Raw genomic sequence first — 139,024 nt, forward strand, 5'->3', positions numbered from 1 at the left:
AGCTGTGGGTGCCCCATCCCTGGCAGTGCCCAAGGCCAGGCTGGATGGGGCTGGGGGCAGCCTGGGCTGGTGGGGGGGTCGTGCCCATGGCAGGGGTGGTACGGAGTGGGCTTTGAGGTCCCTTCCAACCCAAACCTCTCCATGGTTCTGTGATTTTAACTGCTGGCAGGGAGCCTGGAGAGCCGCCTGTTGGGCGCATTGTGCGCTTTCACAGAAAGAGCTGGGAACCCGTTAATTTTCTAAAATGCTCTCCCACACACAGAACTGTTGCAGTTGCCACAGAGGTAACATTCAATGGCAAACAGGAGGGAAGAAAGGCAAGAGTATGTTTGGTAATGATATTAAAAGAACAATTAAAAGTTGATGAGAAACAGCCAAGACAAAGTTAGACAGAGATGAGTAAGCAGCAGTCCTGAAAATTTAAGGATAAATGATTAGGGGTAATATCCAAGGCCTTAAAAATGAAATAAACAGGCCTGGAAAGAAAATTTCAGATTAACAGCTTGTGTGTTTCACAAGTCTTAAACCATGGACAATACCAACTACATGGCTGCAAAATACACACTACAGAGAAACACAGTTACGCAGCAGCCCTGCAGAAGGTACAGCAGCATCAGTAGATTTTAACTCTTTTAAAAATCCGTGAGTGCAGTCCTCAGTTGTGCAACTGGGTGCCTTTCACAGGATTGGCACAAATACTAATCTGAACCAAGGAAACTTTAACTAACAGGACAGCCTGCTGCCTCTTCCCTCTGTTCCTCCAATTGCTACAGTCAGCCTGTAAAAGATTAGTTTTCAACAAGACAGCTGAAAAATACATTTAACCTTCATTTACATTCCTATTCAACGTTTTCTTAGTTTATAGAAAGGAGCAACGGGACAGTCTCCTATAGCTATAAAGAAGCTGAATTACCTCCACCAGTAGCTGATAAACTAGCACCGATGAAAAGGTTTCATTCAGCACAGTTTGTCTTGCACAAAGTGAATGCTTTTAGCTTCCACTGCAACTAAAATGTATTTTACTGATGAAAACACATTTCTGATTTGCAAAGTTCATTTCAGCAAGCCTGTTTTCACACAGGAAGTAGAACAGGAGCGTGCATTTATCAGTGAATTCTAATTTAAAATATTTTTGCTTTAATACTATCACCAATAATTCACAGCCCTGAAACAAAAGACTCCATATGCTGGGTTTAACATACCTACATTTTAACAGTCCAGCCATGTCACTCCTGCCTGTTTTCCCTTCCTACCGTGCTCAGGTTACAAGCAAGACAACTCCTCCCTTTTCTTGCTCAACAGGCAGTTCAGCAAGTTCAGCTTCAGATGCGAATCAAGCTAACTTTTTCTTGGGCAGAACCACCTACAAAAGGTCTGCAGGATATATCTAAACTGCACCAATATCCATGCAAATTCATTTACGTTTATTGATTGCACAAAATTTTATCCAACTAGAATTCAGTAAAAATAATACTGGTAATAAACAAGCAGGGAGAATTAAATTCCCTTAACTTTGTTAGTTTTAAAAAACATAGCAGAGAAAAAAACCTGAGTCATCTTAACGGAACAGCTCCAACACACTTTGCGCAAGATAAAATCAGAAGTCTTAAACAATCAGGAGTCTCTTTCACTTTTGCAGAGTAAAACTGTGTTTTGAGGGTTTTCGCCCTATCTACCAACATCAAGCAAACCAATTTTCCCCATCTCCTCCAGCCAGTGCCCTCTAGAACTGGGCAGGCTGCTGTTTCCAGATGAAACAAGAAAAATCTGAGCATGACACAGGATAAGTACAGCTTTTGTGAACGCAGATGGTACATATCCGACGTTACACTGCCTACAGAAAAAGATGAAAAACTTCAACCATATTGGACAAGTTCCTACTCTCCCCAGTGAAGATGCACAAAGACCATTAAAATCTGCTCATATGTTATTTCCAAAAAGGATTAAACTAGCTGAATATAACTAACCACCCGCAGAGCTCGGTGTAATTATTTCTGTAGAAAATAGCCAACCAGAATAGATTACTGGTGCAACCAGTGCGCAGGACAAACCTAAGGCTATTTTCCACTGCTGCTTCGTATTACATACATTTATAATCTTTGAGGACAACAGAAAGGTGCCGTTACCACTGATGGAAAGAATTACCGTTTTCGAAAGCATCCTCAGAACTGCTTCTCTAAGCAGAGGAACCTGGTCTCAGATGGAACCACCGTAACTACATTCACATGTAACAACTGCTGTATATAATAAAAGGTTAGTAAGTTTTGCTGAATTCCATTCAATTACTTTTCCTACATGTAATATTAACTAATCATCTGCTTCAAAAGCTATACCTCGAGTAGCAACTACTTTCTCCATGTTGGGGATATATTCAACGAAGGCAGACAACTATGTGCCCCATGGTCATGTCCATGGCAGTAGGCTGTGGCAAGACAAACTAACCCAGCTGTTGGTGCAGCACCATGAGAAAGACAACAGGCTCATTTAAAAGGAATGTTTCATTCACTTACCTGTCTCACTAAGCAGGTAAAATTATTCCTTGGGATGTGACAGGAGTCCTGGGCCCCTTTTTGGTACTTTGAACAATCAACTCCATATGAGTGAAAACAAACTTTTTAAAGGGCTGACGGGGAAAAAAAAGAGAGCTCAGCAAGGAAAGTAGAGGTATGAAAACAAAAGAGCTGGCACACAAGTTAGCAACAATTTAAACTTAATTCTTCTTAATGAATCTTCAATGCATCGAAAGACTAGTATCAACTTCTTAATCATCTGAGTCCTGGTACTTACATATGTTTAAAATTTATTTTGATTAAAATAAAAGTAAAGACATCACTAGATATTTAAAAAGTTTTTAAAAAGTCAAAAGAAATAGTGTCAGAACAAGATGGCCATGTTCAAGAAACCCCCTCCAGGATGGGTTGTAAACTGCTAGAGTTGAGATTCAGACGACCACATCAGCAACTCGCCCGTTACACAGGACATCCTGGTAGCCTCTTCCTCAGTGAGGACACAGAGGACTCTGCAGCGAGAAGGAACTGGCTTTCCACAAGTTTCATCCATTCTCCTCTTCTGGGTCTCAAACGTCAAGATCCAAATGTCAGAACAGAGCCCACCACAGAAACACAAGAGCTTTTCTGCTGAGGTAACTGGAAGGGGCACAGCACAAAAACTCCAAGCAGGGGCTTGAGGGAGACCAGAAGAGTCTCTACTTTGTGAGAAACATTTAATTCAACACAATGAATTACAAGAGGACAGATTTACAGAATAATAACCGTAACAGACTGTTCAAAAAGGAAAGTAATTTTCACTGGCTGCAGTAGCAGGTAAAGTTCCCCAAAGGAATACCTGGTAAAGCAGCAGCAAAGTACAATTCAGTCTTCTTGCAGTACTCCAAATGAGCAGTATCAAAGAATTTTGTATTCTCACAACTTTAAGAAAAGAGTTAATATAGCATCAGTCACTTTGGCATGGGATATTTTTCAAGGAGCTTAAACCTATTCAGATCACTACACTGAACTACTCCCAAAGGCTATTACTCGCCAGGCAATTCCCCTGGTCCCTTGCTGTTCCTGCTAATCATTCTTACATGATAAAGGCTCTGGGAGCTACTTTCTTCCCCAAGTTTTGGGATACCAACAACTTGTACAATTGGTTAGTGGCACAATATTTCATCCACCACTTTATACTGTACTTTCAGCTGAGACATCCATGCACGAATTATGCAATGGATACCCTAAGACTAAAATAACTTCTGCAACCTAGTCAACGTATTCTCCAAGCTACGCACACATCTTTCTCCCATCTCTCTATCTTCCCTCCCCAGATAAATCCCTTTTTAGCCACAAGTTACCCCAATATGCTCACAGTTGTACTAGAAGAGACTGATGAATCAATCAAGGTACCCATGGTGAAGCCAAATACTTATAAACACATTAAGGCAGGTTTCACATCATTTCATTTTTTGGACACAAAATGCTGGTCACTTCACTGCACATGCAAATAAGAAAGATTTAATACTTAATAAAAAGCTTTAGATTCATTTAGATATCAATTATAGAAAAATCAACCTTTTGCCTTTCTTGTTTTTAAAAGAGGTCAGAACATTACTGCACATGAAAGCAGATGTGTAGACACACCTATTGGAATGGATCCCCTTCCCTCCACACACACAGAAACAGAGGTCAGGGTTCTTGGCACCAGAAGAGAAAAGAGGAAGTCTTCCTCATTGTCAGTCAGAAATGAGTCATCCTTCCATTCTGAGTTGAGAAGGTCCTTCTGACCAGACCTAAGCCAAAGCAAAATATACCACAGAGCGGGTATATTTATCTTCAAAACTCTGTTCTGCTATGCTTGGACATACACAGAACTCTGTATCTAAAACGTGCACAGTAGTGCATTCGGTGTGGTGTTGGAACTCACTAAAAACCAGATTGCCATTGACCAGCTCCTCACGTGTAACTTCCCCTACTCATCAAAACCTCAGGTGGAAGAGGCACTGGTAGTTCATCTCTGAGACTACACTTTCAAGACCAATGTGGTCTTGCGAGGAAAATGAAATTCACTGACCCAAATAGACACATGGAATGACAATCCACAACATAAAATGACCTCCCTACAGTCTGGTACAAACAGGTAGCCTACAGCAGAGTAGCCAAGGAGTGAAACAGCATCTCTCTCACTTGCATTAGAGAGAAAATGGTTTTGATGGGTCATTGTTAAAGATACTTTGATAGAAAAGCTTGAAAAAATCACTGACCCACAAAAAAAAAAAAAAAGGACAGGAAGTTTGGTTCCTAGTATATTCCCTCCCACTGTTTTATATTCCTTTATCCCCTCCCACTTTTGTCTTCCCGATTACCCTACCCCTTTAGAAAAAGGAGGGGGAGTAGAGTTTAGTCAAGTTCCATCTTCAAAACTACCCAGCAATTAATGGACCATCAGCTTCTCAACTTTTCCTGAAGTGTACATCAAAATGCTCATAGGTACAGTCGGATGGTTGGTGCAATTTACTCTGCAGACACTCTTGGCTTTGTAAATAGTTGTGCTGACCCTGCTGATAGGGTTTATACTGGGAATTCTTAGATGGAACTCCCTAGAAGAAAAAGAAAAACGACCTCGTAAGTTAGTAGGCACTTCTAAACACCTTTGCAGCAAGTAAGCTCTTAAAAAAATAAAGCACCATTGGCAAAACATAGCCATTTCTTTATCTCCCGTTTTTCACCTTCAGCAGACAGCTTGTTATGGTTCTTTGCTGTTGCCAGACCTTTGTAGTAGAAAGGAATGCAAGATATTCACTGTCCAAATAAAGCTACTGTTAGTCATGCGGTAAAACAGGAAAATAATATAAAGAGCCCAGATATAAGATGGTATCGCCCAAACGCCAAACAGATTTCACAGTATAATCAACCTTCCAGCTTGAAGGATCGCTTAACATAAATCATTCTTCATTCTACCTGACACTGAAATACAGCTGCCACTCCCTCCAAAGGGGGTTTTCTTTTCTTCTGCTCTTCATCCTAAAGATTCCTTTCTTCCTCCACATTCTCGACTCTTGCCTCACAGGCTCACACAACTGGGGTCTGCATAATGAAGCGCCCTGGGTATTGGCGACAGAGCACTAACTGCTTTTCTTAGGCTAAAACTTAAAATGATCGAAAATTAAAACCAGTGAGTTCTGTTTTCATCTCATTGCACGAGCTCCACTGATGAAACACGCAGGCTAGGGTTACATCAAATAACACAGCAAGGAAACACTTTGCTTCACAGGATGGTGCTCTGTCCCTGCCTAGTGCAACAGGCAACACTTAACGGAACTTCAGTGGGTGTACCTTGGCTTGGCCTTATAAAACTGCCTCCCCCTCCTCCCCCCGTTACTACACAGTAAGGATTTATTATTCAGAGCTATTTTGGTTTACAAGACAACAAAAAATCCAGTTGCACCTCTGAAGAGGTCCACTGCACAAGTGAAAGTCAGAGAGAGACTTGAAAATAAGAAGCAAGCCCATTATAACTGTTTTAAGGGATACACAGTGTAAAGGCACACTTCTGGCAATCCTGCAGGTACCAGTGTTAACCATTTTTTTTCAGTTATTTCCAAATTTTGAATACATACATTCTTCTGTTACTTTCGGTTTGCAAATTCCTGCCACAAAGTATTTTAGCAACTTCCTTCTTTTGATGGTCAGGTTGTCCTTTCCGACTTCTAAAATGTTACTTAAAATTTCCACTACTGTGCCCTCTAACAATCCCTGCAAGAAAATGCTTACTAAAAAAGTTAGACAAAAATGGAGGGAGGGGAATTAAATCCGTAAGATGGCAGCTGCCCTTCCACAGTATCCTCTTCCCTGTCACAGGTAGTAATAAATGAACTGGGAAAAAAAAATGACATCACAAAACAGGTGAACATTTAGGAACTGATTCAGTTTCAAGGCAGAATCCTTCAAGTGATTACACACACATTCTGGTTACGCTATTAGCCCATCCGACACAAACATAAAGCCCAGAACATTTGATGACAATAAAAACTCACCAGCCGTCATACCCCTCAAAACATCTTATTTTTTGGTGAAAAGAGCGCTTTTGAAAACGTGTGCTAAGAAGCAAAGATTTGTTGATATATGCCAGGATTCCCTCTGAAACCATTTCTGTCTTCAGAACTATTCGGTACAATTTAAGGAGAAAAGAAAGTTGTCATACTACCTGGACTATACATTCTCCATCTCCTGGTCGTGATCCTGTTCCTCTTCCTCCTCCTCCTCTTCTCCTTCTTCCTCACCTCCTTCTTTCTCTGACGGAGCTTCCCCATCTCTTGCAATTTCCTCTACGTGGGCAAGCATGTCAGCCATCAGGGCTTCCTCCAGCCTCTTTCGCACCTGCTGCACCAGTTCCTCTTGCTTCCTGCCCCAAATCAATGAACACTTGAATTAATTCTCAAAGCTAACTATTTTGAGGGAAAGAAATCTTATATTGCTCATCCCTGAGGCTGGGCAGAGAAGCACAATTTTGAAAGAGTCCTCAGTAAGAACTGCACTGTAAAAAAAACTGCCTGGCATTACACTTTAAGTGAAGCTGAGAAACACTTTATAACAGTTGCCCAATTCTTTCTATTGTGAGTCCTTACTACTGATTGTACTGATTTTTTAATTCTGGCTGAAATTTGCAGCTGATTCAAGACTTTCTTGCTTAAATTAATATTTGTGGTTTAAAAAAAAAAGTCAGCCTACCCTGCTCAGACTTCCAAATACAAGACTGGAGAAAATTAATTTTTTTTGACTATTTCATTTTTTTCCTCATTCTCCTTTTGAGTAACAATCTTAAATTTTACAGCTTCTTTTATCTCAAAGTCACAGTGATGTAAAGAGGCGGTCAACAATTTGTGGCTCATGGGACTCCTATTTCATCTCACCACAGGAAATCAGAAAGTTATAAACAGACCTTTTTTCCTGGTCATTCATGTATAAATCACACGGAAGGAGTCATCCTGTAGTTCAAAAAGATTTACCAGCTGAACAGTCAAAACAATTACTGCCTTTGTACACTGTTAATGAATGTGAAGTAGTGTGATTTCAGGTTGAGAATGGAATACACCAAGGACATTATCAAGTGCTTAAAGCTGAATTTGACCAATTTTGATTCACTGAAAGCAAGCTATACCTACATAAATTGCATCCTTATTTGCTGCAACAGCAGTGGTTAATGCTTTCATTTGATCTTGTGCTGTCACAGAGGAGTAAGATGGCGTAAGTCTCATTATTTAGCATTTCCCCACTCCCTTCTTTGCTTAAGAGTTGCCTTAGTCAAGGTTACTCAAATTCAGATACCCCTTTTCAGTAACAGGAGACATACTGACGCGTAGAACAAATATGAACCTGAAACCTCCGAGTAAGCGAGCATGGGTTAAAATAAAAAATAATGTGCTTTAAGCACATCCCTGTACTTAAGAGAGCTGCTTTGTGTAACAATTCTTTCTACTCTTCTAATAAACACACATTCAAATTAGCTCAGCAAGCCCTAGTGCTCTATCAAATATTTCAACTTGCCAGTGAAAAAACGTGGTGCTGTTTTACCGCAAGAAAACATGTTCTAAGACAGTATCTGCTATTTCTAGGTAATACCTAATATCTTCATCTGTCACCATAAATGCTTTGCAAAGCGGCTGTGAAGTGTTTAGCCAAACTCCAGGATTCTTCTCAACTGCTGCAGACAGCTGGCCAGTGATGGGCATAGTGCTAGTGTGCAGAGCACTAGCGATAGCAGAGAGAAGGGTTTCGTCAGTGCAACCAGGTCCAACCCCTGCAAGCCGGAGGAAAAGCAACAATCAGCATGGCACGCGACAACAAACGGCACATCAAGACAACAGCAATAATTTCAGATTTAATGGCAAAGCACGCGCCCTCATTTAGAAAGTCAACACAACATAAATCTCAGACCTCAACACTACTAACAGCACCTGGGCTCCCAAGGTTATTTAAACCTAGATCAATTCCTCATCGTGTTACATAAAAAACAACCTGGGAATGGAAGCTCTTTAAACAGGCACTGCTTCTGGAAAACAAACCAACAAAGTCAAGAACCTTTGCCACTTCCTCCCATTATGTTTCAGCATCCCCTGAGGACGGAGGGCGCCTGAGGAGTACTAAGGGCTCCTGCTGAAGCGGGAGCGGTCCACAGCACCGAGGAGCACAAGGAGGTTGACACAATACCTCCAGATCACCGCTGACTGGGATCAAAACGCCACCCCTGGAGTTGAGGGCAGACTCTGATTACCTTGTAAACCTTTTGGAAGGTCCATTGTTTTCACCAGCTCCTCCGCAATGTCAAAAGCATTCAGTCCACTTAATTTCTTCTCCCAGAAGAGCTGACATCAAAGAAAGTGTTTATTGGTACAAAGCAGGGAAATGGAATCGACAACCGCACAAAGCACCTGCTTACAAGCAGAAAGGGAAGGGCGCTGCTGCAGACAGTTCTATATTGGATTTACTGCAGAAGTGCTCTGAAGGCGGGGAGCAATCCTCATTACCAATCTCACATCTCTGTCCTGATTTACTATCTGGAAAAAGACTTTCCTTTCCTCCAGGGACTGGTACTCACTGCTTCTGAACTGGAACAGCAAGGCAATGCTTGCTTGCTTTCATCCGAGTGCACACACAGTATGGGACAGCTGATTTTTTTTTTTTTTTTTACACTACTGTTCCTCTTTTGCTGCCTCCCATATGCCACAGAACTGAAGTTAAGGAATGCAGAACTCGTCCAGGCTCTTTACGAGGTCAGGCATTGTTTTATTCCTCTCTAGGAGTTTCTCATGGGAAGGATCACCTCTAGACCTTCGAAGAATTTTGAATTACGGGTTCTCCTCCTTCACACAAGTGAACCCATGGTTTGGTGGGAAGTCAGATACTACAACTAGATAAACTTTCAACTCTCAATCTACATGTATAGGGATGATCAATGCATAGCTGGAGTCTATTTTTTCTTACAACAAAGCAATTTTATTGAGGCTTTGAAAAATGGAAAATTTTACCCTATACAGTCCAGACACATCCCCTTTTCACACCTGTCAAAATCTGAGTGTAACTGAACCCACACTACTTTTCCAATTACGAGCTCCTAAAAAGAGGAAGGAGGACAGTCAAAGCCAAAACACATAGGCTGGATGTTCGTTAGCCTATGACTTTCAAATAGGTACATACTAAGCCAGCACACGATGGGACTTCGTAATGCTTCAGAATTTTGAGGAAACATCTGGAGTCAACTGACCAGGGGTTTCACTAGACTATATTCTGGTAAAATAAGTAAGGAAAACCCAGGCTGAGTCTACAAAGCTGCACTGCAACAAGTAGTAATGTGAGCAGGAAACTACAGAGGCTGGCTTACGTCTCTGCACTGGGGCTGATCTCTGCTGTCTAATGACTGCAGTCACATAACAATCTCTCCCTCAACAGGACACAAATCTCTATTCAGCTCAGGTTTTTTTGCACATCAACTTCTTACTTTTAGTGTCTTATTGTCCTACCTAGCCAAGGAGTTTATAGGAGGAGCAACAACACTACAAACACACGTGCCCTACCTCTTTAGGAAATGATGCTAAAAGCCCACAAGCCTTGTTTAAAATAAATAAATAAATAAATGAAAAGCCACTCCATTTCAAATAGATTCTAAATCACACTTCAGAAAGATAAGTTCTTAAGTTTGCATAAAAAGTTTTCAGCACTAGAGGTTATTTTATAAGGTAAATCACTTTCCTCTTCAAATGATGCATTTTAGTTCCACCAGACCTGCCAGAGTTTAAGGTATACCACTAATTGACACCACTGACAGTGCCTGAATAGACTAATGAAGCTGAACATCTAGTTTCCGAAAGGTATAAAGACAGATGCGCCACAGGAAAGGATTCACAGAATCCCTGGTGTGAGCTCTGTGGAGGCAACAGGCTGTCAGCTCTACCTAACGCTAATGAAAGGAGAACGCCTTCCAAAGGCTGCTTTGAACACGTAAGCCTCATTTGAACCAATGCCCAGCTTCAAAGTTACATTTGCCCTAAGCACACTTTTTGCATCTTTCACGAGATGAAATTAAGCTGAAAGGTTTCCTTTACTTCTGGTGTGTTCTCTTGTTTGAAAATATACAGTGTGAGAAGAAAAACAACAACTTTACATTAATGACGTTCCAAGGGAATTTCTAACCATACTCATACAGGCAGAGTTAACTACTAATGATATATCCATCTAAAAAAAAGGCCCATGCAGGGGGTACAAGCCCTTGCAGCACATCACAAGCACCACGCTGTAGTCTGCACATGAAACAGGGATTTCTTGAAACACAGAGTTCTAATACACTTGGAACATTTTATAATGATTACAATGTAAATTTTCTCTAAATTGTTTATGACTTCTGTCTACATTTGTAGATAGGTCTTAAAGAAGTTTTTAACTAAAATAGAACTGTGACCTTCACAAAGGTTGGAGTCTAGTTATAAAACACTGCAGACAGCATATTAGCTGTACACTAGAAATGTTTTTTGCTCTGATTTTAAAAGCTGGAAGCACTATAAGCTATTGCTTCTGAAATCTCAAATTGCCATGGACATTTTTTCAGTGTTAAAAAATGAAAGTGTTTTATTTTGGGACCTTCTCAGCAGCAGAAGCAAATGTTTCCTAGCTCTGGAAAAATAGTTTCTAAGCTCCAAGCCTTACCTGCCGGGGTTGGTCCACAGCTTTCTGAGGATCGCTCTTCACCTTATTGCTGGGATGGTTTGTGATCTTTGTGACAGGCTGTTTGAATATGGAGGCTGTCTGTCTGACAGGCAATGCTGTATTCAAATCAGGCTTGCCCTACAAATTTCAAAACAAAAGGAAGGGAAAATCCCATAAAACATTTTCAATTTACCAAAATGCTACTACAGCTGTAAAGGTACGCTGTGGGCAAGAGAGACGTTATGGACTTGAAAACGTGCCTGATCTTAAGCTGTATCAGTGGGACTGTTAAAAATGCAAAACCACCTTCAAATCTTGCCCAAGAACTTTAAAATGTAACCAAGTTTTTCACTCTCACATTCTACTTTAGATACTAGCCACCTCTCATTCTAGTTTATACACGTTGGTTTTATTCCAATTTTGACAGAAGTCAGGAGTCAGAACAGTGAATTTACATTTTAAGATGACAAGCCACCTTTGAACCACTAACCCCGAAGGTTTTGACACGGTGTTTGTAATAATTAAAAAGTTTATTGTGCAGGATTTAGAGACCAGTTTGCGAATCCAGAAGCCATTCTAACACTTTCCGCTGAAATTCAGTTGTGGATGCCAATAAATAAAACAGTGCAGCTGGAATCTTGATCACTTTTTTTACCTCCAGTTCTTCATAAAATTCAGTTTTTAACGGGCCTGATAACTACCAAGCGTTCACAACGTGACTATGTCTTACACTGCTTGGAAAACAGGAAGCATGTTCCTCATTCCGGAGATCTACTGCGCTAATCTTGAAATGGCCGTAGGACATACTTTGTTCTCAAGGATGCAGACACAGTATCTGCTTAACATATTTATTCATGAGATGTAGAAAACTATTCAAGACAAATACCACCCTGAATCATCTTTTGCGCTAATCCATTCGTAAGCTAATGATAACTATTTATACATTTATTGAAAGGTTTGGGCAGAATTTTTAGCCTAAGAGGGGTGTTAGCTACTGGTCTCACTGAGGCAAGGCATTTTTCTTTTAAAGCATCACTACAGCACCTAGTGCTGCACGTAAATCTTCCTCTCACTTAGACCAGAGTACTGTTCTTGATTCTTTACCAGTTGACATAACTAGAAAACAAGCATTACGCTATTTTCCGTATTTAATATTTAGGTGCAGAGACACAGCTTTTGGCTTCTGAAAAGGATTTTGGCATCTGATGAAGATGACATGAGCCAATTTATCCAGACTGACAGTATACCACTGTAACCACCGTTTTTACTTAACGATAATAATCAAAGCGACTGGGTGCCAAACACAGACTCCCTATTTTGCTCTGCAGACAGGCCTTGCTGTCCTCTTATCCCTTCATCTTTTTGCCCAAGCCATGTCCTCGGATCAGTTCTGAAGCAGAGGCACCATGGCCAGCTGCACCCCCTCGCCGTGCCAGCAGCACGCTGCAGGCTCAGGGCTCTGGAGGAGACGGTGCCAGATGCGGCCACCACCAGCCCTGGAAGTAGAAGAGAGGAGGAGGCCAGCCCTGCCTCCAGCCCTTCTGGCTGCAAGTTTCTCCATGTATCAGGACTGTGGAAGAATCAGCGAACTGCAGTTATCTGTCCAACACCCTACAACAGAGATAATACCCCATACAACTCCAGCTTCCCCCATTCATTACAAAACGCTCGCTATTCGTGTTACCCCACATTGTTCTGAGAAGCAGCCTGGCCAGCACAGCAGGTGGACAGGCAGAAAGCTTCCACTGCATCTTACTCTTACTTTGGCTTGGTTAGAACAGTCGTAGCGCATCCTCTGTCTGTTCTTGTTCATTTTACTCATCAACATCTTTCCCGTGCGGAAGTCGAAAGTGCTGAGGTCCATGGAGCTCCCCAGGTAGCGAGCCAGCTGGGGCTTGCTTCGGAACTTTTTACCGCTTGGGCTGAAAAACCGTAGAAAAGAAACAAGGAGGGGAATTAAAACCCTCTGGACTTCAATACCAGTGTTTGTGACAAGTTTTATTTCCTTCACGAACTTCCAGAAGCGAAGTTCACACTCAACGCAAGATGGATATTGCTGCGTTCACGTCAGCTCCCCGTGCTTACTGTGCAAGAGACGGACTAACCGCAGGACTTGTTGGAGTGTTTTTGCACGTAAAGAGCAAAATTCAGACCAGGTATAAATTAACAGGGTGTAGTTCACACCATAACTGAAATGGAAGACAATGACGCAGAAGTACTTAGTGCTCAATTGTCTCAAATAATAAGTTTTCAAGGATTTCTTCTCACAGGAGCAGTGCCTGACCGGCACCATAAACTCTGCTCGGGCTCCTGCCTCCCCCTCGAGCTGCGTGTTTGGGTTGGATTACAAGTCTTTGGTAGCATTTGGAGCACGCTACTTCAGGATTGCGCAGTATCAAGTACTCAGGGAAGACAGAAATTAACTGCTGACAAGGTGCAAAGTAAAGAATTACAAAGCTTAATTAATGCAAGAATAAAGGCCAAAACCTTACAAAAGTTTCAATTAATGGCAAAGCAGAAGAGATTCTTTTTAAACACATGATTTTTCATGAAAGACTACAATCTGGCAAGCACACGCAAATTACTCCAACTCCTGTTTTATTTTAATAAAAACTCAGCCTTTTGCATTACTACAAAAAGCACTAATTGAGCCCTTTTGTATTTCATGCACAAAGCAAAAATAAGTCAATGCACTGCGACTGCAGTGTCAGACCTACACAGACACTGAGCACAAAATAATTCTTCACGTTCTCGTTTAGCATCACAATGCCACTTTATTCTCTTTATTTCTCTCATTTCTGTTATTTTGCATCTTTAACACGTCAAGTACTCCATTTTTGGCAAGCAGAGGACACCACTACCTATCAAGCAGGCAACCTGCACATTCAGCCTCGGTGCCGGTCTGGCAAAAGCTCACTTCGCATTGCGCTAAGCACAGGTTAGCTAGGTGAAAGACATTTTAAGACCAAGAGATGCCAGCCGCATCCTCCCCCTCCCCATTTATCTATTTTCTTCTATTACAAGGCAGTTAGCGTTAGAACGTGTTTTCAGCCACAGGGAAGCAGGATTACCTCCTCACCGCCCTACAAACACTCTCTGCTCTCGATCTACCGGCGATCTCTTTAGGAAACGCGAGGTCACATCCAGGCAGACCTCGGGAGCAGCCTGCCCCCTGCACGATGTGATGGCATCCATGAGTCTGGAAATTCAGAGCGACTTCCAGATATCCAAGCACTGAACTTCAGGTGGCTCGGAGCAGCACCTATGTGTCAGAGACCCCGATTTTCTATGGAGGAGGGACATGATACCAGCACGACTCAAACCTGCTGGAGATGAATTAATGCTGACGAGGTTCCAATGCCTCCTGGAGACAGACCTGTGATCAAGTCACCTGCTGATACTCCTGGAGCCAGAACCACAAGCTCCTTGTTTCAAGACTTCTACTGGAAGGCCAAGAATAACTTGAAATAATAAAGCTGTCAGAGGCTGAGGAAAGCAGCATTACTAACTAGTCCAGCAATGCAGACCCCACTCTACCAGTGTTGCTGCGGGAAGATACTAACAACCTCTCTAGGGTCTTCTTTCAGAGTAGCTCAAAGGAAAAAGCCCTTTTTCACCACATTATCTGCTTCTTTGAAACCTTTATAGGAGTAAAGTCTGAAAAAAATAGTGCGAGCATGGAATTTCTAGTCCCGTGGCGGTGACTAGCAGTGGCAAGTCAATTAGTCCAAGTCTTAGACTCTCTACTGGAAAAAATTAAGATTAAAAAAAAGAGAAAGAGAAAAGCAGAAAGCCAGAAGGAACCAAAGCATTAAAAAATTTCTCTCAAAACAAAACAAAAAAAAAAAACAACAACAACTGTGAGGCAAAGACAGTATGAATTATACTAAAAATGTTATCTGGAGAAGTCTCTCAAAGGACAGACGATGCACATGGCAGCACCTGCCTGGGAAGCTCCTGGCCCTGGCTGCCCCATGCCTCTTATCCTGCCCCACGTGCTGCTCGCACACATGCACAAGTATCCAGACAGGAAGAATCGTCATCTGTAGAGGGCAGGGAGAAGAGGAGGAAGCACTTTATCACCGGCCGTTCTTCAGCAGGACCAGCACGCTACGGAGCTGCCCAAAGACTCAGGCCTGAAGATGGCATAAGGGCAGGCGTGAGCTGACAGAAACAGACTGGGACCAGACACCAAATCTGAAAACACTGCTTGAAAATACAGAGGGAGTTGCATGCCTTGACCCCAAAAGAGGAATACCCAACTCCAGTACCCTAACTCTGTTAGGACAGGGCCATTGCTGCTGTTGGTGAAGTCAAAAGGAAAAACTTGACACTGCCTCTTCCAAGATCTGCAGCTCCAATTTATGGCTTAGCATCTTAACAGAAACCCACCAGAGGGAATTTTGAAAATAATATGCTACGCTGGATGGTGCTGAGGTGGCAAGTGCCTTGTTCTGTCACTTACAGTGCGGGGACTTCCACAACAGCAGAGCCAGGTACACTCAGAGGCAGCGTGCGGCAGCCCCTCAGCTTTTTGTTCGGTACGCGTCCTGGTAGCTCTGCAAGGGATCTGAAAAGCTGCTCGAAGTCAACTTACAACTAAAAAAAATCTGAAATGGCTCGGAGTCCTGTCCCTTCCTCGGGACGCTCAGCCCAAAGCAAAAGCACTGAAGCGCAAAGGCGGCAAACTTTTATTCTGATTACAAACTGAGCAGCAGCTTGGTCCTGAAACGTCCTGCAGCGATGGCAGAGAGGGAACAAAGCTCCTGCAGAAAGCCAGCAGCGAACTCACGGGGTAAACGCAGCACAAGTGGGCAGCTGCAGCCAGACCATGCTCGGTGGGGGACAGCTGCTGGTGAGCTACAGGCTCCCAGCAAGCCCAAATCCAAGCAGCAGCCCCCCAGAGCCCCCCTACAAAGCACGAGCAAGTTTTGCTTTGCGGCGGAGCAGCGGCTGGGGAACCCGAGCGTAACTGGAAAGCTGGCGTGCCTCTTGAACCACAGGATAGGGAATTTCTCTTTCTGCTCCAGAGCTTTGCTCTACATTCATTTTTTATTTTTTTTTTTTGATACAGACAATCTGAAGAGGCCCAGAAGGAAATTGCGATACAAAAATCGCAGAAATCGAGCTCTTCCAGATGGTACTGCAGGCGCTGGTACTGAATTACCTACCGCCTGCCACGCTTCACCCCGCCACAAGCAGGGCAGCTGCAAAGCTGCGAGGGATTCCCCTGCCTGCCGGTCACAGCCCATTATCTGCCCAGCACCAACAAAACGAGCCGGGCAGAAACGCGGGGCGGTGTTGGCGAGCCCGAGAAGCCCTCCTTCGTCACGCAGGGGCTTTTGGGGCGCGGACGGGGCCGAGCGCAGGCAGCCTATTCAGGGCGAGCCGCCGCCAGGTGCCCGCTCTGCCCGCGCGGCTCTGCCTTTGTCTCCTCGCCTCCCGCGCCCAGGCAGCGGCCGCCAGCCCCGGCTGCTCCCCTCCTCCTGCCGCGCTCAAGAAGTCTCCTCCCCTCCGCTCTCCCCATTTAGCGCACGCCAGATCCGCACAACTTGGAGAGCAAGGGACAAAAGACAAAAAAAAAAAACAAAACAAAACCAAAAAACAAAAACCACCACCAACCCACCCCAGATGTTGTCTGCCTTTTAGCGAAATGGAGACGGCCGTAACCGAGGGGAAACGAGGGGAAACGGGCGATGAGAAGCGTGTGCTTAGAGCCTCGTTCCCGGCACGGGGCGATGGGTGTAGCACACAATGTGTTTCCTCCCCTGCTCAAACCCCGCTGCCTCCTGCGCCGCCCGCACGGCTCCTCCCAGCCCACCCCGGGACCTCGGCACGCACCCGAGGGCACGCGGCTCCCCGTGGGGGCACCTCCTGCACGCTGCCCCCCACTCCCCCGGCACCTGCACGTTGTTCGTGGCAGTGGGATCTGTACCGAGCCCTCGATCTGCCTCGGTGCTGACCTCAACAAAGCAGGTCCTGGAGCAGGACAGCACCAACACAGCATCGGTGCAAAAGCAGGCGAGCGCTGCAGCCTGCCACCACCGTAACCCATCTCTCGTCCTCGCACCTCATCAGCATCTCCCCGTAACCTCTGCTCTGCCTGCTCCGAGCTGTCCTTCGGCACCCCACCACCGTCCCGTGGCGGAGGAACGGCCCTGACGCAGAGAGCCGTCTCCCTAAGGCTCACCTCACCTGCCGCACCGGGGCAGCTTTGCTGGGGGAGCTTGGGATAAAGCTGAGGAACTGAGAATGAGCAAAGCGTGCTCTCAGGAGAAGCATCCTCCTCCGCAGCTTTGGGGGGGGGAAGGTAATTCTTTGCAGGGGGGCATTACGAACATTTTCTTGAACTTTTTACTTAGGTGCTGCGAAGGTAACAAATTCACAACAAAATAAGCTTCACCTAAGAGACCTAAGTTTTCCAGAGCAGAGATGCCAAAGCTTCCTGAAGCAGAGACAAACAACAAGCCCAAACTTCTCAAGACACTGCCATCAAACCTGCAACAGAAAACAGCGCGAAGAGAAGCCACGCAAAGCGGTCAGCAACCCTCCTTTCCCCAGGTGGGGACACGGAGCCTGAAGAGAGCCCTCGCAGCAAACTCTCTTTGAGAACCTTGGCTGCCTCACACAGCTCCTGACGCGCTCCCCTTCCCGACGCCAGAGCAAACCCTCCGTCCCTGCACCTCTCCTGCTCACTCTAGACGTGGCCCACGAGCCCCGCAGCATCGGCCAGACACCCCCTGGGCTCTCCCAGCTCTCATATCACAGACGAAGGAACACACAAAAAAACTAAAAAGGTAAAAACACTTCTGCACCGTCAGCAGCTGGTAAGCACAAGGCTGGAGAACTGTTCCTAACAGCCAGCTCGTGGACTACACCTCGAGGAGGGCACTGCCAGCAGGACACTGCTGGTCACTCACATTGCGCGGAGCACGCTCAGCCCGCGAGATGCATTCACCTCCCAAAGCAGATTTCGCATTCGACAGAAGGCAAACTTTCATGGGGAAAGCATTTGCTGCTAGCATTTAGGGCTACAGAAGGACATCTCCAAACGTACAGCACAGCAGCCCTAAAGGAGGCTTCAGGAAAGCAGTAACCGCTGCCCCGCCGCTGCTCACCTCGGACTGGTGTTAATTCCCAAGGCTGGCGATCGCACACGAGAGCGCTTGTTTCCAGTTAATTCTGACGTGAAACCGTGCACGCAGTTATCCACGCTTACTGCATCTGTATGCTCAGAGCAGCTGGGCAAAAAAAAAAAAAAATCAGCCAGGTAAACAACAGGCAGAAATAGCAGAGGTATTAATAAATTGCCACTCACATATTTTCCACTCTGAGGTAATGCAAAATGCAACAGTAACCAAAAATTAGTGCAGCAGGGCCGTGTTATACCTTTGATCTCTGTCCAAATTGATATAAAGGGAAAATCCATTATACCTTGGGAATAAAAATATGCTACTTATCTTCTCCCCCCCCCTCTCTGTTTTTAAATGTGGCTCTGAGACCGCAACTTTACAAATAAAGTCCTTGGAAAACCAGGGATGTTTCGGGCTGTCAGCTGCGCTCCTCCAGCTGCTACAGGTGGTCCTTTCGTCTCCCCGCAGGCTGGGAGCTGCGGCTCAGAGGCTGGCACTTCAGCTTCGGGCTCTCGGCAGCGGCTGTTTGCCTGTTTGCTTACAGCTCAGCGCCGCACGCTACCCTCGCAATCGCAATTTGATTTCCAAGATGAAACTTCGCACGTGCAGAAGCTGATAGCGCGCGTTTCACCGATTAGAAAGGCCAGGTAAGGACGCCAGGTGAGCTTGGGCGACGCTCCCGCAGCTCCCCACGGACCCGAGCTTCGCACACCGCCTCCAGGCAGCGGGCAGCTCCCGGGTGCGCTGCAGCCGCCTCGCAGGGATGCGGGAGGGATCCACGCGGCCGCCCGCAGCCCCACGGCACGCACGACTCCACGTCCCTCGGGCAGAGCGAGCGGCTCGCGGCCATACGCCGCCCCGGCAGCGCCGTGCTCGGGTTGGCGCGCCCCGCACCGAGCCCCCTGCCCCGACGCCCACCCGCAGCCACCGCCGCAGGCAGCCCGACGCTGCCTTCTGCCCCCTGCCCCTAATTCCTCGTGGGGAAAACGAAGCGGGCAGGGCTCCGAGCGGGGCTGCCAACCCCGCTGACACCCCTAATCCCGCTGACACCCCTAATCCTGCCGACACCCCCGGTCCCGCTGACACCCCCCTGGCTGAGCCAAGCGGCACCAGGCAGGCACAGAAAGCCGGGGGGACCCCGGGGGGCTCGGCTCCCAGCCGGGGGGTGCCCGCAGCCCCCTCGGGGGGCCCCCGGTGGCCGAGCCCAGCCCCGCCGCCACCACCCCGTGCCCTCCCGGGAGCGGGGCCCGTAACCCCGGGGCCCTTCACCCCCGGGTCCCGGCAGCACCCCCCCGGCCCCGGTATCGCCGCCGGCCGCCCCCCCGCTCCCACCTCTTCCGCTCCATCTCTGCCGCCGCGGCCTCCGGTCGCCGCCTCCCGGGCCCCAGCGGGGCCTCCCCCGGCTCCTGCCTCCCGCTGCCGCCCCCCGCCGGGCCACCGAGCGCGGCCTCCCCTCGGCCACGCCGCGGCTCCGCTCGGCTCCGCTCCGGGCCCGGCCGCTCCGCTCCGCCCGCCCCCGCGGTTCCGCTCCCGCCCCTTCCCCCGCCGCCGCCGCCGCCGCCGCTCCCCGCGCTCCGCCTCCCGCCAGGGTCGGGGGCGGCCGGATCCCTCCGCCCGGGCACGCCGCTGGATATAGTCCCAGCCGGGGGGCGGCGGGAGGCGGGCGGGATGGCCCCCACGGAGCCTCCCCCGGGACTCCCTCAGAGCCCCCCCGGGGTCCACCCAGCGACCCCCCCGCCTCAGCCTCCGCGTGGAGCCGCTCCGGAGCCCCGCAGCGACGCCACAGAGACCCCCCCCGCCCCGAGAACCCCCCTCCCAGGCTCCCCGGAGACCACCTCCGGCTCCAGGGAGACCCCCCCCGGCCGCCCGTACCCAGCCCTCCGCCTCCACATGGACCCCCCCCGGCTCCATAGAGACGCCCCTGGCTCCATATGGACGCCCCCCCACCTCCACAAAGACCCCCCCCGGCTCCCCATGGGTCCCCCCTTAGCTTCACAGAGACCCCCCCCGGCCGTCCATGCCCACCCCTCCACCTCCCTATGGACCCCCCACGAGCTCCACAGCGACCCCCCCAGGCTCCACGGAGACCCCCCCAAGCTCCACATGCCTCCCCCCCCCCGAGCTTCCCAGAGACCCCCACCTCCACGGAGACCCCCCCAAGCTCCATATGCCCCCCCCCGAGCTTCCCAGAGACCCCCACCTCCACTAAGACTCCCCCCAAGGCTCCACGGAGACCCCCCGCGGCCGCCCATGCCCACCCCTCCACCTCCACCCCGACCCCCCCGAGCTCCGCAGCGACCCCCCAGCTCCACCCCGACCCCCCCCCCCCCCCGAGCTCCACATGGCCTCCCCCGACCTCCCCGGAGACCCCCCCCAGCCGCCCATACCCAGCACTCCACCTCCACATGGACCCCCCCCGGCTCCGCGTGGACCCCCCCGAGCTCCACGGAGACCCCCGCCCCCACCGAGACCCCGGCCCCGGGCTCACCCCGGCGCCCGCCGCCGCGCCCCCCCGCGCTGTCCCGGCGGCGCCGCCTTGGGCATCCTCCTTCCCCCGCGCCCCGCTCCGCGGCCCCGGCCCGGCCCCGCGCCCCCCGCCCCGCCCGCTCGCGCCCCCTGCAGCCCCGGCCCCGCGCCGCAGCCCCGGGGGCTGCCCGCGCACCGCGGGCACCGGGCGGGGGGAGAGGGGGGGGGGCACCAAGAACGTGGGGCCACGGACGGACCACCCAGGACATAGGGCACGGACGGGCCACAAAGGACACAGGGCCGTGAACAAGCCGTGCAGGACACGGCCCACGGATGGCCCACCAAGGACATAGGGCCGTGGACAGACCACCCAGGACATAGGGCATGGATGGGCCCACCAGGACATAGGGCATAGATGGGCCAAGCAGGCAGGACATGGCCCCATGGATGGCCCACAAAGGACATGGGGCATGTGTGGGCCCACCAGGACATTGCCAGCCCACCAAGGACATCGGGCCATGCAGGACATGGCCCCATGGATGGGCCACCAAGGACCTGGGGCCATGAACGGGTCATGCAGGACATGTCCCACGGATGGGTCACCAAGGATGTGGCCCCATGGGCAGACCATCCAGGACATAGGGCGTGGATGGGCCACCCAGGACAACGCCCACAGATGAGCCACCCAAGACATGGCCCTGTGAACGGACCACCCAGTTCATGGGGCATGGATGAGCCACCCAGGATGTGGCCCCATGGACTGGCCGCCACAGAGATGGCCCTATGGCTGGGCCATGCAGAACATAGGACATAGATGAACCAACCAGGACATGGCCCCATGGACGGGCCACCCAGAGCTTCCAAGCCCCCAGTCCCGCAGACAGACCCCTGGGGCCATGCCACTGGCAGCCCCACGGCCCGGTGTCCTGGGCAGGTGGGCAGCCCCATGGCCCCCCCGTCCCCCACAGGCAGGCAGGGCTGTGCCAGCCCTATGGGAGGTGGGTGCTCAGCAGGGCCGTGGGGCACAAGAACCCCCAGTCTCTGCTTCTGCAGGCTGCAGTGGCACAGCCCTAGCACGGGGGGCTTCTCCTCGGCCACGTGCCCAATGCCGGGACCCACACAGCTCACCGTGCCCAGCCTGCTGCACCCAAAACTGCCCTGACCCAACGCCCGCTGCCTCCTGCGGCGCCTGGGCATTGGAAGAAGAGGGCTGGCCTGCTACGTGGCCCTCCTGGAGGCTTTTTCGGGGATGGTTGGGTTTGGACATCTTACGGGTCTTTTCCAGCCTAAATGATTCTATGATTCTGTGGTTTTGCTGGGTTCGTTCGGCACGGTCTGTAGCACCAACATCCGTTCTCCTGGGTTAAAGTCCAAAAAGAGATCCATATAAAATTACAAGAGGGAAGAAAATCCGCTGTGGAGGAGACAGTGAGAAGACAAAGCAATGAGAAGCTTTTTAGGAAACAAAACAGTAACCGACTGCCTACTAGGTGCATAGCGAGACCGTGTCCACGCACCGGGGAAAGCCCAGCCCAGCGGGCCATCGCCACGACGCTGGCCACGGGCACGTGCCCCAAGGAACCAAGCACATCGCAAGTCGCTACATGCCTCCAAGCCACCGAGTGCAGTACCCCAGGGGAGAGGTTTCTGCCTCCGGCTGCTGGTGAACACCGTCTACCTGGAACCCCGTGGTTTGATAACCACGACCGAGCAGCTGCGTTTTGGCAGCCGGGTGTATCACAGCAATACCCACCTCCCGAAAAGCACCGAGCCATTTGTCTTGGAAGCACCGCGCAGCAGCAAGCTCCGCAAGGCAGCCTGCTGTCGAAAACATCTCGGAGCAATTAATTTTTCTTTAATGAACAAGTGACACACTAGGCTTTCGTTAAGAACCCTGCACGGACCGGCAGTCCTGAAGCTACCACGATTGGAGGTACAAAATAACAACGCCTCCCGGCGCGTGCCCGGGTCCTGCTGGCGTCGGCAGGGCTCAGCGCCCTGCTGGAGATGAGCACGGCCCCACCACCGCTCAGTTCTCCCGACACTGAACTTCTTCAGTCTGCTTGAACTTCCAGTACTTCCTCCAGCTCGCATCTGTGCAAAAAGCTGTTGTAGTTTTACTTATTTTTTTAAAAACAAGTCTCACTCACTTGTTTCAAATTCCCTTATTTGGAAAGCAGCAGGGAGCACGAGGAAGGATGTGAGACGTGTGTCGGGGACGAGAGGAAACCCAGTCTCGCACACACGGGGCACGAGGTGTCCAGGCATGGGTAAAAGTTCAAAACAACTTCAAAGAGGTGGGTGCACCCCTAGGTGCAGGGTTGCATTTGCTTGTACAGGAAGGATTTTATATTTCAGATACCTGACAGAGGAGATTGTGTCTTTACTTTAATCAATACAGAGCTTTCTGTTGCCCTAAAGGCATTCCATCTCTGTAGAGTTGTTTTTGGTTTTGTCGGTTTGTGTTTAACATCCTCTCCTTCTGGACTAACGCTTATGAAATGTCTCGCTTTGCTATCGCTATTATTTCCTGCAATCTTGAACACGCAGACCAGAAAAGCTCTAATTGCCAGTATTGATCAAAACCACATTATTTTTCACAAACATGCTTTCCCTTTTTCTGTGTTGCTGATTTTGGGGGGATAAAAAATAGACCTGCTAAAGTCATACCATTCCAATCGAACCGTCGTACTGAAATACAGCTTCTTGATGAATAAGAAAGGTCCATGGAGCAAGCAGGCAAAGGGGAACTGAGGCAGAGTTATCCAGCTGCAGGCACAGAATCCTGCCCCTTCCTTGGCCCTCTGCTCCAAAACACTCCTCAGCACCTGGGCTGGAAACTTGGTAGCCTTCTCTTTCACACCAACCACTCCTCTTTCACCGATTAAAATCCAAGCCATGAAAAGGAGACAACATTTCACTGAACGAGATCAAACAAGACACAGTGTCCACCTTGGAACACAGCATTTTGAGGAAGACACTCTGGGAGAAAGCCAAGAGGAGAGCAATGAAAATCATCGGCTGTCTACAAACGGACCTACCAGGGACCAGGGAAGAACTGGATTTGTTTAGTCTCGAGAAAACATCTGAGATCTGATAACAGCCTTCAAATATGTAAAAGTGAAAGAATTACTGCACTTGAGCATTGCAGAAGGGGAGAGAATTTCTTTTTTTCCAAGCATGTAAGCTAAGAAGCTAAGCACGGAAACGGACCGCGTACAGGGACCAGAAGCTCTCCCTCAGTGGCACTTTTTAAGAACAAACTGGACAAACTGGAAAAGCTTGGGAGTGGATCCTGCTGTGGGGTGGGGATGGAGAAGCTGACCTGTTAAGTGTCCACTGAACCTCAAGCAGAGGGTAACAGTAGTTAGGAAACTGGTTTTCACTGACAGGCAACAGGCTGCAAAAAAAGATGTTTACTGTAAGAGTACATGGAAATTTGGGTAGGAGCTCTTGAGCCCAATGAAAAATGTTCCTGTGTTCCTTTGGGAATGCTGCTGAGGTACAGAGGGTGAGGTACTTGCAGACACTGATACCAGCTGGGTGTACTCGGGTGCCAGGCAGCCTGCGTTGCTCCAGGACTAGCAGATAATCCGAAATCACCAAAATCAGCTGCTGCCAGACATAGAAGCTAGCACAGGATGTCCAGACAGAAAAACCTCTTCCATTGAGCTCCGCGGGTAGCTCTCCCTTCTGCTCTGCAGCGGAGCATCCCAGCCCCAACAGAGCTTATTTCAGAGCAGGATTCGCCAGGGAGCAGCCAGCCCACGAGAGGCTCCCTCAGAGGGAGCTGAGGTTGATCTGGAGGCTGCAGCAGCCAGGAGAGCGGCAAGGTCTCTAGAGCTGAATACAACAGACTGGATGGGGCTGGGGTGGTCGCGATAACAGCTCCATGTTCCCCCTCCACCTACCGACACCCTTCACGAGGAAAGCGAAGTGTCCGGACCAAACATTCAAAAGAACCATTCAAAAACCATTCAACCATTCAAAAAAAAAAAAAAAGGCATACTGGAACACAAGTCTTGCTGTTTTTAGAGCTTGTTTTTAAGCTGTGTAGCTGACACCAAGCTGAAGGCGCTTTTTGATTTCTGTAAACGCTCAGCCCCGTGGCTGAGCCACTGCTGTGCCCTCTAGTGGATCTCTCCGGCTGCAAAAGGGAAGCTTTTCCTCCTCCGTCAGCTCCTGGTCTTTAACTAATTTGTTCATATAACGCATGTGATGTTTTGTTAGCTCATTCTGAAAAAAATAATTAACTATTAGAAAAGAGATAACGCTAGGATAGTAAAAACTAGAAAGATCACCCTGGCACCTGGAGAGTAATTACTCAGATTTTAACAGAAATTTGCCCAAGAATGCAAAGCCATTTCTAATGGCGTATTTCTGAAGAATGCTTGCTCTTGTGGAAGAAATACTAGAAATTAAATTAGTTATAGGCTAATCTTAGGGTTAATTAGAGACAAAAACATCATTTGAAATGCAGCAGAAAACACAAGCAGCTGAACAATCGCCAAAGGGTAAACAAATCCAAAGTCCATATATTCCTGACAGTGCCTGCCTGCACAGGCAGCTGGTGTTTGGAATATGTTTTTGAAGTATTTTCTGATCCAATCTGCTGTGCACAGCGCTATCACTGGGTCCTTGCTAACAACCCTCACTCTGTGAGGGTTGTTAGCAAGCCGCAGGCTGCGAACACGGGAAGACCACGGTCCTCCACAGAGCAGGCAACAGAGGCAGGTCCTGGGTCTGAGGCCTCCTGGAGAATTCTCTGAGCAGTGGGAGCAGAGGCTCAGCCACCCGCAGGAGCACGCCAAAACTAGGTCATTTCTGAAGTCAGCAGCAGCGCGTTATGCCTGTCCTGTCTAGACATGTTGAACAGGTAAGGGAGAGCACAGCCTAACTGTTCAAATCTGATCTTACGATCTTGATGGCATGCGAACGTAGGCTAGCACAATGCCCACTTTCAAGGCATGCCTCAGATGAAGATGGGTCGATGGCCGTGTGCATCCTCAGGGCTGTTGTCGTCAGCATTTCCAGGCACAGGGGCTTTAGCCCTCAGTCCAGGAGCGCTGCTGCAGCTGGCGAGGGGACAGACTGCAGAAATAACACAATTAGCCCATCACGCTTCTGTACTGCCCGACTGGAGTGAGTTTTGCATAGGGAAATAATTTGTTTTCCCCACACAACTCATTATCGATGATGCTGCATTAATGCTGAAGCAGTTATTGTTATGTAGTTCAAGCGTCCTGCCAGATTTTACAAGTTTTCCGCAGAAACATCACTGAGGAGCCTTCAACCCTGAGTGTAACACCCAAGCAGCACAGCTACTGCAACTGAGATAAAGTTTTCCCTAAAGAGATTCAAGCATTAATGAAATGCCAAAAATTCTAACTAGATGGAATTTGGCACCGAACAGAGAGAGAACAGCGATCCTGTTATCACACAGACACATTTGCTTGCAAATTTTGGCCTTTGGGGAAAAGGGCTGAACTTCCCCCCGGGTCTGAGTTGTCTGCTGTGGCTTCGTGGCTGAGACTATGTCGAGACCAATCCCAATGCTTCATCTAACAGCTAAAGACTTTTTCATGTAAAGTGCTCTGCAGTGGGCTGTTACGTCCCTAATTTGTATTTTGATAGATACACCTAAGAAATACAGATGTATATTATTTTCCTACTCAACACCCACATTAAAAAAGTAACCCTGAAGCTCTCTAAGCCACTGGGTTTCATCCTTGTGTACCGAAAACCTTCCAGGGTTTGCAGACTACCTTCCCTGAGCCCCTAGACAAGAAAAGCCAGCCTATTTTTAGCTAGCAGAAAAAGCTAGCCTATTTTTAGACAGGCATACGGCTTTAAATAGGTGTTGACCTCTTAACCTATCTGTTTGAATGCAGAAGTTGATGTTAAAAACAAACAAAGCCTTGCACTAAATGCTGGCAATCTGTGCTACCGCGGAACTCTGCAGCACTGGCTATGAAAAGTTAACTGGAGGCAAGAGCCCACGGACGCGGCTGAGCTAGGAAGGACCAGCTTACAATCAACACGTCACGAAGAATAGTTCAAAGACCACAGCAGCATTAAAAGTGACGAGCAACAACTACCCCGGGACAAACCAAAGGCTCAGTAAGCCCAGCCCTACCAGCAGGCACTTGTTGGTGCCTGAGGAAACTGCGCAGGAAACGAGGCGAACACGTGGCACACCCTCCTTAGGACATGCATTCAGACGAGCTGAAGACACAACACAGAACCAGAACAGGGATCCAGTTTAAAGAACACAGGCAAAGAAGATAACAGCACCACCAAAACATCATTCACTTGGTTTATTTTGTACATCAGCTTTACAAATTACTTGCATTACGCCAAGACCAGCTGTGGAAGTGATGAGAAGAGCACTAGGCAGGCTGGTACGTGAAGTAAAACCCGGTCACAACCAAGTGGCCACAGCTGCTCACGGCAGAGAGCGGGACGTGGCAGCCCGTTGCAGAATCTGTACCAGGCATTTCAAGTTCACCTCAAAGCAGGTCTCAGCGGACGGATGGCTCCAAAACACTCAATCCAGCGATAAATTTCCTACAATAAACACAAAGCAGTCATTAAGCAGCGCTTCCTGCAACGTGCTGCAGCAGTCAGCACTACGGAGAGATTTCAAAACCCTCCGGTATTCACACAAGACGTTTCTGTTACAGATACACCAACACCAGAAGGCTTTTAAGTCTCTTTGGAAGGAACCGTAGGCCACCACAGAAACATCCTCTTTCTCTACAGCACTGAGCGTTTTCCAGACGATTTGTGCACACTGACACATCAGCGCTCTTATGTGAAGACAGAGAACGTAAGCTGTGGGCTCAGGAAGGCATCCACGTACCTACTACTGACCAGGACAGTTTTTACATAAAGAAAGCCCCTTCTGCTTAATTTAATCGTTCCTACATCACCTGAGAGCTTTTCCGCTGACTTCTCCACAAACTTCCACAGTCACCTGAGATACTACAAGCACAGCTGAGTCTCATGAAAAATTTCTTTCATCCTTTGGTTACGCTGAGGAATAAATAACCTGTTTGATGCACACTTTGAAAACAGGGAAGACACGGTAAAACATTTAAAATCCAACAGGTACCTCTGCAAAAAGCCTTACGGAAGCACTGATGTTCTTTCCTGTGACTGGTTTCTCTATGAAGTTGTGTAGCTTGAAGGCAAGCCCCTTACTTTCATCTACCAACGTTTATACGTAAGTTATTCTGAGAAGCAGCAGCAAATATGGAGGGGCATACAGCTTCCTGTCGGCCTCTTCCTGTCAGCATCCTTTAATGTAAGGCAAAGTCTTCATAATTCTTATATCTGCAGCAAGGAATGAACTAGTTCTAAGCCTGCTTACTACATGTGCGTGTATTCAGAGGCCCAACAGCAGGTACTGTAATTGCTGCTCTAGCTTTATGGATGGCCAGTCTTACAAAAACCTCAAAACTTACAAGAACTTACAAAAAGAACAGTGTGTTTCATATGCAATTAGAAAGGGAGAGGAAAAAACACCTCGAGAAAGCCAATTTTCAGATGAATTTTTTGTATATAGTAACCAGCACAGAACGCCTAGCTTATTTTTAGTAACTCCATGGAACAGAAAGGCATCCGAATTTGCCTGACAACAAAACCAGTCTTGAGCTTGAAGCCATTCTAGCTAAGATTAGAAGCAAGTGGCTCCCTTAGAAGTTCCAAATTACCACAAAAGACTTTATTTGGCTTCTCAAGAATCTCGGTGAACTGTGAAAAATCCACTGCTTACCAAATAATCACTTGAGAATAAGACTCTTATTAATATTTCATCCTTTGGCACTCTGAGAAGCCCTGCCCATAGAACAAAACAAGACAAAGCAATAAGCACTGAATAATACCAGATTAAGCAGCGCTGTTTTGGACCAACAATTTGGCCGTGCCCCGGAGAAACGAGGCACGCCAACTGCCACATCCACACACCTCTACCACTTAAAGCTACCAGGTGCACAAAGCAAACTCACCGTTAGAGGGAAGCTTAGTCTTCATTTTTATACTTGCCACCGATGTAGGGCACATACTGAAGGACGAGCTTCCAGTCTGTGATCCATATTACGCCAGCACCAGCTACACCACCCCACGTGACGAGGGTGGGAGTCCTAAAGAAGAGAGGCAGACGCACACGGGTAAACAACCAATCCTCCACGGTCAGAGGGCTGGCAGACGCTCACCCCAAGGTACCTGGGAAATTCATTTCAATCAAGAAAGCAGCTTGGCAGAAACTTGGAGAGAACCCCATGCACAAAGGAGCTGGTTTCCAAGATAACCAAGATGTTTTTACAGGAAAGGGTTGATAAGCTTTTATTTAAGAGGGGTGCTACTAAGCTTAGAAAAGACATACAGCTTGGTTTATTATTCTAACTGTACGGCTCGTGTCCCCTTTATTCTTGCCTGTGGCTACCTCATCCTTCCTCACCATGAACTGACAACCTCAGGTGCTGCAGCAGGCACCTCTGAAACGCTCTGAGGACAGCCAGGACAACACGGAGGCCAAATGCCCAGCTGTCAAACCATGGTGGGATAAAATCTAACCCCAACAGCCACCTCTCACTGCTGCAACCCCAGCTGTGGACCCCCACTGCACCAACAGAGAACCACGGAGAGGTTTGGGTTGGAAGGGACCTCAAAGCCCACCCCGTCCCACCCCTGCCATGGGCACGACCCCTCCAGCAGCCCAGGCTGCCCCCAGCCCCATCCAGCCTGGCCTTGGGCACTGCCAGGGATGGGGCACCCACAGCTCCTCGGGGCAGCCTCAGCCAGGGCCTCACCGCCCTCAGGGGGAAGAATTTCTTCCTGACAGCTCATCTAAACCTACCCTCTATTAGTTTAAAGCCATTACTGCTTGTTCTGTCACTGTCCCCCTGACAAAGAGTCCCTCCCAGCTTTCCTGCAGCCCGTCCAGGCACACAGCCCGCTGTCAGGTCTCCCCAGAGCCTTCTCTCTCCCTGAACACCCCCAGCCCCCCCTCAGGGCTCCCCCGGCTCCTGCAGCAGCCCCCAGCAGGGCTGGGGCGCCCCAAAGCTCCCTGAGGGGAGCAGAACAGGGCCCAGAGGGGGAGCTGAGGGCTGGCTGCAGCCTCCCAGGACCCAATAACCCCCCCCCCCCGGACCCCATAACACCCCCCCCAGGATCCCATAACCCGCCCCCCTGGACCCCATAATCGCCCCCCCCCCCAGGACCCCATAACTCCCTCAGGACCCCATAACCCTCCCCCCAGGCCACCATAACCCCCTCAGGATCCCATAACCCCTCCCCCCCGGACCCCATAACCACCCCCCCCCCCTCCGGACCCCATAACCCCCTCAGGACCCCATAACCCCCCCTCCAGGGCCCCGTAACCGCCCCCCAGGACCCCGTAACTGCCCCCCAGGACCCCATAACCGCCCCCCAGGACCCCGTAACCGCCCCCCAGGACCCCGTAACCGCCCCCCAGGACCCCGTAACCGCCCCCCAGGACCCCGTAACCCCCCCCCGGACCCCGTAAACCCCCTCTCCCAGGACCCCCCCCGCCCCTCACCAGTTCTGCAGCAGCTGGGCGTAGCGCGGCCCCAGCACCCTGCTCAACATGGCGCCGCCTCAAAGTCACCCCCGCCCCGCGCATGCGCCGCCGCCCCGCGCCGCGCAGAGGAAGGCCCCCGGCCCGCCGCCAGGGGCTGCCCGCGGCGCTGCCTGAGCGCGGCCGTGTTGTCATGGCAACGGGTCTCCGTGCCTATGGGGGGGGCGGGGGCTCTGAGGGGACAGGGCCTGGCAGGGACACGGGGGGCATTGCCCTGTCCCCACAGCATGACAGGGTCACAGGGGATAGAACCATAAATCACCGAATCATTAGGGTTGGAAAAGACCTCCGAGATCACCTGGTCCAACCGTCCCCCTCCCACCACTGTCACCCACCGAACCCTGTCCCCAAGCACCACGTCCAGCCTCTCCTCGAACACCCCCAGGGGTGGAGATGCCACCACCTCCCTGGGCAACCCGTTGGGAGGGACTGGCCCTGTCCCCACAGCAGGACAGGGACACGGGACGGTTAGGCATTGTCCCCACACCAGGACAAGGACACAGGATGATTGGCCCCCACACCAGGACAGGGACACAGGATGGTTGGCCCTGTCCCCTCACCAGGACAGGGAGGTGAGCCCTGAGGATCTGGCCCAGTCCCCACACAGGGCAAGGGACACAAGCCCTCAGGGCACGCCCCCGTGCCTACAACGGAGAGCCCTGCGGGGGCTGGCCCTGTCACCACAAGGAAGAGGGGTCACAAGCCCTGAGGGTTCTGCCCCTATACAAGGGCAGAGATATGGGGTGAGCCCCCTGTCCTCATGCTGGAGCAGGAACATGACTCCTGAGGATCTGGTGCTGTCCCCACGCTGGCACCAGCTCAGCTTCTGGCACTCCGTGCTGGAGGAGGCTGGCATCTGTCCAGAGGAGTTTCTCCAGCGCCTGTCCGTGCCTCTGCAAACCCTCCTTGCTGCTGTCACTCATCCTCTCCCAACAGGAGAGGGAGTTTTGAGCCAGATTTTTTTCATAAAACATCCCTAAATCCACCAATGGTTCCATAAAGTTCCTCTGACCCCCCCAAAGCCAGCTCAGCTTCTTGTTAATCTGCAGGTCCCAGAAAGTCCAGGGGGACGCTGGAGCCCGATGCTCTCATCTGCCTGAGCTCCGTGGCTGGGCTGCCTCAGCCTTGGGGCTGCAAACCCCATCACGCCGGTGTCCAGGAGTGATGCCGGCAGCCAGCACCTTCCTTCACACCCTGTGCTGCGTGTGCATGTTTCACAGAGCCCAGATCCACAGAGCTGAATCTCTTGCAAAAATCCAGCCTGTTTTTTTTTTTTTTTTTTTTCCTTCTCACCGGGACACAGGACAGCTATTTTATCAGCTCTTTGCATGATCAACTTCACCACCACATTTTGACAGTTTGAGTTTTTCTCTGCCTAGATACCAGCGGGGCAATGCAGGTTACTGAACCATGCAGGCTTTTGGGTTCATTTCTGTGAGTTTTTTTCTCTGTTGCCCACGCACCAGCTGGTGCATGAGGAAGTCAGACGGTGCCGCACGGCGTGCGATCCTGCAGGAAACCGGTGCCTTTGCCACCGCCGCTGTGGGTATGGAGGGGGAGTGAGCCTGGTGGGCAGGCTCTGCACTGGTTTTGCTTTTTTAATGACATTTCAGCTCTGTGTCTTGAAGTCATGCAAATGCAGGACAGTCTCAGCTTTCAATTTAGAATTAGAGTTTCCTAGATGACCAAAAAAAAAAAACAAACCAAAATAACTCCAGACTTTAGAGGCAATGAAAAACATCTCAAAGTGTATCTTCAGAAAAGCCCTGGGGCTTTCAAGGCAATTCTGAGGGCATTTCCTCCTGCTTTTCCACAGTCCAGGCAGACACCGAAAGAGACAATAATACTACCAATTTCCTGGTTAAACCAACAGCAATATTATCTTCTTCCAATGTATTTTACTGTCATCTACAGTTCAAGTGCCGCACAAAGGAATCAGCTGGCTGCTCTGGACACCACACTGTGACACCACGCTTGCTCTTTCCTTGCAGAAACTCGTTTCGGCTGCTGGGAGGAGAACATGGCTCAGACCGCAGCAGGGAGCTGAAGCTTACCTCTAACTGTAAGAGGCCACCGAGGTGAGGGACACTTTCTTCCCTGGCTGGCTTCTGTGGCACAGCTGTCCCTTTATGTTTGGAAGCAGGAGAGAGGGCAGTGAGCCTGGTTGCCCAGAGCTGCCTTAGGGACACCACAGGGAAGCCTGGAGCGAACTATTTGCTCTCGGCCACTCTGCAGCACCTCCTGCGTTGCTCCTGCCCTCAGCTCCCAGCCCAGGCGCTTGCCTGCGTTACATTCCGCCTGGTGCATCTCTGTGCGTCTGTCTTCCAAGCTGCAGCCTTGCTCCCAGGCACGCTTTTCTCTCACGTCTAGATTTGGTACAAGCTTGGTTTCTCAGTCCTCACCCTTCCTTGTCCTGATAGGGGTAGATGGCTCCAGCCTCACCCTGAGAGCGCTCTTCACTCCCTGGCCTGGCAGATCACATCTCAAATTTCTCGATAACCAAAGTATTTGGTGTCCTGAAGCAGTTTGGCTTCTTTGGACCTGTCCTAGCACTTAGTCAGCTCTAGGGAGGAAAGTAAGTAGGCTGGGCACACGGCCATGCAACTCCCAGGGCTGAGCAAGCGAGGAACAACGCAGGGAAAAACCAAGCCCCGCGAGGAGGCAGTGAAGGCAAAGAGGACGAGGCGAAGTGTATCAGCTGGGACAAGGAGACACTGAATTAAAAGGACAGTCATTTGATTCACTCACTGCGGCTCGGGAAGAGCAGTGCACTACCTCAAAGAGTACTACCTCTCGCTTACTGCCGAGAGAAGGGAGACAGGGCTTAATGACATTTAACTAATTACTGCAAGAGTCACTGCTTAGTTAATTTGGTCGGTTTCTCCTTCATGGCACTGTGTGGACAAGCCCTGGGCAGGAGCAGCGCAGCAGAAATGCCAGCAGCAAGCCTGAGGAAGGAGCTGCTGTCAGGCAGCATCACGACACCAGGGCCTCAGAGAGGGTCCGCTGGGGCTCGGCGCTCCTGGCTGCAGCTGCCACGGCTTCGTTTCCCCCCGCAGTAGCCTGATGTGATCAGCAAGCTGGCAGCAGGGGGTTAACCCAACCACTGAAACCACAAGGGTTAACGTGATGACAAGCTGGGGGAAATGCCTGTTGATCAGAGGGGCGATGCACGGGGGAGCTGCCCAGTGAAGGCTGGGGGACCAGGGAAGGGAGAACCCAGTGAGGCAGCGCAGCGGTGGGCTGCAGATGCAGAAGGTGACGGAGTGAGACCAACCATCACGCCTGATGCAGCTTGGCCAGGGCACTGCCTCACCCCTACGATGCACTCGTGAGGCTGGGCGACCTCCTGCTACCGGCTCCAGTCTGTTCCTGGTGGCTTTAAGCCCTCCCGACCACTCTGCCAGGTCGTCTCCCCCCTCCCCAGGCTGTGCTGGGCTCCTGGCAGGGGCTGGCCACATTTATCCCAAGTGCCTGCTTGCACCGAGCAGCCCCGACCTCGCTGGGCAGAGGCAGGGAAGCAGCAACGCCCCGGGGAGGAGGCCCAGGACCTCTTTGACCATGGCACGGCCGAAGGAGAAGCTGTGCCAGAGACCCCAGCACCCCCAGGTCTGCCAAAGCCTCCTGGAAGCTGCCCCGATCCTGCGGTGACGGGCAGAGCTGGAAGCCTTCCCCGGGGGCAGCAGCAGCTCAGGCTGCCCCACGGCACCCATTCGGTGGGCAGGAGGAACAGAGAGCGAGGGGACAGCACCTGGAAACCTGCTGTGGCTCGTCTTTTCCTTCTTTCTTTTTTTTTTTTTGTTCAAGGTAAAACCTTTATTACAACTTTTCATTCATAAGTATACAACATCTGAAAGACAGATATGGGGAAAAAAGGTAATATTGTTATAAAATGTCACATTTATTGCTACATTACTGTTATATACAGGACAGTTCTCAAAATCTACTTTAAAAAAGTTAGGATTATTTAAAAATTCCAAATAATCCAGCCAGCTGTTTTGACACTTGTATAAAATTATTTAAAAAAATGAAAACAATTCTTATCTTGAGGCACTCAGAAACACAATTTAATCCCCCAATTGTGATTCATTTCAAAGAACAACTCATTTCCCCACCCCCAAATACTTTATTTTTCTATTTTTTTATTTTTGCTGGGTTAGGCATATATATATATATATTTACTATATATATAGTTCAAAACTATAATGTGTATCTGATTTAAGAACAAGGATTTCAGCCACTTAAGTACATCTGGATTTACAGGTAGGCAGCATAAACATCAAAAGCAAGGACCAATTTTTTTTTTTTAAAGGCCAAAAACCAAAACCAACCCAAAACTTTCTACGGGGTTAAAAATAAACAACGTCCGCAGGCATCTCCCGTCTGCTCTCCCACCCCCCCCTCCTACAAAAATATATATGAAGAGCAACCAAGTAATGCTTCGTTTTCTCAGGGAGCTCCTTAGAAAATGGTTCCTTTCCTGCAGACCGCGAGGCCGTCCCCGCTCGGCCTCCCCAGCTGCCTCCTTCCCCTCTCACAGCTCCAACACCTCCGGCAGGGGAGCGCTCAGCCTCCCGCGGCCCCGTCCCTCCCCGAGCCCCCGCGTTACAAGGTTTGCTCAAGCGCTGGTGGGTTTCAAGTGATTTGGGAGACGCGGGAAGGGGGAACCACGGCATCCCCAGCTTGCTGCTCGTCAGCAGGCGGCCTCGGCACCCGGCTCCCCCCGTTTTACAGCGCAACCCCTCTGCTCCCCCCCCAGTGCCACTGCCTGCGTCCGCGCTGTGCCCACAGCGGGGATCGCAAGGCCCGAGGAGCAGGAGGCGTACAACAGCGGAGGAACAGCAATACTGGTGTGGAGCCTCACGGCGGGGCTGCCTCTCGCCCCCCGAGGGGGGCACGCAGGACGGGAACACAAGTTTTAGCAGAAAGGATGCCGCCTCCGCGCTCGGCTCCCGCGGGAGCCCCGTGGGTGAAGGCCCTGAAGATGAAACCTCTGCAGGGAGCAGCAGGTCCCCACACCCGCCGCAGGGGCTGCGGACCCCAGACCCGCTGCAGCACCCATCTCCCAAATCCTCCTAGCCCAGCGGACGGGCTTGAGCCACCTCGGGGCTGGAGGTGGATGAAGGAAGCCTGGCCCAGCAAGGAGGTGGGACGCAGCTGCTCCAGGCAGAGGTGCTGGGGAAGAGGGGGCGAGATGAAGGATGCTGGCAGCGAGCTGCCGAGCATCGAGCAGAAGGCACGGGAGGGTGAAGCGTGCACGGAAGAGCCCCAGGACAGGCCCTGCCCCTCCAATTCAGTGCTCAGCTCCCGCAGCACGAGTTGGAGGGGGTGTTCCTGTGCTCTCATCACTCGTCCACCCCCCTGGTTCCGGGGCGCCGGCCTGAAAATGGTTTTGGAGCTGCTAGAAATGAAGCTGGACCCTGAGAGCAGCAGGGAGCAGGGGCTCAGCAGTCATGGACAAGAGCGGAGAGAAGGGGCTGGGCTGGGACCTGCAGAGCCCCGGGGGACAGGAGAGGGGGTTGCATAGGATTTCACAGGGCAAAGACCTCGTGCAAGCTTGTGGTGCAGAGAACAGGTCTTGCTATTGCTGGTGTTAAGCAGGAAGGGGGGAATCCAGCAGCCACGGCTTGCTCCAGGTCAGCCAGCCCCGTGTCTGGGGCTCACTGCCTGTCCCAGCCCAGCTCCAGCGCCAGCTCTGCGTCACTTCCCCGTCCCCAGCTCTTTGCTAAAGCCCCAGCCTGGGGGCTGGCTGCACCTGGAGCTGGCCCCCATTCACCAGCACGGCACGCAGCAGGGCCTGCAGGACCATGGGCTCTGCCGGGACGTAAGTTGGCGGCCATCCCATGAAAGCAAAGCTCAGGGATGGCGAGGAAGGGGAATGGGGGGTCGCAAGCCTCCTGTTTCTCGAGGGCCCCCTCTCCTCTGCGGGCTGAGGGGAGGGAGCAGTGAATCACCCAGCCAGGGCCCAGGCCCCAAAGGCTCTGCTGGCTTCAGCGCGCGTGAGACACAAAGGACCTTTGAGAGAAGCTTCTGCACTGAACCTGAAATTGCAGACTCCTGGGGAAATCCCAGCCTGCCTCTGCCCTTCCTGTTCGATCACCACCGGGCGGCAAGTGCAAAACCTCTAGGAAACCGGCGCATCGCCAACGCACCGACTGCCCGCCGAGGTCACGGCTGGGGAGCTCTCACATCACGCTTCTGCATTTCGCAGCTGGAGAGGGCAAAAACCCCAAGTGCCAGGCACAGACCAGGGCCCCGAGCAGTGGGCAGGCAGAGCACGTCCCCGCACCGTGCGCAGCCGCATCCCTCGCTCCCAGGCTGGAGCTCGGTGCAGGAGGTGGCACGGGCTGCGACCCAGACGTCGCGGGTCCTGTCCCCTCCCGCCGGCACAGCACCTTAGGAAACCAGAGCGAGATGTAAAAGCAGGGGGCAGAGAGCCCGAGGAGATGTTGGCAAAGAGCAGGAGCTGAACGGCAGCCAGGCGAGTTGGCTCGGCTGCGAGTGGGTCTGGTGGTGGGTCACGGGCAGGGGAGCGGCTGCCAAAGGAGGGGGGAGCTGGAATTCGACTCCCCAGGGAGCGCTGGCAGCAGGCGCAGGCGGGGGCTGCCACCACCTCCCGCCGGTGCCGTCAGTGCGAGACCATCGCGGTGCAGTCTCGGGGAGGCTGCAGCTGTTTTGCTCTGGGGCAAAAGCAGGTGAAGGCGAAGAGAGGGAGAAAGAACAAAAATCTGCGAGTTTTGCTGTTAACAAACCAGATTCCAGCCACTCCCCAGCACCTGGCGGCGCGCTCGGCTCCGCAAGCGGGGCCGAGGGAGGAAGCACAGCACCGGGTCCACCTCGCAGCACATCACCCACCCACGGCACCTCCCTGGGCAGGACCACCCTGGGCAAGGGACACTCAGACAGGCAGGGAAGAGAAAGGGGGCAGAAAAGAGATCTCCGAGCTCGCCAGCAGAGTTCTCTGGCCACTCTGCCCGAAGAGTTTCATTGCAACAGGCTGGTGCTTCGGGGACAGCACCTGGCTGATGATTGTTCTTAGAAAAGCCACTTTCCCTGCAGGTTACAGGCACCACGTTCACCCCAAGCCAAGCACAGCAGGCAAGCCAAAGTCATTTTTCCTCGCTACACTCCTATAAAAGAGGCAGCTCCTAGGCGCAGCAGCGCCAGGCCCCCGCATCGTGCTTCCCTGCTGGAGAATGGAGGAACCAAACCCTCCCCAGGCCCTGGCACAGCGGGGTTTATGCTCGAGGACTCATGCCACACCTTTGTCCAAGCCCTGCCAAGGAAGCTAGCCAGTTTTGCTACAGACAAAAGACCTAAACCACCTAAACGCGGATGGAAAGCCCCCTCTCCGTGGGCATGCCCGCCGGTTTGGGGGTGCTGGGAAAGGCGCTGTCTCAGCCAGAGCCCCCTTGGCCTGCGGAGTGTCAGGCAGCACTCAGAGGGGATGAAGCTTTCAGTGACATTTTGACCAAATCATAAATTTTCGCATGTTCTTTGCTGACAGTTTCTGCATTTTTTTTTTTACAGGGCCTTTTCTTTCAATCCACCTGTACACGACCACCTTCCCAAGGTCTTGTTGCTAAATCAAAGTGTTGGGGAAGCACTTGAAAGTCTTTTTGTATGGTTTCAAGCTTGCCAGGCTAGGACATCGCTGCATCCCCCCAGTACTGGGGCAGCCGCGCTGAGCCCGCGGAAAGCCCCACACGAGTGCAGCTGACTCCCCACTTCCTACCCCAAAAGAGCACCCAAAAGAGCTACGGCTGGACTAGCAGGGAGACAGGGGCCCATCCTGCTCCAGCAACCGCACCCGGCTCCTGTCTGGGATGCCTACGGGGAGACGAGCGATGTCCTGAGTGTTTCCAACACGTTTTGCTAGAGCACAAAGCATGGCTACAAAAAAAAAGAGCACCAGGTTACGCCAAGGAAATGCCACGGGACCTAATCCTGTTCACCAGCCCTTCCCTTTCTCTATGCTGAAGCAATGCAGCTCCCCGAGAAACACAAGCCAGAGAAGCAAAGAGGAGAGAGATGGACCCTGCTGCTGGAGCTCCAGCTGTGCTCGCTGTCCCCACGTGCCCCCCGGCCAGCCCCGCACCCCCAGACTGTCCCGCTCAGCCCGGCCCCGCCAGGCAGAGCCAGGCAGCAGCCGGCCCTGGGCATCGGAGGCGCTGCCGAGCTGGGGCTTCGCCTCGCCCTGGGGTGCTGACCCCGTCTGCTGGGAAGATCCAGGCACAAAACACTTCGGAAGTGATTCTGGAGAAGGGGAAGGAGAGGGAAGAAACAAAAAAAAATCCCGGTGGACGCTCTTCTGTTGCCAGCTGCCGATGGGCTGCTGCAGCTCAGCACCATCGTGGCCCTGCTGAGCTCCCTGTGCTGGCTCCCGTGCCGGCGGGGCCCCCGCTGTGTGCTGGGGCTTCCTCCTGCTGGGTACGCTGGAGGCATCTGCAGCGGCCCCGGTGAGCCTCGGAGTGAAGGGGTCGTTGGCACAGCTCGGCTACCGGAGCATGTCGCGTGGGACGGGTGCTTGCTGCTCCCCGTCCTTCCCAGATGGAGAGAGGAGGCCGGGAGCACTCGACAGCGGCCACCATGCGTCCCCGGTGGCAAGAAGGGTGGCGTGCTGAGCTGAGCTAACCTCTGTGGATGCTTTGGAGACACGACAGCGGGTGAAGGCGGGATGCAAAACCACCCCTCTTCCTGAGCCTGCAGCATTTGCACTTCCAGCGGTCACAGCTCCAGAGCGCGGAGACGCTGCAGAGGCGGGGATCCTGCCGCAGCCACGGCTTGCCGAGGGCTGGAGTGGCTGCTCCCCTTCCCACCACCTCCAGCTCCTGTGTCCGTGCGTCCATCCGCTCCGACGCTGACGGAGCAAGGTCCCCGCTGCTGCCTTTGCTCCACCTGCCTCTGCCTCTTCCCAGTCCCTCCAGCTTTGTTCGGTCGTCTTTGTTCAGCACAGCCCCTGGAAGCGCCTCTGACAGCAGGAGTTCGCTCGGATGCGCGGGCGCAGGGCGTTCTGCTCCGCCCCGGGTCTTCCTCTCGCACCCGCGTTGCTTCTTGGCTTACCTTGGAAGCGCACCAGTCCCTTGGTTCTCTTCCACCCCCCAGCGCCTGCTCTCTCCCGGCAGCTCGTCCTCCCTGCCACGGCGCTCCGGAGGCGCGAAGCAGCCGCCAGCAGCCTCCAGGAGGAACGCGAACCCTGCAGGGAGCTTTGATGGACCTCGGTCTCCTCCCGGGAGGAGCTGGAGCACTGCAGAGGATGCTGCTGCAACTTGCTTTGCTGTTTAACTTCCTTTTCCCAAATCAGAAGTGGCCAAAGCAAAGAGATGGTGAATTCAGCACGAGTTTGTCTGTGTTTTTTTTTTTTCTTTTTTTTTTTTTTTATAATGGAAGGTACAAGCCAGGCAAGGAAGAACATCTCCTTGCTGTGGCTACATTCGTTTTTAGTGGCTTTCAGAGCCGAATCTGAGAATTCCTCTTTATATCCAGTCTCTCTTAATACAATTTTAATATTCTGGTTGATCCTAAAGATGCAACGTTAACTATAGAAACAGCAGCAGAAAAGCATGGGGTACAAGACATTTTTTTATACAAAAAAAAATTCTTTTCGTCGCTTACAAAACATATGCAAAAGAAGCTAAAAAAAACAAAAGGCATTGCTATTTGTTCTACATAAAAAATCTCATAACTAATGTTCTTTTTTTTTAAAAAAGAAATATTAAGCTTAGGCACAATTTTGCTGCTGGCTGCTTGTGAACAAGCCAAGAGAACACGCCACCCCCTCCTAACTGAGTGATATGTATTGACTGTTCCGCACTTTATACTTAAGGCAATTTTTTTGTTTTTGTTTTGTTTTTGACAAAAGTGTTTTTCCACCCCTTACGTCATGCCAGGATCCGTCCACGTGTGTCAGTATTAGCAGTACTAAAGTTTATGGTTCGAGAAGGTTGCAGGTCACACCGAGGGTTTTCTTCCTACAGATCTCTGTATCCAGAGGAACAAAAAGATCTACAAACAAAACAAGTAAAAGCCACAAATGAGAAAAACCCAAGTGAGAATAAAACAGGGCCACTGTACCGCAGCCTCATCTCTGCAGGAGAAGTCAGCCCCGAGGGCCTGATGTGGCTGAGCAGAGCTGAGACACGAGCTTGCTGTTTTGCTGGGTTGCCAGCTTTTGACTTTTGTTAAATAATTTTTGGTTTTCCACAGCAGCACCATGCACCCAGGGGATGCGGGGCCACTATGGGGGGACTGCAGGCTGCTGGGTTAGCCCTGCCCCATCTCTCCTGGATGTGTTCAACCCCCCGTCAGCACCCCTGTACTGCTCAGACTAAAACCAGGGACAGCCCAGCAGAACCTGCGCCTGCCACGGCCTCGCATGGGATTTTCACTTTCTGTGCCTTCCCCAGCATTTCTGGGACCTGCCCCTTCCCTCCCGTGGGACCACCGCAGTCACTGGTTTCCAGTAGCCGACTGGGGCAGGGCTGGGAAGCGCAGCGCAGAGCTGAGCTTGCTCGGGGTGGTGAGAGCGCCCAAACCCCCTGTGCCAGCTACGGGATGGTGCCTCTGCTCGGGGCAGAGGCTTTGGGTGTGCATGGATGAGCAAATGGCACACGTGTGGCTCAGCCCCCAAAGGTGAATGAAGGAGGACGCCGGCTGCAGCCCAACGAGGGGCGCTGAGCTGCTAAAGAGGAGCAGCGCACGTCTGGGCCTGGCTGGGATCACGGGGCAGGGAACAATACCTTTACATGTGTCCGACAGGGTTGTGACCATCTCCTAGACCAGGATGTGAAGCTGAAAGTGTCATCTGGGGGTCTCCTACCACTCCGGACACTTTCTCCTCTTCCCGACGCTTCAAGCAGGCTGCTTTAGGGTTCAGATTGCGCTCTATGCCAAAAACAGCAAGGGAGGAAAGGAAGCAACCTCAGTCTGGGCAACAGCATCGTGCACAGCAGCAGCATCCAAAAGCGAGAGGACAGGGTCCCAGGACAGACGCACGGGACATGCGAGGAAACGAGCTCGGTGAGAGCTGCTCTCTGCCTGCTGCTCCCGGCAGTGGCTGCAGTAACGTGGCCGGACCCTGCTAGAGCAAAACCCCGTGCCCGGCTGAGCCACCGTGCCGACCGAAACGTCTGCTTGCTTTCAGAAACCCCCACGTGCCCCAGCCAGCTAACGGAGCCGAGGACTGAGTTTTCCAAAGCTGCTTAATGGGATCCAGGTGCCGAATTCCCATTAAGCACGACAGGAAAGGGACAGAGAGGCTCCGAATCCACCCCGGGGCTGTGGCTTTGGAGAGCTCAGCCGGCGGCGCGGCGCACCCGAGGCAGACACACAACGAAGCAGGAGCCGCACAGAGCCGCACGCGCACGCAGAGCCGTGGGGGGAGAGGCCCCGAAATGCACCTGCCAGCTGTTACCATACCTCGTACTTGCTGCTCCAGGCCCAGAATGACCTGCACCGCTTGCTGTAGGATGATCAGTTTGGTCTGTGCTTTGTCCGTTTTTAAGTGCATCTGACACATGCGTCCCAGTTCCTTAAAGGCCTCGTTAATGTCCCGCACGCGCACCCTCTCCCTGGCGTTATTGGCCATTCTCCTCTCCCGGTCCCTCAGATCTTTGTCCTCCAGTGACAAGGCCTCGTCTGTACTGCTGGGTTCATAGCACCACAGGGGTTAGTCAGGGGGGTGGTACCAGGAGGGGGGGCTAGATGTTGCCGTGCTGGTAGTGCTTCTGGTGTCCGCTGCGAACGGCCCAAACGGGCTCACTCTGGGTGCCAATTCGCCTCGGGTGCGTTCCGGGGCGGCCCAGGCCACTCGGGCCATCAGCCACCCCTGCGAGCCGCGGGAAGGTGCTGCCAGCGCGGGGCTGGGGGGCTGCGGATGCAGCAGCAGCACCGACAGCTTCCCCCCCCCCCCCCCGCAAAATTTCACCGTTCTGTTTGTTTTCAAAAGTTTGGGAGGCGCGGGGGGTGTCTCAGCCAAAAACGTTGGGTTTATCCCCCAAGACAAAGACTTGTTGGCAGAAACCAAATTCTTCTTTGCAGTTTCCTTCAGAAACCAGAGCTGCAGCCATCCCAGTGAAGGTGTTTGTGCCCCAGCAGCGCAGGGCAGCGGGGCCCAGCACCCTCTTACGGGTGGGGGCAGCACCGGGGTGGGAGCTGAGCGTGCTCGGCTGCTGCTGGAAGTCAGTCTCGGATGCAGTCACTGAATCCAGGTCTTTCCACAGGGCCAAAATCCAACCCCAAAGTCAGCCTGGAAGGGGGGAATTTTCTTTTCCAGGCAGGGTTGGGAGCTCAGGAGAGCTTCCACCGCTGGCGGCATCCTGGGGGTGCCCCAAACAGGCCGGTGGGTGGGGAAGGCAGCACCGTGCTGGCAGCGTCTTCAACCGTGGCCTCGCCTGCAGCCCATCCCCTCCGAGCCCCCAATTTGCTGTACAGACGACCTTCTCCCCCAGAGCAAAAATTCTTGCAGGAAAGACACCTTCCTCGGGTGAGACCTCACACCAGGGCATACCATGGCCTTCGGCTCCAGGGGAGCCACGCGGGGACAAGCTTCCCCTGAAGGTGGGCGGCAGAGGCAGAGCCTTCCTGGGTCCGCTCAGGGGTCTGGAGAGCCCCCAGGCTGCGCCTGACCGCGCGGAGGGGAAGCGAGGGCTCCCCGGATGAGCTTTTGCCTGCGTGGGGCTGGGGGCTGCCGCTGTCCCTGCCGCTGTCCCTGCCACTCCCCAGCGCCTGGGGACGCCACGGCCGGGGAGGGGAGCCTGGCAGTGACAGGGCTCGTTCCTCCCAGCTAACGCTGGTGGCCGCGGCTCCCGGCAGCCCTGCGGCTCCTGGCAGTGCTGCAGCTCCGGCAGCGCCTTGCACGCCGCAGCCGAGCAGGATGGAGCCCTTTCCCCGCCGCCAGCAAGCGCTGCTGGAGGTTTGTGGCACCCTGCGGCGTCCTCGGGGCTGTAAGGACGTGTGGCGCCTTGGCCACTTTGTGGCACCTGCCTGCCTGGCTCCTGTAACACCTCCCTGATCTCCTTCCCCTTCCTGCCCTGTTAGCCACCGATCGCGGCAGAAGGACCCCAGCAGCCCTGGCTGGGCACACGGGGGCCCGATGGCCCCACTGCAGCCCCGCAGGAGGGGATGTGGGGTCGGCTTCTCTCCTGCAGAGCAGCCCGGAGACCAAAACCGCTGGAGAAGTGACACCCTAGCTGCCTGCGCTAAAGTCTGCCGACAGCAGCACACGGGGCTCGGCTTGCCTCCCCAGCTGCGTCCAAGGAGGGTTTAAAAAGGGACAAGCGTGGGAGACCAAAGTGACCACGGTGCCAACTCTGTCTAACCCGGCCCCCCGCCGCCCCTCGGCTCCTGTCTCCATCCGCAAGCAGCAAGTACAAGGTAGAGAGTGGGACCACCGAGAGGTCACGGCTGGGGACTGTCTGTAGGAGATCAGAAAGAACAGAACCAAAAAATAAAAACTCGAAATTAAAAAAAAAGGAAGGGGAAATTAAAAAAGAGACAGGAAAAAATATACGTTATGAAAGGCAAAAAATTACAAACTGAAGAGAGGCACAAAGGACTCCAACATCAATGCAACAGCAGAGGCCAGCAGAGAGGAGCACAGCCAGGCACAAACCACGGATTCGTGTTACAACAGCCTCTGCAGAGAGAAAGGGGGTTAACCTGCCCGGCTCCGGGAGGCAGGAGCATGCACTGCGGGTTGCGGGAACAAAGCAGCAAAGTCCTCCGGAGCGGGAAGCTGAGCCCTGTGAGCCCTGCGCCTCCCCTCCGGGCGCACACGCGTGGGGAAGGAGCGAGCCTGCCCCGGCGAGGGGGAGAGCCCACACGTGGCCGCTGCTGGCTCCGGGCCCTGCTACGGACACGCAGAGCTCCCGGCTCGTGCCGGAGAGCGGTTCTGAGAGGCGGCGAGGGCTGCCCGGTCCTGGGCTCAGCGGTGCCGTCCCCTCGCGCGTCGCCTGCGCTCCCCAGCGCTGTGCCGGGGAGGAAGGAGGCACCTCCCGAGCAGCCATGGGGAGGGATGGGCACTGGACTTGGAGCTGCCCTCGGAGAGGTTTCAGGTCCTCTCAAGGTTTGCTGTTTGTTTGTTTGTTTGGGTCGTTTTTTTTGCTGGCCAAGCAGCTGAGCAAAGCGGCTGGCTGCAGGAAAGCGGGGACAGCCGCCGGGGCTGGCGGGCGCAGGTTCCCCCTCGGGGACCAGCATGCAGCACACGCGATGGCAGGGGGGAACAAAAGAGAGAACAGCAGGGTTGCAAAAAAAATTAAAAAAAGAAAAAAAAGGACAAAAAAAGAAAAAAAAAAAAAGGACATCAACAGCCTTGGGAATCCAAGGCCACAGGGCAGAGAGAGAGTGCAAGGCACCACAGCACATGTCACAGGAGACAGACAGACAGACAGCCCCGTGCCGATCAGATACGTAAAATATCACCACTCCGGGACCCTCACTGACCTCTAACTTGTTGCTCCAGGTTCAGTATGACTGATACGGCCTGGTGTAGGATTAGCAGTTTGGTCTGCGGTTTTTCGCTGTTTAGGTGGAGTTGGCACATGCGTCCGAGCTCTTTAAAGGCCTCGTTGATGTCACGGACCCGCAGGCGCTCACGGGCATTATTGGCGACCCTCCTTTCTCTCTCTCTCTCGGCTTTTTGCTCTGGGGGAAGAAGATCGTCCTCCTCATCCTCATCTTGACTAATGGTTTAAAATAAGAACGAGACAGGGACATTCCTCGCGTGCACTCTCAGCACTGGTCAACTCACAGAAAAGAAACACACATCGGGCACCGAGACGCTGCGCCCCGCGTGCCCCCGCTGGGACACGGGGACATGCGGTGACTTTGGAGAGAAGCAATTAAAACTCTTCTTCCATCCCCTCCACCCCCCCCCTTTTTTTTTTAAATACAAAACAAATAAAGAAACCACAACAACGCGATTAAGGCCTGAGTTTGTCGCTGGGAGGTCGTGCGGTGGCCTGGAGAAGGCATTCAGGGCTGACCACTGGTGTCCCCAGCTACAATTTCGGGGACGGGCAGCACCTGCCTCTGGGGCAGGAGGTGGCTGCTGCCTGGTAGGAGCGGGGCCGGCACTGCCCCTCTGGGCAGCATCGCCCTGACGAGGTCCCTGAGCCGATGGCGAAGCTGCGGACAAGCCAGCACGCTGGAAGGACTCTACCTGATCCGCTGCCACGTGTCTGGCTGGATGCGACGGGGGTTCAGGAGCCCCGAGGCAGACAGCAGAGCCGAGCTGAAGCAGGGAGGAGGCTGAAAACTCCCCCAACCTCCAGCCAGGGACGCTGAGCGCCCCTTCCTGCCTGAGCACAGCCACGATGCCCCCAGCGACCACGCAGGCGGGCGCAGCTTGCGTGGACAAGGCACAAAGCCTCCGGCCGCGGGGACGGGGGAAGCAGGGCAGGGAGGCCGGGAGCCTTCCCCAGCACGGCACGGCCCACGCCACGCACCTGAGAGGACGGGCAGGGCTCCTGTGGCGGGCAGGGGCTGGCGGGTCCACACCACGGGACGACCCCTGGCCTCACTGGGCCGAGCCGAGCGCCCGGGGTTCACCGTGGCCGTGCCCCAGCCCGAATGCCTTCAGACGGGTAACAGAGTAAGTGAAGGGAGAGACCTGTTCAAAGAGCACCTTGTTCTGTTCCGGGAGGGTTTCAGCTCCTTCTTCTCCTCTTCTGAGTTATCCGCCACTGATGTGTTCTCCTCGTCCTCCTTCTCCTCCCGCTTTATTTCGCTGGTTCCCGAGGAGACGCTGCTTCGCCCCAGCCCCCCTGACAAGCCTGCCGAGGAAGCAGAGGGGGTTGGAGCAGGCTCGGGGGGTCACCAGGCCCCATTCCTGCAGTGCTGCATCCCAGGCTCATCCTGCATCACCAGTCTGCAGCCAGCAAAGCTGGAGGGTCACTGGCTCTGCCCCACGGCGGCATCCCATCCCCTTCACCCCCCCATCCCACCCCCCACCCCCTCCAGGGTCAGAGCCCAGCCTTCCCCCAGCAGCGCAGGGCCCGGGGGCTCTTTGCACCCACAGCCGAAGGGACAGGAACACGCAGGACAAACCAGAAGCCGCGTCAAGGACCTCTGGAAAAGGGTCAGCACGGGAACCACCAGGGAGCACCAGCCTCGTGAGAGCCCCCACCCCGAGCTGCCGTGGGACTGGAGCGTGCGCGTGTGCAGAGCTGCCTTACCGCTGTACGTGTCCTGCGGCCTGCTGAGGTCAGGGAGCGAGCTGGGCTGTGACGGAAGTGTGACATGGTTGTGGAGCATGCTGGGGGTGCTGGACAGCCCGTCTTCGGGGTGACCTCCTCCCACCTACAGCAGAACGAGCAGAGCAAGCCTTGAGGGGTGGCAGTGTCACGGCCAGCGGGCGCAGGTCACCCCGAGCAGAGCCGCGTGCCCTCCCTGCACGCTCCCACCGGGGGGGCTTGCATGCAGGAGAGAAGAGCCAACCTACACCGGCTCCCCTCCAGGGACTGCGGTGAGGACACTGCAGAAAGCAGCTCTGTGCCCCACGGGAAAGCCTCTCTCTGCTGGGATGCACGGCTCGCACGCTGCAGAGACACCCTGCGTGGTTGCACGCATCCTGTCTCCACCAAGCACCAATATTTCTGCAAGCCGCCCAAAAGCCCCCGGAGCAGGGGACATCCCGGCAGCACGGACATCACCCTGAAGGGCTTGGATGCAAGGGGCAAGGGTTGGGCAGCCTTCCCGAGCCTGAACCCCCCCAGGGCCGCACTGCATTGGCAGGACAGAGCCAGCCCTGCTGCAAGCGCTCATTTCTGCAGCTGGCGCTGGTTTGTGGCACGGGACACACAGGTTGTCCATGGCTTAGCTGTAGAGACGGGGGTGCTCAGGTGCAAAGCACGTCTGGTTCTCCAGAGAGTGGAAATGCATTAATGTCCACTTCAGCAGGGAACCAGACCTGCCAAAAACATGCTGCTGTGGACCAGGGGGCACCTTGGGGAACCAGCACAAGACCCCGTGGGTGCTCAGAGCACCTGGGATCAGCGGTGGCAGTTCGAAGCTGCCACCCAAGCTGGACAAATCGAGCTGCTCTCACACCAAAAGCGACGTCCCTCCGGCTGTCGGGGGACGTCGGGACATGGGTTCCTGACACAGCCCCACCAGCCACCGCCGTGCGCTCCCCCACTCACCAGACTCGGGTGCCTGCTTCCCAGGGACATGACCGAGGCGGGGAAGGCCTGGCCCAGGCTGCCCACAGCGGCGCTGTGGGCTGGTGCTGAGCCCAGGAGCCCGTGCATGTCCCCGTGGCTGCTCGGCATGGCGGCTGTCTGGCCCACGGCGTGATTCCTCAGCACGTGGATGGCTTCGTCCAACCTGTCTTCCATTTTGTTTTGCTTCAGGGAGCGGGCGGAGAAACAAAACCTGCGTTAACGCCCGCAAAGCCAGCAGCCCCTTGCAGCCCTCTTGCTAAGGCTGCAACCACACCTCCGCTGCTGCGAGGCGGATGTGGGGAGAAACAACACCCTGACCCCGGCACTGCCACCCCCAAGGACACGAGGTGTCACACCAGCAGGTCTGCTCTGACAAGGCGGGCAGAAACCAGCACAGATCTGTAAGGCTGGGCCAGCCCCGCAGTGGTGTGGGTGGGCCGTAAGGGGCTAAGGGTGCTGGGCTACGTCAGCAAGGCTGTGGGCTCGGGGAATCAGGTGCCCAAATCTGCTCAGCTGCACCCAACCGTGTACCAACCACCCTCTTTCGGGTCCCAGACGTCTGGGGGAGAGGCGTTTACCCAGCCCGCTCCCAGCAGGTGCCTGGTGGAACGGAGAAGGAAAGGAGAAAGGAGAACCTTGGGCAACACTTACTAAGGTGTGGAGGCTCCCTTCGTAGCTGGGAGATAAGGCACCCTGTCCGCTCGCTCGCGACCACTGGGATGTGCCTGCGAACAAACGGTGACAGCTTGGGACCGGGCACAGCAGCCGCTAGGTGGGGCTGGAAGCTGGGCCAGCACGGGGCCACCAGGGCGCTGCGCAGGCAACCATGGCACGCACTGCGATGCACAGGGCCACCGCGGCGCTGGTCACACCGTGCAAGGCCACCGTGGCACCGGTCACGCCACGCACAGGGGCTGGCACATACAGGTGCGGCCATGCCACGCGCAGGCACAGGTTTTGCCCCTGCTCCCCATCACCGCTCCCAAGGCAGCGGGGTGCCCGCCGAGGAGCTTTGGCTCCGGGCAGGTGCCCACCTTATCTCACGGAGATGCTGCCAAGGGTTGTGGTCTGGTCCCACAGCCACCCGGGGGAATTTCTGTACGGCCCCTGCTGCTCTGCCTCGTCAGGAACCTGAGCTCAGGTCTTCGGAGTTTGAGAGGTTTTAAAATCCGTATTATCTCAGGGAAGAGGCAGGCGGTGTGCCCACGCTGCCAGGCCAGGGACCAGGGATGTGCTGCTCTGAGCACCCCTCCCAGAGCCTCCAAGGCTGCTCCCATTTCGGTGGAGCAGCAGGCCGGGGGCGTTACGTCGCTCTGCACCCAGGCACCCGGGAGGTGGACCTTCAGCAGATGCTGAAAATGCTTTTTACTAGCTGGCTGTGTCCCAGTTCAAACTGGGCTCCTCCCATGGGAGACAAAACCAGGGGAAAGCTGCCCAGGCCCCACTGAGACAGGATGCTCGGGGACGGAGCTCTCTGAACGGCGTGAGGAGTTTGAGGGGGGGCAGAGATGCTCCAGGCTCGCTCCTCCAGCAGAGCCACCTCCCAAAATACCTCCGCAGGGGCAAACCCAGGGGCATGCAGGGCCATCGCCCCGCGTGCCACGCTCCCAGTGCTGTGCCATGGGATGGGAGCTGCACTGTGCACTGCTCCACTCGGAACAGAGGGGGACATACACCTTCCGGCTTTCTTTTCCTCCCTCTTCACTCCCCTGCTTTCAAAAATAAGGGGGATTTGGTCAGATTGCCAAAAGCACAGGGTCTTTAATGAGGGTTTGGAGCTGACCTGGGAAGCACACTGCTTTACACCCCCTGACAGCAAACCTCACGCACCCGAAGAGCAACGCTTTCACCTACCTGCAAGGCCCTGAGGGGAGCCGACCGGTGTAGAGGGGTTTGATGAGAAGTTATTGCTAGAGTGATCTGGGGAATAAATCTGGAGCAAGAGAAGCAGGGCACAGTCAGCAGCGCTCACCCCGTGCTCGCTCTCCCCTTCCCAAGCACCGCCGCAGCGAGGACCAGCACGTCCCTCCCGTCCCAGCGCCAGCCCCAGAGCTACCCCCAGCACCCTGGGAGCCTTTGCCCTGCAGGTCTCCCTTTAACACTGGGGTCTCCCTTTGTCCCCCCACTGGCGCTGCCCCTGCAGCTGCAGCCTCCCTTCTTGGGGTCCCACTGTGGAAGGAAGCAAGAAACGCAAGAAATTATCGTGGGGTGCAGCACCTTTTGCAAAAGCAAAGGTCCCCGTGCTGAACGGGACTGGGGCAACCTCAAGCTCTGAGAGCCCAGCAGCAAAGGACGCTGCTCCCCAGGGGAACCAGTGCCCTCCAGTTTGAAGCAGCACACAGGGACAGGGCACCAGGACCCTCGGGTCCTACCACAAGGACAGTGCGGGGCACATGGCTGTGCGGTGCAGTGTCAGCTTGTGGGCACGGGTCTGCCCATGGGGCTGTTGTAACGCCCAGTGCCTCGGTTTCCCCATCTGCTAAGGGGAAGCTGTGTTCCTGGGGTGCACAGGCTCACCCAAACTTCTTGTGTCTGTCTTCCCCACTGCCAAGAGGGTCCCTGTTACAGAGGGGAGGCCTATAGGGACAGGGAGTGGGTTGGGGATCTGCCGCAGCTCTTACTGAAGCTAGTGCCTTCCCAAGCGCGTCTCCTGAGCTCCCGGCCGTGGTTCCTCTGTTACCTGTCAGGAGAGGACAAAGACATCACTGCAGGGCGCCAGAAACCCGCTGGGACGAGACACCTCGTACCGGACCTCCTCTTTACCTGCTCTCAGATTGAAATCCCTCATTCTTACTGCTTTTCTTGAAAAATAAATGGATGCACAGCTCAGAGCAGCCCGGACGAGGGTATGTGTGCCCAGTGGCTTCCCTGGGGCCGCAGAAACGTCTCGATGAGACGAGGCTGAAGGCGTCGTGCCCTGACAGCAGCCAAGTGCCCCACCACAGCAGGAGCCACTTTAGCGGGGCACTTTAGGCCCCTACAATCCCCAGCTTGTTCAGAGAAGGGAAAAGAAGGGTTTCCCTAGGAATTGAGGTCAGGGACCTCACTTGCCAGAGAACACGAGTTCTTTTCAGTAACAGCCTTTGTAACAGGTTCAGCAGGGCCGGAGATCCAAGCACTCAGGGCTTTAACTTGAACGCAGTGCTCTGGATTTAGATGAAGGGCTTCACGCGAAGCCCCTGCGCCTTCCTGCAACTTGGTGCCAACTCCCCCCGCAGCTCACTTGAGCCGTGGCGTCCCCACGGGGCGATTTCGCAGACCCTGGTCTCCTCCCAGACTCACTCAGCGGGGTGCCAGCCCCTGCTGCCTCGGGAGGCCAAAACCCCGCACCCGACCCCTGTTAGAGCCGGCCCAGGCATCCCGCAGGGGTGAGCTGCGCGTTGCATGGCACACGAGGGACAAAGAGGGCACACAAGGGACAAAGAGGACACAGGTGTCACAGCGTGTCACTGCGCGTCGGCACGAGGCTCCGCGGGGTGCCCGGGGCCCTACGTACCCATCATGGTGTCCGTGCCGCTGATCGGGGGCGTGTGGCTGGAGACGCCATACGGGGTGGAGGCCGAGGAAAAGCCCGACACGGAGGGGAGCCCGCCGTTGACCTCTCCTGAATGCAGCTGGTAGTTCTGGCAAGAGGGGGGAAAGGGGTGAGGGAGGCCCCCGAAAGGCTGCAGCCACCGGAGCTCTGCCCGCAGGGCTGTGCCGCGGCTCCCGGGGGACGACAGGGACGTTACCATGCGTTCGTGCTGATGTAAACTGTTGAAGCCGGCAGGCTGCGGGAGCGGGGAGGAGGAGCTGCCCAGCATGGCCCCGTAACTTGACTGGCTCATGGCACCGGGTGAACTCCACAGGTCTGGCGAGTTATGGAGCCCGTCTGCAAGGGAAGGCAGAGGTGAGCGGGGCAGAGATGCCGGCACGTGTCCTGCAGCCTGGGCTGGGGGCTGCATCCGTCCCCTTCACCCATTGCCCACGCTGAGCATTGCCCTGTTTTGGCACATGGAGCTGTTTTTGGGGCTGCATCTTGTGCTCCAGCCCCAACCACATGCTGTGCAATTCCTCCATCGGCCGCAACGTGCTGGGCAGCCCCTGCGGCACCGGGGTGGTTAATAACTCACCTGCCATATAAAAGGCTCCGGGATACACAGTGCTGGGAGGTTTCGAGGGGGTATATCCAGCTGGATCCCTGCTGTAGTCATCACCTGAGTTGGATGGATACACCTGCAGAGGGGGGAAGAAGGGGTGAGGAGCAGTGCTCGGCCACCCGCCGGCCCCGCTTGCTCCCTGGGGGTCACCCCCCCAGCACGGCTTCGCTTCCCCTCATCCCAGCAGGCGACAAAAGAGGCAAAATTTGGCAAAAGAGGTGGGGGTCAAAGTGACGGGGATGGTACCAAACAGCCAGGGAGTGGCGTGGGGTCGAGCCGACCAGCTTGCGCCTTCCCGTAACAGCGCCCAGGAGGCCGGCACCAGCACAAGTTTCGACTCGCTGCTCTAGTTCCCTTTTCTGCGGTTATAGCTTTTTATGGGTAACCACAAACATGATCATTTCTGCGCGCTAACCCGCACCCAAGGGCATGGGCTGGGCCGGGAGGAGATGGCGCGGGGTGGTGGGGACAGGGACCAGCGAGCCCTCGGGACCAGCTCATCCCCATGCTGCGTTCACTTGTGAACCCGTGGGCTGCAAGGTGCCACAGCTTTGTTTTATTTATTTTAACAATCCTTCTTCATTCCAGCAGCAGGACAGCCCCCAAAACCCCAGCCCGTGTGCGTCCCAGGGCTGTAGGGACACACGCAGCCTCCCAGACCCCACAGGGGGAGTGCCTGGCCACAGCCCCGCTCCTTGCACTTGTGCCTGGGGTCAGGCTGCAAAGCACCAAAAACGGGGAGACCACAAAGCTGTGACCTGAGCAGTCCCTCGTGCGGAATGGCACACGGGAAAGAACAGCTTTTGGAGGGCTTTCGGCCAGATTTTTGCAGCTCCGTTCAGGTATGTGGTACTTGACAGTACATTAAGCAAAAAAAGATTTTTTTTTCCCTAAATTAACCAACCGCATCCTAGAAAGCCCTCGCAGAAAACCATCATGCGCTTTGTGCAAAACCATACATTTTTAAAGCAGGAATTCAACACGCAAAGAAACCGAAATGCCACTCGAAATTACGTGAGAACCTTTGTTTCGGCCTATTTTCATCACCCCTTGATTCATTCTGAAACTGCTATTTGATTTTTTTTTTCTAATACCCACGAAAGCAGAGGCGGGTGCAGGGGCTGGCTGGGCATGCTCAGCCAGCTCTGCCTGGAAGATGCAGCTCTCTTTGGAAAGGAAACTGGCCTCAAGTTTCTCTTTCCTCACACCCAGCCAGCCCCTCCGACCCCTTCTCCTCACCCAGTACCGGGGGGGGGGGAAATTGTTCTCTATTTTTGCAATTGCCCAAAACACTGAGAATTTCTTCTTTTTAGGGGGAGGAATAGATTAAAAAAAAAATCTCTGAAATGCACCAGTGATTATATTTAAATGCATTGCTTCTTTTTCCCCTTGGGCCCCAGGTTCCTGCTTCTTGGACCAACTTCCCTTGAGCCCCGTGGGCAGCGCTCGCCCTACACACAGTTCTCATCCGTGCCGGTCTCTGTCCCTGGGAGCAGGCGGCTCCGTCCGAGGCCAGCAGCCCCCCGTGGCCCCCTGCCTGCTCCCCTTTGGGTGCTGACCTCCATGAGGAGGCTTTGCCCTAAACCAGGTCTGAAAAAACCTCCCCAGGGCCAGCGCGGGGCTTCCCCGGTGGGCGGCTGGACCCCACGGGGCACCAGGGAGCTAAAAGCAACTTGTGGGCATCAGCGCCACCGGGGAGCCAGTGAAAAACGAAAATAAAGAGAGGGGAAGGGTAAAATCTGACAGACAGAAACCGCCCTCCATCCCTCGCTCAACAAATGAAGATTTGGGGGGGGGCTTTGCCTTTGTGCCGCATCGAGCACGGCTTTGGAGGAGCCCCACGCATGGGCAGCGCGTGCGCACGGCGGCCGGGGAGAGCGGGGGAATGGCGGAGGCTGCGAAGAATGAGAATCCAGTAAATTGACTTTTCCTATAATTTGATTAAATAGCGGGAGCTGGGACAGGGAATCGAATGAAGCACGTCTAATAGCCCTGCGCCATCTGCCAGGGGCTGGCACCTGGCCAGCGCGCGAGGCAGCTGTGCGGCAGCGGAGCGGGGGGGCCGTGGTGAGCCTCAGCATCCATTTAATAAATCCAGAGCGAAAATAAGAAGAATAAAATAGCGGGGAAGAAGGGAACAGGGTTGCAAAGCAAGGGGGTTTCGCCTCGCTGCGAACCTGCCCTGTTCCGATGTCCCCGACCCTCTGCCTCCCATCAGATCCCGAGGGTCCCATTTCCCTACCCCAGCCCCACAGGTGCCCCCAGCCCCTCCAGATCTTTAATTTCACTTTTGGGGAGCCAAGGGGAGGCTTTGAAAAAGCCGTCTGAGCTTTTCCCCAGAGCAGCAGAGAGGGTGCGAGGCGCATCCCAGCCCCGCTGCGCGCGGGGGAGCCGGCCGAGCCGCGGCCGCCGGCCAAGCACCGCAGGAAGCGGTAAATCAGCGCCAGGTCCCTGCTCCCCCCCGTGGCCCCAGCCCTCGCCGGCAGCTCCGGCGTCGGCTTCGAGGACCTCTAGGTGAGGTCATTTCCTCCGGTTAAAACTGCCAGCGCGGCGAGAGCTGGCGAGGGAGCTGCGTGAAAAGCCCCAGCACTGGGAGTCGCAGGGATTTTTTTTTTATTATTATTATTTTTCCCCTTCCCTGTTTTTCTTGCTTAAATGCACAAACTGGGGTGGGACTCCAGGCAGACTAAAACCAAACAGAGCAGTGACCAGACTGCGAATTCACAGGCTGAAGCAGCTCCCAGCCACCATGCTCACTGCAGCAACAAAACCCTGCAGGAACCAACTCGCACAAAATCCCCCCCAGCTTCCTCCAGCAAGGCCAGCTGAGGTGCAGGGGCCTCATCCAGCCCCAGGTGCTGTGCCTGGGGACGCCTGCGCGTGGGAGAGCGCGGCTAGGGGCCCTGACCCTGCCATACAGCTCCGTAACAGCTCCGCATCGGCCGGATGCAGCGATGGAGGCCTGGAGGCTCTCTGTGCCCTCCAAGGCACACGAGATGCGGTGCACTCTGCCGTGCGAGCCCAGCACCCAACGACCTATTTCGCAGGAACTGACCCCAAACGGGGTCTGTTCCCATGAGCCGGGGGCACCATGGGCCTGTCTGCAGCCAGCAGCTGCCCCTCGCATCCCTCTTTAGCCATCTCACACCGCTGGTGCCTTCGGCACCATCGCTCCCACCTCAGCCACCAACTATTTCAGCCGCTGACCACTCCCGGTTTCCAAAGCAGCTACAGAATTACAGATTAAAGCACTTTATTTTAATAAGAGGCTTATTAACCTATTTATTTTGCACGGGGTCCAGCGATAACACAGAGCGGGCTCCTTCACAGGCAAGCCAGACACGAAAGAGCCTTTGATCTGCTGCCTTTGAGGCAGGCGAGGGCCTTTTGCCTTCCTCACCACGTAGGTGTGGATTTCTTTCTCCTGGCATGGAAGTTCAAAAACAAAACAAAAAGCCAGAGGTCACAGCAGAAGGGCAGCCTCTGCCGGGGAAAGGGGCTCGGTGGGGACGAGCCTGAATGAGGTGGGCTTTTTTTTGGTGGGGGGACGAAGGCCGGGCGCAGGAGGCCGCACGCACGGCCCCGGCCCACACAGCCAGGCCCGGGCTCCTCAGGCGAGGGCCCGCCGGGTCGGGAGGCAGCGCTTCCTGGGGTGGAAGAGCAGGGTGCAGGTGTCGGCGCTGACACACGCATGGGGCTGAGCTTCGGCAAACACCAACAGCTCCTCTGGGAGGGCCGGGGCCCTCCTCCGGGCACCGCCAGCGCGACAGGCGGAGGGCCCCGCCGCCTTTGATATCCGAGGCCAATAAACGGCCATTTGTCGGGAGCAATGTTCTCCCCACATGTCAGCTGCGGTTTAGAAGCTCCGAATTTCACACAAGCACGACGCAGAGACACGAATTCTGCTTCAAGCAGGTTTTCTGTTAAAACACACGGCTCTCAGAGCAACCCAGCGCTGCCGGTTGGAGCTGGGCTTCTGCTCGCTGCCTTCTGCCGCCCTCCGCTCTGAGAGGTGATGCCAGCAAGCCCTCAGCACCCTTCCCTTCCTCCGTCCTCCCCAAAACTGGCAGCTGGGGTCTCGTTTCCACAGGCAGAACCCACAGCGGAGGTTTCAGACCACGCTTTACATTAGCAGCGACAGCACAAAAGCTCCTCAAGGCTGGACACCCGTAGACGTCCCCTCGCTCCATGCTGTGCCAGCACCAGCTATGGGTAGGGGTACGATGTGTTCCGGCAAGAGCCACATCTGCAGCCACCCCAAACCCCAGCTCCAGCCCAAGCCCCAGCTCCAGCCCAAGCCCCAGCTCCAGCCCTCCCACAGGACGCAGCCCGCCCGAGCCCCTGCGAGCATGCAAATGCTCCGGCGAGGAATGCGGCCTCGGCCGCTGCACGGCCAGACAGCTCCCATATTCCTGCAAGAACCCTCCAGCCCGCCCCAATTAGCTTTCCTGCAGATCCCATTACTTCTAGCCACAAAGACATTGTTCAGTTTATTCCCCTCTAACAGCCGCAGGAGCATGGCTAACATATTCCTACAGGCTGCTCGGCTTTCTTATAAAACAGCGCAGGCAGCGCACACACCTGGAGCAGCCCCAGCTGCCTGCCTGTGTTACAACTGGTTTGGTTTCCCTTCTGGAGTGAAATCTGATCGTCCCGAATATTGCATTTCACTGGGGCACTCGCGACATAACGTCAGGCCGAGGAGAGCGGCGAGGGCAGGGGGCCGGGCGCAGATGCCGCAGGCTGCTCCGCTCGGGGAGCACCGCCACCCCTTTGCCTTGATAGCACCCCAGCCCCGCTGCGGTTCCCCGTTTTCCTCCCATGAAGGAAGGCATGGGCAGTAAAACCCTTCCTCGTCCTGCTAAAATGCCAGCCCCCCCCCCAGGAATGAGGATGCTTTTGCTGGCTGGGTGGCTGGAGCCGCGGGGACGGCAGCGTGGGCTGCAGAGGGAGCAGGGGACGGGAGATCCGCGGGGATCTTTGGTTTATTGGACTCACCGAGGAGGGGAGTCCAGGAGGCACCTTCCGAACCTTTTTGGGCTGTCCATCTGGGTGAAAGAGAAAAAGAGAGGATCAAACTTTCGAAGGGGGTTAGCAGGAGGGAAAGCAAGCTACAGCTAAGCCAGGGACAGAAAATGCAGCCGCAGATAGAGGTCAGACCTCAGATGTCCCATAGCCAAAGGGTCAGCAGCAAGAGCGACTGAGGATGAGCCTCTCCTCCTGTCCCTGACTCCTCGTCCCATCTGCACCCTCAGGGAGGGTTTCACCTGCAAACCGAGCCCGCAGGACAGCTGCAGTAAGGGATGCTCAGCAGGCACAGAAAGGCTGCGCTTGCTCCTTGGATGAGACAGAGCCCATAAATAATCCCTTGCTAGCTTTTTTGGACACAGTTTAACTCTAAGTCGGTTTACGAAGAGAGGATGTAGAAAGAAAACAAATGCAGCAATGGACTTGTATTTTCATTTGTTCCTTAGAAGATAAATATTTTGGAAAGCTTCCCCGCTGCAGGACGGCAGCCCTGGTGCTCATCTGGGCCGGTCCCTCCCAGGTCCAGCCCCAAACAGCTGGCAGGGTGGGAGACAAATTTTGGGGGGAGGCACTGAGGAAACATCCTGAGGAATGGCTCAAGAGGAAGCACCGGTTAAAAGTTTGTGGAGCCAAGGACTCTGCTGGGTAGAGCTCAGGAGGAGAAATTCATCACACAGAACGAAACGGTGCAAAAAGTCATTTCCCAGGCTGACAACATAAAGCAGCACCATTTTCAAGTGGCAATATCAAAGCGAATGCCTTTTTCTGAAAAGTACTGGAAAAAAAACATGTTACACTAGGTCACTTCTGGTTTCGTTTGCTGGGGAAAGCCCAAAATAGCAACAAAGAGACTTTTGGTGGGGGTGACGGGTGGAACCATGACAAGAAACACAAGTTCTGGTGAACTGGGCCTCGTCTTCACTCGAAAATTAAATTCACACCCAACCTTAACCTCCACTGGAAGCAAAATGCCCAATTTCCAGGTGGATCCAGACGTGGTCAGCTGGGCAGGGAGAGCTCTCAGAGCCAACCCCACCACTGTGGGGTGCGCAGCTCCCCAACCTCGCGCTGCTGCAGCTCGCTTGCAGGGGGACAAGGGCTCTGCCGAGGGCCATCAGCCACAAAAACACCTCGAAGACAGCCCAAGGTCTTCCAGGAACGACTACTGATGTGCAATGTGGCTGGAGGTGTTTTTACAAGAACCTCAAGCCATTTGCATCTTTCACCCAATCTGACATTTGCTGGAAAGAAGGAAATTCCACAGGACTGAGAGTCCAAATTCCCAGGTGGTTTTTGTATATATACTTAAAAAAAAAAAAAGCAAATGCCAGATTTGCACCTATGTGAACACACGGCAGCCTGAGCATTTTGATTTCTGAAGGCAGACCTGACCCAGGCTCAGCACAGACCGAAGCGGTGGCATCTGGGGGTGCCAGAAGCGACTTACCTATGTTGCTCTCAGCACCTCTCCTGCGAGGATTGTTGGGGTAAGAAAAATACTGAGACCCCCCTTTCACCCCGGTGGGGGAAAGCGTGCTCGGACTCGCGATTCCCATTTCGCTGGGCAGGAAACCAGTCTGCAAACAAGGAGACAGAGAAGCCCTTCCATGTGATTACGCTGGAAAACCACCGCGCTCCCTCGGAGAGAACAGAGCTGCCTTGAGCCACCCTTGCACAAATTCAGCCAAGAGAAAAAAAAAACAACAAGCCAAAGGGCCAGAAGGAAATAATGTAAATACAGGGGTGGGGAGGAATACGTGTGCAGCAAGAAAAGGGTTTTTCAAGCTGTATTTTCTCACTGGACCCCAGCGAGGCACCTCTCTACAAGCCAGGGGTGCGCTCCAGCAGGTGCTGTAGCAGCGAGCATCGCGATCCCACGCTCACCGTGCCACCTCGTTGCCCACCGGGGCAGGATGACACCCCGCCGATGGTTTTAGCATCACAATCTGCTACGATGGCCAAGAGGAGACGACCGTCAGGCTGACGGGCTCTGTGTCTCCCTCGCCATCCTGCCGGCAAACCCAAGCAGGTGGGAAGCATCTGCTTGAGACCACGAGCTCTGCTCATGTGGCACCCACGAGGGGCCCGTGGGTGGTGGTGTTCTGCTGGGGACCCGGCTGTGAGGTCTCATTCTGCTCGATGTGGTTTCACTGGCTTATTCTGCTGAGTAATGCCCCCCATTTACTTTGGGGTAAGAGCTCTCTCCCTTTTCTCTCTCCCCCTTTTCAGGAACAGCTGGGAGCTGGGGGGGATGCACCAGGACAGGAACAAAGATACAGCGCTCACCCACCAGCAAACCCATGCGTTAAGAGGATGCATTCCTGGAAGAGCCCCTGCGCTGTCTCAACTCTCAGCCGTGCCTGAACATCACCCTAAACACACGTTTTATCTCGGTTGCAAGACATGGGAGAGGTTACACTGTCTGTGGCCCATCTGACCGCACATCTCCAAGTCCCTCCCTGCCTGTAAAACCAAGCCCACGATCCCAGTTCCTCTCCAGTCCATGGTGGCAGGCAGCCAGACCCATCGCAGGCAAAGCAATGGAGCTGCAATGCCTTTTCTCTTGGTGGTTTTCTCTTGTGTTTTTATCAGGGAAAAGTCAAATCTCTCTTTCTAAAAAGAGGAAACTCCTCCCTCGTGTTTATCTGAGCTGACCTTGGGGGGAGCCCGACCCCAGGGGAGCAGCACGGCCGTCGGCACTGCCCCTTGCACCTCGGGAGAAAATTACGTGTATTTACATGGAATTTAACAGGGCTGGCAAAGGGCCTTTGAGTCACAAGCTTAGTTTCAAGCCATCTTCGGAGGACAAGTTGAAATAAAGGAAGACTTCGAGCTTTTGAGAAACCGGAAAGAAAAATGGACTGCTGTAAAGCTCAGCCTCCTCAAAAAAGGGGTCGGGGAGGGAAAGAGTATTCATGTATTCACAGCTGGTAGAATTCCTGCAATCTGTTCCACCGGTCATATTACCTTTGCGCTGAAAATGCTATGCGCCATGGAGCAGCGTGGCCAAGAAAAGCAAGGGGCTGGAGGAGGTGCCGGTGGTCGGTCACTGCTGCCCTGCTCCATCCGCAGGTACCTCCAGGAGAGCCACCGAGGTTTTAAGGCAACTTCCCAGAGAAAAGGGCATTTCCTTCCCCTTCCTCACCCTGGTAATGCTTCCGGAGGCAGCTACGGGTTAAGTGAATGGGGAGCTGCAAACCTGCCTCAGTGGAGGTGTTTTGGGAAGGAATGACGGCATTTTGGGGAGGGCATTTTGGGGAGGGCATTTTGGGGAGGACCGCGCTCCCAGGCATCTGCCATCGGACAATTTTCCATCACTTCTCCAGCAAACCAGGTTTGAACCCCCCGCCAGAAGCAGAGCCAGAAGCAACAACTGTTCTGGGGGCCACGGCGAGCAGGCAGGCGGCCCCGCTCGCTGCCCGTGACAAGAGGGGTTTTGTCTCCCCTCCACATCAAACGGGCTCCGTCTCGCCCGCCGCCACCCGATCCGGCCCCGCGCGCCCGCGCCAGGGCCTCTCCCAGCCCGCGGCACCATTTGCCCACCCCCTGTCTGTTACCTTATATCTCCCCCTCCTCCACGAAACCCCAGCAAAACCATAACATTAAAAAGCACGGCTTGGCATCTGTCCCGTTTTTATTTTAGCAGCTTCAGTGGTAAATTAAATCCACTCTGGCACAGACAGCCAGCACAGCTGTTTCAGCAAAGGAAACATCCTCAGTTCAGAGAAGAGGAAATTATGACAAATTTGTGTAAAATTAAAACACGTAATATGTGTGTGTGTGTACATCTATAAAACAAAAAGCTGCCCAGCCAAAAGCTGCTCCAAAAGCTGGATGAAATGGTCAGACGGCTTCCTGGGGCAGTGCTCGGGCACCAGCGCAGGGCTCCGGGGGCTCTTGCAGCAGCACATCGAAGCGGAGGTGCTCGCTCCTTCCCAAAAAGCTATTTCTGGCTGCCCGTGGCAGCAGGCGAGATTATCTCAGTGCTGGTTGACTGCGCTCCCGGGCTCTGATTTACACCCGCGGGATTCCCCACAGGAAGCGAATTTCCCCCCCACTGCACAGCCCTGGTCCTGCCCCTGGGCTTCCCACGGGGCAGCTCAGCGGGGCACGGCTGCTGCTGCCAGGGGCAGCTCTCCCGAGCCGTGTCCCTCCCCGACCAAGGAGATGAGCATCGACAGAACCCAGCCACCACCCGATGCCCCCCCAGGCAAGGCAGAGACCACCCTGCAGACTCCCTCTGGAGCATGGGGTGATGTTAGCCAGAGACGGCTTTCGCTCCCTTTTTGTTTCAAGCACGGGCTTCTCGCAGCCCGAGCTGCTTCCAGCACGCCTGGGAGCTGCGGCGTGGCGTGATGGAGGTGTCGGAGCCGGAGCTGCCCCACAGGAGCTGCCGGGGGCGGGAGGGGAGCAGGGAGAGGAGGGCGAGCAGCACCAGCGGTGCTCAGCCCCCAGGCAGGCAGGCGGAGGGGGCAGCACCTCCATCACGCTGCTGGCTCTGACAGCACACGTACAAACCGCACACGTACGAACCGCAGGCACCCGGCAGCCCCTCCTGAGCAGACCGGAGGCTTTTCAGGACCCCTTGCCCGGAGGTGAGAGGCAAGCTGCCAGGGCGCTTCGCGTTCCCCTTCCCTGGGCTCTCACGCCTCGCAGCGCAGCCACGGAACGAAGCAAAAATCCCGACTCGTTTTATCGTTACCTGGTTTAGTCCTGGCATCCCTGTGTCTCTTCCAAACGTGGAGTACGAGGCTCTTTCGCTACTCTTCCCTACAGGGGAAGAAAAAAACACAATTAATGTTTGGTGTCCGAGGGAAGCGGGGGTTCCGCACACGTGCCCTCCTGCCGAGGCGCGAAGCCCGTTCCTGTAGCAGCTTCCTGCCCCCGCCAGCAGGGGCACCCGCAGCAGGCAGCAGCTTGCTGCTGGCACAGGAGCTCTTCCAAGTTCACGAGCGGCGGGGCTCGCTCGGTCCCTGAACAGCAAAACCCCAAACCGGCTGCGATGCAGGGAAGTGCTTGTGGCCATGGAAACTGGCAGTTTCAGACCAGAGCAAAAAAAAAAACACAAAAACCAACAAAAAACCAACCCTCCAGACATATCAAAAAAAGCCATCCAAATTTGGCAGAGGCAGGGGCAGAGCAAACCCGAAGCCAGGCGCGACTGACCAGACTGCGTGCACTTCCCATACAATAGGAAGCACTATCTCAGCAGGACTGAGCTCCTGCTCCTCACGGATTATCTCCTTCCCCTTTCTTGGTGGATATTCAACTTTCCCCAAAACCACGCGGCTCTACAGAGCAGGCATTGAACAGAAAAGCGTCCCCTTCCTCCTCGAGCCCCTGGGTTCAGTCCTGCGAGCAGGATCAGCCCCGCTGCCAGCCAGGCCCACGCGCCCCAGCACCCTGAGCACCCCGCGGCGGCTCCTGCCAGCGCTCAACCTCACCCTGCCCACGCGCTGCTGAGAATAGTGCTTTCGAGGGGGAAAAAAAATAAAAATAAAAAAAATAAAAAGAAACCCAAGAGGCACGGTGAAATGTTTCCATTCTGAAACGTCCTCGCAGCCCCTTCCCTCGCAGCCACCTCCCTGGAGCACGCCGCGGCCCCGGCGGGCAGCACCCAGGGGTGCCGGGGCAGTGCCGCAGCCCCGGGGAGGGTGGGATGGGGGCGAGGGGGTACCCCTGGCTGGGAGAAGAGGCAATGGCTTTACACTGCATCCTGACAGCCAGCTTTGGGGTTTTCCCCCAATGTGAAGCAAAACAAGACGTTTTTGTAGTGGGGAGCAGGCATTTTTTCACTAAAAAAAAAAAAAAAAAGAAAACTGGGCTTAAAATACTTAAGATACACACGGAGTTTTCCCCTGCTGTTAATTACAGCCTATTAACGGTGCTGGGGAACAGGGCGAGGGACAGGAGATGACCTTCAGAAAGGCTTTGGCCAGGGGCAGGACGTCCCTGTCCCAGTGCAGGGGAATGTGCAGGGATGCAGCCGGGTGGTGACGGGCTCCATGAGCCCCCTGCGAAACCCCCTCCCCAGCTGGGGTGATTGCATCCTGCCCCTGGGCTGGCTTAGCAAGCAAAAATGGCAGGGGGAGGATTTTGCCAATCTGCTTACCCTAAAGCCTGCTAAGATGCACTGGGGCTGCAGAGGGGCCGGCAGGCAGCTACAAGCGCCATGAAGAGGTTTGGGGGAGCGGCTGAAAGATGGGGGGGGGAGAAAACTTCCCCAAACCAGCCCCAGTGAAACAGGCAGAGAGGTGGGACCGGAGAGGAGGCTGCTTGGTTTTGCCACCCCTGGCACTGACTTAGTTTGGGGCCTTGAACTCAACTCCAAATTTCTGAGCGGGTCCCTCCTCTGCGGCAGCCGAACCCGAGAGCCCCAGGAGGGACCGGGCGGCTCCAGCCCCGCCATTTGGCATCGCTCCTCCCCGTGCTGGCATCCTGACGGCCGGGCCCCGCTGCTGTTTCGTTTCAGAGGCTTAAACGTTAAGTAAACTGAGGTCAAAATGTCAGAGGACAGATCTCTTAAATGACCTAATTTTTAAAAGCGCTTAGCGGCTATATTTGCCGCAGCGCCGGCGGCGTTACACAAATAACTCAACAAGTTGTGTCATCAGGGAGACGGCGATCACTCCTAAACCAGAGGAAAACCAGGGTAATTCCACAATGGTTTAGCTGTTAAGCAACCGCGAGCCCTCTCTTCTGCAAACACGTCGCTGCTTCCACGCACTGTAAGCCAGGGGCAGAGCACCTCGTCCGCCACCAGCCGCCCTGACGGCCTCCGACGCCGCGCTGAAAGGCACGCGAGCAGAAATACGACGACGGCAGCCCGGCGTAAAGTCTGCCCAATCTTTCTCAAAAACCTGCTACTTTCGTCTGACATGATTCCTGGCGGGAACAAAGCGCGCCTGGTCCCAGCGCTCCGCGGCACCCTTTGATCGGCAGCGCTCCGCGGGACGGGAGCAGCCTCAGAGCGAGCAGGGAGCGCGGCCCCGGTGCCTGCCCGCGCTCTGTTCCGTAATGACATAGAAAAAGGAAAAAAAGCAGCAGAAATCTCAGCAGCAGAAGTTTTAAATTCAGTTGTCTAGGAAAACAAGGCGGGAGGAGGAAGGCTGGAAGGATGGCAAACTTTTCTGGATCGTAACAAATACCGAGCTTATATAAAAAAAGAGCAGGCAAAGCTGAAGTTGGTAGAAGGAGGTGCTGATTCTGGTGCCAGGGAGATGCCCGGCAGCACAAGCAGCACACCAGGCTGCTCCAGGACTTGGCACAGCCCAAAAAACCAGAGCTAAACCCCAGCAGAGCAGCATGGACCACGATGGAAGCAGCTCTCGGTAGAGCAAATGCCAGGAATCTCCCCAGGCACCACCTCCAAATTACTGAAATCCCACAGGATGAGAAGGCAGGCGGACATCAAGCGAACTTTGGAAAAAATCAGGATACCAAGAATAAAAGCCTTTGAATGAGGAATTGGATTCCAAGGGAATCACGTCCTTTGGATTTGCCCCTGCAGCTTTTAGCACGCAAAGGAGAAGCACTGCGGAGAGCACCTTAAAAACGAGGTGCACCCAGAAACTGGCTGGGAGCATTTCATATTTATGGCGTTCACTGGTTTGCTTTGCTGCGAGCCCTGCCATCCACCCCCCTTTGCCAAGCCCTTCCCTTGCCTTCAACCCTGCTCAACAAGTGCTTTCCCAATCCCTCCCCTCTCCCCGGCGTGTCCTCTCTTGCAGGATCCCGCAGCGCCGGCGCTCAGCCAAAGCCCTCCCCAGGGCTGCACCCAGGACTCCTGTTCTCCCCTCCCAAACGCAGGTTTGCTCCCGGAGCGAGGCGAAACAACAGGATAAAAACTCCTCTTTCTCGAGGCGAGCCACAAGCTCCGGGAGGAGCAGGGTCTGGCCTCGCTGCCCCACGTCCCGCGGTCTTTTCGCCCCCGGGGCTGAGCGCGGGCATCTCCCCTCCAACACAAGCCGGGCAGTGCTTTCAAGCAAACCTGCGGTTTTGCCGTTTCTCTCCCCGAGACAAGCCCCGCTGGCAGATGCGCACAAGAAAAGGCGATCCACGTCGCCTACAAGTTCTGCCAGCGCCTGCCGGGAGGACGCAGGTGCCTCGCCGCCGCGCGGCCCCTTCCAGCCCACGGGGAGTTCACACGGGCGCCCTCGCATCACCCCAGCCCCGGCTCCCACCCACAGCGCGCCTCTCCCAGCCCCGCTAATTCCATCAGGATTACATCCCGGGGAGAAAGGGGAGGAAAAACGCAGCCAGCCATTAAGAGCGAGGGGGGAAATAGGTTGGGAAAAAAGAAAAAAAAAAAAAACAGGAGCGGCGACAAGCCCCTGTCCGCAGGCAGATTAAAACCATTGTCCAGGAAGAACACAATCCACAACAGCTCACAATGCACACAAGATTAGAAACACTCCTCTGAAAAGAAGCTAATTACTAGAAATAATTACTAGAAAGAAATCTGTTATGGCTTATCAGTTTCCCTGCTGTTTAAGCAATTCCCCCCCCCAACTCCCCCTGCTGAAGATGAATGGTAAAAGAGTGACTGACTTGGAAGATTGGTGAATTAAAACAAAAAACGCTCCTCGCTCTCTGTGACAAGCCGGTTCGTCACCGTGCCGTGTCCCGGCACCCCCCCTCGGGGCAGACAGGGATGGCCCCCATCACCTCGTGCCACCCAGGGCCACAGGGGTCCCCGTCCCACTGCGCACCCCCAGTGCTTGGACCTCGCCAGGACATCGTCACCCAGCCTCGGGGAGCGGCACCGAGGGGGCACGGGTTGGGAACTCGTTGGAGGGGGCGATGGAGCACGTGGATGTTGCTCCCTGCTCATCGCGGTCACCGTCCCCTGCCTGGCACCAGGGCAGGTTCTTGTTCATGCCACTAACAGCAGCTCCGTTCCAGGGCTTTTTATAAACTTAGCTCATCCAGTCCACTGCAACGCAGGCCAGTTTCCCACCCGGCCACTCTTGCAGACATCCCTCTCGCTTTTTTCCCAGTGCTTTGCTGATTGGAAGCTGTGCCAGAGGGGCACCCTGCGCTTTGGAAAGCATCTGACTGGAGACTGCCCTCGTGCCATCCCCCTCCCAACGCGCACAAGCAGGGGCCCGGGCAGCCCTCGGAGCCCCGAGAGCAGCGGGAGCCAGCTCCTGGGTCCTGCTGGGGGAGCAGCCCCCCCGGTCTGTGCTCAGCGCCTCCCAGAGCCCAGCTCCCACCGTGCCGGGTGCCGTGCGCTCACCTAAAGACCACCGGTGAGCCCCAAACGTCACATTTGGTGTCCCAGCTGAACGGAAAGGAAAGCAGCACTTCTCCTTTCAAAGGGTGCTCTGCGAACTCAAAACCAGTCCTGGGGGAGGCGTGCACTGCGTGGGGCATCGCTGCCATCTGCAGAGCCTCCCTGCGAGCCCAGCGCACCCGGGTGCCTGCAGCGCCCGTACCGCAGCCAGCAGCGCCCGTGCCTCCCGCCCCCCGAATTCATCGCCCACTGCAGAGAACCACACGTGCTCCGTCCGTCTGGGATCAAATCTCTCCAGCACTTTGCGCCGGAGCTTTGTGCCCCCTCCCCAGCGGGGGCTGTTGAAGCATTTTTCTCCCCATGGCTGCTCAGCCACGCTGCACGTGGAGGGGAGCCCTGGGCCAAAAGGCCGTGGTTTCCGACAAGGACAATGTTCCTCCTGAAATGTTTCTTCTAGCGGTTTCTGATCCTCCCTGAAGAAATAGAGGTTGAGTGGGAAACGGATACGAACTCTTATTTTGGAGAAGGGTTTACGTGAGCGCATTTCATGCACCTTTTGCCCATCCGGTACCACCTGATGTGTCTGTCCATGCTAATCTGCCCCTTCCACCTCCTTATGCTTTAAAATTCATCAGTCCCACTTGACTGCCCCGTTGGCATCACCTTTCCCAGCTTGTGCCCCCTGGGGGGAACCTTTTGGGAAACCAGCGAGTGACACACTGAAGTGACATCTCCAAAGCTCACACTTCCCGCCCACTTTGCTACTGCTATCATATGCAAAGGGATTTTTTTTCCTGCTCTCCCTTCTCTCATCTTCCATTTATGATTTTGCCACTTGAAAAGTTTTCAGTTTGGCAAAGGGGAAGAGAAAACTCCACCTGTGGTCTTCCTCCAGCCTGTCATTCTCAGCACAAGAGCACGGAGGCTAAGCAAAACCGATTTATTTATTTTGGAACCTGCTCCAGGAGCCGGTGTTTTCTCCTTTAACCGCATTCAATTTTAGGCACAAAAGAGACTTTGAAACGTCCGGAGGTCCCTGCCCCTCCTGTCTGCACTTTCCCGGTCCCCCCACCCCAGCTCCCGTCCTGGTGGCGGGGCTCTGGGTGCTGCGCCCGAGACCTCGCACGGGCAGCAGGAGGGCCGGGGGCAGCGCAGGGCGCTGGGCGCCACCGCTTTGGTGGCAGCTGCTGGAAGTCACCGCCGGGGCGGAGGCGGCTCCGGCTCCACGTGCTGGGGACCGGCTGGGTTCGCAGCCCCGTCGGGGAGTGCCGCGGTGCTTGCCAAGCACCGGGAGCCCTGGCTTTGAGAGGAAGCCAAACGCGTCTTCCCTGCACACATCAAAGGGGAAACCTCCGTGTTCCTCCCCGGGCAGCTCCTTCTCGGCTGGAAGCTCTCAAGGCTGCCTCTGCCCCCGGCATGGGATGGGCTGGGAGGGGTCCTCCCCCCGCGCACACCCCACGAAACCCTGCTGCATTACATCAAGGCTCCCCTGCCTTATTAAGGAACATCTCTCCTACTTTGCTTACATCCTCCTGGGGCAGAAAATAAGAAGGAACAACCGCCCGCGCAGAGGGAGCCACTCGGAAACGCTCTTCCACCTTCGGAAGGCGAAGGACAATCGAACGTCCCGCCCCAGCAGCGAGGAGTTTAGCGGGGGGAGCGGGGCTAAGGATGAGCCCCGTGCCCCAGACACGGGCCAGGAGGAGGAAGCGCGCTGACAGCCACTTCCCAGTGCTGCCCCGCTCTTCTCTTCCCCTTTCTGACCAGCTCTGGAGGAGGAACCTCAGAGCGTGGTGGGGATTTTCTGCTTCAAACACAATTCCCTCTGCTAACCCCACCCTTGCAACCACGAGCGCTTGCTGGAGGGCTCGAGCCACCATTGCGTGGGCAAAGGTGGGGAGGACTAACCCCAAATCCTGGCCTAATGTCATTAGAGCTCTCTAAGACCTTCAAGATGGCTATTTTCTGCTCTTAATCTCTCTCCTTCCACCCCCAAGCTGGGAGAGGGAACCGGGTACATCGTGGCACGCACCCCAGTCCCGCAGGATCACGGTCCCTGGCACAGCGAGGCGTGCTGTCCCTTGTTTTGCCCGGCACAAGGAGCTGAGGAGCTGGATGAGGGATGGAGGAGCCCTGCAGAGGGCTCTGCCCGAGCAGGACACAAAAAGAGCCCCCCCCGAACCGCAGTGCCTCAAGGAAGGAGCACCCTGGCTCTCTGCCCACGGCAGCAAGGCTGGAAGGCAGAGCATGCCACCACCACGAGCCTGTTGCAAGACCTTAAGCATGGGCTGCGTCTATTCCCCCCCCGCATGCCTTTCCACCCCTGATTACCAGCTCCTTGAGAGCAAACTCAGCCCTTCCCGTGCCAGCGCAGCAGGCATCAATCTCTGTTATCGCCCTCGGGTGCTACTGCAGAACAGGGAAAAATAATCACGCACATAAAATCCAGAGGCTGCCGCGCACATCAGGCACTGACGAGACCCTCTGGCCAGCAGCCCCTTTAACCACAGCTCCGATAGCCCCTTCTGGAGCGGGTGCGATGGGGGAAGCAGGAGCGCTGGGCAGCGCAAACGCTCCCGGTAAGCACGTACCGCTCCCTGTTAGATCGCCCCGGTTTAATCCCGCCCCTATGGGGCAGCGGAAGGCACTTACCCACTAGTCCAGGTCCCAGGAATGGTGATGAAGATATGCTGTTGTGCGACGGCAGGTCCCTGTGCTCGCCGTAGTGGGGGCCTTCACCATAGCTCTGCTGAAGCAACACCGACATGATCAGCGGGTGCCCGGGGACGCTGAGCTGAACACGCAAGGCGTGCGTGGGTATCGACCTACACGCGTGCCCGACCTAACGCGGCGCGACGCTGCGTGGTGCTGCACGACCTGATGCCAGGGGGGGAGGAAGGAAAAAGACCCGAGCTGCTACTGTATGGGCAGTCCCTGGAGAGACCAAAAAACCCCAATCAGCCCCCAAGTCGCATCAGCGCACCGCACAAACTGGAGAGGCTGGGCTGTCGGGGCGCAGTGCCTCTCGCAGCGAGAAGGGTCAAAGTCAAAGGCAGCTCGCGAGCAGGGCACAGAAACGATCCCACCCTCACGGCAGGGAGCGGGCAGCGCAGCTGCAGCGTTTGGAGGGGACGTGGCACCAAGGCAGGGACACAGGGAGGCTTTGCCCCATGCTGGTGGCTCCTGAACAGTTTCTGCCTTTGCTCAGCGGCTCAGCACCCGCCAGGTGAGAGGCAGAGAGCCCCAGAACCCCCCCGAGCCGGGGGGGGCAGAGGGGGAGAGGAGGAGGTCTATAAAAATGAGAAATGATACAGCGCCTGCTCCGCCACTGACCTAAGGGAAGGGAACGGTGTCATTGCGAAAACGAATCACACAAACCCATTAAAACATGAGCATCTGTCAAAAAAACACCATTTCAATTAAGTTAATGTCTTTTCTCTCTTCCCCTCCTCAGGCCCCAGTTCTGTGCTGCTGCAGCCTCGGCTGCTTCCCGACAAAATCCTCCCAGTTCTCCCCATCCTCAGCCCCATTCGGGGCCCTCCCCAACCCCCCTGCGCTGAGCCCTCTTCTCCCCATGCCCAAACCCGAGCATGGGGAGAGGGAAGACCGCAGGCTCCAGGTCTGGGCGAGGTTTTTGCCCTCTCCAGGGGCACCTCAAAGCAGCAAAGCCTGCGGGGATGAGGTCGGGGCCCCTCTGCCCGCGGTGCCCCCTCTGGTAACAGAAACAACACTCAAAATGGGGCAAAAAAAGCTGTTCCAGGGCTAGAGCCAACCTGGGCACAATGCGCGCACTGAGAGGCCATCGCAAAGCCCCAGTTTATTTTCATTTGAGCTCGGTGTTTGTGCTTTATCCTTACCCTTCCTTGGTCAAATGTGGAGCTGTTTTGATCTCCCGTTCCCCAGGAACCTGATCCCGGTCTTTCATCCAAACCTACCGAAAAACAGGAAGAACAAAGGTTACTCTTGCTTTATCAGCAAAGCCTCAAAGGTGTTCTCGCAAAATTAACTCTTCCTTCTACAAACAAAACAATATTTTCATTAATAAACCACTTCCACTTGGCGTGACCGATCCTCCCCTCTCCATCCCCACCTTCCCACTTCAGCTGGGAGTTCAAAGCCGATCCCACCGCAGCCTGGAAAGGCTTCAAAACACGGGGCAGTGGGAAGAGGAGAAACGAGTATTTTACCTCCGCGTTACCCCGCGGTGCCGAGGAGCCTGCTCTCCCCGAAGCCTGATGTTTAAGAGGGCTGCAAATTAAGAACCGATCGCGCCCATCCCGGTGCTCCACGGGACCCGATTTTTGCTTGTGAGCAGCGTGCAAGCAGACTTGCCCACTGCTGGATCATGGGCTAAAAAACTCTGTTCTCCATCAAAAGAGCACACAAGCCTGAAAGAGCCTCGGGTGTGACGTGCTGGGGCACACCGCTACCTGGGGCTCATGCTTGTTCAAGGCTACTTTTGATGTAAGCCCCGTGCTCCTGCAGAGGAAGGTGCGCGGACACTGCGGCTCCGACCAGAGCCTGCTCCCACCCGGGTAATTTTTAGCCCTCCGAAGCGTGTCCCGCGCAAAGGTGACTCAGCCCAGGATGGCAGCGACCCAACGGGAGGGGTTTTGCAACGTGCCTGCTCGCAGGCTGCGGTAGGAAACCGTCTCCTTTCATCGCCTGCCAGGTCCGCCCAGGCTGTGCCTCTTGGGCGACCAGCACACGAGGTGCCCGAGGGAGGTGGCCGGCGTCCACCGGGACACAATCGCCCGGGGAGCCGCAGCAGCCGAGCTCCGCGGTTAAATCGGGCGCCGCGACTGCACGGAGGAAACTTCTCCTGGCAGGCGAGGCTGGAGCCCTGGCCCGGCCGAGCAGTGGGATGTCCAACCCGGCGTGCGGTGGATGGGAGCTAGCACCCAGGGCTCACGTCTGAGGCATCACGAAGCCAGAGCGGACAGGATCCTGCACCCACGGGTGCCACGGGAGACCGGCACGAGGCAGAGGCCGTGCCTCCTCCACCTGCTTTCACCCTGGTGGGCCAGAGCTGGGTCGGCTGCGGGGCTGCTGGGGAGAGCCCCCGAGCCCACAAGAGGGTTGGAGCCGCCTCTGCCTTGAAACTGTGCACGGACCCCGTCCCCATCCCCGAAGCCGGGGGCTCCGTGGGCTCCCCCTGCCCCGGCCAGCTCCGTCAGGGTGCCAGCAGCCCGGGTGCCGGCAGGATTTACGGGACGTTGGGCTCCCAACAGAGCGGCCCCGACAGGAGGAACTGGGGGAGCAGCGAGGGCTGGGCAGTTTCAGGGCGCACTCTGCCTGCATTTTAGCAAAGCTGATTATTATGGCAAACACGCCATGTATTTGTCTCCTCCGCTCCCCTTACTGTTCATTTAACCAGAAACTTCTTTCAAATTACATCCTTCTATTTCTGTGCCTTTGTGTTAATCATTTCCCCAGAGAATTGGTGTTTAATTGCTGTCTAATTTGCATAATTATGCATATTAATCTCTACACCTAATGAATATTCATAATTCTCATTTAGATTTTGTTTTCTAATCAAAAATTTCCAATGTGATTACTGTGCAGAGCAGGGATAAGCCTCTAATAATACCTTGGATACTAGGGAGAATTACTGCCAATTCTCCCACCTCCTACTTCCTAGAATAAACTTTTGCTTTGCTAATGTGTTTTTCTAAAGCAATTCATCTGCATACCCCGCAAACACCAGTGGAGATCGGGAGGCAGAAAGGCTCCTTCTATTCACTTTGCTTTCCCGGGTACTTTTCGAGCATCCCGGCAGTCGGGGTGACGACGCAAGCAGTAACCGCAGCCTCAGCCACCCCTGGCGAAAACTCAGCCCCTCGTGCTGGAAGGACGAGGACGGTGGCATGCCCCGGTGGCTGCAGCCAGCGAGACCCCCCCGGCCCTTCTCCAGCCCCCCCGAACCAAGAGGAGCCGCCCCAGGGGGGGATGCTCAATGGGGCAGCCTCCTTGGGGGTGGGGCTCTGGTGCCTGGAAGTCCCACAATGAATTTTTGCCAAAATCCCCAATAATAATAATAATAATGACAAAATAAAATAAAAAATCAAAATTCACTGCCAGGCTTGCCCAGGGAAGGAGGGAGGAGGCAGGGGCTCAGTACAGGGGGGAGCACCAAAGGGCCCGCTCGGTGCCTGAGGCTCCGGTGCCGCGAGCCGGCCGCCAGCCCCGGACAAAGCCCGGGGGGAGCCGAAAGGGCCCTTGTGCCTCCAGGCACCCACGGGGCTGCGGTGAGCTGAGGCTATCGCTCTCGCATCCGGCCAGCAAAGCCAGCGGTACGCAGCCCAGCAGCAGGCGCAGAGACAAAACGGGCTCGGGAGCCTCCAAACGTGCCTGTGCCGGCACACCGCGCGGCGGGGCCAGCCTGAGGACCGGAGCCTTTCCAAACAGCTCGAAAAAACAGTCTCACATCTTCCCAAGCCATAGCAACCGGGGCGAAAGGTGCCTGCACAACGTCCCATTTTCAGCCTGGAGCTGTTCTAAGAATTCAGGCGTTTCTGGGATGAAGCCAGGACTAAAAAACCACCCTGCCCACCTTACGTTTCTGGCAACCGCCCCAATGTAGTGCCGACCTGCTCTCCCCACCCTTTGTATCAGACCTACGACTCGGCAGCAAATGCCCTCTGCCAAACCCGTGAAAACCCAAAGGCTGGCCAAAAGCAGGTGCTTCTGGAAAATCACCCACCCGAGGCTCAGCCCACACCCCGCAAGGCTGCGAGGCTGCTGCCGCCACCACCCACGGCCACGCTTCCCCCAGCCTGTGACGCTCACCCATCGCTCCCGGTGCTCCGGAGCCTTCCCCACGGCACCAAGCAGCTGGGCTGGACCCAAAGAAGAGGAGGAGGAAGGGGCAGGAGCAGGAAACGGAGGCGTCCGGGCTGAGAAGGGCCCAGGGCGGCGTTTGGGACAGGCTGCAGCAGCTCCAGCACATCCCCAGGTGCTCGCCCAAGGGTGTGCAAGCCTCTCACCAGGACCCTTTGGTCACAGCGGCCCAGGGGGCGAGGCCACACGCCTTGTCCCCATCCCGATGGAGATCGGGAGTGCTTTGGGCACTGCCACTGAGTTTCCTGCCTGCGGGCACTGCTCACGTGCTGCAGGGAGAGCTGTCGGGCTCCCCCAGCTCTGCGAGCACACCAAGCCTCCAAAAGTCACACCCGAACCCCTCGAGGGGGACTCCAAAAAATCCCCCCTGGCTCAGGGACCTGCCTGCAGGACAAGGCCGTCACCTCCTGCGCTCCCTACCTGAGCATCCCCGCAACGGGACGGGGACCTGCGGGCACCTCCCTCCCTCCCCAGCCCTGCCTCGTCCCCAGAGCAGGTTCCCTGCACACGAACGTGCACAAGGTCCTGGGCAAGAAATAAAGCCAAGGCCCCAGCTGAGATCGTATCCAGCTCGCGTGGCAGGGAGCAGGATTGCTTTTGCACCAGCAAGCGTAATCCTGGCATATCCCAGCTTTTGAGCTTTGCAGTGCTGAAAACGCTCTCCCAGCGCAGGGCACGCGCGCAGTTTCTGCAGACACCCACACGTGCACGCAGCTGGTCGGGGCCAACTTTATTTTAAAATAAAACCCTTTTCCAACTAACCAAGTTCAGGCATACTTTCCAATTCAGAAAAGACAAAAATAGGAGCTACCTCCTCTCTCCATTAATACAGTTATTAAAAAACGTACAGATTAATTGTGCATTTTAATAACCCTGATCATGAATATTCATAATGCATTTCTTGCTCATGTTCTAATTAAAATGTACTAATAGAATAAGATGTAGCTGTCAGACAGTCATTTTTTTTTCCTTACGATTTCTGTGCCACAGCTAAGAAGAGCTGATAGACAAGAACCGCTCTAAGCTCTCAGCACGGATAAAAATAACTTGCCCAAACAGCCTGAGTAAAAGCCCTCCGTGCGCCACGAGGCCCTGCATGCCCTCGCCACCCCAGCACACCCTCTAAGGACACATTCAGACCACGGGGGCTTTCAGTTACGAGTGAGAGGAAAGGTGAATTTAGCAGTGCATTTACTACCCCAACTTTGCGTGCTACGAAGCATCCCCTGCCTTCTGCATCCCCTTCCCAAGGCGAGCAGGGTGCTGGTGTGTTTGCTCCGAGACGCCTGTCCCGCCCCACACGAGCTGTCTGGGCCCCGGGAGCAGCTCCCCACGCAGGAGGGAACCTGCAGCTCTGAAACCAGCAAACTGGTTAAGGAGGGCGTGTGGTTTTCTGCCCCGTTCCCACATCCCAGCAGCGGCCACGTGCGCTCCTTCCCACCCCGTTCTCCGCAGGCTGCTCCAGCCCCCGCGCCCGGGATGCCTGGAGCTGAAAACGCCATGCAGAGATGCTGGCTCTGGCTTCAGTCAATAACCAGAGCCCTGGCTGCTACCTGGGAAGGTGTCCTGTCCCTTGAGCCATCGGAGAGCCCCACGGCTTCAGGAGGGGCGCTTCTCGGAGCTTTCAACTCCTCGACCCCAGCACAGCTCCGGGATGCAGCTGGCAGGGAGTGGGGTTGGGTGTTGGATGTCTCCACCATCCAGCCACTGCAGGTCCTTCACCAGGAGCTCAATCCCCAGTAATCCCTTTGCAAGCAAAACCCACGGGGCAGGCAGTGCTCCCCTGGGCCCAGGGGACACGCAGGGACACACGGAGTGGGACATCTTGCCCCCAAGACTGCTCAGTCACCGTTTGTGCACCAAGACCAAGGGCTTGCTCTTAAACCCTGCACCAAAGGACACCTGGAGGAGCACACGTAAAGCTGCAAAGCTGTGGTCCAGTACGTTCAAACGCCTTGAAGATGCCTCGCTTTTGGCCTCAGAAGAAGGCAGTGGCAGCCCCACACTGGGGGACACTGGCGGGGATGTCACCGGGGGACGCTGCGCGGCTCGGGCTGCAGCTGAGCCGGGCTGAGCGCTTCCCTCCCCCTGATGCCTCCACCCTGCCCGGCACAATCTGTCAGCATCAAAGCGCCCTCCTTAATCTGATTCCCATCAAAATACCCTTTATTATTATTATTTTTTTAAATAAATCTATTAGAAATATTAAGGCCAAGCCCCTGCTCTGGGAGCAGTCACAGCCCTGGCTTTGCTGGCGGACGGCAATGCCCAAGCACGAGCGAGGCGGCTCTGGTGGCCCTCGTCGCAGCAGGACGGGAATACAGAGCCGGGAATAAAAACCCCACAAGCAAAAGCCCACCAGGGCCATGCCCGTGAACACACCGGGCAGCACAGAGGGTGCCCACGCGACGCCCAGTGCCTGCCTGGAGGTGGGATGCTGCGGTGACAGCCACCGGTGCCACCGTAATTTGATTTGAAAGAGAGGTGACAGAAGGCTGCGTGATAAACACTTCCAAATTAAGCGGCTTTGTGTCCTAATCGCTCTGGCGATCAGCCTCACAGCAAAATCTCCGCTAAAAGGGATTTGAAATCAATAAAATTAGTCGACTAGTAATTAGCTTTAGTCCCAGTCAAACCAGCAAACTTGTTTTTCCTGGCGAGGGTTCGCTCCCCGGGCCCACGCGCTGCCGCCCGGCAAGAAACAACGGCACCAACGCATCCCAACACGGAGGCATCCCCAGGGAAAGCCCCCCCGGCCACCGGCATGGCCTCGCCAAGGGGAAAACCGGGGTGTTTCGGAGCGGCCGCCTGTTTATTTACCAGCCCCGTCCGCCCCCGAATAGGAAAAAACAGATTTGAATGGGAGGCAGTCGCCGGCTGTTTACAGGACGTTGATTGTGGATGGGACTATACAATTTGTTCACTTCCTTTTCCCGGCGCACGACAAAACAATTCCACCCCCCCCAGCCCCCACGCAAAAAAAAAAAAAAAAAAAAAAGGAAAAAAAAAGGAAAAAAAAAGCAAGAGCAAGCAGGGCCGAACACCTGGAGGGCAGCTCGGGATGCTCAGCGCTGCCAGCCGCAGGGCAGGGAGGGCTCCGTGCTGCTGCTGCCAGGGAAGGAAGCGAGTGCTTTGGTGGGCCCTCCGGATCAGGCCCCCCAAGGAGGGATGGACCCTGAACGAGGTCACCTCGGAACCTGCCATAGCAGAACCCTACAGGTTTATGGGGCAGACCCTTCCCCATTTATCTTTGTGACGATGAAAGCACGAGGAATTCAAAACCAAGGCGCACGCGGCCATGCCGCACAAGCGCCCGCACCCCGACCCTGAGGGGGACGCCTGCTGCTGGCTCCCCCTCCCCAAACGGGGATAATTTTGACTTAAAAAAAAAAAAAGCTGATTCCACCACTTCTGTGGCCATTAATTCCTCCGCTCTGCATCTGCTCTGGCATGTCCTGTGTCGTGTTCTGGTTCAGCAGTTGCTGCATGGTCCATACTCTGAGTGGGATTTTAGGAAATATTTGGGGCCGGGGAAAAATGGGAGAGGTACCCCAAAGAGAGCAAGGAGAACTGATCCATTCCCCATTGGCTTCGGGCAAGGGATGAGTATGGAGACAAAGCAGGAAAGAGAAATTAAATCTACAGATAAAACAAAGCCAGAAAGGGCAAAAAAAGCCAAGGAGGTATTTTGTACTCACAGGCTTTTGGAAGATGGTCTGGGAGATGATGCGCGCGGCGTTTCCAAACAGAGCTGCATTTGCAGCCCCTGCTGTGGGTTAGGGAAGTGCTTAGCCTGGATTTCTGAGCCCAGGGGTGGCTGCGAGAGCTCTCGCAGGACGGGGCAGGCTCCACGGCAGCCCCCAGGCCAGGATCAGGGGACAGGGCAATGTCCCAGGAAGGAGCAGAGAAAACCAGCAGGCACCGCACCCAGCACAGGGGCAAGGGGTGCCTGGTGCCGAGAGCAGGGACAGGGCCCCCGCCCCCGTTGGTAACAGGGGTCAAGGCAGGAGCTTGCCCCCTCCAAGTCATAATTAAGAAAATAAATCACCTGGACCAGCCCCATCGAGGCCGTGCAAAACAACGGCGCGATGTGCAGGTGGTGGGAAAACGCTGCACTGTGGCCCTTCTCCTCGGGGGAGAGGCCAAGCTGGACGGGTTCGTTAAGTTAATGACAGCCAACGAGGCGAGGCCAAGGCAGCGAGGCCAGCGGGCCTCCCGAGAACAGCCAGGCAGCCCGCTCCTCCTGCAGAAAGGCACGAAGGCACGAAGGCCTACCTCCCAGCCCCGAGTACGGCCAGCAAGATGCCACGGGGAGAAAGAAAACAAACCTGTGACGACAACCAGAGGGAAGAAAATAAACTTTAAAGCTCAAAACACTTCCACCAGCTGCGAAAACAAAGGCACAGCAACGACCAAACAAGAGCACAAAGGAGCAGCACGAAAATGGGACAGATGATAACGGGGCTGGGCCAGGCAGTGCCTTCAGCAGGTCGGCAGCACGTGGGCCGGTCCCGCTCGTGTCCCTCGTCCCCAGCCTCCCCGGGAGGCCCTACCTATGCCCCTCGCCCCCAGCCTCCCCCCGTGCCCACCGCCCCATTCTCGCTTTGCAAGGAGCAGGATGCCAAGCGGGGACAAACCGCGGGGACACGTCCAAGAACAACGTTGGTTTAAGGCGGGCTGATAACAAACGTCAGAATTAGCCTGGCTTTGTTAGCACCTTGGATTACGGCGTAATTCAGAGGAACAGCTCTGCTACCCGCGGATGGAGAGACCCAAAAAGCGAGGCGACAGCTTCCAGGCAGCTGCTGGCAGCTCCGAGGGCACCAGAGGCCGGGGGCGGCGCAGAGCCGACCCCGCAGGCCCTGCTTCCAGCATTAGCCCCCGAGGGGCACAGCACAGGACCCCCCCTCCTGTCCCCACACATTTTTGTTGACCCCCGGGAACATGCCCCAAAGCCGTGCTCCCAGCAGGGCTTTGGAAAACCAGCGGGAGGGAGCGCGGCGCCGGCCATTGGCCTCGCTGCCCCTTCGCCTTCCCCGCGGTCTGCTCCCAGGCATGCAAACTTGAAAAAGCTAATAGTATTAAATACAGAAACCCAAGGAAGTACGAGGAGTCCTTGGCCTACACACTGGACTCGTGCCACTCCAAATTCCCGTTTCAAAGCCCCTCTGAGACCTCCGAGGGCTTCTTGGGAGCAGCGAGCCCACAAGGCAACCTAAACACGAGGACAGCCCCGCAGAGAACTTCTCTTCATGTCCTGCATCACATACGTCCGACAACATCAACATGTCTGCTACCACAAAACAACTTAAATCCAGCAGATAGAGGCTTATCCGTGAAGCAAGGGGTTATATCCCATTAAACAGAAAGCTTTGGGGAGAGAGGAGCGAGAGTAAATCCACATCCTGTTTTTTCCAGCTCATTTGTTTTACCACAAAGTTGCACACTCATGAAAGATGCAGACACTCGACACTAACGCACGCATTGTTGTCCGAAGAAAGAATTCATTTTGCTGAGCGCGCACAGCAGCCCGATGCCAGCGGGGAATGAAATACGATGGCTGCGTGTCCCCCGGGACGCCACGCACTGACCTTTCGGATTTCGCAGACAATCGTGTGCTTTGCATATACATACAGATGCTCGCACACCCAGACTATTTTGGTTAGAAGCATTTACCTCTATTTCCGCTCCAATTTGCATCTTTCCAAGTATTGTTTAATTTGCAACGTAAAATAAAATGAGGGCGTCAGAAATGCAATGGGGGCGCTGTCCTTTTGCAGGGGAATATACATCTTTTCCCGCTGGGTCTCCGTTGCTCCCAGAGCAGGAAAATAGGAGCCAGAAGCCCATTTACTTCCACCTGACCGTCGAAAATGTCGCAAGAGAGATGTTTCAGATCAAAGGAGAAGGCTTTCCTCAGCGATTTCCCTGGGACACGTCCCGAGAGCGGCAACAGCACCGTGTACGTGAGCGCTCCCAGCCTACCGCTGCTGCCACAAGCAGGCAGGGAGGCCAGAGGTGGTTAAAAATTAGACAAATTTCAGGCCGTTTCCAAATAATGGGGAAATGATGCGGGGAAACGGCCAAACACCCACAATCTCGGTGTCCTCGGCAGTTTACCTGGGAGCCTTCTCTTCGAGGGAAGAGGGCTGGTGGTTAACACCATGTGGCTAACAGCCCAGCGGCGTGCCCTGCGAAATCCCCTGGAGCAAGAGGAAAAAACAGATCACATCTGCCCAGGGAGCACGAGCACGCGTGGGTGGGAGGAAGGCAAAGGGGAGGCACGGCCGAGGCCATTTGCCCTGCCCTAGAGGCCGGGGCTGCAATCCTGCGGGGCGCTGGGCAGCCCCGCTCCCCGGCACAGGATGCCCCGGACCGCACAGGATACCGGCGCGGGGCTGGCGAGGAGAGCTAACGTGTTAGCCGAGCCGATGATTCAGCCCACAGGAAGGATCATCTAAGAAGAATTGTTCGACACAATGAGAAAAACTTTCCCAAACAAAGTGTTCTCAACACCACCTGCCTCCTCCGCGGGGCCGAGGCAAGCCCCGAGCTCCAGCTTTTGTTTGCAAATAACTTCAAGACCGCGGTTGCCACAACAGAGGTTCGTCTTTTTTCCCCCTTCTCCTTTTCCGAGGGGACATGGCTCAGCGTGGGGCTCACCCCTCAGACCTCCCCCAAAGCACGGCGCTGGGCAGCGCAGCAGCCGTGCACCCACTGCATTCGTCCGATGCCGAAACCCAAAAAAGTTCAGGCTGGAGGGCTGTAAGTGCAGGACTGTGACCCCCTGTGCCCAAACACCCACAGCAGGGTCCCCAGAGCACACCCACACCCCAGCAGCGTACACGGCACAGGGTCTGGGGGATTAACCGCACGTGGAGCCCACGAGGGGTCCCTCCCAGGCACCGCTTCTTGCAGAATTTAGTCAACGCAGCACAGCATGGTGAGATATTTACCTTAAGAACGGTTTAAGGACAGATGTGACCTATTTAGAGCTCTGCCAAATATTTCTGTAATTGAATATACCATCGATTATTTAAATTGCATTAAAAAGGGCTGCATTTGATCTACTTGCTACTAAGAAGCACCGTTTCCAAGAACCACGACTTTTTTTTTCCCCTCTTTAACTATAAATACTTCAAGATGTTCACTTGTCCCTTCCCTTGCTAAGAATCCACATCTTTGCATAACCATGCTCCATGCCCCAAATTCCACTTCTGCCCCTAAAGCCAAGAGGACACGTCACAGGAAGAGCTTACCTGAAAAAAAAAATCAGCTTTGTTTTAAGGGCGACACCGGCTTACGGAGCAGAGCCCATCAGGCGAGGTCTCATCCAGCCTCCTGTCCTCAGGGGAAACCAATGCTGGGCCATTGGTTTTGGCTGCCCATCAGCCTCAAGAGACTTTCTCAAGTCACCTCGGCCAGGGGACACGGAAAAGTTGCTCCAGCACCTCGTGCCCTGGTTCCCTCCATCCATGACACCCACGTCCAAGCAGCGTGTTATCCCAGACCCTCGAGGACAGACCAAGGCACTGCGATGGCGGCTTGTTTTAAACCTACATCTGTCACCTGGCCACGCGCATGGGGACCAGCTCAAGGGATGCGACAGGAGGGTGGCACCGCTCCCACCAGCTGCGTCGCACTTCAACCAGCCGTGGGGGTACGGATGAGCCCACCGTGGCACACGCGTGTGTCTGGGCTCCTCCTGCACCCGGCGGGTGGAGGACGTGCCCGTGCCACGAGGACGCAGGGCCCCGTTGCGGTCCCACGCTGCCGCTGCTCCCACCGAGCTCTCCTCTCGCTGGGCGGACGGTGCCGGGCCGGGGCGAGGTGCCAGCAGGTGGCACTCCTCGTGTGGCACGGCTCCTCGCGCTCCTGGGACCGACCAACGCTCCCCCCTCCTGCACGTGCATTTCACACCATTTCCTGGGTGCAACGCAAGCATCGCTTAGCGATGGCCCCTAGGAGCCGGTGTGGTCTCTCACGCTAACAGCAATACCCTGAAAATACCCCCCCTGCAGCTCCTCGGAAGCCCCGTGAGGACCTCACGGTTTATTCTGACAGGTTTTATTCCGCAGGGTTTGTTCTGACACCGCCACGGAGCGACATCTCATCCAGCTGCGCCCTTCTCTCGCCCTGCCCCGGACAGGCACCAACCCATTGCTCGGGTCGCACGCTGTCTCCCCCAGCCCCAAAAGCACCAGCCTGGCTTCGCACGACCCCCCGAGCCCTTTGGTGCTGCCCACAAACATCCCACCGTTAGAGGAACCATGGGCTGGAGACAAAAAGGGACCCATTAGATTATCTTGTCTCCCTCTCCTCTACATCATGTTCTGTGTTCTGGTGCTTTTGTCTAGACGAGCGGTAACGCTTCTTATCAGGAACGCCGATACAACTGCCTAGCAAAATTCACCATTAGACATTTCTCTGGTGGTTTTCCTAAAGCTGCCTTTTAACTGCAAGAAGCTCAAGGGAATTATTTCCTCCATGAACAGCAAGAGCTGCCCTGGTGCAGAAGTTCTGGGGTCCAAGGGGGGTGACACCGGGGGCTCCCGGTGTGCTGGGACACCACTGGCTGCGCAGGAGCCACTGCCCCACTGCTGCACTTGCAAATGCAACTTTGGAAATAATATATACATATACAAATAGGGAAAAAACAAGCCACTCCTAACCTCAGCAAGGAAAACCCTGCAAATGTGAGTGACCACTGAAGGATCACGTGCTGTCTCCGGCACGCTGAACCAAGCCGCCTTCGGTTCCTCACTGCGCCAGGCTCGAGAGATGGCTTGGGGCATGCGAGGCACTCGCCGCTTTGGAAAGGAAAGGACGCTTTGCCCCACATTTGCCTTGAGCAAGTTCTGGGGCTCACTGGACTTTCCAGGAGTTGCTGAACGCGTAAAACAGCAGGAAACCCCGTGAAAACCAGTTCCCCATTCGGAGCACGACGTGCCCCAGAAGCCCCCATGACAGGGCCAGGCCAGCAGGGAGGGGAAGAGGAAGATGAAGACCTCACCGGCTCAGCTGTTTGCGAAACCACAGCTCCACACCTCCCGAGAGCCCGGTCCGCTTCGCCAGGCTGCCGGCTGGAGGGGACAGCCGGCTGCGGGAGCTGCCCCAGCAGGGCCGGGACCCCTCGGCCCCAAGCCGAAATGAGGGAGCAGCCCCCTGTGAGCCTCCCCGCTGCCCACGGGGCATTGCGGCGCAGCACGTGCCCCGGGGTTTGCTGCTCTGTCGGGAGCAAGGAGCACGTCTGCCTCTCCGGGGACCGGCCTCAGGCAAGCCAAGCCTAGTTCTGCTCCTTCTGCTTGCTCCAGCAGCATCCCCAAAACCTCGGGTGCTCCCCAGCATCCTGACTGCCCTGAAGCATGCAGCGTGCGGTTTCGCTCAAACACAAACCTATGCGTATTTAAAACTCAGAGGTCGGGGTCTCCAAACCAGAGCAAGAGCCCGGGCACAGCCCAGCTCGCTTCTGAGCAGGCACTCTTCAGATAAGCTGGTCTCTCTCCTGTTAAGCCCAGATACGCACAAACCACTCGAACTAAAGCAAAACCATCTCCAGGCAGCTGGGCACTGGTTGGATCTGTTCCTAAAACCAGCTGAAATGAAACCATCCCACAAGCCCCTTGCAGAGGAAGGAAAGCCCGCGACCAGGCTGCGTCACAGCCCCGAACCACGCCAGCCCCCTGCTCCCGGTGTGGGGCTGAGAAACCCCCAGCTCACAACGGCCGTTGTGCTCGAGCCAGCCCCAGCTACGCGCCCTCCTCCTCTCCGTGCCTCCGGCGGCACCTCGCTGCAACACGTTTTGGGGGTCTCACGTTATGGGGGAAGGCAGGGAAGCAGCAGGAAAAGATGAGCGATTCTCATGTGCCACGCATCCTGCTCCCAGAACGGGATCCTGTGTCCTCAAGCAGCGTTAACGCCCTCTGCTCCTGCCCCAACGCGGCACGGCACCCAAAGGAGACCCCTGCGGATCTCCGGCCCGACGCTCGAGCCCACCTGCCTCCAAATCCCTCGAGAGCAGAATTGCAACTGCTGAAAATCACTCCTTCCCACCCCGCCCTCCAAACCCCTGCCAAAAAAGCCCCAGCGCCTGCCAGACGTCTGTTGGGAAGACTCACCCCGAAAGAGCCGGCGCGGGGCTGCCATGTCCGCGGAGCCGCCGCAGGCAGAGCCCAGCACCCCGTGCCGGGCGCCCCAGCCCCGCGCTCCTCCCACCGGCCCCGGTCCCTGCCCACTCTTGCCTGCCTTTGTTCGGGGGACTGCGGAGGAGTTCACTCTAAGGACAGGCAAAGGCAGTTAAAAGAAAGTTAGCGGGGTTTACGGAGTGGATTGAGTTTACCAGGGGATTTTACAGTGCGCTGCCCGGGGAGCGCGGAGCAGCTCAGCGGCATCTCCTCCGGAGCAGGCTCCCAGGGAGCCTGGGCACAGCCTGAGAGCACCCAGGGCAATGGGAAGGGCAGGGAAAAACTCACCTAAGTGCCCTGTGCTCTTACCCACAGACGTCACCTCCTTAACACAGGCCCTTCTAAAGGCCAGGGTTGGGTTTAGCTGCACCCCTGCTTGCAGGGCTCCGTCCAAGCCCGCAGAGCAGCTCTGGAGCAGTTGTTTGCCCTCGAACAAAAGCCATCTCCACCCAATCCTGCGTGGCTCTGTTGTGGTGATACAGGGTATTTGTCTGGCACAGCCTTGGTCGCTGTTTATTGTCTTGCTTTCCTTTATCTGCAGATCTCAAAGTGTTTTATAAATGTTAAACCTCAAAGCCTCTCCAGGGAACAAAACTGTTTCTAGCTATTGTACATATGGAGAGACTTGCCCAAAAATTAGGGCAGAGCTGGAAATGCAGCAGCGGAGACCAGAGCTGACACAGCCTCTCTTGGCACAATACAAAGCAACACAGATTATCCCTTAAATACCTGTGTGGACAGACACATCTCCAGCTATTAACCCACATGTTGTCGAGCCACCGCTTGGAACGAGCCCTTGGCCTGAAAGCCTCGCGCGCTGGAACACAAAAATCTTTACAACTGGCAATCCAAACCACAACGTCTCACTGAGCTTTCAGTTTTCTTGTTTGGGTCAAAAAGCACCAGTCGTACAGTTTCAACTTTTTAGAAAATTATTTAAAGAAAACAGAACAAAAAACCACAATGCTTTTAAAAATACGAAGCGTGCTGGGGGAGAAGCGCTGTTCTCTATTTTTGAGCTGACCCAGAAGGGCTGGCAGAGGCAGCACGTTGCGCGAGATGCTCGTGCCGGGCTTCTCCTGCCATGTGGCACACGTCCTGCTGTCACAGGGCCCAACTGCAGCCGTTTCACAGCGGGGAGTGTCAGGCCCAGCTCCCCGTCTTCTCACTCCCTTTCTTTTCCGCGCGGTTCAGTTGAAAGGAACCCGAGGAGCAGCAGGAAGCACAAAGTCTGTGCCATCCAGGCTCGGCTCTCCCAGTGCTCCAGGGAAACGCTGCGGTGGCAGGATGGGAATCGCACCAGTGCTATACTCAAGGGATCACTGCCCGGAGCAGGCAGCTATGGGATAAAACCGAAACAGCCGGGCACGTGGGACAGGCGGGAGCCAGTGCAGGAGTGCCCAGGTTTGGGGAACAAGGGTTCAGAAACCTCAGCCTCCTGAGGACGAGCAGAAGCGCGAGGCAGCCTCGCAGCAGCCTCCTCCTGGATTCTCCTCCAGCTCCGGTGCAACCCCAAACCGCCCTGCCTGGGCTGTAAAGGCTTTGGGATGAGCTCCTACAAACAGAAAGTTCAGTGCCTGGCCCAGAGGACCTCTGATTTCAGCTGCTACAAGAAATGTAGCTCTGGAGAGGACCCCAGAAGTTTGCTGTGAACGCATGGCTCTGAGAGAGGTTCTCCAAGGTGCCTCAATTCCCAGCCCTTCGTAGAGCATCATCCCAGCCCCGAGCCCAGGACTCTACGCAACGCTCCTGGGTCTGACCCATACCTAGTGCTCTGCACAAAAAGAAACCTGGAAAAGCTGAAGGGGCTATGAAGAGCACACAAAAACCCTACAGGACAGAATTCAAGACCCATTTCCCAATCCAAGCTGCTCACATCCGAGCACCATGCCCATGTGGACAAGCTTTGTGCTTCTAGGCAGCTCCTGCTTCTGGCAGCCAAAGCCAGAGCAACACCTCTGTGCCATCCGCCCCCGAATTCGGAGACAGGTCCACGGCCAGCCCCTTCCACTGCTCCCCTGGGGCCCTGCCCAGGAAGGCCCCGAGGGCTGCGAGGCAGCTCCTGCCGGCGGGGAGAGGACAAGCACGGTGCTCGCAGGCACCTCGGCTAGAAACAGCGGCTTAAAAATAAACGAGGGCTCAGTTTTGAGTTCTGAGCTAACAGAAACCGAGAGGACTTCTGCAGGATCTCTGCTGACCACAAGGCAGCCAGGACTTCTTCTCCAGCTGTTTCGCCCCCAGACTACTTCTGCAGGTCGGGGCTGCAGCCGCTCCAGCCTCGGGGCTGCTCCGTGCATCACGGCCCAGGAGGCGACGAAGGAAAGCCGCCGGGCACAGCACTGCCAGGGCTCCTCAGGGCATCTTGCCCAGCCAGGAGTAGAATTGGACTAGAACAAATCCCCTTCCACCCTGGCTTCGAGGAAGAAGACCCAAAGAGCCCCTGGCTGCTTGGGTGAGGATCCGCTGCCGTTGGGCCCCTGCGGTTTCATGCACCCACGGAGGGGACCCTGGGTGCTGCTCCCCAGGGAAGCTCGACCTGCAGCTCCTTCCGAAAGGGTCGGACGGGCAGAGTTCACCGAACCACCCACCCTGCCCTTGCTACCTATTTCACACACCTTCACCTGCAAATCACCATGGAAGGGCTTAATTAAGGCTGCGATGACTGCTGAGCCTTGCAATATAGGCAGTGAATAAACTGCAGGCAGAGCAACAAAAAGGAGGAGGAAAGGAAGTAGGAGAGCTCCCAGATTTGGGGCAAAAACCAACATGCACACCCCCAATTTTTCCCTTCTCTCTGCATAAACACCCAACGGCCAAGGACCGGGTTACTCAGAGCCAGAAGAAACAGCGGTGCGACGCGGCACAAGGGGCAGCCCCGGCGTCTGCCACAAATTGCGGTGCGCAAATCGTGCCACTGCCACCGGGCAGGTGAGAGGACAGGAGCGTACGGCCCACTTCCCCCACGTCCCTGGGGCTGACTGCAGGGAAATGGCTTTTGCCCCACGCAGCGGGCTCAGGGAAGATCCCTGCACTGCCCCAGCCAACACCTGGGGCAGGTGGGACTGGGACAAAGCAGCTGAGCTGAGGCGTTCCCCTGCCAACCCCGCACTGGTGGCCTGGACCGGAGCAGCTCCGCACCCGAGTGGCACGGTGTCCCGAGGACAACCACAGCACAAGGTCACAGCCTGCCTTTTATCCTGCCCGCAGACAGCAGCTCGTGCTCCTGTTAACAGCGCAGCCAGAGCCTCGCATCTGGGGACTCCTGCCTCGGTCGCAGCACCGGGGATGCTGGCTCCAGACCCAGCGAGCTCCCCAGATGTGCTGCAGACCTGCTGGAGCACATTCCTCCGCTTTTCCTAGGAAAACCCTGCTTTTAGGGTTAAAGCAACACCGGTAGTGGGATTGTCAGCGGCACAAATGCACAATCAGGAGGGGAAGATGTGGGGGGAAAGCATCCAACTGGCGAATATAATACTTGGAAGGAAAAGCAGATTTTTAAAAAAAATAAAAAATGAGGGGGTGGTAAAAAAAAAATCTCAGGAAGTCATCTAGTCATTCCTGCTCTTTGCTGAAACAATAGACTCGGGATGCTGGCTGAGTTATAAATAATCCTGCTGGCTACACAACACAAATACAAGACGGGAGCGGGGTAACTATCGCTCCATGGAAAGTGACTCACCACCTTCGTGCCGCAGAACCCAAAGAAGGGCAAACACCGCGGCCCCGGGGCTGGCTCTGCCGCTGGGACCCCGGCGCTTCGGGAGCCCAAACCCACGTGGCCCCGAGCCGCGGGCGCCCTTCGTCGCGGCGAGGCTCTCAGCGAGCTGAAGCGCAGCGCGCGGGCTGGTGCCGAGGGCAAGAAAGGGCTCAAATTGGGGAAAATAATGGGAAGCCACCAACTCCGCAACATCCTTCTCTTTTTTAGAAAGGAAGTTGCCGCTGCGAGACGACTTCGCTGGGCCGCTGGTGCCCGCTTCCCAAACCTCTCCTCCGCCAGCCGGGAGCGAACGCGCAGGCGAGCGGAGCCAACGCGCGCCGGCTCCTGCGGCACGGGGAGAGGCTCGAGCCTGGACAAACCCTGGGGAGGGGGAGGCACGCGAGGGTCCCTGCCCTGAACACACCCCTAGGGGACACGCACAGCCCCTGCCACCTCTTGCTTCTACTAGGGAAGACCCAACTTTTTGGGGAGCCAGGGAGAACCCTGCAGCTGCCCCGGGGCCATGGGTAACCCTGGGAGGGAGCACGCGGCGCCCGCAGCCTTGTACCAGGACCAGGGCGCTGCAGGCACGGCCCGCGGTAGCAGGGAGCTCTGGTGCCAAGAGTAACTGAGAAAGAGAAAGATCTTCCCAACGAAGAGACTTGGATAATTTGGAAGTGACACAGATTCTCACTTAAAAAAAAAAAAAAAAAAAAGCAACTGTTCAAAAAGAGCTTCCTGACTTGTTATTCCATTACCCAAATCTGGAAATGTAATCATATTAGTTCAGCTGCATTAACACAACTAAAAAAAAAGAAAAAACACAACAAAAACCGTCTTAAAGATTGAACTGATCTGAGGGGCCAAGGGAAAGGAGAACAAAAGTCAGAGACCTGTGGCACCCACTCCTGCAGCCGGCCCATCACTCCTGCAGGCCTCCGAAGGCAGATCCGCTGAGGATGTGAAATAATCAGGATATGAAATGATTTTTAAGGGTTTTTTTTGCCAGGTAGGCGAGGTAAAGGTCACCGAGAGCCGTGTGAGCACACGCAGCTCAGCGGAGCTCGGTTCACACATACCTCGGAGGAGCAGAAAAATCAGCCCTTGGCCCAGCACGAAGCGCGCGAGCTCGGAGGGACTGCGGACCTGCTGCCGGGGGCCTGGGCGCCCTCAGCTCTTCCCACAGCAGCGAGCTGGCAGCATGTGCTGCCCAAAGCTGCCGGAGAGATGGCGGCCACAGGGAAACGGTGGCCCAGGCTGGGAAAATGAAAATTCACCCAGCTTGGGAAAACGAAGTGAGGGAACACTCAGCGGCTCCGTGCACCACGCTCCTGCTGCAGAGACCAAGACACCTCGGAGCCCACGCAGCCGAGCCCTTTACTTATGCTTATTTTTAAATAAAAGGTGCCTGTCGGTGCCGATGTCTTCTTTGGGTCAAGCAAGGAGATTGCAAAACCTACGAGGCTGAAGCAGCCGTGCCAGAAGCACTGGCAGCTTCGCCGCAGGCTCCTCTCCAGACCTGCCACCGAGAGGTCACTGCTCGGGACAACACCCATCCCTCTCCTTCGCTCGGCTGCAGCCTCTGCTCTCAGAAGATGCAGGAGCGAGAGCCCGGCCAGACACGTTTGCTTAAGGTTTTAGAGGAAAGGTGCGAACAGTTTGAACCACAGCACATGGAGGAATAAAGGCATCTCGCTTTCAATTTTTTTTTTTCTTTTTAAAAAAGAAAAAAACCCAAAGACATTTGATAGGGAGGCACATCCATCTTCCCACAGCCTCTCAGGCCATTCATCATTTGGATAAAATCCAGTTTCACATTGAAATTCAGCTGGACTTTCAAATGCAAATACGAGGAGAAGAGCAACATATGGTAGAGGTTAGTACGTATTTTTCCTAATTAAATGGCATACTGCTGTTTTGTATAACAATGTTAACGGGGCATTAACAAGCCTTTGGAGGAGAGACCACCTCACTTTCAAAAAAAATGCCTTAGAAAGCAGAAGGGGCCCAGGACCTCCCCGCTCTCCGAGGAGCGGTCACACGTTCACCACGGCAAGGACAGTTTTTGTCACGTGCCACGAGCCAACTGTCCCCCTGTGCCACCTGGGGAAGGAAAGGAGGTGATGGGCACCCCCAGCGTCCTCCGAGCCTTGTCCTGTCCTGGCGGGTCCTGCTGGAGCGTGGCTGGGTCCTGCTCCGGGCCAGGGACATGACGGGTCGTCCCCTGCGGCCCTGCTGGATGCCACCAGGTCCGGGTGGCACGCAGCGCCGTGACAGAGCCCAGGACAGCTCCTGGAGGGGGAAAACTGCACCAAAGCCCCATTCCCAAGGGATGGAGGACGGGCAGAAGATGCTCTTCGAGGAGAGGAACGGCTCCGTGCCCAGCGGTGCCAGCCAAGCCTGGGGCCACCAGAGCCAAGAGCCACCACCGAAGGAGAGGCCACCGCTGGCTGGCAATGGTCTGTGCCCGCAGAGAGGACACAGGGCACGGCACGTGCCTTCCAAGAGGCTTCCTCCTGCTTAGGACTGGTCAGGGTTTTGTACAACAGCCCTTTGCCCTGCTTGGTATAAAATCCCACCCCCAAACACGCCCGGGGTTGGTGGAGGCTGCCCTTCCTGCCATCCCCAGCCTCTCTGGAACGGGGCCATTCATTTATTTTTGGGCCCTGTCTAACCAGGAAGGCTCCCCTGCTAGAAAAAGCTTGTGCCACATTAACTTCACCTCCCTCTTGCTCCTGACGCAATCTCTGGCTAAATTTAGAGAGAGCTGGTGCCTTCGGACACTTCGAGGCGGGGGTGTGTTGCTCTGGGTTAACAGGCAGATGGACAGCAGGTTTTTAGGGTTTTTTTTGCCCCACTCGCCTTGGAGCTGAGCTACCTGGAGAGATAATATAAAAATTCAAGGGAAAAAAGGCAGATGTCTGGGCATTCACCTCCTTTAGGGGTGAGGCAAGGTGATGTGATTCCTGTAAAGGCATCCTCCCTCCAGAAACACTAGTCACGGCAGAAGGAGAGGCATCAACAAAACCATTAGGAAAATCCTCAAAAGCTGATTCACGAAACCTTTGTCCTTTTCCCCTTCTGATGTTTTTGCACATGTGCTTCATTCCTGTGAGGTCACCCAGGTCAGACAAACCCAGAACCTGTACAAAAAACCTCCCCATCTACCCCAAACCCAGGCTGCGCTGGGTTTAAAGCCGCAGAGAGCCCAAGGGCGCCGCGGGGCTGTGCGGGAGGCTGCAGGGGCCCAGTCGCACACCCCCGGGGGGTCCCCAGGGCACGTTCCCCCACAAAGGGCACCGCGGGAAGCCCGGCGGTGCCGCAGCTGCCAGCTGCACGTTTCGGTGCCACGAGAGCGCCGTGCCCCAGCTCGCCTCCGGTGATCTCCAGCCCTCAGCGCCCGCCGCGCTCCCGGTCCCCCGTACAATTACGCATTCAGCACCACAATGTATTTCACACCGTATTTCATGCCTCATTTGGCAACAAAATTAATTAAACTTTAAGTCAACACTGAAGGAGTGCAGTACCTTTCTTCCCTCCGTGGCATATATAACTCAATTTGTTTAAGCTAATGCGCTAATCAAGACTTGCAAAATACTTGGGAACCTTCTGGCAGGAGGGACGCCGAAACCCGCAGCGAGATGCTCTCCATGCTGGCTCTGCTTGGAGGTCTGGCAGGGCACAACCATCATTCAACAAGCCCCATATCCCTAAAATTTAACCTTTCTCCCCAAAAACACTGCTCACAAACATACGCCTGCGTTCTGGCCTTCTGCTCGTACAACGCGATGCCGGAGGGTTGGTGCCATCCTCACGCCCCAAACCCGTCTGCTCCGGGCATCTGCACGCACCCAGCGGGGTCGGTGGCCTGGGGTTGCACCAGGGAAGCTGCAGCCCTCGGATGCTGCCCACGTCCCTCCTCCTCGCTGCCTGGGGACACGTGGGACAGCCAGCGGTCCTCCTCGGAGGCAGCTGGGAGCCTGCAGGCTGCCACCCCCTCGCCGTGCTCCGGGGATGTCTCAGCTATTTGGAGGCGCTGCGAGAGGGCAGGCTAATCCCAACCCACGCGGCTGGGAATCCGAGAGGCAGATGTGGGCAAACTTTTTGGCATAACTGAGACAGCTGCAGCGGCCGGCACCAGCCCACCGCCCCGCTGCACGCCCCGGGACGGGGTGGCAGGCAGGCAGGGCGCGGGCGGGCAGGCGAACCCCTCCGCTCCGGCACCCGGAGCCGGCAGAACGGGCTGAGCCGAGCGGCGAGGAGCGAGCGCCAAGGCAGAAGAGGAACAGCCGCCAGCAGCCTGCGACCCGCGGCTTACCTGCGTCGCGATGCCTGCAGCGCGGGGCAGAGGCACCGAGCCCGCCCCAAGAGTGCAGCACGCTTTTCAGGCACGGCACGGCTCCTAGGGCAGCTTTCCAGCCCGCGGTTAGAGGATCATCCCGCTTCAACCCCATCTATCAGGGGTCACCGCGCATCCCAGGAGGGCTTCGCCGGCCTGGGGAGGTCAGCCCTTGGTCCTGTCCCATGCACACAGCCCAAAGCACGCAGGAAACACGCGCACAACCTCATTGCCTTGGCCACGGAGGCAAACACTGCCTACTTCCAGCTGAAGTGGTAAGATCTTCATCACCTTCCCACTTGTGAAGATGTCGTAAACAGCATCATCAGAGTCTGCTCTTGTATTAGAACAAAGATGTCACCTTTAACAGTGATTTTGGATGCTAGTGAGCAGAGAAGATGCGTTTACAGCATCCTTCAGCCGAGTTACCGCAGTGCCTGACTAGGTACGAGGCCCTCCAGAGAAACAAAATGGCACCACGCACTACATCTGTCCCCTTAAGACACCCACTTGCTATCTCAAACTGAAAAAAAAGGTTAACTCCGATCCGAGTGTAAGCGCACGTAACATTAACAATGGGGATGCAATAGGCAGCGGCTGGTCACACGCGGGACACGTGCTGCAGCAGGCACCCTACCGAGCATGCAGAATTTGAAATTAGCAGCAGCGAGGTCCAGCAGAAACGCCTGCCAGACCTGCTGGGCCCCTTCCAAAGCCATCTCTCCCCTTTGGAAAGGGCACAACAAGCGTGGAAGGCTTCGAGCTGGGATGCTGAGCCAAAAGCGAGCTTTCTGCCTACTCCCACCGGCAGAACGCAATAGGAGCAGAGGATGGAGAAGCACCCAGGGGATGTAACAGCCAGGCACGGCCAGGTTAGGCACGTGCTTTTTCCCTCCTCAAACGCAAAAGTCCAAATCTCAGCCCTGCAACATCGCACGACTCTCAGGCAGTGCTGTGTGAGCAGGGTTTGAGGTGGGCTGGGACAGAGCTGCTGCGTCCCAGCACCGAACCCCAAGCGCGCTGCCCTCCACGAGATCATTTTTCATGAGGTCCTGGCCCTCGCCATCAAGACACCAGCAGCCTAAGCAGTGGAACAGCGCCGGGCACCACCTCCTTTTAATAAAAGGAAAGCAGGTGCTTGAGCTCGAAGGCAGAAGGCTCCCTCCTACCCCAGCTTCACGCCAGGTAAGGCACGTGATGCTTTACATAAGATGTACTCCTCTCGCCACAACCCCTCGAGCAGGCACAGTTACACCAGGGCTGCCTTGCCTCATCTCGGGAAGGAAAAAGCTCTGCCGGCAGGAGATGGCTGCACCGCTCTAACTCTGCTGGCAAAGTTAAAGCTGTGTGCTTAAACAAGGTCTGTGTCAAATTTGCAGTTTCTAAACAAAAGCTGTCGCTTATCTCAGTACAGCTTTGGCTCTCTAGCACCTCCGACATTCCCCGTGCTCTTTCCTTGTTCAAAGTCTCGAATCCAGCCAGGAGGACCCTTCCTTAGGGTGGGAGATCGGCAGAAATACCCCTCCCCTGAAAACACGCACCGTGCCAGCCCCTGCAGTTGCAGGCACACAAAGATAAGGGAGATTTCTCTGCCGTACCCGCAGCCACCGGCGGGACTCCTGAGCACTGAGCTGCCCCTAGAGCATCGCTGCTGCCCCAGCACAACGCTCGCCCTCGGTGCTCTCCCCAGGTTCGCTCCTCACGCACCCCTAGAAACCTGCTCCAGCGGGATGCCCTCGCTCCCAGCCTTGCCCGCCGCACAGAAAATTCAAGGCGAAAAAAACCATATTTGAAGAAAAGCAACAAAAACCAGCTGCACGTCATCCTCGCCGCGATGGTGCAGGAGAAGCAGCTGCCATGGCAGGGCAGCCCCAGGAGCAGGGACGCGCGCTCCAGGACACGGGGACACAACTGGAGATGGAACTGGGGCGTTACGTGGGGTTGAGGGAGACAGGCGTGAAGATAAGCCCCTGCCTTTTGTTCCCCCACGCTTGCTATTATTTCCTGCTCACCCAGCTACAGAAACGCCCGCTTTCGGGCCCTCCAAACCTTTCTCTCTGTTTTTGTTTCTCAAATCCTATTTTCCATATCCTTAACGTGACCCACCCCACGGACAAAACACGGAGGAGAAAGCAGGGAGGAGACCGGGAGCTTCCCCAAGGCAGCGAAAGAGAACAGAGCCGAGAGCCCTTCAAAGCACCTGGCTGCAGCACGTGGGAGCTGAACCCCGCTGAAAGCCCTGAAAACCCTCCAGGCTGTGGCACGGAGAGCCCGGGGCTGGTCCCAGGGAGGTTCCCCCAGCACCCTCCTCCCCAAGAACGCAGCCCTGGGGCGCGCAGAGAAGCCGGCCGCCTTCTTCCACGCTTTGCAAGCTTGACTTGTCCACAGCAAAAGTTTTTTTTTTTTTCTTCCTTCAAAAACGGCCAAGAAGTCATTTTAACTTCGAAAGACAAAGCCGTGGCAGCAGGCAGGCAAGCGAGCTCGCTGCTCTGACTTTTTGTTGTGGTGGCTCTCCGTTTAGTGACAGTTTCGCAAGCCTGCTGCACGGGCACGCACACGACCGCAACATAAACAAGCAGCCTGCAGTACACGCTTTAATGGAAAGTGCCAGTTTTAAATATCAAGTCCCATATTGCGTACCTCATGTCTGCCTTCCATCACATATCAAAATAGCAAGCAAAGCCCATCACTCCCACTCCAGCATAAGCAAAACATGTGGGAACTCGAGGCGGTTAGTAGGAAAACGTGATACATCCTTACTAATAAAAGCTCCTCTTTTCCTCACTATGGCAAATAGCTGCAAACGCCATTCTGCAGCCTGAAACTCAATCGCTGACAGCACTGCGCCCGAAACGTGGTGCTCAGCTCCCCACAACCCCCCAAATTCGCCGCTTTCACCACCGGCGCCCAGCCCCCCAGAGCCTCCCTTCCACGCCGGGATCCTCCTGACACGCGGCTGCGTGCACACGCAGAATAATTAAATCTTCAAACAGCTAACCCACAGCCCCAATTAACGAGACAACCTCAGCTTTCATAGAATTTATTACTCTCAGTGCTGTTGCCACAGGTATCCAAGTTTGAACGCTGTTTAAAGCAGGCTTTCAAAGGGGATACAGACTCACCTACCTCCGGGGAGAACGCATTTGCTTTGTTCACTAGACTATAACTTAAAATTTGTTACATGCACCAGCTTGTAACTCTTTGAAAAACTCCCTGGTTAGCCAGCTTCAAATGTATTTTATGAACTTGCCCCGATCAAAGCAATTCCCTCAACAATGAGCCTCATCTCACAATCTCACTTGCAAAAAAGCACTGAACAAATTTTGGGGGTGGAAATCACAGCGCGGAGCAGGGGGGAACTCTCCCCTCCAAACCCACCCAGGGGAGCTCAAGCACGGGAGCTCCCTTCAGCACAAAGCGAGAAGGAAAAGACATTTAACGGTGAATTCGGTTACTCAAAAGGAAAACAATTAAGGCTATTTTTTTGTAGCAAAGATTTCATTTATTGTGAGCAGGAATCGTGTCGGCAGAAGGCAGCCTGGGCTCCTGTTCCGACAGGACACAACCCTGACATCGCACACTTTGCTGATGCTTTGGGGAGAGGGCTACAGGCGCTGTGTATTTGTTGTGGATGCAAAGCACTGCTGGTGAGCAGCTCCAGGAGATGTATTCTGCTCCAGGAGATGTATTACCTCGTGCAACCATTTGCCTCAGTTTCCCTTCCCTGCTCGGCAGAGCCCCGACGTGTTTGCTGCGGCAGCGGCACAGCTGGCACGCGCTGACCCCAAAAACTCGGCAGCCACGAGGTGACAGCCCCGGCGCGGCCCCGCGGCGATGCCACGGCCCGGGAAGAGACAATGAAACTTCTTCGCCTCCCGCCACTCCTACTGTCGCAGCGTCAATTAAAAATGGTCATTTCCATGTGAAATCCCGTACGCGCGGTTTCCTGCTAGAGGCGCAGTTTAATTAAGCACGCTGGGAGGGCGCTCGTTTCTGATCAGATTAGTCATCTACAAACTATGACATGGGGGCGGGAGGGGGGACAGAGGACATGGCTTGAAATGTTTTGCTACTGCAAATAACAAACAAACAGTTTGGCACGGGGATGACGAAACCACAGCCCTCCAGGAGCAGGACAATAGGCATGTGCTGAGCGCCCCGGCAGCAAACAGCGGGGCTCACGCTGGAAGCGCTGGTCGCAGCTCCAAGCCCCAGGAAGACCAACTTCCCCGCGGTGACCTATATGTGCTATAAATGCTGCAGACACGGTCTGCATGACGTAAGCTCCGTCCTAGTGGCAATTGTTGGGTTTCGCCTTGCCAAAAAAACGCAAAGCGGAGGTGCTGAATTGTCCGTGCGGCGGGATAGCTAAACCAGTTCCTCCCTGGTGCATTTAAGGACAGAAATGAGGGAAACAGTGGCAGAGCTTAAAATAAAACCAGGAGACAAATATAAAAGCAAAGAGATCTCAGAGCTGGAGGGCTTGCATTAACACTTTGAATTTTCCTGGCTTCGGAGAGCGAACCGGGTCCCCCCTCGCGAGGAGGCCACCCACGCACACGCCAGCATCCCAGCCAGGGGCGGCCAAGGCAGTCATTAATGGGGATTTGAAGAGGATTTCGATTTGGGGCAGTTTTATCACCGCAGTTTTCTAGTAGCACTGTTTTGAATTACCGCACTACCTTATTTACCAGCCGGACTTTGGAAGGGAGAACCTTATCCTGGCAAATGGGGCATTTTGGCTGGGAGTCAGCAGGGTCCCTGCCCGGCTCCTTCCACTTCCAGCTTCCCCTGGGCAGCAGAGAGCCTAGAGCTGAAGGCTCCTCTGGAGGGGAAAAAAAAAAATAAGAGCTCCGCCTTGCCCCAGGATCTCCCTGAGGAGGAGGCAGATGAAGAGTGGGAGGCCACGAATTCATATTTCCAAGGGTGGGCAGAAGCACAAAACATAAATGCTTCTGGCGCAGAAGGCATCAGTTTATTATCTCGGGGTTATTGCAATAACGAGGTATTGATGTTGTAGTGCGCACTGCTGAGCCAAGACTTGAGCGAATTGGCGCTTGGTTCCTCCTTCCAAGGAGAGGGATGGCAGCGGAGAGGAAGCAGCACTATTTTCACCAGGGGCATGGGACCCCAACTGAACACAAGCGTTTGAAAACCACGAGGCACGCTGAAGATGAAACCCAGGCCTTGCTGTGCGGCAAGCAGATTTAAGGAGCTAATCTCCAGGTCCAGATTACCGATGGCTGCAAGGCGCTCTGCGCCCTCAGCAAGTCCAGGTCCCCGAATCCAAGGGCCATCTGCTCTTCACCTCCGACCAAGCAGCGCTGGTGACAAGTCGCCGTCGAGTTCTGAGCTGGCTGCCTGGCTATGCCTTTGAGGATGAGCTAGCCTCTGATGGTACCTTGCTGTCAATTAGTAAATTAAGCTTAACCACCATCCACAAACTATGAAAACCACTATCCAGGACCCTCCGTAGACAGCCTGGATCCTTCCAGCAGATGCACTGCACCCCTGTACACTGCACACCTTATTGGCATCTCATTGCAGTTATTCACCCAGCAAAAATCCATCTTCAAACACCCAGAACCGGACGCCACAAATGTGAAGAGGAATTGAAATGTGTCCCTCTCGCTCTCCAAAGGTGAGGCTGAGGAGCTAACGCTGCTGGTGGAGCAACAGGTTTCCCCTAAACCAAGCCTCAAGCTGCATTTCAAACACAGGCTGCCCGCCTGCAGGACAAAAGAGCTGCCCCAGAGCCCCAAAACCAGGACAGCAGCGATTGTGCAACTGCTGTTGTATAATATCAGTCCTCTGTTTTTATGAACTACTCACAGCCAGGCTCAAAAAGCAGAAGCCCAGAGGAAGGGTGGTGTCAACGTTACCTTTCACTCACCCGAAAGAAGAGAGAGGGGAAGAAAAAAAAAAAAAGAGAAAAAAGATTTTGCATCGTTTTGGCTGCTGCCCAGCCAGGCAGAGGGGGTCCGGTCACCGTGCTGGCTGCACCAGCACAGCCTTGCTTGCAGCCTCTCCTCGCTGGCCGGCTCTGCAAGCCAGGCAGCCAAGCCAGCCTCCGAGCAGGAAACGAATTAATGGGAGCTTGCTCCAGTGCTATTCTCTCACTAGTGTGTAGCATGTCTTTGGTGGATTATTTTAACAGCAGAAGTCGCAGGCACATTCATACACGGGAACATTCGCTGGGGAGATCAGCTTCCATCTGGGTTAACCCGAGAGTTTCTGCCCTTGAATTTCCTCCCTTTTCTCCAGCACCCACTCAACAGCTTACCTCCCTGTAAAAATGTTTGCTCAAAAACATCTTGACAAGCAGCTAAACAGTTCCACATTCCCCTGGCCCCAAGGAGCAGGAGCAGAGCAGAGCAGAGCACTCTTCTTGCACGTTGCTTTCACAGGAGCTCCCAAGAGCTGCCCCTTCTCCACCACCACCCAGAAATCCCACCCTGCTCCCTGTGGCTGGGCACAGGCATTGCCCTTTCCCCAGACAGCTCGACTCGAGCCGGCGCAGGAAGGTCAAGTTTTAACCATCCCCAAAGCGGCAGCATGTTTCGGCAAGAAGGGCAAATTAAGCGAACTTCCTGCACGCCAGGGGCTGCAGCGAGCCCTGCGCGGAGCACAGCTTCCCCGGGCATCAAAAGCCTGGCACGGCACCGCGCCGTCCGCCCGGCCTGGGAATTCTCCGCTTCAGCCTCAGATGAATCCACACCGTGCTTCCAAAACCAGACATCTAAAAGCTACGTGCCCTTCAGAGCCTGCCGTTGCAGCCAGAGCAGCAGCCCGCTCCTCCCGCAGACGCCCTGCTCCCAAACCCCTTTGATGCAGGCACCCTTGTACCCTCGCCAGCGGGGATGGGGCCGCACGGCTCTGCTCTGCCCCCCAGCAGCCCCAAACCTCGTGCACGGCTCCAGCCGCCCTCGCTGCCCATCTCCCTGCTGCCAGGAGGGCTTTGCGAAGGCACCTGTGGGAACAGAGAGATCCCACCCGCGGCAGGGAGCTGCTGGGGGGCTGAACGGAGCAGACACCAGCACGTTGCACCGGAATCTCCCTTCGGGCAGCCGAGCCCCAGGAATTCACCACCAAGGAAGCGTCTCCTCGGTGATGTACAGAAAAAGTCTTCCAGGGTACCGTACACGACCTCCAGCTCCGGTAGCAGCTTCCCAACCAGCGACAGACCAGAAAGAGCAGCTCTGCCTGCCCAGAGACACGCGGAGCAACAAGGAGAGCATCCGACAAACCAGCAGCAGACAACCACCAGAAAAACACACAACACACAAAACTACCGAAACCGCCCCGGTTGGGTCTCTGGTAGCAAACACACATTTATTGCAAGAGACTTTATGTTGTTAAATAAAAAAAATTAAGATGACAATACCTGATCCTCCAAACTGAGTGCTTGCTAGGGTCGTGGGTCTGTTTTTTCCATTAGCCACTGGCAGGGGAAACATCTAGAAAAACAAGGAGATGAGAGGGAAGGGAAGAGAAGAGAGATTTCAGTATGTTAGTTTTGCTGTGCTGCTGCAAAGGGGGGGGTCATGTTGGGCAGGCAGGGGGAGGAAGGGGGAAGAGAAGCACTTCACTGATGCAAAAAACTTTCCTCTCCTCGCGTCCCTGCTACATAGATCAGCTGCAGGAGGGACGGGAGAGCAGCGCAGCTGTGCGCTAATATACACACGCATTCCTACGTGCATAAACTTCTCCTGTGTACACAGCGTGTCTGGTTCCTTAGGTGCAGTTGAAAGCCATCCAAGACGCATCGCCGCTGCGGTCAAAACCAACAGTTTCTGCCCCAGCCTAATCACCAAGGCCCAGCCGGGAGGGTGCCCCCGGAGCCGTGCCGAACGCCTGACTCCATTCACAAAAAGCTCCCAGGCCAGCGACAGCACCCGGCAGAGCTCACCTCATCCCTCGACCCCCAGCACGGTCCAGGTCTCCCCCCGTGCCCAAGGAGGACGCGGGCTGCCCTCCGGCCACCCGGCAGCCCCATGCCAGCTCCCAGCCCTGCTCCCTGGGGGCTCCAGCAGCACCACGAGTGAACGCAGCCCGTGGGCTGGCAGGAGCCGTGCCAAGTTTGAAGGTATTTAACTCACGATGAGCAACGTTCACATATTTTGCAGAGTCAGTAACGCTGGCTACTCGTTTGCTACACTGCTGTGGCCGCACTACCACAGCTCGCCTTCTGCCAGGGAGCTTCCTCAAAAACACTGCGTCCCTCGTCAGTGAACCTGGGTAAATATTTTTAATGTAAGTTGGGAGGGCTTCAGAAGCTGTTATTTAAAAATTTATATGCACCTGCGTGCAGCAGAAAACTAATTCTTCTCCACACAAATGGAGCTCCAGCCAATAAAACAACTGGTGGGAAAACGCTTAGTGAATTAACATTTTAATATCCTTTTACTACTCAAGATACTTTTACCACCAAGTCATTTGAATTTTTATTATTTTTAGCTTTGCAATGTCTGAGTAACTCAAAAGTTTAATGCTTTGAAGATTAAACAATGTCATGGCACAAGAGCCTACAGAAACGCGGCGTTTCGTGCCCTGACATAGCTGATGTCTGGCTGTGGTCAGAAACATTCCTTTGTGCAGAACCGTCTGCCCAGCTTTGTTTTTACAAATGCTGGGGAGGAAAAAAAAAAACAGTTAAATGTGGTAGAGATGCAAAGAGAGCAGTTAAGAAACCAACTGCCATTCAAAAAAGAACTCAAATTTGGGATCATATATATTTATGAACGCGCACAATTGAGCGGTACAGAAGCACACGCATTTAAATAAAGGTGTAAGCAGCGTTTAAGTGCGCGTGTGGACAACCGGCGGCAGGCCTGCAGGCACCTGCCTCCCCGTGGCTTCACCCCGCCGCCAGCACCCCGCTCCCTGGGGGCTCAGCCCCTGCCGGGGGCCCCCCCTGCACCCCCGGGGGCTCAGCCCCGCACCCAGGGGGCCGGCGGCCCCACCATCGAACAGGCCTTGTTTCCTCAGGAAGTCAGGCTAGAAAACAAAAACAAACCCTGACGACACCGAAGGCTCGCAGCCTACCTTCCTCTCAGTGCTCTGGTTTGTTTTTGTCAGCGCTGTTTTCTGCAAAGATCCCTGAAATGACTAAAAATGGAATTTGCACGGCTGACCCGGCCCGGCCCCGCTCACGCGCCCTCCCGTTGAGGTAGGGAAGAACACCAAGGGGTCCGAGACCCCTTTTCCAGGCAGCGAGAGGCAGTTCTGCCCACGTGAGCACGAGGCGCCGCGGTCCTGAGCAGCAAAACCAAACCCCGAAAGCTCCCCTGCCTCCTTTCCGCGAGGTTTTCTGCTTCCTACGCGCTGATGCCGAAAACCCCGAGGCTGGAGCCGCAAGCGCCAGCGGAGAAAATGAGCAGCCCTGTTCCATTGTGCACCGAGCGCCTTCTCCTCCCGCACAGAGGTGTCCCCCCCACGCGGCACGGCAATCCCCAGCACGCCTCCGCGGGGATGCCCTCGCCACCGCGCCGCCACCGCCGCGAGGTTTCAGACTGATGCAACCCTTCCTGCGCTCCCTCCCGCAGGGATCCGCGACCAAGCGGGGTGCCCCCGGTCACCCCGCGCCTCGAGGCAGGCTCCGAGCGCCTTTATCGCTCGCCGGCTCCAGGAAGCGTTTCAGTTTTTTTGGTGGTTTTCTTTTTTTTTTTTTTTTGCTGCCAAGTTGTTTTTCCACCGTGGCGCGGGCTGGTGCGCGGCCGCATCGAGGAGCTGGGTGCAAGGCATACGCGAGGCGCTCGCTGGCGTGTGTCACTCACAGCCAAAGTTCACCCACCCACTGCGAATTTCCTTTCTGCTTCGAAACGCAGCTTTAAAAATAAACTTCGAGGGGAGGGGAAGGATGACACCGGACCGGGGCTGGCACACACCAGAGGGACCCAGGCGCGGCCTCCGAGGAGCTGTAATTGGGTCATTACTCGTCCTTTGTTGGATTTGAATAACGTAGATTTAAGTGGTTATGTAAAATCCCCCATCTTAAGTCCCTGTATATAGTTTCTCAAGTCATGTCTCCGGCCTCCCTGACAGCTGACAACGATGCCCGTGTATCCTCGCGGCTCTAACTCCCCCCACCAAAGGATTTATTCCCCCTCCACTTCTCCCGGATTAAAAGATGCAAACCCAGAGCGCGGCGAGCTCCAAACACCCGCGCTCGCTGCCGGGGAATTACAGCTGAGAGACCCCACGCTCTCGGCAGCGAACTTGTAAGCAAGAGAGGGAATTTGCCAGACGCAAGTAACGATACCAAGCAGCATTTCATTTACTGGGCACTTCCACCAGTGCATCAGTATTTTCAAATTAAAGAGCTGTTTTCACTTCCCCCGCTCCTCCACCTTATGAACTCCAGGCTGAACCAACCTCGGGCCTGAACTCAAAACCTGAAATCTATTTTGCAGAGTGGAAAGCATCCAGCTGTTAATTCGGGGAGAAGAGGGAATTCGACTCAATAAACGTTGCCAGCAGGATATTTCATACGTGTTCATTTAAGGCAGGCCTTCCTGACTACGGCCCCAGAAGTCCACCGCGGCGTAAAGCAAACTTCACGACCGCTTCGCTCGAAACAAAAGCGAGAGTTTTATCATGGAAATGCAGGCGCTGTGCCTTGGCCAGAGCAGGGCACTCGGCGCCGCTTCAGCAGCATCCAGCACTTCGGGAGCCGCAGAAGCAGAGGCAGAAGGAGCTGTTCAAGCCCTGCTGGCTGTGAACAGTTCGGTTTTCACCCTTATTTCAGCGGCTGGATGGCGAGGGCCAGCAGGCAGCGAGCGCCGTCACTCGCCAAGGAAGCAGCCCTAGGCGACTGCTCAAGCCTCTGCCCACCCTGCAACTTCTCACCGAGTTAGAAACCCGCCCTGACAACCGGCATCCCCGCAGCATATGGTTAATACTCTGCTAATAATCATGGCTGTTAACAGTATTTCACTTCTGCCAGAGACCCAGGCTGGCACGCAGCCGCCTGCCTCTCTCCGGCTTGGCAGGCGCGCACCGCGGCACGGATGAGCCCCCAGCCCCGTCCGTGGGCAAGGCAGAGCCCCGTGCCTGGGCACCCACCCCCACAGCCCGGCCGGGGACCCGGGACATGCCCGCGCCTCCCCAGGACACGCAAACACCAGCAGCAGGGCAGAGATGTGGTCCGGGGTGGCTGCACCGAGCATCTCGCGATGCACGTGTGGGCAACACCCCGGGCGCAGCTCGCACCGCACGTGCCCGCAAAGCCCAGCCTGGCACAAAGTCACGCACCAAAACGAAGGGCTGCTAAAAAAGGCGGAAGCCGGCAACGCGAAGCAATAGGCAGGGTGCTTTCTCGAAAGCTCTCCTCCAGATTTGCAAGCCTGTTCTGGACTATTGCCAGGGAGCGGTGGTGAAAGAAAGCTTACAAATTACCTGCACTTTGGGGCAATTATAAAAGGCAATTTGTTCCGAGGTAGAGGTAAGCGCTCTGCCGCGCACACCCCAGAGCAGCAATCCGAATACAGAGCTGCGCGTTTGGCTCCAGCTCGCTCAGAAGCACGCTGCTTTGGTTTTCACCCTCATTGTCAAATTACACTGGCAGAAAGCTTCGGGTGAGTGCATCGCAGCTCAGCAGCTACCCGACGTATCTGTTTATTAAAGAAGGCACAAGTCTTTCTTTTCAGGACTCTTAAGACCCATTTACAGCCTCTCGCACAACCCTTTTACTGACTCCGCAAACCCTCGCCTGGCCATGCAAACTCACCAGGGCCAGATATTAAAATCCGCCCGAAAGACAGCACAAAGCTGGACCACGGGCTACAGGGGCTGAACATTCCCTAGGAAAACGGAACCGAAATGCTGATCTGAAGCAAACGCCTCCAGCCTCTCTGAATCTCTCCAGCCTTCCCTCCTTCCACTCTAGAGAGGATTATTGGGCTCCACTCCTGCTTATTCCAAAAAAAAAAACAAAAACAAAACATATAAATACACTTGAGAGTGAGCTTTGTGGCCAAAAATCCTGCATCCCAATGACACAAATACAGAAACGAACAGCGCAGTCTCCCTGACACCCCCACGTTTTGCACAAGCCTGCGACGCCAGGGTGCCCAGCTCCCAGCGAGGAAGCTTTCCCATTTCCACTTCCCATCCTCCAGGATGGATGCTAACATCCCTTTATGCAAACTCAGGAGAAGGGTGTGCATGTGCGGAGAGACGAGGGCTTGTGAAACGGATCTGGCTCAAATCCAGCCTGCATCGGAGCCCATCGGCCAACTTATCCCGGAGGGAATGTCTTCGAATCACTTGCTGGCAAATGACATTTGCAGGCCCTGATCCTGCAAGCAGCCGCCCCCGGTGCCGCTGCTGAATGCATAAGCCTCAGACGAGCGCAGAACAAATTCTGGTCATTCCCCAGGTTTACATCAGCGTAGGAGAGCTGGAATTGAACCCAAATCCAACCCTTGGCTGCAGATTAATCTCCAAGGACAGAAATATTCATATACAGAGGGAACAGGTCAGGACCCCTCCAGGGAATACAGCTCTCAGCATGCAGTTGAGTGCGGATGGGTTGTCAATTTTGAAAATAAGGGCTTGGGTTTTTTAAAGCTCTGAATGTGAGTGGGATTTGATTTTTTTTTTTCCTCAGAGACCAAGTAAAGCAGGAGCTGGCGCAGCCCCGACCTGGGAGCAGGCTATGGACTGCTGACCGAGGCTCAGCCCAAAACCTGGCACTGCCTGGTGTACGGGCCGGCGAGCCCCGGGACGCCTGCTGAACAGCAGGACCCCGAGGACGAGAGCAGAATAACCGCACACCGCTCCCCAGCGAACCTGGATGTCGTCCTATTTTTAAAGGTATGCTTTAAGCCAGTCCCACGAGCAACGGTAAAACATCCTGCTGTTAATTTAACAGAGCCAGCCTCCCGACAGAAGCCGACAGAACGAGGCGAACTGGACTTGTCCTTCTGCAGGAGACTTACATGGGACAGAGGCACCACCACCAAAGCTCCCCAGCACGGAGCCCAGCAGGGACCGGTAAAGCCCCAGCTGTACAAAAAGGTTTATTTCCCACTGCTAAACCTCAGTGCTTGGCTGCAGAAAAGCTGCCAGGCTTCAGCACTTTCCACGGGCATAACAGCCACAAGGACAGCAGGCGCCCCCGGTTTTGCCACCTTTTTCCCCCCTTTACTCTTCTCCCCTCCTCCCTAAGGGGCAAGAAAATCAACTCGGGGGCCACCCCACAGCCACAGCAGCGGCGCCCATGGTTATTCCTCCTCGAGGAGCTGTTTTCTCTATCTTCGCAGTATGTTTGCTTATCTTAAAAGCAAGACGCACGCTCCAAGCCCCGTGAGGGTGCAGCACACGGCAGAGGAACCAAACAAAGTTATTTTCTTTTGAACACGAGCTCTCCCCTCCGCAAGTCGCTTGCCAGCCCCGGCGTGGCAGAGGCTCGACGCGCTCGGTGTGGCACATCGCTGACTGCAGACGGCAGCACAGGCGGCTGTGCTGGGGACTAACCCGCGCTCTGCTGCGGCTACCAGGGACTTCTCTTCCCTCTGAGCTGCGCACATCCTTCGGGGGGAATTCTCAGGTTCTGTTTCTTTGAACACGAACAGCCCCTAAAGGCAGCTAAAAGGTTTCCAGTAGAGCAGAGCGTGGGGAGCGCGAGTGCCTAACTCCTGCAAAAATAATGTGCTGGAGAGCTTGGACAAATTTCAAACCGAGATAGAATAACCTGTGGGAGCAAAAGTTTAATAGTCTGGATCTGGGGAGAGGAAAAAAGCCTGATTAATCAGCTACTGAAGTTACATCTTTGCGTTAGCTTTGTATCCATGGCTTCAAAAACAGTTACCTGGCTCTTTCACCACCAGCACTTAAACAGGCTACACACAAGTATGTTATGTTTCCCCAGAATTTCCCATCCAGAAAAAACAAAAAAAAACAGCAAAACCCACCAACCCCCCCACCCCTCTGTACTCCCTGCGAGGAAACAATATACATCGAGGGGAAGGGGGGGGGGGAGGAGGGGCAGCAGCTTCGCTTTAACTTGAAAATAAACAAGTTGCAGCACATGTGCATGCACACAAACACGGCACATCTGAAACCCATCACGGCCAATTTCCAGGCTCCCATTTCCTCCCCCCCCCCGCCCCGTGCAGCTCCGAAGCCCCGGGGCCCTCCGCCGCCCCCCGGCCGCTCGCTCACCATACTGAAGTCCAGCAGGTCACTGAGCTCTTTGTCTGTCCCAACTGCAGCCATTCTCTGCTGCTGCTGATTCATACTCCCACAGCCTCAACAGTGGCAGTCCTAGAGAAAGCAAGGGGGGGGGGGGGAGGGGAAGGAGATATTTTAATGACTAGAGCAAACCACCCACCCCACTGATGAATATTTAAAAAAAAAAGACACAGCGAGAGGAGAGAGAAAGGAGAAAAAGAAAAACGCAGGCGAGCGCTCTGCCCGCCCGGGCTGGGAGCACAGGCAGAGCCCTCACATCGCACCCAGGGGCAGGAACAAGCGCGCTATTGACCAGACACACTTGGATGTTGGTTTTTTGCTGCCAATTCCACTAGTTCGGGCCAATTCTGTTCCTGGCGTGCGGCGAATGAAGGGGAAAAAAAAAAAAAGTCAACTCATTTATCAAAGGGTTCAGGCAAGTTATCACTCGGGCGCTTGTCTGGCTCGGCTCGCCCCCTCGCCTTCCCCCACGCTCGCTCCCCGCAGGAGGCTCGCTCTTGTCCTTGCCTCGTTTTGTTTAAAAAACGAGACAAGAAAAAAAAAGAAAAAAAAAGAGTCTGATCTTATGCCTCTTTCCTTGAGGTTGCTGAGCACCTGCAGCTGCTTTCTTGGGGCTGAGCGTGGGGATGCCCAGCAAGAGGAGCGGTGTAACCGCCCCCCTCCTCTCCCAAAAGGGCCTGAACAAAATAATAATAAAAAAAAAAACTTATTTTTGGAGGGTACTGCAAAAATAAAGCTCTTCAGGCAACCTGGCAAGATAGGTAAATGTTATCCTTCCTAATTTTACGGATTTTTTTTTTTAAAGGGAGATTGATCTTTTTGGCCAACTCACTATGATAGAAAAACATTTCTTTGGGAGGGAGGAAGAGAGGCCTGGGAGGAGATAAAAGATTCCTTTTTTTTTCCCTCTTTTTTTTTTTTTTAGGAACTCATTCATGGTTATAAAGGGCAGCTGGCCAATAAATTTAACTCATTAATCATAAGGTTAAAAAAAAAAAGAAGACAACTGCATGCGATCCAAACTGTTTGTAAGCTGCGCCGGCTCAGCCACCACATTTCAATAAAGTTTAAAAACACAAAATATACCGAAATCCGCCCAGCATGTAAAAACCTTCCACCGCTATAAAAAAAAATAAAAAAAACAGCCCGGGGATTTTTATTTTTTGTTTAAAAAAAAAAAAGAAAAGAGTTTAAGTGTCACCAGTGCATCTGGACATTATTTTTAAAGCGCCTTCACCCACCCACAGCCCCGCTCCCGGCTGTGACCGGGGGGGTGCGGGCAGGGAGCCCCCTTCTGGGGGTCCCTTGGGTGCTGGGGGGGGGAGCAGCACCTCGGGACCCCCCCATTTCCACCACACGAAGCCCCCCCGAGGCAACCCGCGCCCCTCGTTCCACTCCGGGACAACTTTAACAACTCGCAGGGTTCAGCCAGGGCCTTTTTTTTTTTTTTTTTTAATAAATTAATATTCTTTTCGCCTCTTTTTTTTAAAAAAAGAGCTCTGTTTTTAACTTAAAAGTTGAAAGGGCCGCCGGGCCCTGCCCTCCCCCGGGCTCCATCCGCCCGGCGGCGGCACAAAGGCCGGGGACAGGCTGACCCCGCGGGACGGGGGGCCCGGGGGGGGGGGTCCCGGGGGAGCCCCGAGGTCGCTTCCCCGCTCCCCCCGGGCCCCCCCCCGGCCGGGACAAAGGCTGCCAAGGCCCGGCCCGGCTCCGTGCCCCCCTCCCGGCCGGGCCGGGCCCCCGCAGCCGCCGCTCGGCGAGGCCGGGCCCCGGAGGGAGGCCGGGGGGGTGAAGCCGCCTCTGCCCCCCCCCCCCCCCCCCCCCCAACCCCCTCGCATCGCCCCGGGACGGCCCCAACGCCACCCTGGGGGGCTGCCCGGCCCCTTCGTGCCCCTTCCCCCCCCCCAAACCGTGCAGCCCCCCCGGGGGGGGGGTGGAGGCCGAGGTGCCCCCCCCCCATTTTAACACCCCCCCCCCCGGCCTCCCGCTAACGGGGGGGACTCATTGCGGGCCGCCCCCTCCGCGTGCCCCCCCCCCCCGAAACTTTCACAACGATGGGGGGGGGAACAGCGAACCCCCCAACCCCCGGGGGGGCCCGGCCTCAACTTCGCAGCCGCCGCGGCCGGGAGCGGGGCAAGGGAACGGGGCCACCCCCCCCACAGAAAGCCGGGACCCCCCCCCCACAGCGGGGAAGGGCCGCGGGAAAGGGGGGGGGGGGGGTCCCGGTGCTTGCAGCCCCCCCGCTCCCCCCCCCACACACCCCCGGCAAAGTTCGCGGAGCGCCGGGGACAAAAGAGCCGGGCCGGGGGGAGCCGGGCACGGACCCCCCCGAGCGCCCCCCCCCGCCGTTCCCGGCCCCCCCGGGGGTCCCGCCCCGCCCCCGGCTGCTCGGGGGCTGCCCCGCGACCTCCCGCGTGGGGGACGGGCGGGACCCCCCCCCTTATCAACCCCCGCCCCCCCCGTTATTATTATTATTATTTTTTATTTTTTTTTTTTTACCTGTTCCGGGGCACAACCGCGCCCCCGGTGCGTGCGCGGAGGGGCGGCGGGCGGGGAGGGGGGTGGGGGGGAAGAAGGGAAGCGCATGAAGCTCCCGCGGGCGCGGAGGCGGCGGCGGCCCCGGCCCCGGCCCGGCCTGGAAGCGGCCGCGGCGCCCTGTGCCGGCGGGCGGCCCCGGCCCCTATTGTTCTGGCGCCGCCGGCGGGCACGGCGCAGCGAAGCGGCAGCGCCTGGCTCCGGCCCGGGCGGCGCGTGCGCCCCGCGCCCCCGCCCCCGGGGTTTGGCCGGGCCCCAGCGCCGCCGCCTCCCCCCCTCCCCCTCCCCCTCCCCCTCGCCTCCGTTAGGCCACGCCCGCTCGCAGTCAGGCGCCTCCCCTCGCTGTATCCCTCCGCCGCGTCTCGGCGGGGAGGAGCCGGCTGCCGCCGCAGCGCGGCGAGCGCCGAGCTGAAGGCACGGTGGGGGGAAAGGGGGGGGAAGGGGGGGGAAGGGAGGAGCGGGGCGGGGTGGGGGAGGGCCGCCGTGAGGAGGGGGGTGGACTATGTTTTGTGGCGGAGGGATATGGATGTGTGTTGAGTGACGCCGCGCGCCGCCGGGAGATGGACTGATAAGGCCGCGCGGCGCCGTCCAATGGAAAGGGCGCGCAGCTCGAGTGGCGGGAGGCGTGGCCAATCGGAACGCGCGCTGCCGCGGGGCCCGCCCACCAAGCGGGGAGGCGGGGCGCTGCGCGGGCAGGGGGCGGGCGCTGGTTCGCGTCGCCGCCCGCAGCTCCCCCGGCGGCCGCGGGGCCCCCGACGGGGCGGGCGGGCAGAAAAGAGCCCGGCCGGGGGCGGGGGCGGGCCGCGGGCACGGGGGGGGCCGAGGGGGGCCGCGGCCTGGCCCGGGCCCTGGGGGATGTCTGGAGGGGAGCGGGGCCAGGCCTCCGGGCAGCCGCCCGGCAGCAGCTCCGTGCCAAAGCCTCGCCTCGACGGCCCCGAGGGGGCTGCGCTCCCCCAGGCCCCGGGGGGGGCCCCCACGGGCAGCCCCGGCGAGGAAACCCGGGCACGAAGCTGCCCCGGGCGGTGCACGACACGTGCGGGGTGCGGGGCCCGCCACGGCAGCGGGGGGGCGACAGGCGGGGGTGCTGCAAAGCCCCGACACCCCTGGGTGCTGCAGCCCCGTCCCCTCGGGGGGCAGCGGCTCGGGCTCTGCGCCAGCGCCGCTCACCTGCAGCCGGGGCTCCGGGCAGGCGCCTCCGCGTGCCTTTTGCCAGCCTTGGGCCGGCTTCCGTCGGCAGCGCGGGGCGGCCGCCGCCTGCTGCAGCGAGGGGCGATCGTTTCTCACGTTGCTTTCCCAAAGCTCCCGGGAGAGCCGTGCTGGGGCCGCTGGCTCCCGGCTCTCGGGGCCCAGACGTCGTCTCCCCCGCACCGGGTCTCGCCCACGCAGCCCCTGCCCCGTGCCCTGCGCTGGATTTCCAGGGGCAGGTGCGGGAGCAGAGGCAGGAATTTGCGTGTGGCTGTTGTGGGTGTGGGCAGGGGGTTATCTAATCTAATAAAGTTTATGCTGCCGTCCGACGGAGGGGAAGAGGTGGAGCTGGATCGCTGCGCTCCCGGGAGCGGACGCTGAGCGGGGCTGGGGGGGGAGATGCCCCAATTCCGGAAAGGATTTGGGGTTCTCCCCCCCCCCCCCCCCGGATGCCCTCCACTGGTTGCTCGGGTGCTGAGCAGCAGAGCAGTGCCCATCTGGGGGCGAAGAGAGCGAGGGATGGGGAGGGAGGACTCAGGACCCAAGACACAGCGTCCCCATGGGGGATGTCACCCTCCCAGGGTGCACGTGGCAGCAGAAACATCCCCTCTACGTAGCACCTGTGACATCCTGAATGCCTCCCGTGCCTGGAGACCAAGCACAATACTGGAAGCATCCTCACCCCTCTGCCTTCAGCCCCGTCCCTTCCCGTTTCATTGAGCCCCAATCACCCTGCTATGGCTGGCTCAGGCTCCCTGCAGCCTCGCCACTGCTGTGCCCTGGCCAGGAGCCTTCCCGGGGGCAAAGCCGGGTGGGATGCAGGGCACCGAGGGGCTGGTGGCGGTGTAAAACCGCTGCTGGGAGCGGGGTGAGCCCTGGGGGACTGGGGTGCAGAGATGTCACCCCCTGGCCCATGCTTCATGCTCCCTGTGCTAAAGGAACAGCGGAGCAGCCTCGTGCGGTACCACTCGCCTTTCCTCCTGTGTTTTGTCCCTGCCTGGTGGCCCCCCAGGGTGCTGTCACCCCCTTGTCCCCCCCAGCACGGCCGCTCTCCCCTTGCTGCAAAGCGTTGCCCCTCGCCCGCTCCCCCTCCGCCTTCCGCTCTTTGGGATGACAAGGAGGAGATTAAACATTTCCCTAATGCAATTATATTCTAATTTTGCGAGCGTGGCCATAATTTCCCTGTCAACAATCGCAAGTAAAGCTCAGAGCCTGGGTGCCCTGCCACCGATTGCTGCGCAAAGCCCCACGGCAGCACGATGCGGCGGGCAGCGACAGGCATCCCGCGGGATTTCCCTTCTCCGGGACGCCCCACGCCGCGATCAGCTTTGAAGATTTCCCTGCTCCGAGCCCTGCTCACTGCCGTGTGTCTTTGCACAGGTTGAACATAGTTTGGCTTTGGAGGTTGGAAAGAAAAAACGTGAACCCTGCGTGGATTTAGGGGTGGGGCTGGTAACGGCAGTGGGTGCTTAGGTGGGTGCGAGCGCGGCACCAGGCTCCTGGTGGCAGGGGCATGGCAAGAAGCGTGTGCCCAGGGCTGCCCACGAGGCTCAGGGCTCCTCCAGCACCTCGTTTCGCTCTAAGCAAAGTTCCCAAAGTTTCTCGGGCAGGGGGACAGGCTCCCCAGGGCGGCGGTCACAGCCCCGGGCCTCCCGGAGTTCAAGAAGCATTTGGACACCGCTCTCAGACACACGGTCTGATTTTGGGTGGTCCTCTGGGGACCCAGGAGCTGGACTTGATGATCCTCGTGGGTCCCGTCCGACTCAGATATTCGATCATTCTATGATTCGCCCTTCCAGCTCGTGGCACGGCCCTGCAGTTTCCCACTTGGGGGCTATTTCAGGGCAGAAGCAGCAGGGATGGGGGCAATACGGAAAGGGATGCGATAGGGAGACGGGTCGCCCGCTGAACAGACGGGTGCGGGGCAGACACCTCCTCCGCCTCCATCCTCTCCACCTCCACTTTCTCCACCCATGACCCCGGAGGGGCTCGCGTGCAATTCCCCGTGCGGAGACGTGAGGAGCCTGCAGGCTTGGGAGCAACCTTGGCCTCCCCAAGCGCCCCGCGCTGTGCGCCGCAGGCAGACCCCACGCAGAGCTGCGCGGCGCTGTGACACGGCCCGGGCGGCACCTCAGGTTCTCCTTATTTTCACAGCCCAGTCCTTTGGGAGGGGGATAGCACTTCTCATCCCCGCAACTGTTGGGGCTACAAACAAGTGAGCAGAGCTGAGATCGTCTCCTGCAGCGCCAGGAGCTCCAGTAAAGCAGTTTCACGATGACTCCAATGCTCAGAGCGAGCGATGGCAGGGGAAAAAATCGCTGCACAAGGGGGACCCCAGAGCACAACCTGACCTGCAGGAGGGCGTGCAGGTGTTCCCCCGTGGGCGGGTCGTTCCACGGGACTCCTCACAAAGCTTTGAGGACGCTGGGGACATGCCCTTGGCCAAGCCTTGCTGGAACAGGGTGAGCCCATCCATGCACCACTCTCTGGGGAGGAACCAAGGCTGTTGCAAAAGCATTTGCCACCTTAGAGAAGGGTTTTCCTGCCCTGGCAGCTGGCAGCAGCGGTGTCGGAGGCCTCCTGCCGGCCTCCTGTGGGTCCAGAGCACCCCAGCCAGTCTGGAGGCATCAGCACGGGAGCAGCACGGACTCATAGCAAGGTTCCTGCCCACGCCGGGTGTGCAACTGATGGAGACAAAGCCCCGGCTGCGTCCCTTGGTCGCTCCATGGCGTGCAGCCCACGTCCCCCAGCTCTGTCCTGCTGCCCCAGCACCAGCACCCTCCCGTCCCCAGCACCCGTGGCTGCGGTGCCCAAAGGCAGCCCCGCAAAGCTCGGCCGTCGCACGGGCGGGTGAGATTTCTGCAGGAATCGCCCAGGTCGTGCTGGAGCCGGACACGGGTTCCTCGCCCACCGAAGGAAGGCGATGCCGTGTGTGCGGCACAGCCAGAAGCGATGAGATACCAACAAGCAACGGCGCAGCCAGAGGGGGAGGTGGAGGAATGCAGTTGTGTCAAGGCAATACAGCAAAAATCCACTCCAAACCAAAGGTGCCCAGCAGAAAGCCCAACAGCCTCTGACTCCACCACGAGCTAAAATACCCCCCCGGGTCTCCGCTGCCTGACAGCCAACCTCTGACAGCTCCCGTGGCTGCGGCGCGAGAAGAGCGGCAGGATTCCCAGCGGGACGAGCAGGGGCTGCTTTGCGCTCTCCTTAACCCGCTTAGGTCTTCCTGGAAAACAAAGGAGGAGAAGGAAAAAGCCTCCTTGCCCCTCCTGGAGCAGCAGATCTGAGCTGAGCCCTTGGGTTTTGGCGGCTGAGGGAACACTTTTCTGTGCACGTCACATCAGCGTCCCTGCGCGCTGCCCTCCCCAGCCTGTGAAGCCCCAGCTTTTCTGCAAGGCTGCAGGAGTCCCTGCCCCGCGGCGCAGCTCCAAGCTCTGTCCCAGACAAGCTCCCTGCCCTACTCTCACTGCCCAGACTGCAGCCGTGGAAAAAAAAAAAAAAATTCGTCCAAAACCGAAATTTGTCACTTAATGGTGCAGGACCCAGCGCTACCGGCAGGGAAGGCGTCGCTGGCACTGAGGCAGAGGCCGAACCCCACACGGCAGGGATGGAGGCTGGCTCCGGGGTGGCTTTCGGGGAGGTTGCTCAGCCTCCGAGCCCCCACCCGTGGCCGTCCCCGTGTCGTGAGTGGGAGGGTCCGGGCAGGCTCGCTGCTGTCCTTGGCCGCGATGCTGGCCCGGCCCCGGCATTGCAGCAATGCCTGGGGGAGGCCTTGGCCTCGGTGGGATCTGTGGGATGCCGGCCTCACCCCTCCTCCTCCGGAGCCTCCCGGCCTCCGCAGACCAAGCTGGAAACAAACGAGCCTTCAGGTCAGTGGAACTGGCTTAGAAAAAAAAAAAATTACAGCGACTTCAGAACAATCCCCGTTTCCGTGAAATGTCCGTCAAGCGGGGCTGCGTTTCTCGGGTGGGCCGTGTCCCCGAGGGAGGCCGGGGGCTGGCAGCTGTCCCCGTGCCGCTGTCCCCTCCGCGAGTGACCGGTGGAGCCGTGTGGCGGCCGCAAGCACCGAGAGATGTGCCGGGCTGCTTTTACCGAGGGGCATCTCTGCAAAGGGACGTTTTCGCCTCGCGCATCCCCGCGGGCAGATGATGGGAGAAATGCCGCTCAGGTGGTGCAGGTGGCGAAGCCACTGGCAGGGGATGGTGGCACGGGGGGGACGATGGCATGGGGGGTACAGTGGCATGGAGGGGACGATGGCATGGAGGGGACGATGGCACGGAGGGGACAAGTGGTTCCTGGGGTGCCATCCTGCCCCCAGGCCGCCCGCTCCTTCCAGACCCCGATGCCCGCATTGCTGGGCGCTGCCACCCCGCGGGGTGCTCGTAGGGGTGCTGACGGCCCCGGGGAGCCCTGGGGTGCGGGGCCGGGGGCTTGGAGCAGCTGGGGCTTCGCGCTGGATCCCGGTGACTTTAAGGAGCGAGTTGGGCTTCATATTTGCATTTAGTCACAGTGTGAGTCAGACATTCCAGCCCCGGCTGCTGAAATACCTCAGCTCTGACTCCGTATTTCCCACTGCAACCTTTTTTCTTTTTTTCCCCCTTCTCTTTCCCTTTCTCCTCTTTTTCTTCCCTTTCTCACCCTGTCTCTGGCCAGCCCCATCTTGAGGGCTCACGGGGCACGGGGAGCTGCAGGAGACGGACGTGGGCACCCGGGGCTTGATTCTCCCCATCACAATCAGGACCTGGGGGGGTTAAACCCACCCCACCATGGAGGGGTTCAGCCACGGGGCTTCATCAACGCCGGGGGGCAAACGGGGGTGCACACCGAAACCAGGAGCAGCTTCCGATAGACTGAGCACGGGGAGCAAGGGGAGCTGGCAAGGGGGGTGCAGGATGGGACCCCCACCCCAGGAGCCCCCGGCGCGGGGGCCAGGGAAGGAGCTATGCTGAGTATTTGGAGAGAAAGGCAGTTCTGTGCTTGGTTTCCTGAATGATGCATTCCACATGGGGTTGCATCACGCACAGCTGTTACATCACTTTAGCCAGGAAATTTAAAACAAGTGGTCTCGGCTGGAAATGGTGGTTTAATTATTATTTATGGACAACAACAACAGAGAGGGAAAAAAAAAAAGCCTCAAAACACTTTTTTTTTTTTTTTTTTTTTTTAGCGCACACAAACCCACCCCTCTCTCACGTCCCAGCTTTGTCCCCAGCTCCTGCCCAGCCCGCATGAATGCCCTGGAGCTTTGGGCTCCCTCTGCCCAGGTACGGACCCTGTGGCCGTGCTGTCCCCGGGGGTGTCCCCTCCTTCCTGGCTGCCCCCGCAGCACCAGCTTCACCCCCTGCTCAAGCGCTCTCCGAAAGCCTCGTCAGCTTCGCTCGCCATCCTTTGGGTGTCGTTTATTATTAGCGACAGCCCTCGCGAGGCGCGTGACTATTGGAAGTCTATCAACTGAATTATGACAGCAAATATCTCCCCGGGGACAGCCTGGGGTCATGCGATAGACCCGAGCCCATCCCTGCCTGCCAGGGCCACCCGCGTGCCCCGTGGGGACCAGCCCCAGCCCCATGGATGACCTCGGGGCCAGCAGTGGGGCAGCACCGGGTCCCCTTCTCCATCCCCTTTTGCTCCTTTCCTTCCAGCTGTGGGGGACCGAAGCGATGCTGAGAGCATCGCCTTCCTCCCATCACGACCCTCATCTTCCTCTCTTCCCTCCAGGGGGACGCGGGAGGACGAGGGGGGTCCCGCCGGAGAGCTGGGACTCGGTGGGGCTGGACGGATCCAGCCCCCCACGCGAGCACGGACACGGCGCCTGCCTGCGCCCCCCTCCCAGCCAGGGCAGAACCGGGATGGAAACTTCTCAGCCGCGCGTCGCGAGCTTTGGGGCGGCTCGCTGGAAAATTCAGAGGGGAATTTACGTGCTCGCAAACCCCCTCGCCTCGTGCAAATCGTGAAAAATGCAAAAATGCCTCATCAAAACGCTCGGCGATGAGAAACGCTGCAGCCCTCCCGCCACCGAGGTGGTGACAGCAGGTTCCTGCCGCTTGCTGTCCCCCTTGCTGCCCTCCAAGATGCCACTTCTCCTCCTAACTACGCCCAAAATGATGTTTTTCAGCCCATCGCAGCTGTGTGGTCTTTGTTGGGGCTCAGCAGAAAGCGGTCCCCAGATTGTGACTTTTTGGTGACTCGGTGCTAAGGAAGCCCTCCCCGTGTGCCCTGGGTGGGTGACGGCTCTCCAAGACCTTCCCCCACCCAACAGCGGGATGCGGCACCCAGAGAGCGCAGCACCTCGGGGTGCAACCCTGCATGGCGGGATGGAAAAGCTGCCTTCAAATACCCCCCCTGAAACACAAACCTAAATAACTGGGTGCTGCGAGAGAGCCCTGGGCACGGCTCGGCACGGAAACGCGGCGTCCCCAGCCCGGGCGGAGCCCCCCCACGCACGCTGCAGCCCGCGGCCCAGGATAGCAGCCGCCTACGAACAGGAAACCCTCTGCACTTTCGCCTGCGTGGGGGCCCGGGGAATCTCCTCTGAATGGAAAGAAACGGCACCCCCGTGCCCCGGGGCCGTCTGGGTGCCCCCGCCTGGGCGGGGAGCTCTGCGGGGGTGCGCGGAAGGGCTGGGGGGGGGGGGGGGGGTTCCCCCACCACGATGCCTGGGTGGAGGGTGCAGCCGACTGGCATCGCTTTGGGGTAGGAGAAGGGGACGGGGAGCTCTTCCTGGCAAGATCCTGCTCTGGGGATATCAGAGGGACCTGGGGAATGGGGATGGGGCAGGGAGGAGGGCGAGGAAGGGGGACGGAGGGACGCATGGCCATAGTGCAGCCATCACGGGACAGAAGGGACGGGGTCAGGAGCTGTGTCCGTGGGTGCCAGCTGGAGCTGGGTGCGTCCCTGGGGAGCATGAGACCACTGGGACAAGGCTGGACCAGCTCTGCATGTGTCCCTGCTGCCCTGGAGCATCAGCTTGGGTGGGGGGCTTGGGGAGACATCGACGGATGGGAAACCTCCTTCCTTTGCTGCTCCCGGCTCTCTCCTCCTCCTGGCTCGGGGTGGGGGTCCGAGACCACAGCCGCTCTGCGGAGCACTTGGAGGGATGCTGAGGACTGGGGAAACTGAGGCATGGGGGGACACCACCCATCCAGGGGGCCCTGCAGGCAGCACAACACCAGACTGGAAGAAATGCAGCTGGCTGCATGATACAGAAGTGAGGCTCAGTAAGTTTTTATTTGCAAATGTCCGTGAAAGTGGAGCTGCTCCGGGTGAGCTGGGAAGAGCCAGGGTCCCCCATGGGGACACCAGGGACATTGGTGGCCCCTTCTGCCTTCGGTGCAGGGCAAGGAGAGGACAAGGCTGGTGGCTTCTTTGGGACCCACCTGGGGATTTCCCTGCCTCACCCAGATTTCTTCCCTTAGTGGGTTTCGTGATAGCGTGTCAAGTTTCAGCATCGTTTGAGGAGTAATAGAAACCACCCCAGTGAATTGCGGGCTCTGTCCCCCCGCTGGGCACGGCCGCGGAGTGGGGGCGGCCGCATCCTGGCAACCTCCTGCAGCCGGAGCAGGGCCCAGCCTCCTGCCCAGCGGAGCGGGGACCTGCAGCAGTCACCGTCCTCCTGTGCAGTGCTTGGGTCTGCACCACATCCTCATCCCACCCCCTGTGTGGGTAGGAGATGCTGACAGCTCTCCCCAAAACACTCAGGGCACAGAAAAAAAAAAAAATCAAAACAAAACAAAACAAAACGCCACTAAATCTGGTGCCTCGGAGAGACAGCCCTTGAGCAACCCAAATTTACAGATTAAATCCCCAGCGATGGGGCTGAGCTTTGGATGTGCCTCTCCCGGCACAACACGAGCCCAAACCTCCTTGGATCGGGGGATGCTGGGGGCCGGGGGTGGACGGCAGCCCCCCAAATCCCCCCTTTCTGCTGGGGTGCAGGGATGCGGTGGTCCCGCTGGCTCCATCCCACCCTCGCCCCGTGCCCGTGCGGGGCTGCAGCTGCATCTGCACCGCGTCCCCCCCGGCCCAGCCCGTGGCTCCGCTTCTCTTTCGCTTCCCCGGGGCCGGTGCGCGCGTGGGCGGGGGGGACCCAACCGCACCGGTAAAATTAGGCACTGGCAACCCCGGGGCTCACGTCACTTCGGGTGAGAGGAAGGAGAAGCAGAAACTCATGGGAGGGCTGAGATGCTGGCGGGGGGGGGTGGGGTCCCAGGGGGGCAGCCTGCGGATTGCAGGGGGGTGAGCAGGGGGGCGCGCGGAGCGGTGACCCCGGCTGTGTCCCCAGGGGATGGCCCCAAGAGCCCCATGGATCAGCCCGGTCCCTGCTGTGGCTGCACCCCAAAGCCACCCCACGGCTTTTTGGGGGAGCAGAGGGGAGACGGGAAGAAATATGGGGGTGGGTTAAGGGAGACCAGCCGGAGAGGAGGAGGAGGAAGATGCTGAGCCCCGGGCGTGCAGAAGGACGTGGCAGCAAACCCACCTCCGCCCTGGCAGAGGGCTGTGCCAGTGCGGGTGACAAGAGGGGACATTTCGGGTCGTGCTGGGGTGCTGGGGGCATTTAGGACACAGCTGGATGCTGGGGCTCTAGCACCGGGCTGGGGGCTCCCACAACCCCTCCGTGGGCTGGGGACACCCCCGTTACGCTGGGGCCCCCTCCCCGTATCCCCACAGGGCCCCCCCGCTCGGCAGCAGCGGGGTGGGCCGGGGGGAGGGCGCAGGAAGCCAGCTTAACGGCAGCCAGTCGTGAAATCTAGGGCAGCCCCATCTGTCAGGCGTCTCCCGCTCGAATCCGGCTGCGGTGCCTCCCCCCTCGTCCCCCAGCCCCTGCGTCCCCTCCCCATCCCGCTCCCTGCAAAGCAGCCGTGGGGGGAGCCGGGGGGGGGGGGGGGGTTACCCTTATTAAACCCCGGTGCCCATTGTTCCATGGACAGCCCCGTCCCAGGATCTCCTCCGTGCTTGCCCCAGTTTTTGGGCACCCGGGGGATGTCTCCTGAGGTTTCAGGAAAGCTCCCGGTCAGGGAGCTGGGGAGGGGGGCACAATGGTTTTGTTCAGAATCCAGAGCTTGGGGGGAGGAAAGTGCATTTGGAGATGGAGCGAACGGGCAGCAAGGTGATGCTGGCTGTCCCAAAGGCTCTGAAACGCGGCAATGGGGCCCTGGGTCTGCATTTATTCCCCGCACGGCTCGGCTTTCAAAGCTGCTTTCAAAGCTTGGGGTGACTCAGAGCCCCCTCGCCGTGCCCTGATGGTTCTTGGGGTCCCTGTGGTGTGCAGGGGGGGTCCCCACCACCAGCGGGGATGGGCTCAGTGATGCCAGAGCACCAGGACCGTGCCCTGGCACCCAAACACACGCCAGCCTGAGGGGAAGCACCGACCCCGTGCTCTGCCCGTGCAATAGGAGGGGGCTGCTGGCCCCGGAGCTGCCCCTCTCCTGCAGAGCGCTGAGCACAGCGGGATTTTAGGCAACGCGGGGTCTGGAGAGCCCAGCCCTGCCACAGCTCTGCTCGAGGAGCACGGGGCCATTTTACGGGAGCGCCGAGCTGCAGGTCGCAGATTTGCCTGAAATGAAAATACGCCTCTACGTGCGCGTGTAGCCTTGCCCAGCGGGGGCACGCTCACCGCGGGGCTTGCAGTGACCTCGGTTTAACTTGGCAGCCGTCAGACAGCTTATCTTATCTCTGCATCGCGCTCTGTGCTGAGCCAAACAAGTGCCAAGCGCTTCTCCTGCCCCTGCCTGCTGGGGCACTGCACTCCTGGCTGGTGGCACGGCTTTCCTTGGGTTAATTCGGGGGGCCGGGGAGGGCTCCTGTCCCCACATCCCTTCTCCATCCCCCAGGGAAGGGGAAGCGGGGATGCTGGGCATCATCCTGCCTCTATTTTCACGAGCAGAGAAGCTAAAGCCACCTGTGCTGGAGCTGCTGGCGGTGCCCATGCTGCGGGTGCCACAACCGGGGCTGGCATGGTTGGGACAGGCTCTGGGGCTTGTGTCTAATCCTGCCTCCGCACGTGTGCTCCCAAAATAAAGCACCGATGCTAAAGGATTCACCTGCTCCAACCTGCTGCTCACCGGGGAGGATGTCACCCTGATTTCTTTCCACTGCTTTCCTTCTCCTGGTGGGTTTTAAATGTGAATATTGACTTTTTTTTTTTTTTTTCTTTCCTGCAATGGGGGAAGGAGATGGGGATGGGGAGCTGAAGAAAGGAGCCGGGAATCCGGGCTCCCTGCCGTGATATGCTCCCCCCGAACCGTGCAAGTAGGGTGCGTTGCTGGACTTGTCTCTTCTCATTTTCGGCGCTGGACAAGGAGCTGCGCACCCCCAGCCCAGCTGCTGCTGCCTCTGCGGTTTCCCTACCTGCTCCAGGAGGCCCCCGGGCCGGGGTGACAGCGAGGCGCAGCAGGCAGGATGTCACCTCAAACCTCAAGAGGAGCTGCCGCAGAGGGGGAGGGCGGCGGGGGTGCCGGGGGGGGGGGGGATTTGCAAGTCACCCTATGTAAACACGGGCGCTCCTTCCCAACCGTCCTCTTCCGCAGCCTTGCCAGGAGCTGTGTGGCTCTCGTGTCCCCATGGGGACAGGGACAGGGCGGTGGCACAAGAGTGTCCCCTTCCCTCGGGGTCCGCGTGGCCCCCCAACCTGCCCCCCCCCAGCCGCTGTGAGATGGGTTTGGGAGCTCTCCCCGCTCCGGCAATGGCTGGGGACTCTGTGACCCCCACAGCATGGGGGGGGGGGGGGGTGGTCTGTGCTTAGGGGGCGTAAATTTGGGACTGCCCTCAGCCAGATCCGTGCAAGAGCTCACCTGATGCCTGTTCGCCAAACACTTTTGCTCATCCATCCGCTGAGCAACTTCCTGAGCCCCCCCCCATAGAACCAGGGCCCTCAGCGCACTGGGGGTCTGCACCCCTGGCAGGGGGCTGGGGCAGGGCACGGGGCTGGGGGTGCTGTAGGAAACACCCGCTGTCCCCAGAGCCCCGCCGGTGCCCCTGGCCCAAACAGGGCTTGGGAGGGTGGTGGCGGCGGGGGGGGGGAGAGCTGAGTACGGCAGCACTCACAGCCCCATGGTGCCGACACTGCTCGGCGGTGGTGGTGCCACATGGGGACTGCACCCGCGTGTGCGTGCACCCACGAAGCACCCATGGGTGCCCGTACCCTCAAAGAACCCAAAGAACCTGCGTGCGCGCACACACCCGCGAAGCACCCAAAGCACCCATGGGTGCACACACCCCAGGGTGCCCCTCTCCCCAGGAAGGGGACAGCCGAGGCGCTCCTCCCGGCGCCCCCTCCCCGCCGCAGCGTGGGGCTCCCGCGGCGAGGTGCAGGTTTCCGGCCCTGCAGGTGCACGGGGGGGCTCAGAGCGGCGGTGGGGGGCCGGGGACCGCGGCAGGTGGGGGCTGCCGGGTTGTGTCTGCCACCCGCCCCGCATCCCCTGCCGGCTCTGCCTTCACTCCCCGTCCCCAGCAGCGTGGGGCCGGGAGGACCCTTCCCTTGGGAAGAGCCAAGGGGGTGTCCCGGGATGGGGACGAGCTCAGGTCCAGGTCCCCAAGCCCTTGGATGGCTCTGGTCTCTGGCCACCAGCCCCTTTGTCACCCGCGCGATTGTGGCCTGGGGCAGGAGGTGGCTGTGGGAAGGGGCTGGGGCTCTGCAAGAACTTCTGTGGCTTTGAAAGAGAGCAAGAAAAAAGGAAAGAGCGGCATCTCCGGGGAGCAGCTGCTCCTGTTTGCCCTTCTTCTTTCCTGCTTTTTTTTCTTTTTTTTTTTTCTTTTTTTGAAAAAAAAAAAAATCTTCTCTTGCCTCGACCACAGCGGCGCTAAGATGGAGCTGCTTCCCTCCCAGCTAACCCCTACCCAGCTCCCCGCGCCTCCCCCAACCTGCCACCTCCACCGCAACGATGACAATGACAGCTGCAGGGGCTGCGGGCGTCCCTTCCCCCTTCTTCCGCACCCCTTCCACCCCCCCCCCCCCCATCCCCGTCCCCGTCCCCCTCCTCGCCCCCCGCAGCCCCCCGCAGCCCCCCGAGCCGGGCTGCCGGCAGCCCCGCCGCGCTTGGGCTGACATTTGAAAAATGCCAGGCTGAGACGGGAGACGGCAGCTGCAGGGTGGCACCCGGCCAACTATTTCATTTTGGGTGGGTTTCAGTTTGTTTTCCACGGCGGCCGCTCGCATGAATGAAAGGGGAAGGCTGCGTGCCGCCCCCGTTCCCCCTGCCCCCACCCCCCCAATGCTGTAGGGTAGGGGGGGGGGAGCGGGGGCTGCCGGGGGTCGCGGCACCCACGCGCCGGCGGGACGGTGCCGGTGAACGGGGGCTGAGCAGTTTTTGGTCCCGGTGGTGTCCGTGTGTCGGCTCCGCCAGCGGTTTGGGGACCCCAGCCATGGGGCTCGGCTTCTCCCGGTGGTGTCCGAGTGTCCCCTTGTTCTCCTGGCCCTGGGGTCACCCCTGGCAAGGGACAGACAGACAGACAGACAGACAAAGTACTGCTTAGTAGAGCTTGGCCAGGAGCGGGAGGGTGGATCGTGGCGGGCTCAGGCAACGTGTCCCCACGGGGACGTGGCCACGGGCTGGGGGTCCGGCCCCACATGGGGGCACCCATCGGGGAGCCCGACCCCAGCGGGATGTCCCTGTCCCCGCTTCGGCCTCGAGCCCCTGGGGAGATGGGGACCTGGGGTGGCCCCAGCAGGGGGCTCGGTGTCACCGTGGGGACATCACCGACGGCGCTGGGTTCATCGGGGTTTGCCAGCGGGTGCGTGGCACGGGGAGCACAGAAAGGCGGGTTTCTCCCTCCCCTCCCGCAGGTACCCACGTCCCCAGGCTGTCACCCTGCTTGGCGATGGGCAGTGCCAGCCGGGACGGCACAAGGGACGGGGACGTTGGGCCCTCTGCCCTCCTCTGTCCGGGGCAGGGGACTGCAGCAGGCGGCAAGGACGACCCTTGGATATTCATATTTTATATTCATGTAAGCAACATAAATCCGCCTGGCTGCTCTTTCCCTGACAATAGAATTCATTATGATGGAAATATCCTCCGGAGGACTGCGGCTTAATTACCTCCTCATTTGCATTTTTGCATATTAATGACTGCAGAGCTGCTAATTTTGCTGCATTATTTTAAAGGCGAAGCCACACCGCTCCGCCGCTGCCTGGCCTGCCATTTTCTCGCTCCATCCCTTGCTCTCTCCCCTGTCACAGCCGCAGGTGACCCAGCCCCGGGCGCAGCGGGTGGTTCCGCGCTCCCGGTGCCACCGTCGGAAATGTCAGGCCTTCCTCATTAGCGCGGTGCCCTCGTTAGCTGCCCGGGCCGCCCCACGCCGCGGGACGGTGCCCACGCTGGCTGTCCCGGGGATGTCCCCGGCTGCAGGGCGAGCGTTGGGGCGAGCGCGGCCGCCCGCGTCCCCGCGTGCCCGGCCATTGTTCTGGTGGCGGCTTTTTGGGTCGCGGTGTCACCGCGTGTTACTTCCACTCCGCGGCTCCAACCGCAACAGGCTGGGGGGGAGGAGGGGGCCTCGCCTGCCCCCGATAACCACCAGCACCACGCGTCCCTCCTCCCTCTGCCGTCGGTGTCCCCGAGCACCGAGGGACAGCGTTGGGCACGGAGGTGTCACCCTACCGAAATAAGGGACAGCAGGAGGAGGGATGCTCGGTGACAATTCCGTCCCGTGGTGGAGTGGCAGAAACAGAACCGAGGGTTTCCTGTCTGCAGCCCAGAGCCTGATGGCATGTCCCCAGTGACACGTCCCCGATGATATATCCCCAATGACATGTCCCCAGCGATATATCCCCAGTGACGGGCTGGCCCAGGCGCCACCACCCCGCGGCTGCCCACGGTGACTCAGCCCGCCGGGTGCCACCAAGGGCTGGGCGCAGCCTCGGGTGTCACAGTGCGTGGGATGTCCCACGGCGTGGGATGCCGAGCGCTGGCACCGGGCGAGGGCAGCCTTTGGGGCCGGGCGGGGAGGAACCCCCCGGGTGTCTGTCCCCAATGCCTGGCAGCTGCCCCTCTGTCGGGTGGGACCCGACCGGGGAGGACGGGGTCCCTGTCCCCAGCTGGCAGAAAGGTGGAGCCCGGGGGTGCTGCGGGGTGGGCAGTGCAGGGAGAGTGTGGGGACAGGGATGGGGACAGGGCCAGGACTGGGGACAGGGCCAGGACTGGGGCTGGGGACAGGGACAGGGTTGGGAATGGGGACAGGGAGAGGACAAGGGCTGGGGACAGGGACGGGGTTGGGGACAGGGCCAGGACTGGGGTTGGGGACAGGGCCAAGGGTTGGGGACCGGGAGAGGACCAGGGTTGGGGACAGGGTTGGGGACAGGGCCAGGGGCAGGGCTGGGGCTGGGACCGGGACCAGGGGCCGGGCTGGGGACGGGGCTGGGGACGGGGCTGGCCTAGGGACAGGGGCGTGGCCTGTGTCGGTGGGCGTGGCCTGTGCCGGTGGGCGTGGCCTGTGCCGGTGGGCGTGGCCTGGTACGGGGGCGTGGCCGGGGGCGTGGCCGTCATTGCGGCCAGGCGGGGGGCGGGGGCGCCACCTGGCGGCCGGGGGCGGCGCTGCGGGGCAGGGGGCGCCGCGGGACCCCTGGGTGCGGGGAGGGGTCGGGGTGGGGGGGGGTGGGGGTCGGGGACTCCCGTGGGTGCCCCCCCCGGGGCAGGGCCCCCTAGGTGCCCTCAGCACCCGCCTGGGACCCCCGCGGACTCCTTCCTGATGGGTGTGTTTAACCCCAAAACGGGGGGGGGGGGGGGGCAGCACCAGCAACTCCCCCCCCTCTAATTAGTTCCCCCCCACCCCCCCCCCGCCGACCCCCCCGGGTGGCTGCGGCCGCGACCCCCGGCACCCCGTGTCCCGCCACCGGCCCCACGCAGCCCGGCTGTGCCCCCCCCCCCCCCCCCCGTGTCACCGCCGGGGGACGCTGCGGGCAGGCGGGGGTCGGGGCGGGGGTGGCAGCGGGACCCCCCCCGTGCTGGTGGTGGCAGCGGGACCCGGAGAAGAGGGGACAAGGAGGGGACAGCGCTGCCCGCTAGAGGGCAGCGGGAGCCCAGGAATGGGGTCCCCGGGAGGGACCCGCACCCTGCACCCCTCCATCCTCCATCCCGCACCCTGACCCCCCCCATCCTGCACCCCCCACTCCGACCTCCACCCCTTCCCCCCCCCCCGTTCCCCGGCCTCCCCCTCTGGCCTCCTTCCTGCTCCCGTCCAGCCCCAAGCTCTCCAGCCTCCCCACTGCACCCCCCCGTGCCTCAGTTTCCCCCCCACCGCCCCTCCCCGGTGACTTTGGCCACCCCCGGGGCACCCCCAGACCGGGAGCTGCCCCTCGGGGTGCCAGCCGCCCCCGGAGTTTAACCCTCGCCCTCCCGAATCCACTCGCATCCCACTAATGCACTAGCCTTGACACGCTGACCTGCCCCGGCCCCCCCCCCCCTGCATCCCGGAGCCCCCCCGTCCCGGGGGACCGCTGGTGTCACCGTGGCAACCGGTGATGGTCAGCAGCCGGTGACCTGGGAGCCCTGGAGGGAGCCCTGGCCCTGGCCGGGGTCAGCGGGGTCAATCAATCTCATTGCTATGCACAGCGCCCTTCGTTAGCTGCCAGCGCCGGTAACGAGTGCCAGGGCTGGCAAAGCGCGGGGAAGGGAGAGAAAAAGGGACGAAAATGGGGGGGAAAAGTGCTGCTTGGAGAGTTTTGTTTCAAGAGACCCTCTGCTAGTTGCGGGAAAGGGCAGGGGGCTCCCCCCCAGTAATGGGGGAAGTCACCCTGGGGAGGGCTCGGGGTGGAGAGGAGAGGTGACAGCAGCCTTCCTCCGTCCCCGCTGCTCTGCGTCTTCCTCGCAGCCCGGTGGTGGAGGCTCGGTGAGCGCCGGAGCCGCGGCTCGGGGCCCTCCTGGGCTGGCTGAGACCCAGCAGACTCATCTCCCCGGTGGGACGCCCGCCTGCCCTGCCCGGCGGGCTTCGATCGGCCGCTGTCTCCGGGCTGTGCTGAGATGGGTCTGGGTGGCAGAGCCCCATCGTGGGCAGGGGGATGGGGTGGGGTGAGGTAGGGTAGGGTGGGATGGGGTGGGATACAATGGGGTAGGAGGGGATGGGGTGGGGTGGGGTGGGATGATGGGGCACTGAAATCTCCCCCAAACCGGGGTGCAGGACCTCAGGGGCAGCCCAGCCGGTTAGGGCAAACGGGGACGTCCCCAGAAGGTGTCTGGGAGGCCGATGGGGTAGGAACCCAACTTCTTGTGCAAGCCCCGATGCTCAGGGTGCAGAGACGCAGCCCCGCAGCGGGATGAGCTCCCAGCCAAAAGTCCCCGCAGAGGATGCTCAGCGTGGACGGGTCCCGAGTGCCCACCCCAATTCCACAAACTGACCCCCAAAGGGGGACATCCCGGAGCCATGGGGGGTGGCTCTGGGGACAGGGCAGCAGGGGGGGCACCAGCCCCCCCCACCGTGCTATCGCTGCCCACAGACCCCCCCCCCCCGCTCCCCGTTGCTCCGGCCGGGGGCTGGAGCCTGCGGCGCACAGACACGTTGTCTCCAGCGCACAACCACACTCATCTCGGAGATGGGGTCTGCTGGGAAAAGGCTCCCCCCCCTCCGCCGGGTCGCCCGCAGACGGGGGCATTTCCAGGATTTACCGGTAAGGCTGGGGCCGTGCACCACCAGCGCCATTTCGGGGCCTTCCCGCTTCCTTCGGGTCCTCCCCCCCCCCCGTGCCGGAGGTGCTCAGGGGGCAGCGGGTTTGGGCCCTTTCTGTCACTTCGGTGCGGTGACATCCCGGTCACGGCAGGGATTCGGGGCTCCCGGCTCCATCCCGAGGCACCAGGCACCACGCAGGATGGGAGCTGGGTGCCAGCATCAGCTCCTGTCCCTATAACATCGTCCCAGGTTCCCATTTTGGGCTCCAACCTGGGGACACTGCTCCCACACGTCCCCGTACTGGTGGTCTGGGGGTGCTCCTGAGCCTGCCCCCCAATCTCCCCTGAGATTGGGAATGAAGGCAGATCACAGCTGACGGCTGGGAGATGGATTTATTGCAACGATGCAAAAATTAGTTTATAGAATATATAGAAATAAAGATTTCCTTCCTTGATGGGGGAACTCAGAGCAGCAGCAGCTCCTCTGGCAGGATTTATTAATCACGCTGGTGTGCTGCTTGTGCAGCAGCAACGATTTCCTGGGGGGTTCTGGAGGGACTCTGGGGGGGGGGGGGAAGGGCACAGGGCCCCCCCAAGCTGTGGTCACCCCCAGAAAAGGCTGGAGCCACGGCAAGGCAGAGCTCACTCCTCCATGAGCCGCGATGTCGGCTGCTTGGAGGCTTCTGCAGGCTGAAAGCTTCGATTTCAGCCCAGTAACATTTACTCTGGCTGTGGGGCTGAAAACCAGAGCAACCTGTCCTTAACCTATTCCTCACCCTTGCCCTGAAATTTGCTGGGTTAAACACGGGGAAACTGAGGCACGGGTGCAGCGCGACTTTGCCTGAAGGCAGAGAGAGCCGAAGGGAGGGCACGGCAGCGAAGAGCAGGAGGGGACGTGCGCCCTCTTACATTTGGGAGTGGGATGCAGGCGTCCTGGCGACGAGCATCCCCCGCCACCTCCCAGACCCCCCATTTTATTGGGAAAGGGGGAAAAATCCCTGATAGCAGCCCCTGTCCGTTGCGCCCCTTCACTCCCTGATCACCGTCGCCCGGAGGGTGCCACCGCGGGGGGACCGCGAGGGTGGCAGCGGGGGCCGCCGGGCGCAGGCGGGCTGCAGGATGCTGCTCTCTGTGTCTCCTTGCTGGGCGGTCGATCCCCAGACAGGCTCCTCGCCTTGCTGCGTGTGCTCTTTCGAGCCCATTGATTTCCCTGAGTAAGTGAGTTTGTATGGATCATGCAGCATGCAGCCCGGGCTGCCCATCGGTGCAGCAGCCGGCGGGGGGGAGGGCGGCCGAGGAAGGGGGGAGCCGGGAGAGAGCAGAGCCGATCAATATGGACAGTGTGAAGTGAATTAATGGAAGACGTAGAGGCTGGCTGACAGCGCTGCCGAGGCCGGGCTGCCCTTCGGGGACCGCGGGGAGGCAGCTGGCGATGCCGCCGGGGGCCCGGCGATGGCTCCGTGCCTGCGATGGGGGGAGAGGGGCTGGGGGACGCCGGCACGGTCGGGCACGGGCGCACAGTGGCTGCTGAGCCCCCCCAGGAGAAATCGGGGACCTCGGGTCTCTGGGTTGGCTCTGGCTTGGACAGAGGCTCCCGGTCGGAGGCCACTGGGGCAGCGTCCTCCATGCCCGAAGGATGCCTGGCTCCGCAGGAGCAGCTGCAGCCACTTTCCCAAAAGCCAGGCACCTTGGGTCTAAAATATATATATAATATTTTTTTTTTCCTTGCAGCAAACAAAAAACTCTCATAGATGGTTTCTGATCAGGATTTTCATTAAAATGTTTTTTTTCAGGGGGGAGGTGAAGATAAAAGATGGAGACAAAAATCCCTCCCTTTGTCATCTTTTCTTTCATTCTGTTGTGTTCTCTTTCCATGCCCAGGGAAGCTGGATGTAAACAGGACCCTGCCTACAACCAGCTTTGAGCAAGTACAAACATTTCCGACATCTCGTTTGCCTTTGCAGAGCATTGGGTGGCGAGCTCGGAATAAAATAATAATAATAAAAAAAAAAACAACAAACAACAAAATAAAAACAGAAAAGCCTCAAAAACGCACACCAAAAGCACTGCGCTGCTGCCTGCTCCCCGCAGCTCCGAGGGGCCGGGAGCAGAGGCATTTCCCTTTCAAGTCTCTTGGCCGCTTGCCACCCTGCCCTCGGCGCAGGTGGGCGATTCCCATTACTGCTAATGCAAGTTAAACAGAACCACCTGCCGAGCACGTGGTCCGTGCGGAAACCTCCCGAACTCCACCCGAGACGAGACAGTTTACGACCATCGCTGGTTGCTGAGGCTCGTTATGGTCTCACGTAATTACTCTTCCTCTCATATCTTTGCTGTGAATGAGAGATAAAGAAGGCAAGCATAGCTCGCATCAGTAGGTTTCAGAGTTAACATGACTAGAGGAAGGAATCATCTTGATGAGCTTGCTTGTAATGTAGAGAGAGGGGCTTGGGGAGCTACTGTGGTCACTGAGAGGTTGCTGTTTTTTGGCTCTTTGCTGGTGGGTTCTGGTTTGTGACTTCTATTTTCCATTTTCCCCTATATAGCGGGGGGAAGCAGCTCAGCTGGGTTCGGTGAAGTATCGGCAAGGCCCGTTTGCCAGCCTCAGTCTGCAGAGGATTGCAGGCGCTCGAGGAAGAGGATGGTGCCTTGAAGGCAGCATCAGGTCTGGACATTTGGGCTGCGTGGGGGTTTGTTGGGCAGTGCCACCGTGCATGTGCTCCTTCTTGCTCTGTGAGCGAGGCTGGAAGCACGCAGGGGCAGGTAGCTCCTGGAAAACCCAAAATGCTGGAATTGCTCCCAAACACCCTCCTCTCTCGGAGGCTGCAGAGCCCCTGATACCTGGGGACATGAGAGCTCTGGCAACGTGCCCGGGGAGGCAGCAGGGGCAGCACCACGAGGCTGTGCTGAAAGGAAGGGGCTGGCAGGGTGTTGGGGTCCCCGAGGGGACACGTGCCCATCCCAAAGCCCCCGGTGATGGGTGCAAGGAGCCGGGGACCACAGAGCAGGAGATTCAGATGCTGCCTGGTCCTGTGCTCGCGTCAGAGCTTCGATGTGAGCAACTGGGAATCGGAGCAAGGGGAAATCACGCTTAGCAGGCGGGTTGGCAGAGCAAGGTCTGATTTTTGCACGCGCTTCGCCTGTGGCTGCCGTGTGCGTGCACGCGAGGGTGCTGCTGCTGGGGTGCTGCGGTGGTGTCGGAGAGGAAATCGGGGGGTGCAGAGCAGGAAGATGCTGCCGAGTGGCGAAGGCAGGCGGGCACCCACGTGTCGGGCACACGATGGGTGCAGAAGGTGCCACCCCCCCGCCTGCCCAGCACGTGAGACCTCCGGGCACCGCGAGGCAGAGGGACCGGGGCGGGGGGAGCGCGAGGTGTGCTGGCCCTTTAAGAGAATAATTTCGGAGCTGGCCTACTGAGTTATTGATTGGCGCTATGGTAACGTATATTAGATTATGTATGGCTGGAAATGTGTTGTGGACTGGGAGGCTTGTTTGGGAAGCCAGCACTCCTCTTCTTGTAAACCAGCTCCCCGCTGAGGGGCTGGGGTGCGAAGGGTCTGCGGCGTGCCGGCTCTGCGGGGCTGAGACCGGGCACAGCTCGAGGCACGTGTGGCTGGGGGCATCCCTGGGGCAAAGCGGTGGAGGCAGAGGAGATTTTTGTTCAAAAGGGCATTACCAGGTGGATGGGAGTGCCCAGCAGCATCCTAGACTCAGGAGGGGCCTTTCAGAGTTCACAACACCTGGATAAAGGCAAGTCCCAGCCTCTCCGGACAGCCTGCCAGGGCTTTGGCTTGGCTGTATCTGAGAGAGCTGGCGAAGCCCAGTTTTGGTTTAATTGCCCTGGCAGAAGCAGGGCAAGCAGGCTGCAAGGGAGGCGGGTTGACCAGGCAGGTGTAAGAACTTCACCAGCTGGTGGCTTCCCACAGCGTGGGCTCCGTGTTGAGCCCAAACCCCGCCAGCTCCACGTCTCGGATGCGCTTTTGGCTTGACGGGGCAGGGAGGGCTTCTTCCATGGCAGCAGGGAGGTTCTGGGCTGCTCAGGGAAAGCTGCTCGGGCTGCAGCTGTGCGATGGTGCCTGGAAATCCTGCAGCAGAGAGTTGGGGTGCCTGGGAGCTCAGCGAAGCCTCCCTCTGTGCATGTGTGCCGGCTGTCACCGTGCCGGCCCCACCTCACCAACGCTGCTGGAACTCCACAGCACACAAAGCACCTCCAAATGCCCCAAACCACTGAGTACCGGTTCCCGACTCATCCTGCTTCTGCTACGAAGTCCTTTCCAAAAGGAACCTGAGGTTTGCAGCGCGGTGCAGGGGCTGAAGGCGCCGTATTGATCCCGCCGGCGCTGGCCTCGCGCCGTCACCTTTCGGTGCTGGGCACGGGGCAGTGGGGAGGCAGCGGAGCGTGCACCGAGCCCGGTCGGGGGTATTGTGCTGGAGTAATTGGGCTTGGAAAATGAGAGGCTTTGAAATCCTTTAAAAGCGAGGAGGGAGGGGAAGGGCCCTGGGCTCCCCGTGCTGCCGGCTGAGAGCAGGGAGCAGCTGTCCCGTGGGGGACCCCGGCGGCGTGGGGACGCCAACTGCTCCTGCAAACCCAGGCAGGTCCTGGGACGCAGAGGGGCAGGGATGGAGGGAAGGGGACAGGACCTTGGGAGGAGGTGATGTCTGTGGGCACGCACGTTGCTGGGGCTGCAGGAGGCTTGCTGGAAGTGTGACAAGGGATTTTTTGGGGAAAAACGAGGATATCTCTTGTATCTTGCATGGCTGCTTTTGTCTGGCACTGGTGTTTGCAGCTGGCAATTCAGTGCTACAGCAAAGATCTCTGGGTCCAGCAGCCACCAGGTATTGAGACATATCTCTTGGAGGCAATTATCAGCGACTGTTCCGGTGCTAAATACGTCGTCTTCTCCTCCCTTTCCTTCCCATCTTTTTTTTTTTTTTTGGTCTCCCAGTGTAACATAAAAACATATTGATCGCTCAGCCAGGCGCTCCGAGCATGCGTGCGATGGGAGGCAGAAGGCTGGGGCCATCGGGGCTGCCCGAAATTCCAGCAGCCGCAGTGCCCGCAGCACCCCTGCCCCTGGTGCCCGGTGCCATCTCCCAGCTCTCTGCACTGCGCTGGCGTCCCCAAGCCCCTGCTGGGGGAAGGAGGCAGGAACACCGACCTGGGCTTGTGTGGGACCCATCAAGCCCAGGGCCCCTGTTTTGGGCAGGGCTGTGCGTTTTTCCCCTCTCCGAAGCATCTCTCCTTGCCTCAAGCAGGGAGGAGAAGGTGTGGGCACCTGGGTGCACATCCCAGCCACGAGTGGTGATGCTCAGAGCATCACAGCAAGCCGAGGACGTGCCTCCCTGCCCTCCCACACCCCCGTGTTTGCTGCTGGCCAAGAAAAATTAACTTCAACAGCTTTTCCAAAGCCCGGGACTAACCTCCAGCTCCCAAATGCCCTGCAGCATCCACTCACCAGACCGGGAGAGCAGGAGATAGAAAAGGCATCGCTGCTTTTCAGCAATTCCTCTCTGCCCCAGGAGCCTGCAGGTGCTCAAGTGCTGTCCCCAGCTGCAGGGGTGGCCCAGCCATTGTGGGAGCCACTTGTCCCCATCGGCAGGCTGGGGACCCTGGCTGGCACCGAGGTTGTAGGGGACCTCGGGCTGCTCTGGGGCTGAAGTTGCTTAGAAGGAGATTGCTTACGGCCAGGCTGGGCTTTGGTTTGTAAAGCCTTGGGTTCTGGGAAATCTCAGGAGAATTTAAAGCGAATTTTGGAGGATTTAAAGTGAATTTCTTGCTTTCTCCGTGCACAAGGAATTGCCAAAGGCTGAAAAGACCCCACTGTGGGTTTCAGGGGCTCAGGGAGAAGGGATGGGTCCTGGGTACCACTAATGCATCGGTGCTGGGGGGTGGGGATGGTTTTAAGCCCCTTCTCCTGCTTCCCTTGGAGCTGTTGGCTCCTGAGGCTCTGTCTGAGCCCAAAACTCCCAATGTCCGTGCGAGGTGGCTGCTCCCTGCGCAAATAGCCTGCCCTAAATTTTGTCCTGACCAGGGAAATGACGTGTGCTTTTTTTTTTTTTTTTTTTACTGTCCAACTGGTGTGAGCTGCTGCAGGGCAGGATGACAGGTGCTGCCCGTCCCTGTGCAGGTAGTGGGGGGTGGCCAGGGGGGAACAGCATCGGGGGGGGGGGACGGATGGACGGACAGGAGAGGGCGGTGGTGATGACAACAGCGCTTGGCTCATCAGCACGTCTCTGATAGCAGCTTGGAGCCCTCTGCGATCGATCAAGCCAAGGTGCACGGACTGCTTCAGATCTATTTAAAGAGCCTGGCTGCCTGGCCCCGAGGGGGAGAAGCTGGGAATAAACCCCCCCGGTCACCGCTGCGCCTCTCCGAGGTGTCCCAAGGGGCTTCCCAACCCCCTGCCATGGGGACACCCCCGGTGCCACCTTGTCCCTCAGCTCCGGTCCCTGAAGTTAGAGCATCCCAGCTCGGACACGGGGCAGGGGACGCGGCGTGGGCACGGCGCAGTTGTCCTTCGGCCGCAGCCCGGGTGCTGGGGAATTGCTGCTGAGGTTCGGGCTGGGGGCGCAGCTCAGCACCCGGCACGGTCACGGCTCAGGGAGCAGGGGAGGCTGGGCTGGGTGGTCGGAGTGCGGGGTCTAATCCTACCCCCCAGGACCATTGTGCCAAACATCCACCTCCTCTCAGCACTGCTTTGATCCCGTGAGGTTCGGGCTGTGCCACCCACCCCAGCAGTGACCAGGGGACAGTCCCGGGCCATGGCCACCCCTGGGTGCAGCACCCAGGTGCGTGCACAGGGTCTGGATTTGGCCGTGGCTGCGCAGCACAGGGAGCAGCGAGGCTCTGAAACTGTCCAGCTCCCAGGATTTCTGCAGAAGATGCTGCTTGTTTTATTTATTTATTTATTTATTTATTTTTCCTTGCTGAGAGGAGCCAGCAGCTGCAGACAGAGCGGGGCATTAAGGAAAACAAATGGGCCGGAGCCGAGAGGGAGAAGCCCGGATACGGCCGCATTTGTCAGGCTCCGTATCGGCATGTGGCCATCGCTCAGCAGCCCGTTATACCTGGAAACGGCAGGGGAGCGCAGACAGAAGTGAGCAGACGGGGTGCTGGTGGTGGTGGAAGGAGGTGTAGGGGTGGGGAGGGCAGGATCTGTCCCCCACGGAGGCAGGTGCTGGTGCCTTTCTGCAGCGGTGGGGTGAAGGATGTGGCCCCAGCCCAGGGAAACAGCACTCCGCTGCAGACCCCAGCACCTGAAGCTGGTGGTGCTGGGGGTGACGGCACAGGGACGCAGCTGGGGACCCCATGGCAAGCGCCAGCCGGGTCCTTGCTCCGCCGCTGGGACGGGCAGGATGCGACGGTCCCCGTGGTGCCCGGCTCCCAGCGGCAGCACGTCGGGTGGTGGCAGCTGATGGGCCCCATGGGCTGCCATCAGGGTGGCTTTGGTGGCATAACGGGGTGCCTGCCACCAGTATGGGAACAAGGAGGGGGTTGGCACAGGGGAGATGGTGCCAGGAGGCAGGAGGAGGATCAGCCACCCACGGAGCTCCCTGGTACGGAGACATGCAAAATTTCAGCAAAGTCGTCTTTTGGCTGTAAGCTTTGGCTCCAGGGCGGGTGGGTCCTGGGGGGTCACCTGCAGCTGGGGGGTTGCAAGGTCCCTGGGGTGGGCAGCTGCACCCATCAGCCTCCAGGGAGCCCCAGACCCCCATTACGCTCCTCACCACCCGCTCTGCCTCCCCTCGCCCGGTCCCCTCATTAGCTGCAACACAGAAAAGTGTTTTGAAACCTTTGCAGAGGGGTCCGTCCGTCCCCCCCCCCCCCCGGCCTCTGCCACTTTTCCCGTCATGCTCATTAGAGCCCTGAGTATCAATCAGGCAGGCGGAGATGAAAGCCAGCTGGGGATGCATTACACACCTTGGAGAGGGATGAAAGCGCCTCTTTAGTCCTAACAAACCTCTCGAAGCCGAGATGCAGATGGACGCGCCTCGCACCAGCTGCCTTTCATCTTAATTTTCTCCTTTTGGGCTCCTTGTCCCGGCGGTGTCATGTGCGTGACAAGTGTGGTGGCCTTGGGTGGCACCCAGGGCTGGGTGGTGGGCAAACTGCAGATATACGGGGAGGAAGATATTTTTTTGTCCATCTGTCCTCCCTAAGGACCCGGAGGATGACCCAAAATGTCACCATCCATTAGGAGCCTCCACAGACACCTCTGGGTGCAGCGTCAGTCCCTGCCCAGCCCTGGGGACTGCTCCCACGGAGGCAGGTAGCAGGATCTGGCTCATGCTGGGTTGTGCTGTGCAATAGATTTTAAATTTAGAAATTGTTCAGATTTGTACTTTGAAAAAAATCCATGGGGCATTAAATATTTACAGAAAATCAGCAGCTGTGTAAATAATAGAAAAATCCAATATTCTGAGAGTGGACCGGTTTTCAATAAATTTGAAAATTTTATGATATTGTTATTATTATTTATTGCCTATTTTATTTGTCGGTGTCTCTTTTCACAGGCCGTGTGGATCTGGGTGTTTCACCAACCTGCGCAAAGCGAGCGGCCAGATTTCCTGGGCTGCAGCCGCCCCTGCCCAGCATCGCCACTGCCCCCTGAGCCCGTCCTGCTCATCACACCGATGGGCTGCTCTGGGAGCAGGCATCCCGGGAGGGTTTCCTCTGCTGCTGCCTGGGCAAACGGAGACATCCTCTGAGCATCCCCACGTCCCTGAGCATCCTGCATCTCCGAGCATCCTGCATCCCTGAGCATCTCCACATCCCGCAGCATCCCGCATCCCGCAGCATCCCACGTCCCTAAGCCAGCAGGTCCCAGGCACGGGGCCGAGGGCGCAGCAGGAGCCCCGCAGGGGTGGAGGGCTGCGGAGGGTGACGGCGACGTAGCACCTACTCTAATGGGATCCTCTCCACAAGTAATTAAGCCTCGGCTAATGCTAACCGTAATGTGATGTATGTATGCCTTTAACTAATCATTTATTAGCCTCGTTGATGGTTTGTCAATATTAATTCATTTATTTAAACAACTCCGAGCTGTAATGAAGATGTTTGCTTTAAGGGGGAAAAAAGAGATGGAGCTGCCAGGAGATTTTTTGTTGACTCGATGGATGTCGCTCTGCCCTGGGTGATGAGCAGCGTCCCTGCCCTCGAAACCTGGCCCCTCGCTGCCAGCGGTGTCCCCAACCTGGTGGCAGCCCCCGGAGCATCCCGAGGGGCTGCTGTAGGGACCCCCCCCCCCCCCCCCAGCACCTCTGGGCTGGCTGGGATGGGGCCACCCAAACCAGCTGAGCGCTGTGGCCAGAACAACTTTGTTTCAAAGAATTTCCATCAGTTTGACCTTAAAATGTTCCAGCCATACTTAGACGCCTGAAGTCAGACCCAAATGTGCTGCACGACCAGGAACAATTGGTTTCTGCTGACTTTCGACTTGCTAATGATTTCAAATTGGTTTTCATTTCAAATCAAATTACTTCTATTTAATATTTTTTTGAGGTGGGGGAGAAGGAAATTGACAAGAAGCTGAAAAAGATGTATTTTTTGTCCCATTTGATAGCCCAGGTTGGGCTGGATTTGCTCCTCCTTCTGCAGCCCTTGGGTGCCGGGGCCAGCAGGGTGCTCTCCAGGGGAGCATCCCCAGGGAAGCTGGGTCCTGTGCCGGGGCTGTGCCAAGCGGCTCCTGCAACACGGGCTTTGGTGCTGGCCCTGGATATTGCAGCAGCTGCTTTCAGCTCTCCTCGTCAGCTTCTTAACATCAGCTAGATCACAGTATGAAAGTTAACTTTCTCTTAAACAGGCTTAATTAGCATCCTTCAGACAAACATAAATTAATCCCGGGCTGCTCTGGAAGATGCGGAATTTCCCCTTGATCAATTGCCAGTCCTGGCTCCAAACAAACTCCTCCAAAATCCAGACCTCACTTTGGGTCTGCCATGCATCGCCCACGGAGCTGGTGAGCTGGGGGCATCCCCATGGCCTCGGTGGGGTGGTCAGCCCTGCTCCAGGCACAGGGATGTGCCTTCGGGTGCCACCACAGCCATGGGTGCCCTTGGATCACCGTGCATGGGCAAGTACAACCACGCATGACCACCTACACCCATGCAGGACGTTTGACCGTGCCCAACCGTGCGTGACCACACATGACTATGTTTGACCATGCACAACTGCTCACCACCGCTCATGACCATGTGTGATCATGCACAACAATATTTATCTTGTGTGACCATATTTACCTTGCACAACCGTGGATGACCACACGTGGCCACTCACCACCATGCCCAACCATGGTTGACCCCACACAATGAAATATGACCGTGAAATGACCACACAAGGACCGTATACCACCACCACACATGCCTCCACCTTGCCCCAGGTATCCCCCCAACCCCAGGGCTGCAGGGACTCCTGCAGGGTTGGTGTCCTCACCGTGCATGGTCTTGGATGGTTTGTCTCGCACGAATGTGCCTGTGGGCCCTGGCTGCCCGTGCAGTGCCCACAGTACCCTGTCACTGCAGGGTGACACGCCGGCAAAGCAGGACCTTCTCCTGCTTGGTTCGATCCTGCTACCTGCTCTTTTCCTTTGACGCCCATCATTCTGATATGAGAAGAGCCAGCAAGATGTCCTAGTCTCCTCCTCCAGGGGAAAATGGGAAAAGTTTTGGTTTGCTTTGGTAGAAGGGCAAAGCATCCTTGGGGGTGAAAATCACTCTTTTGGGAAGCTGTTTAAGAACAGCCCTGCAGTTTGGTTCCGTGCTGGTACAGCCCGGCACAGCGGGCACCCCACAGCCCTGACCGTCCTTGCGAGGGCTGGCCCCAGCAGTTCGTGCCAGGATCTATAAAGTCTGCAGGAGGCAGCTGGGTCGAAGGCACGGATCCTCCAGGAAACGGGAGTGGAAGAAACCAGGCTAATTCAGCTTGAATTGTTGGTGGCGTTCGTCCACTTTGATAAAAACAACACCCGGAGCCGCCTGCGCCTTGTCCTTCTGTGCAGAAACCTGTGGGAACAAGGGTGGGAAGATGCCTGCTTGCAAGCAGGGAAACTGAGGCACAGGGGATCTGATGGGCTTTCTGGGGGCAGCACCTATCCTGGCACCAAAACCCTTGGGCACAGGGCTGAGAGCCAGCCTGGGGTGGGATTTCCCTTTGTGTGTGCTGTGCACAGGGGCCATATCCAGCTCAGCATCACCCAACACAGCATGGAGAGATGAGGCATTGAGTTAATGGGATCCAGGTCCACGGGGGGACACAGTGACCGGGTCCCCAAGGGTGCCAGGCTGTCACGGGGCACAGGACCCTGTCCCAGCTGCGGGTAGAGGATGAGCTGGAGGGGGGGGAACAGGGAAGGAGGGGCACCCAGCCTGACACCGGGTCACGGAGCCGGGAGCGTTGCGAGGTGCCGAAGGGATCAATAGCAATTCTAATATCATACAAGTCAATTTTGACCTGTCATGGGCAGCTCGGCAGGCTGACTCCAGAGCTGCGGGACCTGATAAATGGGCTCTCAAAACCATATTTATAGCAAGAAAAAGCTCATAAAATTGAAACAAGGCCAGAGCGCGGGGAGGAGGCTGCTGCCCGGCCGCAGCCCTCACGATGAACGGAAATCAGGAAGGGGAAAGGTGGGATGCAGGGTGAGGAGGGGGGAAGCCTGGTGCAGGGGGTGTTTAGGGGTGCTGGGGGGGCTCAGGGGTAGAGACCCAGCCCATGGGGCACGGCAGTGCCAAATGATGTCCCCATTGCAGGCACATTGCCCGGCTGGGGGACAGAGGTGAGGTATGGGGACCTGGCTGTGCGTGCATAGGATTTTGGGGTACAAATCCCTACTAACTTCTGCACCCCATTCTTTTGCAGCCCCACATCAGCCCCACATCAGCCCCAGTGACACGGCTGCTGCGTGGGGGGGGCTGGGAGCACTGCGTCCAGCCCGAGCCCCGCAGCAGTTCCTGACCTGGGGGGGGGGGGGGGGAAGCAGGGGGAAGGCGCCTTCCCCCCATTATTGCCCCCCCAGGCGCCCCCCCCCGCAGCCCACAGCGCCGCTGCTCTTGCCGGGAAGGCCGTCCCGTCCCTTCCCTCCCGTCTCACCGCTCGCTCAGCCCCACGTCCCCAAAGAGCAAACCTTGCCCTGGGTTTCCAGTAGCTGCAGTTTTCCTCCAGGCCTTGATGTGGAAAGACATTTATGAGAAGAATTGGAAAAAAAAAAAAAAAAAAAGCAAAAAGATGGCGGGGGGAGATGGGCTCGCGAGAAGCTGAGCCCCTTCCCTGCCTGGCTGCACAGTGCAGGGGACACGGTGATGTGGCCCCAAAAACCTGCCACCCCCTGCCCTGCCGTGGGGAGAGCAGGGAGCAGAGTGAAGGTCTCTGTGCTGTCCCCGTGCACGGATTCGTTTCTTCTTCATCCCCCTCCTCCTCCTCCTCCTTCCCCCTGGTTTTAAACCCTATCCGGTGCCGGGGCACATTTCCCTCCTCCACCTCTCCGTGCACTTTCCCTGCTGTAAATCCTCCCCCAGATATCTCTCCCCGTGGCTCCAAACCCAACGGCCCCGCGCCCTTACTGGTTACAGGGCATCCCATGGCCATGGTTTGTTCACACCACTCGTGTTTTTTGGTTGCTCGGACCTCTCCGGGGCACAGCTGGCATCTTCCCTGCCCCTCTGCCTTCGGACTTACCGGCTACCTTTCCTCGGAGCCACCTGCCACGGGTGTGAGGAGTTGCCTGGTCTCAGCTTGAGCCTCTCAGGGGGCTGTGGCTGGGGGTTTGGGAGGGAGGAACAATGCTGAAGGAGGGTCCCAGACCCCAAATCTCCCAGGTCTCAGCTGGGGCTGGTGTGCCTCAGCTGGGCTCTTTGCACCACATCCTCTGTGTGCCTTGTGGGCGGCATTTTGGGGATGCTCCTGCCTGGCCCTGGGCTGGGGCTGCTGGGAAAGGGGAGGGGGAGGTGTGTCTGGCTTTTTGCCCCCCTCCAGAGCATTATGAGGGGTGGGAAAATGCTGACCTCTGGTTTTCCACTTCTTCTTGCTCTTTCCTTCCCTCCGGGGGCTTTTCTCACCATCCCCTGCGCAGCAAATAAAATGTCCTGATAACACCGGGATCAATGCAATCTGAGTCAATCAACCCAAGAGGGACCCAGCTGGAAAACCGTGCCCTGTCCCCCTCCCTCCTCATCCTCCTCATCCTCCTCCCAACGCCACGGGGAGGTGCAGCCCGACCCCCTCGGCCGTGGCTATGCAGCATCCGGGGTTGGCTTCCCCCGGTGCGAGCTGCGTGCAGGAGCAGCGTCTCCATGTGCTGCTCTTGCATGAAATGAGTCTGTCAGGTCTCAGCACTGCCTGCAGCCGGTTTGCACCCAGAAGGAGCCAGGGGCATCGGTGGGGCTGGCCTGGGGGGTTCCTGGGCAGTGCCAGGGTGCAGAGGGGCTGCGGGTACACCCCAGGTTGGTGCAGCTGCTTGGGGAGCGTCTCTCCTGCCCTGTGCCTCAGCTTCCCTGATGACC

General features: G+C 57.0%; 3 protein-coding genes and 1 long non-coding RNA gene across 21 annotated transcripts; 1 reads left to right on the forward strand and 3 right to left on the reverse strand.

The window, feature by feature from the left end:
* Positions 1–3,208: 3,208 nt before the first annotated feature.
* MBD3 (methyl-CpG binding domain protein 3) lies at positions 3,209–20,920 on the reverse strand. 2 transcript variants are annotated; one of them, XM_083810772.1, is made up of 8 exons: positions 20,814–20,920; positions 18,311–18,433; positions 12,955–13,114; positions 11,193–11,330; positions 8,767–8,857; positions 8,115–8,292; positions 6,700–6,897; positions 3,209–5,092 (listed from the first exon to the last, which is right to left on the reverse strand). In XM_083810772.1, the coding sequence occupies exons 1-7, from the start codon at positions 20,867–20,869 to the stop codon at positions 6,705–6,707; spliced, it is 939 nt and encodes a 312-aa protein (XP_083666898.1). In that variant the 5' UTR covers positions 20,870–20,920; the 3' UTR covers positions 3,209–5,092; positions 6,700–6,704. The 2 variants fall into 2 exon arrangements, with proteins under 2 accessions (XP_083666898.1, XP_083666899.1); XM_083810773.1 differs by lacking the exon at positions 20,814–20,920 and adding an exon at positions 19,658–19,844.
* Positions 20,921–27,093: 6,173 nt separating this feature from the next.
* UQCR11 (ubiquinol-cytochrome c reductase, complex III subunit XI) lies at positions 27,094–30,418 on the reverse strand. The gene is made up of 3 exons (XM_083810895.1): positions 30,354–30,418; positions 28,801–28,935; positions 27,094–27,358 (listed from the first exon to the last, which is right to left on the reverse strand). The coding sequence occupies exons 1-2, from the start codon at positions 30,401–30,403 to the stop codon at positions 28,815–28,817; spliced, it is 171 nt and encodes a 56-aa protein (XP_083667021.1). The 5' UTR covers positions 30,404–30,418; the 3' UTR covers positions 27,094–27,358; positions 28,801–28,814.
* A 3,851-nt stretch (positions 30,419–34,269) lies between these two features.
* Positions 34,270–107,983, reverse strand: TCF3 (transcription factor 3). Of its 17 annotated transcripts, none has more exons than XM_083810778.1 (20): positions 107,712–107,983; positions 105,183–105,284; positions 98,401–98,473; positions 69,814–69,887; positions 68,609–68,705; positions 61,424–61,491; positions 58,169–58,298; positions 56,692–56,741; positions 51,667–51,769; positions 51,286–51,425; positions 51,051–51,177; positions 50,176–50,234; positions 49,409–49,487; positions 48,206–48,279; positions 47,534–47,737; positions 46,568–46,691; positions 46,003–46,165; positions 44,835–45,073; positions 41,132–41,276; positions 34,270–40,397 (listed from the first exon to the last, which is right to left on the reverse strand). In XM_083810778.1, exons 2-19 carry the CDS (start codon positions 105,255–105,257, stop codon positions 41,134–41,136), a joined length of 2,022 nt encoding a protein of 673 aa, XP_083666904.1. In that variant the 5' UTR covers positions 105,258–105,284; positions 107,712–107,983; the 3' UTR covers positions 34,270–40,397; positions 41,132–41,133. The 17 variants fall into 17 exon arrangements, with proteins under 17 accessions (XP_083666904.1, XP_083666913.1, XP_083666916.1 ...); XM_083810787.1 differs by having other exon boundaries at positions 68,609–68,702; positions 107,712–107,982; XM_083810790.1 differs by lacking the exon at positions 44,835–45,073 and adding an exon at positions 41,811–42,034 and having other exon boundaries at positions 107,712–107,982.
* Positions 107,984–127,890: 19,907 nt separating this feature from the next.
* Positions 127,891–134,527, forward strand: LOC310886389. The gene is made up of 3 exons (XR_014575294.1): positions 127,891–128,027; positions 132,462–132,624; positions 134,042–134,527. It is a non-coding gene; the product is annotated as an uncharacterized lncRNA (long non-coding RNA).
* Positions 134,528–139,024: the final 4,497 nt, after the last annotated feature.

The sequence above is a fragment of the Anser anser genome, assembly GCF_964211835.1.
Source record: "Anser anser genome assembly, chromosome: 25".
Taxonomy (NCBI): domain Eukaryota; kingdom Metazoa; phylum Chordata; class Aves; order Anseriformes; family Anatidae; genus Anser; species Anser anser.

What these genes read in the sequence shown, in the direction of transcription:
- MBD3 (XM_083810772.1), bottom strand. Translation starts at nt 20,869, where the DNA reads ATGCCCAAGGCGGCGCCGCCGGGACAGCGCGGGGGGGCGCGGCGGCGG. An exon ending in GGAATTAACACCAGTCCGAG is followed by an intron (nt 13,115 to 18,310) that starts GTGAGCAGCGGC and finishes ACGGTTTTTCAG; the next exon opens with CCCAAGCGGTAAAAAGTTCC. An exon ending in CCTTCCAAAAGGTTTACAAG is followed by an intron (nt 8,293 to 8,766) that starts GTAATCAGAGTC and finishes TCCGGCTTGCAG; the next exon opens with GGGTTGGACCTGGTTGCACT.
- UQCR11 (XM_083810895.1), bottom strand. Translation starts at nt 30,403, where the DNA reads ATGTTGAGCAGGGTGCTGGGGCCGCGCTACGCCCAGCTGCTGCAGAAC. An exon ending in GCCCAGCTGCTGCAGAACTG is followed by an intron (nt 28,936 to 30,353) that starts GTGAGGGGCGGG and finishes TCTCTTCTTTAG; the next exon opens with GACTCCCACCCTCGTCACGT.
- TCF3 (XM_083810778.1), bottom strand. Translation starts at nt 105,257, where the DNA reads ATGAATCAGCAGCAGCAGAGAATGGCTGCAGTTGGGACAGACAAAGAG. An exon ending in GGATGCCAGGACTAAACCAG is followed by an intron (nt 58,299 to 61,423) that starts GTAACGATAAAA and finishes CCTTGTTTGCAG; the next exon opens with ACTGGTTTCCTGCCCAGCGA. An exon ending in ACAAGGTGCTCTTTGAACAG is followed by an intron (nt 45,074 to 46,002) that starts GTCTCTCCCTTC and finishes TTAAACCATTAG; the next exon opens with TCAAGATGAGGATGAGGAGG.